Genomic DNA, 144,179 nt, shown 5'->3' on the forward strand with positions numbered 1-144,179 from the left:
TTGTGTTTTGCCTCAGAGTTTTTGTGCCTATGTGTTTCAATTAACATTTTCAAGCCAAAACCTAAAAGCATTTTGCTGTAAGTAACAGTAGAAGCTAACGTAAAAGCTAATGGAGATTGTTCTTACCATTGAATAAGGCACAAAGGAAAATAAGAGCCCCAAAGAATTTACCATCTAAGGGCTCATTAAATTCAGTGGGACTACTTCCAAGTTTAAATGAACACTTCTGGGCTGAGTATTTGTGAGATCAGTTTCATACTGCAGACGTAAGATACAAAGCTTCCCCTTGAGACTGAGAATAATTATGCATAACAGGAGGCATGTACTCACTTACTGCACTCTACAGCAAAGTTTAATGATAATAGGAGAGCCCTCTGTCATCTGCTTCCACACACTCACTCATACCTCTACATATGTGTTTATCTGGATGTTTTATCTTTTTTTAAAAACATAATTGTGTCTGGGTATGTGACGTCCAATCACATAATATTGAAGTATATTTATATTTATACTTATATCTATATTTATGTCTATATATATATCTTTGTTTATATATATTTATATTTCTATATTTATAAAACTCCAATCTATCACTGCTGTATGGCATACAGTGTAATAAGAATTTGTAAGCTAAGAAAGCAAGGGGGCAGTTAGAAACAGTCTTTCATACAGGTTGCAACTTCATTCTCATAAGACATCAGAGCTCCAACTCCAGTTTTAGAGAAATATCATCTCATTAAGTACATGAAGTAACTCCTCTTTCTGCAGGAATTCTAGCTCCTGCTATGGTCAATGGAGAGTTTTCCTCTGCTTCCAAGAGGAATTAGACCAGGCCTGTTCCACCCAAACAGATAACACACAGACAAGGCTATGGTGTTCCTTCTGATGCAGGAGTTACATATTTTAAAGCAGTAGATATTTCATGATCACCAATAAAGGAAAGACACTTCAAACAACCCAAACCCCAAACCCCAACCAACCAAGTTTCCAAGTTTATTTCTTCTATGTATTGTTTCAGATGTAGAAAAAATTCCCTCTTTTTAACCTCATGTGCAATTTTAAACCAACAGAATCATATGAAAGTGGAAAAGTGGATATTGACCACTGCTTTGGGACTAGGCAAGTTAACATTATTATATTACATAACAAAATTTAAGAATTTAAACCTTAAAACTACAAGGGATTTTGATCTTCAGGAAAACCCTTACATCTTGCCAGGCTGTTCAAACTAGTTTCTGGTATTCATACTAAGCTCCTACATGGTAACATTTCTGAAATACAATGAACTTCTATTTTTTAATCAGGAGATTGAAAACTGCCTACCTGCCTACAAAATCATCATTGCTTCATCAGTAAAATCACATCCTATATTGCTCTCACCTAATCAAAAGCCAGTGTTCTTAAGTTAGAAAAAAGAAGTGGCTTATTGGCATTAGCTAACACCAACCTAAAAAAAATAAAAATAAACTAATAGCTCATTCAAAAATTAAAGCAAGAGTGGGAAGGAAAAAAATAATTGGAGTAGACTCTTTTCTCCAAGAAACATAAAGAAAATACCATCAATTTTCAACAAGCATTGGCAAAGCACACATTTAGAAAATCACTTAAGATTTCATCATGGCAAAAGCAGGATAGCATCAATATTTTAGATTCTGTAACATCTGTTTACAGTCAAGATTTTTTTCTGAAGTACTATAAATTGGCAATTGTTTATGTACAGTAATGGACTCAATTACTCCTACCCTAGATTATGCAATAAGCATATTCAGTAACTGAGATAATTAAGCAACACATATATACTCCGAGCTACAGCACAGCTTTGACAGCATTAATTCTGCAAAATCAGAAGACATGCACACATTGCAATGTCATTTATTCGCACTTCATTTTTCACTACTTTGTCCTTCACTGTTCTCTTCTGTAATGCTAATGTACCATTGCCTTGCAAATAATTAAAATTATGGTCTGACCACATGCAGTTTGAAGAAATTAATGTGTGACCTTCAACACTACACAGAAACACATACATGCTAGAAAACAAGGTTATGTAGCATTAGGGAAACCACTATACAAACTTATGCACATTTTAAAAGTCAATACACCAACCAAAATTTTAAGACACCTCTTGATTGCACAAAGATGTGTGTGTTACATCCTTGCTTTACAAAAATGTTTTGGTGGGGGTTTTTCTAAGTGTCCCTCAAAGTCTCAGGTGAACAACCATAATTTGTCTCCAAGCTTTAAATCTGTCAGAAATATTCTCCTATTAATTTTTCATTCTTTTTTTTTTTAGCCAGACACTTAAGTTGCTGATAGTTGCCTTTGAAGGCCTAAACCTCCTTAAATTTACTAATCCGTGGCAGAACAAAAATGGTTCACATCACCAAACTCGCATTATCTAACATCTCTTAGAACTTACTAATTGGGAGAGACTGAATGTCACTGCAGATTAATGCACCTCCTTTCAGTATGAGCACCTGAGTTGAATCTAATCTGCACAAAAGTGACTAAAAATCAATCTAATCTGACAGTGGTGAAATTATTATGTATAATTATATGCATTCTCAGATCCTTAGCTGGAGAAGACAAATTCCTTAAAACACTTCAAGAGAGGAATTTAAATATTTGTAGGGTTTACTTTTAATTTTTTTTAATAAAAAGCCATGCAGATAACATTTTCAATCAGAAAAGATGAAAGGTGATCAAGACAATATCTTCTGTTTATATCAGCCCTCAGTATTTGCTACAGGAAACAACACATTCCCATGCCAGAAGTGTGCTGGAGGAAGGAAGGAATTGGGGGAAGGGAAAACCCTTGAACAGTACTCAGATGCATCATTTTTAATTACCTGAAAATATGCATTACATTTTTAATGATGGGCTCTTTTCCATTAAAGGGGCAGAGATCTTAGTTTGCTCATATAATGACACAATCAGCAACATTTCCTGCTGGCAAAGGGCTGTATACATGCACCTAATACAGGCAAGCAAACTCAGCCTCTTTACCAAATCCAGAGCAATGGACATGACCAGCAGAGCATAACCCTGATTTGAAGCTACTTTTCCTTTTGCCTCCTTCAGTTTGCTGTGTGATATTCAACAACAAAATAGAAAATATAAAAGACAATACATCTATTTTTGTCAATAATGTCAGCAATAACACACCACCAAACAGTACTGAGAAAAAAAAATGGAGTTTGTTTCAATAGGCATGATTAGTACTGAAAAGATTTAAATTGTTTTGCAAATTTTTTATTGTACAACATGACACATTCAACAGCACTCAGTTAAACAATGATCTTCATCAAAATCTTTCTTCAAGTAGTAAAATGCATCCATTTATAATGCTAGTATTTAAAAAAATCAAGACAGAAATGATTAAATCATTGTATCTGAGCATTAAAAAGCACAGAAAGGCTATGTGTCAGAACTTGGAACATGACAGTGTGACTAAACCAACAAATTGCATTTGGTGAGTAGAAAAGTTTCTCATGTCCAAGATAATCACATTTTTTGCTACTACTGTCTTAATTTTATTCCCAAAGGCACACGAGCAGTGGAAATCCAGATGATACAGTCTATCAGGATTTCCAGAAGGCTTAAGGAAGCTAAGGATCTACCAAAAAATAATGGAGGCTCTTGCACAGATGAAGAATTTTTCAAAAATAGAATAAAATCACCTACAAGAGTTAGGGAACTTTACTTTAACAGTTCTCACAGTCCTGGGACTCATGCTGCTTGTCGTATTTATAAGAAAGCCAGAAAAGGAGCAGGAGAATAAAGCTTTCTAAATTTCAAATAAACAATGAGCTGACCAGTATTACTCAGGAAAAGGGACCTTGAGGTTAGGACAGCAGATTATGGAAACATAAGCTTAGTGGTCAACAACAACATCACAAAAATAAAGAAATCACTTACTTGAAAAGGAATTGAGAATAAAACAAAGAACATATTTTTACTACCTATATAGTGACTGCATCTTAACTTCTATATGACTTTTGTGCCCTCCATCTGAAAGGATGTAGAGCTCAACACGTTCCAAAGAAAGCAACAAGGAAAATCCAAGCATCATCTGCCATATAATAAATAGCTATGCAAGCTAGAACTTTTGAATCAAGACACAAAAATGTTTAAGAATGAATGAGGTAGAGGTTGATAAAGTCTTCAGCTGCAACAAAGGGGACGGGTCAATAATGTCTGTCTAAAAGAAGGAGAGCCAAGAAGCACCAAATGAAGCTAAAAGAGGGTCAAGTTCAAAACCAAGAGAAAGGTTTTGATGCAGGTGATGGAGCTGCAAGAGCTTCTGGTTGTGGAATACCATGAACACCAAAAGCTCAGACTTGTTCAAGGGCCACCAGATAAATTCAAGGGACTGGAATCTAACAAAAGCTACTAAATACACAGGAACCATCTACAGAAAAAGTATCACCCTGAGTAGTTGCCCTGTTTGTACAGTATTCCCTGCACATCTGCTTTCAGCTCCCACTGGGATGGTGCACTGGGTTAAACACTCTGACCCCATCCAGCCATGCTCACATTCTCACTGCTCCGTGTGAAAGCACATGCCCTTAACGAATAACCATGGAACTGACACAATCACAGAAAACAGAACTGCAAAAATTCTTGAGAGGTCATCTAATCTACTCTCCTGTCTCTGGGTAGAATCAGTTGTGCATGATCTTTTGTGGCAGATGTCTAACCTGTTTTTCAAAACCTTCAAAAGCAAGCTATTCTAGTGTGAAGCAGCCCTTCTCTGAAAAAAAGCTCTTTGTAATACAACCTGAATCTTCCTTGCTGCAAAGTTAATCCCTTCATTTCTTCATTGTTACAGACACAGAGAGAGATGGTCCCTCCCCTTTCACAGTGGCCTTTCATATCCTTGGACTTCTCTACCAAAACCTAGAAAGAAAACTGAAGCCCTCTCAAATTGTTGTCACCTTATCATTGAAAGAAAAAACCAAGCATTGTTCTTTGCAAATATTAAAATTCCTCTATATATTCCCACTTGAGTGCATCACAGAAAGTAACAAAATTGATTCTTCAAGTAGGGACATTATTATTAAAACAAACAAACAAACAAGAAACAAAACAAAACCAAAATCCATATAAACACAAATAAAACCCACAAACACAAAAATGTGTGAAGTCTGTTTAGTATATAAAGAATGACCCTAGCACATAATAGAGTTCATCTACAGCAGGCACAAAGAACTGCTCTTCCTTTCCTGCTGGAACCTCCTCCAGTCCCCTTCTCCTCCTTATCCTTATGTCACATAGACAACCCAGATTCTCAACCACTTTTCACAGACTGCACTCCCTAGACCTCAGGGGATCCTCTTGGAGAGAGCCCAGAGGTGTAATGCCCAAAGCTAGACATAGCATTCAAATTGAGCCTAAGCAAAGCTTTGACAAGGGAAGGGAATACTGCGTGTGCCTTGCAGGCTTCCTGCTGGTGTGACGTGTGTGTTTCAGGGCTCTGCAATCCCGCTGATTCATAGCCAGCTCATCAATCAGGCTCTGCAATGCCTTCTACTGCAATTGTTATCCACTCCTTTTTACACCCAGCCCGTGATTTATGGGGTTCCAATCATTTTCATTTTTTTTCCTTCACACAGAACAGTTTCTACTAAAGAAGAGACAACCTTTTTAGGAATTCTAGCTTTGCACTGAGGCTAAGCACTATCAATTTACTTCTTCTGGTCACTTCACATGAACTGCAAGGATTTCCCAGGATCAACAGGTGAGGCTTTTAAAATTACTGGATGTGGAAATCTAAGTGTGAATTTGTGCTTGTCTGTGCTGATTCATTTACATTCTGTGCTGATTCATTTACATATATATATATATATTTTTTTTTAAGACCAAAAAAAAAAGAGAAGCTCAGAAACATTTTCGCAAAGTTTTAATCTTATGCTCCAACTGGGCTCTTCTTGAGTATCTGCACATTTAATTAGGGCTTTTTTGTCTTTTTGTCCATCCAATCATCTGGTTTGCACAGCAGCAACTCAGAGCAGACATACAGTGCAGTCTGACTAGTTCTGCACACACCAGAGCAGTTCATCTAGCACTTGAAGTCCTAGCTGGCATTTAGGAAAAAAACAAGTGAGACTGACAAACAACCACCAAAGTCAAGATGTCATCAAGCAGATGCCAGACCTTGGTTGAATTCTGCACCTTCACATTTTGAGTTTTTTTCTTGTGTTGAGAACTAATAGTGAGAAAAGCAAGTAGCACTCACAGATTGCCCACTAACAGTTAGGGACACTGTTGGCACTACTGACTTACTCAAATTTGTATCCCAATTGCAATAAAAATACCACAGGCTTAATGTACAGGCAAATGCAAAGTTACTATAGAATTGAGAGTGCTATAGCACCAGAAGACTTGCTGCAACAAGCAGAGATGCATGAGCTAATCCCTCTGAGCAATTTATTCAGTGACTTCAACCCCTGTTCTGGTAATGAATTCAATGGGACAGTTTTATTTCTGTGAATTTATTCCTTAGAATTATTAATAAATTAATTATATAACCATGCTCAGTCTCCAGATTGCTTGCAAACTAATAGCCATCCTACCAAGATTTTATGTTCATAAATCAGATTACTTATTCAGCTAATCCACATATTTTTCAGTCTACAAACCCTCAGCATTTTAAAGGTGGTTACTACATTAAAGATTATGCAAATTGATATCATGACATTTTTATCTTTCTCAGCTGAGCCTTTTGGAAATCAAGAACTTGTTCACATGAATAACTGCAGAAAACATTCATCAGACTCTGAATGCAAACTAAATAGGGAAATTCTTAACCCATTTTCACTTTCAAAAAGAAAAGATTAAATTTAATATGATAAACTAATTTCATAAACCTTTTGAAACAGGACCTAAATATATAAAATATTGCTTAATAATTAATTATTTGGGATATACAGAATACAGGATTCCATTAACTTGCACAAGGCCAGTTTCTTCCTTTTATATTGTATGCAAACAGAATCATGTTTAAAATCAAAGTCAAATACTATGTGTAATTTTTTTTTTCCCCAGCATAAAACTCTATGCTTCACAGTATTTTGGTAAAACCTGTCAGGCATAGTATAAATATAATTTTTGGTCAGTAGTCCACACTTCAAGCAACAACACTGATAAATATCAACATAAGTTTACTTAAGATAGTACCAAAAATTCAAGTAAAGTACAACTGAACTGCAAACAGAACAGCACTTTGACTCTTCTTGACCATTTCTGATGTATCAAATTTGTCACACTTTCTAATAAACTTGGAGAAGGAGAGACTACTAGGAAAATGACAAAAGGCATTCCTAAAGACCCTGCTTCTCTTTTTGTGTTACTAAGAATACAGAAACGGCTTCAGGAAGATTGCATTGCATGTTAGATGTTTGATGTGTGCAGTAAAAAGGCCTTTAATATTACCCAAGTAGTCTCCTTAAGCCACAGTTCAAATACCTATTTTAAAGGCATTTGGCATTATATTTAAACAAAGCTAGTGCAGTGCCTGCAGCTGCAAATTGCAGGGAACAAATGCAAATCACAAGAGTTCACACTGCAGGCTCTGAAATGTCATCAAAGCCTCCAAGTACTTTTAAAGAATAAGGTACAAAACACCACCCAGACCCCACAAGCTACCCTGCAGGAATCCATTGCTTTGTACCTGACAGAGCAGTGAACAGAGGAATCCTTCCTTTTTCCAGAGCCTCTATGAAAATTCAAACGATACCAGATACCATACACAACTAAAATGGGAAAAAACAGTTGCTTTTGGTTTTAATACAACTTGAGTCTTTTTGAAGAGTTAAAACCTTACAAATTAGAGCACAAATTGCACCTGTGCAATGCTGCTAAAAATGGCTAAATTAACAAAATCTTGTCTGAACGTGTTGGATACTGTTGCCAGGAAATTGTAATAGTACAAATCACTATGTAACCATCACTATGAGCTATTTCTTAACTACCACAGCTTCCTATCTTCATTTCAACCTACTGTCCAAGAAAAGGTTATCCCCACTTTGTAGGTACAAAAAACATCACCCAAAAAACGAGGAAGAGGTTATTTAAGAAGTCCAAACTCTTCATTCTAATTCAGTGATATACAGAGGGGTTATACATATTCTCTTGCTTCATTTTAGGTACCTGATAAACTTACAACTGCAATATAGCTAATGAGTTAAAGGCACAATTTCACTTTTAATACACACAGTTTTCTGTAGCACAGAAGTAAGAATAATAGGAGTATTGACAGTTAAACAGCAAGGAAGGATGTAAGCTGGGTACTGAGAGAGATTTAAGTTCAAAGCTCGAAATAAAATAAATACACAGTTACACCTACTAGCCTTTTCCTTTTGATGGAGCAGAAGAGTTGCCATGCACTTGAACTGAAAGCATGGAGCACATTTCCTCCCAGGCAGCCTGAATGTGTCAGTCAGAGGCTCCCCCCGCAGCAGCCACCGCACCGGGCCAGCTCAGCGGCAGGAAGAGAGCTGGCACAGCTCTGCCCCGGCTGGGGAGCTGCGCTTGGGGCTGGGGCAGGGAGCAGCCCTGACTCACACGGCTCCTGGGGACCTTCTCTCTCCACTCTGCTTATCCTAACTCACACTAGAGATGTTTCTGCTGGCTTGCCAAACTTCTTTTGTCTCCCAGCACTTTCTTCATCCATGAAAAAAATTGAATCTTAAATTGTGAGGCACTGTGGGATCTCAGCACCTCAGGACTGATGTGCAGAGTCACCGAGACCACCCTTGGGGGGCTCGGAGGTCCTGGAATGTTGCCAAAAGCATCTGGTGGCTGGACTTTGATCCTGCACAGGAGACGACACCTGTATGAGGATGGGAGGATTTCACTGGGATAAATGGTGTAGGGATAAGTTAATTAGAGTGTGAAACACAGGTTTTAGAATTTCGGTACAGGGGGGTCTAGAGAAGTAAGATGGAGGAATTGGGGTGTGTCCTGTCCTTCTTCTTCTTCTTCTTGGCCTCCATCTTCTGTGGTAGTGGTGGCACTTTGGGATTGGTTCTTACTAAAAGTGCACTTGTCAATAAGGGTGAAAGGTATTGGGGAAAATAGGTAAATATCTTATACGTAGTTCTGGGTATAAAGATAAGTGACCGCCCCAGGGGCTCTCAGTGTGCTCATGGCTGGCTTGCTGTGCAGACTTCTGTAGGGCCGAGAGAAAATCTTTTAGATAAAAAACTAATAAACACTGAAGACCGAGAAAAAACCTGAAGACTCTTTTCGTCCTTTGGAGCGCGGGCTGCCCAAGGCCATCCCAAGCCTTTCCAGGCCATAAAAACAGCCAAGAAAGAGACAAGGCACTCACCACCCTTCACATTCCTCAAAAAGCTTCACACTGTACTAATCCCCCGTGCGTGATGAGAAAATTATTATGGTAAATTTTCATCCAGCCAAAGGGTAAAAAAAGCCAAAAACCCAAACCAAACAAAAAAACCAACACTGCACATCACAAATCTTGGATAGGAGCCTAAGATCTTCTTCCCTAATTCAGGAAATTCCTGCATTTTGTCCCAGCTATTAATAAAAAAAGTACCAGGGGCTTTTCCAGATCCCTAAGACTATCACAAACAGGCATGTTGGAGGCTATTTACATCAGAAAGCACGCAGAGTTGTTGCTTAGCTGTATTTAATTTTCATATCAGCAACGCAGCATATAAAAACACACCTTGCAACAACACTAAGGGAAAGGTATCCAGTTCAAGCCAGGTTCAAAATTAACAGCAGGACGAGCCTTGTTGCACCAAGCCAGGTAAGGAATTGCAATTTGCACTTGTTCAAATGAGCTGTATCACAAAGCAGCTGCTTACTTAAGTGTGCAACAGGAACCCAGCAAGATACATATGACACTTATTCAGCAGAAAAACATCTCTTCATTTTCAGCAGAGCTGGTTATAGACAGCCACTCAAAGGAGCAGGGAGAATGTACCATGCAACTCCCCAGCCCTTCTCTCATCCCTGATTCTATTACTCATCCCCCACAGACACCATCACTGTTTACATTGTCATTGTTCCTATTTCTCAATGAGCTATGGGTGTTCCAGGATTGTGACGTGGATTGAGAACTGGCTGAACAGCAGATCCCAGAGGGTCATAATCAGTGGCACTGATTATGGTGGGGTCCTGTGGAAGGCCTGTCACTTGTGGTGTCCCCCAAGGTTCAACACTGGAGCCAGTGTTAACGTGCTCATCAATGACTCAGAGGAAGGGGCAGAGTTCTGCTCAGCAAGTTCCCTGATGACACAGAGCTGGGAGGAGAGGGTGACACCCCAGGGGGCTGGGCAGCCCTTCAGAGGGACCTCGACAGGGTGGAGATGGGCAGAGGGGAACTGTCTGAAATTCAACAGAGGCAAATGCAGGGTCCTGCACCTGGGGAGGCACCCCCTGCACCAGCACAGGCTGGGGGCTGAGCTGCTGGAAAGCAGCTCTGTGGAGAAGGACCTGGGGGTCCTGGCAAACACAACAAGCTGTCCATGAGTGAGCTCTCCAGGAGCCATGGCTGAGAAGGCCAATAAGATCCTGAGGTGCACATTAGGAAGAGCATTGCCAGCAGGTGGAGGGAGGTGATCCTGCCCTTGTACTCAGATCAACTGAGGCTGCCTCTGGAGTGCTGTGTTCAGCTCTTGGCTCCTCAGTACAAGGGAAACAGGAGCTCCTGGAGAGGGTCAACATCTCTCTTATGAGGAAAGGCTGAGGGAATTCAGCCTGTCCAGCCTTGGGAAGAGACAACTGAGAGGGGACCTCATGAATGTCTGTCAGTATCTGAAGGGAGGATGCCAAGAAGATGGATCCAGGCTCTGCTCAGCAGTGCTGAGCAATTGGAAAAGAGGTAACAGTGAGAAACTGATGCACAGGAAATTCCAGTTGAATATGAGGAAGAACTTCTTTACTGTGCAGGTGACTGAGCACTGGAACAGGGTGTTCAGAGACGGTGTAGGGTCTGCCTCACCAGAGATAGTCAAGAAGTCTCAGGACACAGCCCTGTGTCATATTTCTGGGATGACCCTGCTTGAGCAGAGGTTGGACCAGATAATCCACTGTGGTCCCTTCAGCCTGATCCACTCTGTGATCCTGCAAAGCACTTGGTACTGTGCAAAATGCTGTTGTACTTAACATTGCTGCAATACACACGGGCCTTGTGATTTTTTTTAGTAAAGCAATTGATAAAAACGGGTACAGGTAAGAAAATGCCTGGATAAGCACTATTTAAAAACTTTCACTGATGCAGCACGTTAAGTCTCTGCATGATTCACTTGCATGAAAGATTCTCCTCTCAGTGAAAACATCCCTGTGATAAGGTATGCTTCCTATTTAATTGGGCATGCCTGGGAGCTGAGCACACAGCATGTGCGTGGGAAAGGGATGGGACCCAGCCCTGGGAACAAGAAAAGGCTGACTGAGACAAGATCAACATTTTGAGCACACAGCAAAGCAGATCTGGCTTTACCAAGGGACACAACTCCTCTGTGATTCCCAGTGCCCCTGCTTGTTCCACACTCAGGTCACCCTTTTGAGTGTGCTGTTCACTGAAGCGAGAAGAAAGATGAACTGCAGAGCACACACAAGCCTGAAACACTCACTAAGGGCAAATGCAATCCAGTTTACCAGTTGGCTTTGTGGTGCTGCTGGCAGCCTGTGTGCTCAGACAGAAAGACAGCAAGTACAGTTAGAAAGGAGAATATGGGACTTGGATGTTTGTACAAGGCCCTGCTTATGCCCCTGGAAAGCAAATCTTGTCCTGCTTTTCTGCTACATACACAGGTGCCTGGAACACAGCCTGGACGTCCAAGCTTTTGTTTTCAACTCTTTTTCAGGCCACCTTCAAAGTTTTTGTTTTACACAGCACTGCCTGGCACCCCTACTGTGCCCAAGCTCAGCCCTCATTACAGCACCGTCTATAAACGTGACCTAATTTTTATGCCTGAATATCAACTTCCTGGACCTCTGCCTCTCCGCAAGGCATGTGCTGGGACAGGACCGCGTGCAGCTGCAAACCTGGCAGACTGGCACTGCAGAGAAGCAGCTCAAACACGCATGGCAGTAAGCTGACCAGCATGTTGAATGCAGGTGCACGCAAGCACAAAACTCACAAGTTGTCTCAGTCACCAAGCAGTTTAAGAACTGTGCAACATCACCTCGCTACCAACCAGTTCTCTGGGTATGGCGTAAAACAGCACGGACAGTATGAGGACCATGAAAACTCTTTAGAGCACAGTCCAAATCCCCTCAAATCTATTCTGCTATGCTTCTCCAGTGCAAAACTATTCCAGATTCCAAGAAGAGGAAAAACCTATAGACCAGGCCACTGGCCACGCCAAAACATTGTAGAAACAACCAAATCTTATGCAGTATGAATTACCCACAGGCAATCAGTATCAACCAGCTGTAGACATTTTTAATGTTAACTGTAATAACTGGTATTTTCAAAGGTTACACAGTTAGAACCATAGAATTGTCAAGGTCAGAACAGATCTTTAATATCATTAAGTCCATCTGCAAAAGCCTCTGTGCTATAACTGACTCAGACCCAGCGCCTTTTGCAGTCCCGCTCACCCTTTACGGGGAGGAAGCCTTCACCTCGGCACCTTTGCTACCTCCCATGCACACGGGCTACCCCGGCCCGAGGCTGCCCTCGCAGCCAGGTATCTGAGTAGGGGCCCAAGGCACTGCAGGGCAACGAGGAGGCGGCAGAGCTGCTTCCTTCCGAGCTCCAGGCCTCACAAACGCCGGCCAAGCCCCGCTCGCCATCGGCCTCCCCGACCAGGCCCGGCCCGGAGCGGCGGAGCCGCGCCATCACTGCGCATGCGCACCAGCAGCACCGCCACAGCTGTCGGGGAACGGGAGCGCTCCCGGCCCGGGCGCGGAGCGGGGCGGCATGGCGAGCCTGGTCCCCGCCGCCGCCTCCTCTCCCGCCGGAGCCGCGTCCCGCAGCAAGAAGCGCCCGGCGAGCCCGGGTACCGGCGGCGGCCCCGCTAAGAAGAAGAAGGCGACAGCGCCTGGCGGCTCACAGGTAATGGTAAGAGGGGGGCGGCGGGCGCGCATGCGCGGTAGCGAGCTGCCTTTCCCCGCCCTTTCCCGCCGTGCTGGGAGCGGGTCCCGCAGCCCCTTCCCCCCCGGGCTGTCCCCGCTCCCAGTGCCGCGGGTATCCCGGGACACGCCCGCCTTCCCCGGCACCCCTGCCTCCTCCTCTCTCGTCCCGTCCCGTCCGGGCCGGCGGGGCCCTTGCGAGGTCGGGACGCCGAGTGCCGGGCCTTCCTTCGTACCGCCGTAGCGTGGAGGTTGTGTCCCCTCCCCGCCATGGGCGCAGCTTGGCCGGTGGCGGCGGTCCCCTCTTCCCTGGGCCGGTGTGCGGCCCGATGAGGCAAAGCTTAAGCGGGATGCCGTGGAAGGAGGCTGCGTGTGTGAGCAGCGAGATACCGCGTGTGGTGGCACCCGTGTGGTGGGTGACACGTCCCGAGCAGCCGCCCCGCAGCTCGCTGTTCCCTCCCTGCGCTCCCTCCAGCAGCAGCGGCTCTGTTCGCGGGGCTGTGCCAGCTCTGTACGCGGGGCTGTGCCGGCTCTGTTCGCGGGGCTGTGCCGGCTCTGTTCGCGGGGCTGTGCCTGCTCTGTACGCGGGGCTGTGCCGGCTCTGTTCGCGGGGCTGTGCCAGCTCTGTACGCGGGGCTGTGCCGGCTCTGTTCGCGGGGCTGTGCCTGCTCTGTACGCGGGGCTGTGCCGGCTCTGTTCGCGGGGCTGTCTCAGCTCTGCACGCGGGGCTGTGCCTGCTCTGTTCGCGGAGTTGTGCCTGCTCTGTACGCGGGGCTGTGCCAGCTCTGTTCGTGGGGCTGTGCCGGCTCTGTACGCGGGGCTGTGCCTGCTCTGTACGCGGGGCTGTGCCTGCTCTGTACGCGGGGCTGTGCCAGCTCTGTACGCGGGGCTGTGCCTGCTCTGTACGCGGGGCTGTGCCTGCTCTGTACGCGGGGCTGTGCCTGCTCTGTTCGCGGGGTTGTGCCGGCTCTGTACGCGGGGCTGTGCCTGCTCTGTACGCGGGGCTGTGCCGGCTCTGTACGCGGGGTTGTGCCGGCTCTGTACGCGGGGCTGTCTCAGCTCTGTACGCGGGGCTGTGCCGTGCCCGAGCTCCGTGCGTACCCCAGATTCACAAATCTCCCACCCTGCGTGATGCTGATTTGAGTGTGAGGCAGCCGGGCTGTGGCGGAGGAGGGACTCGTGCTGGACAGAGCACAATCCAGGAGCCGCTGGGTCTGCTGTGTGCAGCGCACATGGCCTTCTCTGAGTTGGACTGAGCGGATAGAAGATTTATCTACATGTGAAATGAAGATATAACCTCAGAGCCTGAGAGTTTTGGGAAACAGAGTCAGTCAGGGAGGGAGAAGGGATATTAATGTCAATTTGTCCTAAACTCCAGAACTCAATCCCAGCGGGTGGTGCAGCCTCACTTTCTGCATTGTGTCACACCAGCACCTATCCCTAGCTGATGTCATCTGCCTCTTGATGATGAGGTGTAGATCACACCATTATAAAAATAAGCAATCATTCAAAAAAGTTCTGTTCTTCATCTGCCTCTTGATGATGAGATGGCATCTCATGCTCCAAAATGAAGTCCTAGAAGATGTTCAGAGTCAGCATGTATATGACATCTCTACAGACTTGAGATGCTGTTATGTCTTGGATTACTTCCAGAAAGATTTTGGTAGCTACAGTGGTCAAAAGAGGGTTGGAAAAAATGGCAGACTCCTTTCTTCCTCCAAGAAATGATTCTTGTCAGTAATATTTCATGAGCTATAACAGTAGCATAGCTACAAAGTCTGCTCTACTGCCAGTTAGGTTGCTTGTTTTCACATCAGGAAAAATGCTCATGCATTTTTCAGCAATCTTCTCTCCAGGCAAATAGAAGCCATTGTGCACACACGAGAGCACAGACACAAACTCTTCCTCCTTGGAATGATGCTCTTGTTTTCACCCCCTGGCAGTTACATGGTTTATTTTCTGGTGGTCTTATCCTAGGACAGGGAGTACACACCACAGTGCTTAATGTCACTAACAAACTGCACCACAACTGTGAAAAATTAAACTGCCTGACATGATCATGTTTGACAGCTTTTTCAAGGTGTGATAGAGATGATGATCTGAATTTTCCAGTGTGGAGCAGTCTGTTCTGTGCATGTGTGTGTGTATGCAGATATAAAGCATTATGTATTGACATATAACTTAAATGTGAATAAAGGAATTCATGCTTAAGACCTCCCCACACCCTTCAGCCTCTAAAACTGTTTTCCAAAGTTCACACCAAACTTAATCTTGTGGACAGCTTCCAGTATTATGAGACAATCCATGATTTCTTACTCAAGCTGGGTTTCAATACTGTGTGACAAACAGTTTTTGTAATTCTCCTCACAAGTCATTTCAGTGGAAAAAGAAGTAATTTCTCAACACAACATCCAAGTCATCGTATGCATTCATTGACTTCAGCAGTGCAGATCAATCCCACAAGGAAAATAAAAAAATGCCACAGAAAATGTGTGACCTCAGGAATGGGACGAGAAACAGCTCATTCTAGCAATCTCATTCAATATTGTTGGCTAGCTCTGGAGTTAGCCACTTCAAACAGAAATGAAATGAGGGCTCTGCATGTTTTGAGTTAAAAATGTTGATTATGCCATAGCTCACCAAAATATGTCATGCCATAACTCAGCATTAAATGGTTTGTTTTTTAAGTAAACTGACATTATTTCCTTGGTTAGCTAGCAGACTGCAGGTAAGATAATCCCTACTGGAAGGTTTAAAACCACCTGCAGGGGTCAATTTAGATCTGGGGATCCCCTGTTTTATTAAGTAACAACTTCTGCTAAGAACCTTGTGCTGGCCTATGTGACAATACACTTCCCATTGTGCCAACTGTGAACATCCCCGTGTCTCTGATTCCGTCTTTGTGAAATTAAACAAAAAGGGATTTTTGTTAGTTCTGCAAATTGCATACTTAGATTTTTTTTCTCATGTGCTCTCTGTCACAAGCAGCTGTCACAATGCTCACCCTGAAAGACACTCTGGTCTGGTAAAACTGCAAATTTTAAGAATGTGTTCATTTTTTTATATAACAAATTTACATAAGAAGAGCAGTGTAATCAACTAGTTTGAGTGACTGTGTGTATCCTACAAGAAGGCACAATTATCACAGAGCATGCAGATTTTTATAAACCACATTTTGATTTTGTTTCTCCAACATGTGAATTGCTACTTTCTCTAAGATACACCTTAGGAACATCATTACCAAAAAACATTCTTCATCTTTTTTTTTTAGAGTGTTGTGCTAGTAACACCAAGGTTCTGGGTTCAATTCCCATATGGGCCATTCACTTGAGAGCTGGAATTGATGATCCTTGTTGGTCCCTTCCAACTCAGAACATTCTGTGTGATTTGTGTGAGTTACCGACCCAAAGGTATTGAGTCATATTTGTTTTGGAAGCACATTCCTCATAGGGCTTGTCAGTCATGTCTGCAGAAGGAGACACATGCTTTTTGGACACAATGCCTGTATTTACCAAATGTAATATTAAAAGTGAGTTTACAGGAAAGCATGATTGCAAATTGATTACTTCACTTTCATCAGCATTACACAATTATTCCTCCCATGTTGTTGTGCCACTGCAAAATACCTCAGTCTGTGCTGCAGCCCTGTTGAGGATTATTATGTATATTAAATGGTAACATGAATCTGTCAAAACCAGTGCTGTGTAGTGATTTATACAGCACCATTCCCTTAGATATCCCTGCCCAGTGGTTCCCAGTAGCTGCTGATTCACCTCCATCCCTGGCTCTTGTTCAGACTTGTTTCTAGGTCTCCTGTCTCATCAATTACTATCACTTAACCTGGGATAGAATCTTTGATACTGATCTTGAAATGCCACCAGTTGCTCTACCTTAATGTTCACACCATTATTTTATAAATTATACTGCAACAGGAAGCTTTTAAAAGAGTATATTCTAGATCAAGATGTAAGTAATAAAGAAAAATGCTTTTCTGTGACAGCTGACAATCTTTAAAGATAGAATTTGCAGTAAGATAGGAGAATGATTTGGAAAAAAAGTTTCTGATTTTATCATAGGGAAAATTAAAGAGAGAAATTATGCTAAATAATGTAAATTAAATTTGCTTATATTATTTGTGAAATAACTTCAGACTTAAACTGGTGAGGTGTTTATATTGATTTTATCTATAATTATTATTATAGAAGTACTACTGATATGTCTGCTTAATGCTTTCTGTATTTCTCATTCTATGCTTAAAAGCAAAAGCAACAACAATGTTAGAAAATAAAATCAAAATGGTTTTGTTACTGTCCTGTTAAATAAGCTCATCTAATGCACCACACAAAAATAAATGGAGTGACTCTGACACAATTAGAACTCTATTTTTATTTTAGATGTATCTGGATTATGATGTTTTTATCTCGAAAACTGAAGATCATCAGATTTCACAGTTCTGATAGACAGCTGTAAGTTCAATAAGTGGACTTAAATATATACATATTAACATGGTTATTGTTATGTACTCAAAAGCTGCCCACTAAAGGCAGGGAGCTTATCCTAGTACATAAACAGCACAGAATTTGACCCTAAATTTCAGTAAATTTAATCAATTTTCCTGTCATGCTGTTTTACCAAGCCTAGCACTCTTAATAGGAAACCATCAAATAAATTTTAAAATAACTTTTTTTTAAAGAGCCCATTTGATTTGGCTGTTGGTTCCTGAAAATCAAGGTTAGAGTGAATGAGTTGAACTACAGAATTGGCAAGTACCACTAGAGCTACTGAGCTGAGCTGCTGCTGTCACCATGTTCTGGGACAATCTCCTAGGGGACCTCCTTCAGTGTGCACAGTATGACAACTTTCTGAATGAAAATTAAAAATTACCTACTTACCACTTCAGACCTTGCTTACTGCAATCAGTATGATAGCAAACTTATTCTAATTATTTTAGTATTAGGCTTATTAGACTTACAGACTTTCTGCTAGACCATATTAACTTTCTGCCACAGAAAAGCATGATTCTTCTTTATAGTTGGGAGTTTAATAAACAAGTAGCATTTCTCACCAATCCACCTGCCCTAAAAGACAGAAGGAACCTGACACAGCGTACTAGTAGGGAGATATAAGTACATATTATTTGCCAGTTTATTAAAAAGCTGTCGTGTCATTATGCTCTAGACTACACTGTTTGTTTTAAAACCTCTCATCCTGTAAGATTGTAACAGTAACCAAAAATACATGAATTTAACCAGTGAAGCAGTTCCAGTCTGAGGCTACTGCTTGCCTGGAATGGCATCTTTAAAAGATACAGTGTGTTCCCATGGGATGTTAATTCAAAGCTAATGAAATTGATTTAAATGACACTTCCATTGGATAAAATACAGATACCATGATAGATTGCAGGTGATTGCTACTTACTGATAAAAACTGCTAAGGTGAGCTCTTCGAGTTCAGCCACTTGCACAATTGTACCAAACCCTACCCAAGAGTTTTGGCTCCTACAGAACTGGCAGCCAGTCCAAAACAAATTGCAGTGTCTTAACAAGAGTTTTAGCAGGTAGCATTTCAATTGGCTGAGCCATCCCACACATACCAACGTGCTCTGGCCTCACGGTGCATGTCACCAGACCACAGAGAACCCCCCAGACTTGCAGCTCTCAGAGGGTCACTGCTTATATCTAATCCTTTCAGAGTCTGCACCACAAAGATACTTGCTGCAACAAAGCTGATAGTGAATAGCTGCAATACTCTTCCAAAATACATCTTATTTTCAGGCAGTCCACTAAGGAGAAATGGGATTATCCCGAAGCACCATTTTTTGTCACTTGCACATTTGAAGTTAAATCTGTTAAAGAACGAGAATCCCTCCAGTCCCTGATGAGGAAAAATGGTAATTAAAAGACAAAAAGCAGATTTTCTACAGAAATCTGGCAAAATTTATGTGTGTTTTAAGCTTAGCTGTATTTTAAAAAGGGAATTGCTTTTCTAGAGCAATCTAGGTTAAAATGGAAACTGTCAAAACAGAGCTAAGAATTAACTTTGCTTGACATTTATCACATTTTGAAGGCTTCAGATGGTCTATAATCATAAAAGTATGTGAATTTCTAAACCAGACAATGCCAATCTCAAAGAATTACCTACCTCCCCCAACCAAATGTGAATAGGTTTTAGTTTTACAGTAAACACAGATGTGTTATGTTGTAGAAAGGCAAAAGCATATGTGTGTTGCCTTTTACTATGAGCATCAGTATGCTGGTGTCATGGGTTTTTTACTCTTCTTCACTTGTCCTAGCACACAATTTTAATCTCTCCTTAAGCTAACATAAAATTGAGTCTTGCTATGATCACACTTAGTTTTAGGATTCATAATAAACATGTAGGAAATTTAGGAGACTTAATAAAGATGGTTCTCCACTTCTATCATAAGGAGATAAAATAGCATAGGTTATTTTTTTGAAGGAGAAAGAGCAGTCTAAAACACCTCATACATGTACTTTAGCATGAAATTTTCTCTGGAGAGATAGTACCCCTAAAAAGTGATCTCAGAATCCAGTTAGTACTGTAAAATATTCAGATTAACAAAAGAAAATTTGCAGTAACTTAACTGTCTAGATATTGCAGATTTGAAGGGGTGTTAGACTGTTTTTCACATTTTTCTAAAGTGCAATAATTGTGTTTGGTAGTAACTTCAATTCTTGCTGTAGCAAGGCATTTGTAGTTATGTCAATTATATATTATATCTGTTTATTCAACGCGTTCATTTTGGATTAGAAAGGCTAATATTAATTTATTAGCCAGGGAGGGTTGTGAACACATTTTTCAGACATTCCAAGAAAACAGAATGGAGAGATTGGCTGTTTATTTAAACCTGCAGAAAGCCATAAAAGCTGTGACACACTGTGTTGGGAAGTATGCCTGGCCCTGACACAAGAGTTCATATCCATAAACAGCGTGTGTTGCCTCACTGCAAAGCACACCTGCAACTTTAAGAGGCTCAATTAGGCTAATGGATTAGTTTCTCATTACTGGAATCCCAGTCTCCTCCTATCTTCCCTCTTATCCACCTCCACAAGTCTCAGCTGCATGCTCCAGCTGTGTGCACATCATGCCAGCTTCGGCTCTCCCCAGACCTGTTCCCACCGACAGAGGTCTGCTGTCAGGATTTGCCAATCATTCCCCCTCCCCTGGAAGCTGCATTGCTGCTGCCCTGGTGAACTGGACTGATTCACGGGAACTCTGGCAGCTGTGGGGTGTAGCACAAGGAAGAGGCACGACCAAGTGACAAGGAAAACACTTGTCCACTACAGGCAACCTACTTCATGAGCTTTCATACTCTTAATTCCGGATTTCATGAGTTGACTGTAACAGACTAAATGAAATGCTTGATCCCGTGTCCCTGCCTGCAGGAAGGCCTGGAAAGTAACAGCTTCAGCTGTCATATTGCTTGTCTGTCAGCCCCTAAGTCCCTCAGCTGATTCTGCTAACTGTGAGATGCCACCAAAATAAGTTATCAAGAAATATGTACTGGTCCTAATTATACTTCTCCCTGAAGATTTAGGAAACTCATTCTACTTGGGATTCAGAACCATGAACATCTGCCTTTTTGAAAGCAGGTATTATATCCTTTCTTTCAAAAGTAGAAGCACACTTATGCATTGATACTTGCTTTTTATATCATCTGTCCTTACAACTCCCTCATCTGTCCTCCACTTGATGTTACCTGCCACTGCCTGCAGGGATTCAAACCCTTTTTTCCCAAGCACACCCTAACCACTGGGCTAAAAGCAGGTCTGGTGTGGGAGTGTGGAATGATGTTCTCCTCTACAGCCAGGGATGGAGGTTTTCTCTCTGTTCCAAAGAGAACAAATCCGTAGTTTGGTAATGAACATGGTTATCAGAATGGTCTGCTTATGTATTTATAGCCTGCTTATGCATTTTAGGTCTTTATTTCTGTTTCATATTTTGTCTTAAGATAATTTTAATACAAAAACCACAGTTCTGCAAATATCAGAACTAATTCCCTTTCTAAACTCTACTCAAAAAGGGAAATAGTCCTGCCATTTAATAAGATATGTTTATGCTGTAGTAAAATACAATACTGTTAATTCAAGAAACAAATTTGAAATGGATAGAAGGAAACTGTTTTGTGAGTAATACATACTTACACTGTGGCAGAGCCATAATTTTGGAAGGGGTTAATATCTGTGGCTACATGTCATGTAATTGTCCTGTCCCAGGATGTAAGTACTGGCTGATTCAGGAAGAAAACCTGACCTTGCTGATTAAAAGAGCCTGCTGTGGATAAGGAGTGTTTTTGAGAATTAAAAGATGAAATTCCTTTTATAAAGCATTTTAGGCCATTGCTCAGATACCACATGAAAAGAGACTCTTAGTATCATATTTGCCTTTTTATCATTTATTAAACAGAGAAGTATGATTTGTTGTGTAATTAATCAATTTTCAATAAACATACAAAATTCCATGCTTCTGTGTACAACCTACCTAATATGTATGCTACATAAAACCTGATGTAATTAAAAAAGATAGCTGATTTTGCAGTCATCCACAGGCCTAGAGGTAAAACCTACACAGTTTTAAGCAACTTTTAGGTTTTTGAGTTCTTGCCCTTAGAGTGTTGGCATGCTTGTAGCTTTACTTAGCCTAATGTTCATAAAGATGCAGTGTGATTTTAATGGTGGCCTTATTTATTGCTTCCTCAGACTTTTACTTTTCTGAGTTAATGAAAGAACAAGAAGAAAGGCAGGAAAGGCTGAGACACCTGATAGTTTCTGCATAAATTAGACAAGGTTTACAAGTGTGGCTAGCGTCACTTAAGCAGTACAGCTGGAAAGCTCAAATCAAATTTCAGGCATTTAAGTGTTTTCTCATATTTGAAAGTGAAACAGCAACTTCCCAAGCTAAATACAGAAGTACTGCTTAGAGTTTGGTTAGATATGAATCAGGGAGACCATATTTGCAGCAAAGGTTGTTGGCATCTCAGGAGTGTAGGCGATGTTCATCAGGCAAGGGAGAAAGTATTGTGAAAGCACTCATTACTTAGGATAAAGGTGGAGGGAGTTAAAACCCTCTAGGAAGCTGGTGAAAGTTATGTGCCATAAAAAGTCTTTCTGTTGAATCTGTGGTGTATTGGTATGCAGTCCATCCAAAAACTTGTCCTAATTTTCCAGATAAACTGGAACCTTTAATAAGAGATGACTGCTCTGCTTAAAAACTTTGTTACATTTATGCCCTGAAACCATCAGGACTACAGCAAAATACTGCTGAATTGGAACATGCAGAAATTAGGGCAGTAATTAATGTGCATTATGTGACTGCTTAAGACCAAAAGAGCTTTTTGTTACTAAAACCAGTGTTTTCTATTTTAGAAGATACTGATTTCTAGCCGGGGAGATGGAGAGCTGCATGGAGAGTTGTGCAATCCCTGCTCTTGGAAGTGTTTGGGGCCTGCTGGGGCACAGCCCCAACAATCTAGTCCAAGGTCAGTTTTGACCCTGCTTTGAGCAGGAGGTGAGCTGGTGACCTCCTGAGACCCCTTCCAGCCTCAGTGATTCAGTGTTGCTGTGCCACCTTCCAGCTGTCTGACTGTGTGACTAAGATGGGTGTGTCCTCTCCCTGAACAAACAGTCCCGCACTCCTGTCATGGGCACATTCAAACGTGAAAACTGCCACAAAAACCAACTACTCCCTTTAGACAGTATAAAGTCTCTCTGTACTGTAACAATGGTTATGTTTTAGTAGAACTGCTCTTCCCTTGAAAGGACAGGACAATGTTCTGACAGCAAAATTAGCTGGTAAAGTCAGCAAACTGGAATAGAAGGCCATTTTTCCTTGATGTATGCACAGTGTACTCAGGCTTCTCAAACCAAAGTAGTAATCTGGAAAGGTCTTATTCTTTAAGTTGATTATCTTTATTTACATAGTCTAGAACTAGAAGTGCTAGTTTAAGTCTCACATTAATGACCTTGAATTTCCTCCAGTCAGAAATTCCGTTTTCATCTGACTTTTTGTTAAACCTACTTGTTGCAGCCAGAATTGCCTTTTTTTACAGATACAGACTTGCCCTTTTTATGCTTGTCCTTTTTTTATCTGTCCAAAAGGTATTTTTTTATTTGCTGAATAATTCATTGTGGGAAATGTCTTAAAACAGGATCCTGTTAAACATGCCACAAAATGTTAAATACTATGTTTCCCCTTTCACCTACAATTGTGGATGTGATACCAAAACTTCACTGATTCTAATGTAGTGGCAAGTCAAGTCTTTTAATAGTTCTGTTTTATTTCAAGCAAAAAAGGCAGTTGGGATAGGAGTTTATTTGAAAACATGAACTGTCTGGCACTTTTCAGATTTGCTGCAGTTCCTCAACTTCAATATATGGTATCAGGGTGAAGTGCCACAGAACTTGCATAGCTGAGTAAACAACCACCTACTTGTACAAATGTTTCTGCAGAAATATGTCAGAAATTTGCCTTCAAATTAGCTCTACTATACAACCCTGTCTTCCCTTTTTCTCCTGAGCTGCCTCAAAATAGTCTACAAGAGATACTTATATTACCTTATTTTCATCTAAATTAGAATTTGCCATATGTTTATTTTAGTTCAGTTGTCAGGTTGGTTTTTTTTCATTATCCAGTTAAATGTAGGTATCCATTGGATAATGCAGTTCTGCTGAGTACAGGAAACTGGTGCACTATTCAAAGTTGGAATGGTGGGTAGTGAGTTTACTAGAGAGATTGAATGCAGTATCCAGGGCATGTGCAAGCAGATTTTTTTTTGTCCCATAATATGAGACAAACAATAAAGATGACAGATTTAGCTTGAAGATGTTTAAAGTCTGAGGTATAGTTTATTTTCTTGTCTTCTTTAAAAGGCCTTTGGAGCATCTGATAAAATTACTGCTCTCTCATGCATTGTACCTTTGATAACTTTTTGAAGATCTTTAGAAAGAATGTATTTGTTCTCTGTTCCTGTAGCATTGCAATGTTTCACAGATCAGTGTACCTAAGCCTTGTGTTTCTGACATGGTGTTTCAGTATGGCAATCTTAAATACCTGTGCACAAATGGAAAAACCTTCTTCTAAGTAACTTTAGACTGCAATGCACCATGGCAGAAGTAGTGTGGTTAGCAGAAATGAAATAAAACTACAATTTTAATATCCCTAAAGTGACAAGAAAAACAGAATCAAGTGCTAAAATGTGCAAAAAAATAGGGAAAATGCAAATGTGAATATTTGTTTCCTGTATTGGTTTATCCAATAGTCCATAACATTTTAAAGGTAAAAAATTTAACTGTTCTAATCCAGGTGTGTTTTTTCCTTAGGAAAATAGATAGAGTAGGAGCTCTGAAAGATACCCCCTTTTTTCAGTTGAAACTATTTAATTGCCTTTCCTTGAAGAAATGTTTTGTTTTTCTTTGTTACTCAAGTGTTATTTCCCATCAGAATGGATGATGTTCTACAGAATGAACTACAATGTGGAAACTGAAGGGGGTGTTTTTGTTTGTTTTTTTTTCAGAATGAAATTAGTCTCCCATCAATCATAGGAGCTGATAACTTTTTGCTTTCCTTGTCCTTGATTCAGTCACGTGTAGATGAATGGACTTGGATCCTTCTCCTGCCTTGGCTGAAGGCTGTTACTCGCACAGGGATTCTGGGCTGCTCCCTGAGCAGCATTACAATGTTAATGGCACATGAGCATATTGGAATATTGTAATCCTCCACTCTTTTCTCCTGAACCACTTTGACCTTAGCTGTTCTGTATCAAATGATGTATTTTTAACTTTAAGATGCAGTTTAGACAGAGTCCTTGACTGATTTTTTCTGATAGGGAAAGGAACATACTGGCAGTTTTTTTATAAAAATTCAATTGTGATTTAGTGTAGTCTTTTTTGCTAGTATGCTTCCATCCATTTTCAGTCTTAAAGCCCATCAATTTAGGAGACTTTTTCGATTTAGAGGGATCAAAATATTCTGTTAGCTGAGCTCACTTTTACCCTTGATACAAGTATGACCCAACACGTGCTTTTGGATTCTACATATACTGAAAGTTTTAGCTCTAGGGCCACTTTGGCAATGCCATTCAGCTTATGATTACGAATTTGTCCAAGCTATAATTTTCTTAATAAAGAAAACTGTCAAACTTTATAAACAAGGAGTAGTCCCAATCCACCAAATGTAAAAGTGAGAGATCTCTTGCTATTATTTAAGCCAAAGGGAGCTTTGTGGCAAATGCAAATTAAACCAAGTTTTTCTGGGATAGCGTGAAGCTATTCACAGTTGTGTCCCAATTACATTTTATTTGAGACTTTTCCCCACAGGAAATAGTAATTTTTTTCCTTTAAATATCTGTAAGTTATAAAAATTTGCCTATCACAGTACTTAAATTTCCTTAAATAGGAAAACATATTTGGCATTTGAAATCTCTTGAGACTAAATCCAAGCTTTTTACTGAGGCTTGTCATCTTATTCTGTGTTTGACTGCTTAATAATTTTGAAGAGAAGAAACTGAACTTGAGTTTTTCTAGGTTTGTTTGTTGTTTGTTTGGTTTTTTTTTTAAGTGAGCAGTACCATTATGAAAGGAGATCTTGTGTGATGAAATTGCTATGTCTTTTTCCCCCAGGATTTTAAGAAATGCTTGAGAGGTGGGGGATGTAATTAAAATCTTATTCTCCCTTTGGTTGCATTTTTAATTTTGAATTCTAACCCTCACACATAATAATAGAGCTTTGCATTAGGGTGTTTTATACCTCTATCAAAGTGACTAAAGTAATTAGTATTTTATACATTTTGGTAAGTATTTTGTCACTGGAACCACCAGTGCAGGTGAATGATAATGGTTTTATGCTCAGGCACTGACAGGACCCTAAATGAGAATGTCGCCTTTTAATCAAGAGCACTTGGAGTCTATGGTATTGAAATGCCCTACAGAGAGCATAGAAAAGCCATCCATCACTTTGTGACAGTCCAATCTTTTAGTGCATGAGTAAAATTTTATTCAGCCTTTCTGAGGCAGTTGGAATGTGAGATGTTTAACTCGCCTCTGAACAGCAGAAGTTCAAAAGCATAATGTCGAGATTGCTATCTGGGCAGCTTATGTGGCTTTGTGTATTATCTTTATTTATTTAAATTGCTGTTGAAGTGTTTTCCATGTCCTGCTTTAAACACCTTCCCCCATACTCTTACATCAGCAGAGATTATATCTAAATTTTAGTCATACATTTGAGTTAATTTGCCCAGTTGATTAACTCCTGATGCTCAGTGGAAATACTCAGCAAGTCAGAGGAGAAGAACCACTGCTTTAGGAAAGTCAGGTTTTATAAGTCTGGTACAGGTAAGTAGTATGTGACTCAAAAGTCCTCTGGGAAATGGTTAGAAGAAGTGCATTTAGTGATACGTGTACTTGGAATTGTAAGTTATTATTATAATAGTCCAACAATCTCATTTCAAACTTTGTGCTGTTATGTTTGTTATTAACAAACCTCTTTCAGCTTTCTTTATAAGTGAAAACAGCAGTAGCATCTGAGGACAATGTGGTAATTTAAGCAAAAATATTTTTGTTGTCAGGCCTTTGGGATATTTACTTGTGATGTCAGTGGAAGCAAAAACCTATGCCAGGACCTTTGTCTTTTAAGATGAGTTGACAGTGATGAAACCCACTGACTTAGATGGATTTACTCCCAATTTAAACTGGATACACAAATGACTTGCCAACCATAGTAGCTGCTTGAAATCAAGGACAAGGATCTGCACTATACTTATTAGCTGGATACTACTGAGGATTTCAAGGTTTTTTAAGTAAATTCAATTTTTCAATGACCTGTGGAACAGAATTTGCTGTGAATGTGCAAGATTAGGGTTTTTTTTTTTTTTTCTTCTTGGCATTTGAACATTTTCAAGCTGAACTGGTTTTTGTCCTATGCCCAAAATAAGGTAGGACCTTCTGTGAAGAGAGAATGTTCCTAAAATACTACCATGTACCCGAATGCTGAGAGAGAAAAGGATGGGGAAGTTGCACTGGGCTTCATTTCAGTGAGTGGAAAGGAAGAGGGAATAAGTTTTTCCTGCTGAATCCAAGAACTAGTAAAATGCAACCAGATGAGGAAGACATGTTTATAGGTCTTACTGAAAAGGTCTTTGCAGCAAACCCTCCTGTCACGGACGTGGATAGAGGTAATCTTGTTCTAGACAGTCCTGCATTGTTACTGAGTCTTCAGTAAGTTTGCTTTCAGAAATGTAGCATGGTTATAATGTTGGCAATGAGAAATTTTTTAACCATCATTTTAACTTGAGCTTAAACACGTCTAATTCTGACACCTTTCTCAGTGAATTATTCCCAGCAATGTAAAGAGCTGCATTTTTGTCTGCCAGAGGGTACGTGTACAAGTTTTAATGGCCCCTGTCATGTCATCATGCAAAGTTAAATGATTTAAATATTCAGAATGTGCAAGAGCCTTGGCCAGCCTTGTTATAGTGAGAGCTAATATATTAATCAAACAGCTTAATATATGTTCCAGTATGAGCAGTATTAGCTGGCACTCTGTTAAATAGCTGACATTCAGGTTCTACTCCCAATTTTAAAAAGTCTGCTCATATCATTGCTGCTGTCATCTAGTGACATTCGTGCTCTGTTTCCACATGGCATTCTCACTCACTGTAATTGTCTGCTAGTGAAAATACAGGTATTATCCATCGATTTTATAAATTACCATTTTCTTCCCTGGCTGCATGCCACAGCTCTTGTCAGGATATCACAGAACTTACACACAACTAAAAGCCAAGTAAGTTGCCATAAGCTGGATATCACTGCTTTGGAAGTAACCTACTAGAGGAATAATTAGACATGCACCACTATTGAAGCTGAGTTGAAGAAACATTGTAGTAGTATTGTGATTATGAAAATCAGCTGCCAAAAGAAGATGAAGGTAATTGAAGCTATTGAATTTCACATAGAAAGGTTGAAGACAAGTGGGCTCCTCAGTAAACTGGGTGCTTGGGGCCAGATCCCTCTAATTACTTCATTTTCAATGGTGACATGCAACACTCTCATCATCACTATGAGACAAAGCCAGCATTTCAGAAATACTGAATGCAGAAAAAAAAACCAAACCAAAATCCAACCTGTGCAATCACCTTCATGTACAATTCCTGTACTCAATATATTGTCAAAGCTAACAAATTAATGATTTGCAGAAAATAGAAAGAATCAATGTTTTCAGTATTGTTTTTGCATCCTTAAATTAGTAACTTCCTTTCCAGTTCTCATAGAATTTAGTTATGCATTTGTTTTGATTTACCAACACATTGTTCAGTTACCTTCTGGTTTTAAATGTTTTTTAGCATGTAAAACTGTTAACACCTAGTGAAACTGGTCACTGGTGGTCATAGTATATCTTCAGTGATGTACAAATCCGTTTTTTTTTTCTAAGCCATGACATGCATGGTATGCAGCAACAGGATGCCAGAAATGTATGTATTTACATCTTGACTTTATGTTTCATATTTTCATGGGGTTTTTAATACATAGTAAAATCCTATTAGTCTAAAGTAATAAAAAAATGTTACAGAATATAATCTGAAAGTAAATAGGTAAGAAATTTTACTTCAGTATACATCAGCTATTTTGATATATACTGATGTTTTGCAATTTTAATCCTTGCTGGGGGAATTAAAAACAAAAAAGAAATTATGTGTGAAACAAGGACTTTCATAATAAGCTAATTTCACCTGGTATTTAGTGTCATTGCAGACACCCATCCCAAACCCCACAATGCTGATTCCACCTAGAAATAGCCAAAACAAAGAAATCAGCTTCCATGGTCTACAAGCTTTGCTTTTCCTCTCTAAATAAAACCAGACAGATGGCTCAGTCTTTGGAAATCATGTGAAAACATCTGCGGTAGGGAATTTGGACCAAAATATATACAAAACATTAATAGATCTACCAAAGCCTAATACTGAAAGTAGTGTGTGAATAGGCAGCCTCCCAGTGTGTTTCCTCCCAGTACAGACAGTGTATACAGCAGGGTCCAAGCTAGGCTCATTCCTGGGGTTTGGCTTCACTCTAAAGAAACCAGTGGAAAGGTAGCAAAGCTTAGCTCAGGTCTCTTCCCCAGACTTGGCTGCTCGTAAAACAAACTTATTGGGACTCCCAAATGTTTGCTGCAGCTTTTCAGTCTCTCTCAAATTTTTGCTACCAAGTCCTCTGCCATCTTCCTCCCTTGGGTGACTGTCACCCAGTATTGGGACATAACAGGGAGAGCATTGTCCCACCCAGCAGGGATGGTCCTGTGAAAAGAACTGCAGATTAGAAGCTCATCCTCTCACGATTTCTCTCATCTATCCCAAGAGGGATAGAGGTTGCCAACTTGCCATACTGTGGTTGTAGTTAAAATTCAGCTGCAGCACATAAACACAACTTTACAGAGGGAATAAAATTGCACAAGTGCTCCTGTAAGAAGTATTTGACCTGGTGCTTATAACTTTTAATACATGCCATTCCAGTCAAGGTTGTTCAATGCCTGGAGATACTAGGAGGAGGAGGAGGATGAGAAGAACAGAGGGGGATAACATGAGAAGTGGCAACATGGACTTCAGTGGGGATTAACAGCCACAGAAGGAGGTGCTGGGAGAGGATAAGTTACTGATAGTTACTGATGACTTAGCTGCAGTCTTTACTGCAGTGGTTTTATCCTTATTTAAGGTAAAACTAGCATAAGCATGTTCAGCTGTACTGACGTCACATTTTCATTTTTCCATGCAGGTGTAGCCTGTAAATGTAAAGCCACCCCAGAATCTTTGTTGCTATGATCTTCAACAGACTATGGAGAAAAACATACTGCTTAGTGACTAATGTAGCACAAATTCCCTGTAGCCCTAGTTACATAAACCACCATTTAAAAGACACAATTTAGTTATAAAGTGCACGGTAAAAGCTGCTGTCTCCTTGAAGTGTATATCGAATTTCCCATAAAGATTGTTTACAAGATCAGTTAAAAAGAAACTTTAAAGAAGCTTTTGAGCATTTCAGCCCATGGCTTCACCTTTTCAGCCCCACAGCAAAGCATTTGAGATTATGCCAGGAGTCTGGGGGTGAGGGAGTTAGCTGAGAGTGGCTCTGTAGGGAAAATGTGCTGGGGATGTGCTGTGGACTGGGCAGGAAGGGGAAGCTGCCCCACACGTGACTGGGGGTTACAGCACACATTGAGCAGAGCGTGTTCCCTGGTGACAGACACTTCCTCACTGTGCTCACGCCACCACCGTCACTCCGCAGGACTACAAAGGGCATTTGAATTCTTCCTGTTTGTTTGTCCCAGCACATGACAGTGAAGGATGAACTGTCTTCCAATCTAAACGACCAAGAGAACAAGCACATTTGGGAGAGATTTGTTCAACTGATATTAAAAGTTAAATATTACCTTTACTGTGCAGTAATTGTTCACTGAGGAATCTCTTTTCAGGCTGTAAATAACAGTTTGTATTATCACTGTATTATTCACTTTCAGGAAATATGTGTTTTGCAGAACAAAGGTAGATCCATATTCCCTGCCATTAAAAAACTTTCACAAAACAAACCTTAAAAATTACATGAAGTTTCCTGTGCTTTAAATCCTAATGTTTAAAACATAGGCCAGCGAGATTTGTAGATTTTATTGGCACTTGCAGTTTGTGGCTATAAAGCTGCAAAGGATATCAGCTGAGACTTCTGCAGGCTGCATGGGAAGAGCTTTTCAAAGCTCTGTACTGCCAGAGTTCACGCCTCTGTGCAATAGCACATTATTCGGGAAGCAGTGCTTCTGCTCAACTCTTTAATGTTTTTCCAGAAAGAGAAGCACATTAGCTGAGCATCTCTCTGCCATGGTCCCGTTGCTAAAAATCAGAGTTTTCATACAAGCAGTGCTGAGTGAGGGAACTGGCATGCCTCTGCACTATGTCTTTATCTCAGTTCCCAGCATTTAACTGGAATCATAATCCTCAGTCTTATTTGCTTCCCAGTCTGTCACAGGGCTCTGAAATCATGGTATCAGCTGCATGCCTCAGTGATATGAAAACTGCTTTACAGCCCTGCACCCTTTGCCTTGGACAGGAAACTGCTGCTCTCAAACTGTCCATGACAGATCCAGAGGCAACTGCTGGCATTGTGTCTCACTGGCACTGGAGGATGACTTGGGTGATCCCATGAACCTGATGCCTTGATGGGCAGCAAACCCAAAGAGCAGCAGTTGCTGCTCTAGATCGTGCTGCCTCTGCCACCATGCCAGGGATACTGGCACCAACAAAATCAACGTCTGTCCTGAATGAGAACTAGCCTGACTCTTAGCAGCTCTAACACCTGAAATCCCTTAGGAGCTGGTACAGAAAAGAAATTACATATAATATTTACATTCAGGAATTGTCCTGCCAGGAGCAATTCCTTACCTTCCTTCCCACTGCACCAGCAAGATTAGCACTGAATCCACGCAGAAGAAACCACTGAAGACAGTGAGGGTAGTATGTAAGTATATCCAGCTGCAGAAATTACAGACTATATGTATAAGGAAGTTTCTTCCCCTTTACTATTTAACTATTTTTATGTGCTGAGTCTCAAAGTACTAGTTACAATTTGAGTTATTGTTCAAATACTACTCAAAGCCTGTTTCAGAGAAATCAGAATACTTATGAGAAGATCACTGAAGGGGCAAAAGGGATAAAGTAATTATCTGTAGAACTGGGTTTAAAACCAACCAGATGGTACCAAAGAAAAGGCAAGAATGCTTTGAAGAATAAATCTGAGTGCTGATTCTTCTACTTAAGAGAATTTACACTGATAATGAGCAGTATCAGAGATAATGAATTCATGAAAAATAATCTTGTATTTCAAGTTTTGTCTTTCTCAAGGCTGACTAATGTTTGCTGCTGAAATCTGAAGTGCTGGAAGCATGCATGTACAAGAATATACTTTGAAACCTAGGAACTCAGTGTATAAAGCCACTTTACTCAGGATTGATGAAGATATTTTCTCTGCTCACTGCCACATAATGTACATGTTTCTAAACATCCATCTGCATTTGTTCTGTTTCTCTGACAGTCACTGCCTTTTAATGTTTTCTGTCCTCAATGGAAGAATCAAGTTTAAGCTACAGGCTTCAGTGTTGCTTCTGCTGATGTTATTATTGCCTTATCTCCTGTAACATGAACTTACAGAGGACTGTCTTGTTTTGAAAACAGATTATTTCTATTCATATTTTTATTTTAGTAAGGCACTAGAAACATTGCTTTTTTTTACTTTATACTTCCAATATTCAAGACCTCTCTTTGCTATGTTGAAAACAGGCACTGTAGAATGACTGGAGTACTTCCCCTAAGAAGAGTTCAACTTGCCTAGTCCCTAATCCTATAATTACTTTCACATGTATTAAGAGTAAAAACACTTCCCCTGTAGTCACATGGAGAAAGATATGCTGAATCATGGCCTTTGCTCTATAGCCCAGTTTGTAGAGGTACTCCCAATAAGCCACAAATAATAGCTGTCTTTTTTTTTCCATATTTAAATGAGTATTGTATCAACACAAAAGGTTTTAACAGGAAAACACTTTTCCTACTGTTATCTCTCTAAACATAACATGAAAAAACATTTTAACCATCCTTGCAGTGAATACTGACTTAGCTTTTAGCCAATCTTTTACTCCAAGTTAAAAAAAAATCAAGGTATGGATTCCTATTGACTAAACTACCAAACTCAGTGGCAAAATTTGCACTGACTTTGGGGTAGATAAGGAATTCAAATAAATATTTATGTGTGTAGCATGGGCTAGTTCTGGTAATGTGGAGCCTTATAGGTCACTAACAGATTTTTAAAAACCCATAAACTCAGCCGTGCAGAATTATCAGAAATTGCTTAGACTGCCACACAACTTTTTTAGCTTTCCAGTCACACTCATCTTTTCTGACTGCTCTTCCTGCTAAATAAATAAACAAACCATAAAGAAAACCTAGAAAATACTAACTAGCACCCATGTAGATTTTGTGAAGCTTGCATATAAAAATAATATATAATAAAATACTTTTTCTCAGTCCTCATTCAAGCACAGCTGGCACCAAGGATGAAGAATAAAATGATTAATCCATTTTTCTTTAGAAAGTTGATGAAAAACCTTTTCATAAATTTTATATATTCCTGTTAATACTTTATACAGAGCATTCTAAAAGAGTGTACAGTTCTGCTGTTTTGGGTTGCACATACTGTCTTGCACTTCATCAAGTGAGATGAGGTGGCTTTTATTAATACTGCAGTAAACCCCATGCAGTTTTTACTCAGTGGGCTTTGGCCACTCTATTCCTGTCCTCCCTTTTGTGTGTCAGTTGTAAATTGATTGAGAAATACTCTGTTTCATGCTTCCCCACTCTTGGCATACATCTTTAGATGCAAAAGAGACAGGAGAGCAAAAAGGCAACAGGTAGGTAGTACAGCAGATGCCTACATCTCCAGATAAACTTGCTCAGAGTAACAAGCACTAAGACTGTATTTTTTCTGCAGAGTGCAGGTGGAGAGGCTGTGAGTGAAAATAAGCTTATGAACACAGACTCCAGCACAGGATCAGTGGAAACTACTGCCAAGCCATTACCATTCAAAGACCCAAACTTTGTCGTAAGTATATTATTTGAACAATTTGAAATTTCAAACTTTTCTCATAAAAGACTTACTAGGATTCTATTTAACCATGTTCCTAGTGTAAATATTAAGAAAATAAGCTTGGTAGCCAAATAAAAGGTTGACAGTTTTTAAGAAATTCACCTCAATCCATGTAACACCACAGTCTAAAGTGCACACTGTATTATAGCATGAGAATGGCGTTGCTCCAGAGGCAGAACTGTTCTATTAAATTCTGGAACAGGGTGAGGAAACCTGTTATGTATAGGTAAGTGTGGAAGTTTTATGATATGGTATCTCACAAACTACCACAGCTGGAGAGGAATAATTAATACTATGAATGTATGAATCCTATGTTCCAGTTCCAACTCAAGGCAGGCTGCAAAGCAGTTGAGCTAGAAATTAGCCAGAGAGTCATTAGCAAATGGCGTTTTGCTCTTCTTCTGGTCCCTGAAACTCTTAACACATTTGTGGTGTCTTCTTCCAGTCATGGCTAGATTTAGAAGCAAAATGCTCTGTGCCCCCTAGAAGTCTGGCCTACCAGCATTCAGTCATGTAAACACTGACAGCTGATGAAATGCAGGCTCCAAACACTCTGAGGGTTAAACTGGGAGAGAAGGTGAAGAAGATTAAATTAGTAATACTGGGTTTGGTTTTGATATCTTTTTATCTTGCTGTGCCAAGGCCAACTCATTGGCACACTGTACAAATGCTTTCTAGACAAGCAAACCTCTCAGACTGCTGGTCCTAAGCCAGTACTTAGAAAGAAGGATTTTATCCCAGATTTCACTCTGCATGAACAAGATACAATATCCCCCAGCACATAACGAGTAATCGGGCAACACACAGCTCGCTAAGCACAGGTTTGGCAGGGGATATGAAATTAATCTCTGACATGTGAGTTGCTCTACATCTGCTTTGCAGACAACTTCAGTCATGAGAGGGGCATTCAAACGACCCTATACTTTGCTCACTAATCCTCCAGCAAGCACCAGCATCTTTGAGAAACGGGGCTTACTGCAAAAGCTCCTTTTGTGCCCAGAGGCATCCCATGTAGCTTCCACATAGGATTTAAATATCTGTGAAGCCCTGAGCTGATCCTTCAGTTCTTAGAGGGATGTCACCATTTCCAAAGAGGCAATACTAATGTCTGCATGCTTGAAATAATAATGAATGTACAGGGTCTTTGGCAGCCCCTGCAGAAATAATAGGCAGTTATAATAAAAACCATGAAATTGTCCCCTCCAATACAGTAACTAATTTGAGAAGAAATGCATTGCATGTTAATCAGCATTTCATTGGTATGATCTGGCAGTAACAATTTGGATGGATTTTTGCATCTTTCCATCCTAATTTGCCCTTAAAGGAAGAAAATAAATCAAATAGTGTCTCTCTCTCATATGTATGCCCAAGTTTGAACCATTAGCTCGCTGCAGAGGACAGACTTAAGAGAAGAGAAGGAGGAAGAAATTACCTTTTCCTAAACTTTCCGATTGGAATTTACATCCATTGGCAAAGGGTGAGGGGAAGAAGACTTTCTGACACTTGTGTAGAGCAACAGCTGCTGTAAAGCAGTAGCTCCACCTGTCCTACCTCCAGCTTTCTCTGAACTTCGTTTGGTTCATATGTGCTTGGCAGTTGTTGCCTTTTCATTGTAGGGGTGTGAGGTGATGCTCAGCCCCATTTTTAGGAGGCATAAGTTCATATAAAAATAGTTGGTTTTGAGAGTACCGAACAAAAAAATAATTTTGCAGTGATTTGGGGGAAAATTCATGCATTGAATTTGAATCAGTGGTGTGGAAGTACATGTAGTTTCATCTCATGCTGTATCAGTCTCTATTATGCAGTGATCATTAGATGACTAAGGTGTTACCCTAAGAGCAAATATTTGCTTCTGTCTTTTAAATCAGATATCCATCACTAAAACCCAGTATATCATCAGCTTGTGAGCATCTTTTCTGAATATATCTTATGTCTACAAAACAAAAAGCTTTCTCATTGAGTCCTTCCTCCTGTCATCCTCATCAATTTAAGTGGTTAATTTATAAACATTCAAAGCAAAAGTGTGTTTACGGAACTTCGCTGAGTTTCAATGAGACTCATGGGGCAAGTAGTAATTTTTAACAGAAATAGCAACTTCTCAATTGTAAGAACATTTTCTTTTTCTGAAGTTAAGCTGTAAATCTGTGTCCTTTGATCATTTAGAAGTAGTACAGTATGTTGTGCAGCTTCTGTCTCTGGAGGGACATAAATAAATTACTCTGTAGCAATCGCATTTGATAACTGCAGCTGCCATTATAGTACCTGTGGCAAGCCTTCCATTAGTGTTCCTTTCAAAATGCAAAATTGTCTTGGCAGCCAACATTTTGTTTATTATTCTTTTTCTATTATTCTGTCTTTTAGCCTTTGAAAGAAAAATAAAATTTCCAGAAAGTTTCTCAGTATTCATTACATTTTGAAAGATCAGTTGTGTTTTCTGCAGTCATGGATAATTTGTAAAAGAGCTGCACCTGTAATATGCCATAAAAAGGAGAGAGAAAATGTAGCTGTATAATCACAATTTTAGAAACAACTTCATTGTAATAACTTCTAATACGATAGGAAGTACATACAGAATCCTGTAATCTCAGGCTAAGCCAAACCACATTGATTTTCTATTTCCATGTAAAAAACAGATTTTAATTTCCTTCAGTTAATGGGAAACATAGAAGCTTTGACACAGTCCAAAAAGCTTTGCTTTTGCTTGCAACCAAGATTAGAGTGTACAGTATAGTAGTCTGCTGATGAAATAAGTGAGAATAACAAATGGTTCACGACAAGATGAGACATATCAAAAAGACTATGAAATAGAAGTGTCATGCTCTGAAAGAGTATTCTTTATTTATTTTTTTCTCTAAACACCATATTTTTAATTCTAGCACTCCGGCATTGGTGGAGCAGCAGCTGGCAAGAAGAACAGAACATGGAAGAACCTAAAACAAATTCTTGCTTCTGAAAGGGCATTGCCATGGCAACTAAATGATCCTAGCTGTAAGCTGCTTAGACGCTTTGCATGTATTTATAAATAATAGAATCCACACAAATAAGTTTCTTTAAAACTAACCTAAATTATTTCATCTGTGCATGCAGTATCCTGCTTGGACAGGGTCCAGTGGTACATTTAAGATTTCTCCAATTGCACTCATCAGCCCTATATGGAAAGTAGGGGGAAGCAAATAATTTGGAGTATCACGGCAAAGTTCAAATACATCTGAGGGGAGAGTTTAATAAGGAAAAAATATTTATCCAAACCAAGTCAGAAACTCTTATTCCCAAGAGATTTTTGTCACCTTTTCACTCGTTAGGCACCTCTTCCTCTGTACAGTCCAGAGGTCTTTTGGTGGGTAGCTGCTACTTGATTAGCTATATTTGAGTACTTTTCAAATAGTTTCTGCTAAGCCACATACCTGCAGTAGCTTAGACCTCAGCCCAAGCTTCCTATCTAGCTCTTTATCCTAGATTCTTGGGAGATTTAAATCCTACATCCTCTCTTTAGTGCATCACAGCTGAAACTACATTATTAGCAGTGCTGATTAGCAGTCCTAGCTGGTTACATCCACAGAGTTACAGCAGTGGTCTTAATCTAGATACTCTTCAAGTCTGCTGGTAAAGCAGGATACTATTGAATGTAGCTACCAGCAGAATGCAATCCTCAAATTTTATTTGGGCAAGTAGAGGCATTTCAAAACTGAGAATATGCATTCACTTTTTGTCAGACTTGGTGCTTTATCCAAAAATAGCTTGCTGTTTTTGAAGTGTTTTAGACACAACTGTTACAGAAAAATGCAGACTACTGTGCGTTCCTGGCCATTGTAACTGACAATCTGCTGATGTTGCTATTTCTACTGTGCTCTGTTTGCAACCAGAAATTTGCAGTATTTTTTATAAGAAGGAGGGAAAAGAAATTCAGTTTCCTATTTAAAACCAGTTGTCTGTGGCATTAGGGTCTTTTGAATTATGAGATGATGGTTTAAAAATTTGATATGGATGGAGTGTTTGAACTGAACATAGCATCTGAATGAATTGCAAGGAGGATCAGGAAAGAGGAAAGAAATAATTCAGGTACAAGATATTTTGTAAACATCCAAAATTGAGGATTTAACTACTTAAGCATACCAACTGTATCTTAAAAATGTTTATGAATGATAATTGCTATCTAAAGGGCACCAAAGAACAGCAATTTCCAACCCTCAGTTTAAACATTCAGACAATTTTCTAGGTCATTGACTGGGCTTAAAGTGGTACATGCTTAAAGATTTAACTGATTTAAAAGATTACTTTGCTTTTCTGGATTATAGTATTTCAGAGCTGCAATCTTGAGCAATGTTTCACGGTCTTAACATACAGTATGCATTTGATAATGGTTATTCTTTGCACGTGACTGACTGCAAGGGAATTCATTAAGACTTGGAAGAAATGGACACATTTCAAAGGTCTGGCATTTTCCTTCTGGGGAGGGCAGTTCTGCTTGCTGAACTCTATTAATAGATGAGCAGGATCAGGCTGTGATTTACATGCTAACAGGGTAAATGTTTTAGAGGTGATTCTGCTTCATATTTCTTTGCTAGTTTATAGAGACCTCAAGCAGTAGGTTTATGTTATAGAATATATATATATATATATATGTGTGTGTGTGTGTGTGTGTGTGTGAGACACTGAGTTTATGCCTTTGTTTCTCTCTAGATTTTAATATTGATGCTCCTCCTTCTTTTAAACCTGCTAAGAAATACTCAGACATCTCAGGACTTCCGGTACGTATTTTTTTTCCTCTCAAAAATGACATCTCACCTTCCACAATGAAATAGTGCTGGTGCCTTGTTTTGTAAAAGATGTATATGCTGAAGTTCCTATTCAGAATTGGGCTTAATAATTATCCAGTGATTTATGACCAAACCCCAAATACTTGTCACTACATCACAAAACCCTTAGGTTGGTAATAGATGTCAGGACAGACTAAATACCTTGTCCTGCCAAGTAACTCCTGTGACAACTCTTTCTCACCTGTAGAATCTACAGGTGCCCATGATTTCTAATTCTTAAGATAGCTGCAGGGAAAGCTGGTAGTCCAGAGTCTCCATTACTGTTGACTTTGCCAAGGTGTACCCACACTGACTGAAACTATCCATGCTGTTTGGCTGGTGTGGATTTATTTCATTGTATCTTGTAGAGGAAGTTTTAAAAAGATGGCTCAACAATTTTCAATAATGTGATTAGGCAAAATTTTGTAGTTTGTCCTCTTTTCCACCAGGTTAAAAAAACCCCAGCCTTGTTATCATTGCTCTCAAACATTGCCTTAAACAAATCAGCCTGAAACACACTTGGAATAAAGTGTTTAGAATTTCAGATACCCCTATGCTTCAGAGCTGGAAGTTGGAGTTTGGCAGGTGTATAGCCTGTGTGTCACAGATAGGCTCTTTTACATGTTTCTGTTAAAGAAAGAGGAGAAAGGGAAAAAAAAAAACAAACCACAATTGACTTAGATACAGTTTGCACATGCTCCAGAAAGTCTTGGTAGTTACAATTTGGTGCCTGAATTCCCCAAAGTTGCTGTTGACACAAAACAGGAGTAAAATCATTGAATTCTGCCCAACAAAAATTTTCTATCTCCTGTTGAAACTGTTCCTGTGTTACATGAATAATTTTACTTACAACAAAACAGGTATTAGTAACAGCATATCTTTTCACTTTTCACCTTTAAATTCCAGTGATTTATTTTGCAGAAGTCTGTGCATTTCTTACAATTGAAATGAATGGGAATGTTGTATTTTGGAAAAAAAATGCTTAAGTAGTGGTTACATTAATAGATACACTAATGAAAACTTTGTAATATCAAAGAGCCTTGCACAGAATTTCTGTGTCACTTCCCTCAGTTTAAACTGCTTCTCACCCATAGGGCACTAGCACACCTTCACAGGCTTAATATCACTTCCTGGAGATGTCCTTAGAGGTACATATTTGTTATGCAGGTTAGCATACCACCTTGCATTCTGTGCACTGAATTAGGCAAAAAGTCCTCATTAGGACAGAAAATGGGTGAGCCCTTAACTAAGGGCTGCCTTATAGTGAATATTTAGTGTAAGGCATCAAACAATAGCTTTAGCTCCAACTGTAATCCTGCACATCCAAGCATTTGATCTTGATTTGGTAGAATAGTTTTTCTTAGACTTTATTTTTAAGTAACACATTTAGATGAGGCACCTATGAGGTGGCATTTGTCCACCCTGTGCCTCTGCATGTGGTTTGGAAATGGAGTGGGTTGCTCAGATAAAGGCTGTTAGCCCTTGGTGTTCAAGAGCGAGTGGAAAAGCAACATCTCCCTCACAGATGAACTGGCAGACAGCAAATGGAAGAGGATGCTCACAAACCCAGGGAAGGTAATTCCCTCCAGCCAGACAGACTCCTGCCCCATCTCCAAGGAACCAGATAATGCTTTCCAGCACTAACCTTTGATGTATTTCGAAACTAATCAGTCATTGCACCTATAGTGAGCTGATGGTGCAGGGTATAGATGGGAGTGGAGACCACATCCCTACCAGTTAAAGGTCAGTTAAACCTTAGGAAATTCTCTCAGTTCCTCAGCTTCTCTTTACCAGCACCTCTTTTCCATCAGTGTTGTAAGTACTGTAACTATTCTAGCTTAGTATAGATACTCTCTATACAAATCCATTCAGGGCTGCTTTTGTTTTCTTTTCTTCTCTTTCCACTTTTTTCCCCTTAATTTTCTGTCCTCTAATTGCATTGTGAGTCAAGTTTCCTATTTTACCTGGCCTGCAAGGTTTCTCCAGACTATGATAGAATTACCACATTTAAAAAACCCCTTTGTTATTAAAATAGCTGAGACAGTGTGCCCTTTAAATTGCTAGGCTAGAAATGTTTCATAAGAAGCACTAAATATGCTTTCAAGATCATGTCCTAGTAGGAGCATATGTGGGACAATAGAATATTGTAGGAATGTAGTATTATAAAAATGCCCCTGTATTTTCTGTGTAAAATATAAAAGCATTTGTGTAAGAATATATTTTCTGTGGGAATGCTGGATTCCCCTTGTGGGGGGGAAAAGTATTCCTTAGCATTACCCATTTAGGGAAGAATTAAATTGTCTACTAGGTACAAAAAGAGAAGTATATTAAAACATTCTCAATCAGCATACTTGCTCTCATATTAGATGCCACAATTAAATTCTACTGATCCCCTTCTCTTTCTGTGTGTAGCACAAATGGAATTAAATTTACCAATGGTCTCAGCAGAGCAGCCAATTTATATTTGTAAGGCAGCCTAGAATTCTAAAGCTATTATATACTGTATTGACACTGCAAAATAAACCTATTATTTCCAACTTGCAAAATGAATATTTAGATATTTTAACATTCAAAACTGAGTAATTTATTGGAAAGCAGATTAAAAAAAAAAAAAAACCAAACAAGAAACCCAAATCTTCAAATGTTACCATTTCTCTTCCTTTTCTGAAAATGGATCAGACCTGTTACTATAGAAACAGATTGAGATACCTAGTTTATTGTATTTTAAGAACATGTCTCCATGGCCTTTGATTTAGTTTTTAAACATGACAGAGTTTTTTCTTTGCAAATTAATCTTAATTTAATATTCTAATGTCTAATTATTGCTGGAGTATTGATAAAGTTTGTTTTCAAGCTGAAGCCATGGCATGAATGGCTGGTTATGATACATGAGTGTCTGCAAACAGTACAGCCCAATACATAATACAGAAAAGTCAAGAGCTGCCATAATATTTTTAACCTAGATCAGTGCACAATACAAATTGCAGATATTGCTTGGTTACTCCATTACAGAATTGTGCACATTTGAAAAGCAGTCTAATTGCTTAGCTTTTTCTTACATGAGACCAGGTGTAAAGAGTGAAATAAAAGTAAATTTATAACTGCTGTATAAATTTGTACCTCCTAATGTTCTAACTTTGCCATTTGTTTGAAACTTAATTGATGGCTTGAACTGTTAGCTGACTACATTTAATTAACCTGGCAGCATTTCTTTGTAAAGAAAACAAAGCTACAAATAACACTAAATTTTCCAAGTCATATCAGACCAAATGATTGGCTGGATTGTTACCATGGTCAACAGGTGCTTTCCAACAAAAAAATGTAGAGAGCTCTGCACTATAACTGTATGGCATAGGGGACTACTCCAGCTCTTCCTGGCCTTTCCTGTTTTTAGTATCAATGCCTTGAGGGATCTCAACTGCCTTTGCCTTGCAGCCTGCCACCCTCTCGTGCTAAAGAAAGGCACAGAAGACATTTTGGAGCCTTGGCAAGCACTTGGTAATCCAATGCTGAAGGGGCAGGGATTGTCCTGGAGGCTGAGTGTGGAGAGGCAATGCCCTGATGCCTGCCTTCCCCCAGTGCAGCCTCCTGGCCTACCCCTGAGCTCAGCCAAGCTCCAGGTTTCTGTAGCAACAAGGAGGGGGAGAGGATAGAAGGAAACTGGCACCGCTCCCAGGCACCCAGGCTCCAAATATAGCAGAGGATAGGAGCGTAGCCCAGGGTGAGCTGGCCAGGCTGCTCTCCTGAAAGCAGGCATCTGGAGCAAACCACAATGCTGGGTTCAAATCTCTTATCAGTTCAGTCACAGAACCATAAGCTGAGACTCCCTAGCTTTAACGACCACTTTAAAGTAAATTAAAAGCTAAGTTGTATGCAGCAAGAGAAAGGCAGTCCAAAGCTATCAGAGCACCCATAATTCAGCCTCTTTGTGGGTAATTTATTGGCAACAGCCTGACTCTTTGGAGAGCTGCCTTGAGAGAGACTGCACAAGGCACAGAGTTGCTAGGGTGAGTTTAGAGAGTTGAGGAATTTTTTTTTGCACTGTGTTTTATAGGAAGCTTACTTCAGCCCTCTGTTATGTTTAATGCATTTCTAATCTGATTTTATAGGGGGTCTGTTAACTTCTCATAAGTCCTCACATGAGAAGAAAGAAAAAAACACAGACTTGTGGCCACATGGTAGAACAGCAGTGCTGTTGTTAGGAAGAGAAACTCACTGCTTTGTGGTCTTGTAATTACGATACTTATTTTGCTTTTAAGATTAGAAATTTTATTTGAATCATATCTCTACCATTGTTTCTTTTTCAGGCAAATTACACAGACCCACAGAGCAAGCTGAGATTTAGTACTATCGAAGAATTTGCCTATATTCGGATGCTCCCTTCAGATGTGGTTACAGGATACCTGGCTCTAAGGAAAGCAACAAGTATTGTTTCCTGAACAGACTAAATATTCTTGTATATTGCTTGTGAACAGTGCTCATTTGGTAGAAACTGACCGTGGGACTGAGATTTTTAAAACTACCCATGGATTTTTACATCTGGAAGTAGTTGATGATACAGGCATTTGAAGAACATATGGATTTAATTTGCACAAATGCTGATATTTGTTAGTTTGCCAATTTGTTAGCAATTTAGTTTGGTGAACAGAATATCTTAGACCGTAAGGATATGTATCTGTACTAAAATGTCTCATGTACTATAATTTATATTAATTTCTGTAAAGACAGGATTTCATCTCCACCCTGTATATTTTATGTACTACCTTGGCATAGAAGAAACTGTCATTTGATTTAAGGAAAAGGTAACACGATATCCAAATGTCTAAACCTGCCTTACCAGATGTGCTTGCCACTTGGCTATAAAGTTGTCCCATCTGTAAAATGAAGCTAAAATACCCAGCAAGTGCTGCTGTTGTGATGACTTTTCAGGGTTCTGTGGCACTGTGGAAATGAAGACACAAATGTTTGTATTTAATTAACTGCCAACATAAATAAAGTTGGACTCAAACTTGCTTGTAAAATACATTGCTTGTTATATGTTCATCTGTGAACATGTGTAACGGGATTCAGTCAAATCACTGTGTAACTCTTAATCATGAGACTTTGCAGTTTTTGAATGCTTCATTTCACAGCCTAAATATTCTTCTACCTTTCCTAGTGATTACAGTATTTATATTAATTAGTATGAAGAAAGTACTAATTTCCCAGTGTTTAAAAAAAAAGGTAAGAAGCAGGAGTTCCACTCTCCATTGGTATTCTGACACCCAGAGGGCCTTCAACAGTGTTCTACATTAGAACACTGAACTTAGCACCATGAGACACCAAAAGAACACTTGAGAGCAAAAGAACATTGTCATACTTTAGAAGAAGGAGACTAAAAGAAAGTTTGGAGTCTTGCTGGGGGGATGGCTGACAGGTACATGCCAACACACCAGCATAAGAATGACCATGACCTCCTGAAACTAAGTCTAGGGGCAAAGGGGCAGAGGGTTTTCTGCCCATTCTTTCTTTCTGTCCTCTTTCTTATGACAAGTACTGTCCTCCCACTTCTGAGTCTTTGTCCCAGCCTTCAGTCTCAGCTGTTCCCAGCCCCCAGTTACACAGCCTTCACTCCCACACTCCATCAACAGTCCTGGAGTGGGGGCACTAGAACTGGCTGCTACACAAGTTCCCACTTGTTGTGGGAATGCTCTTTCTCCACGTGCAAAACTGCCCAGTGGAACACTGGTGCCATAGGTAGTGCAGGACTCCCCAGGTCCCAGGGGAGGTGAGGTGCTGGTCAGGACACAGCACTCCTGACTCAGCAAACTCCACCATGGACATCAGGACCTTGTGCAAGGCACACTCTTCTCTTTGCCTGCACAAGCAGCACACAGTGGTGACCTTTCAGTGTCTAAGCTATGTCTTGAATGCATTTTTCTATAGACATGATAATAGTTAAGATTTTTTTTTTCTGGTTGAAAGAATAAATATGCAGAGTGTACTAATGCTAGTTTAATTTCAACTCCAAAACAGGAAAAACAATAACTTTCATTGTTTAATGAAAGTTTGTGGGACTCATTCTTCAGTTTTTGGGATCTAATATTGCCAAAACCAAATTCTAGAAGTCTTTGACATGTTTACAATAGATCCTTCAAAGCCTAGATATCTATAATGCTACAAGTGTATCACAGTACAAAAAAGAATAAGACAGGATATCTCTCTGCATGCCAACAAGCATCCAAGCCACATTCTCTTTGCATTGAGTTTTATAATGCATATTTTAAACTTACATTACATACCAAACATGTGTTCATATGATAAGCTTAACACTGATATGAAAAGGAAACACATAGAACTGCTGTAAGATCATTTTTGTTTTAAATAAGCAGACAGCAGCTCAGAAAATCGATTTCACAAGCTTGTTCTTTCCCACAAATATTTTTAACATTCTTTGGGAATGACTGTGTAGGAGCCCAGGCTCCTCCACTGTCAGAAGTGTTCCTTGCACTCCTGTACTCTATATTAAGAGGTTGCTTCTCAGCTAATTTCTCCCATGCAGTGTTTATACATTCTGTTTTCAAAATCTGTGTCTCGCTGAATGAATCAGCATCAGAAAATCAAATACATCTTACATTTGGCAAAAAACTTAGTGACTCTTCTCTCAGTGCTCTGTGTCCATATGATGGCTATGAGATTCCCTTTTCTTCCCTCCCATATTTCTTCCCTTGTTGGCTTTTTGTTCCTAGTCAGTAGTACCTCCCTTTTACTTGTTAGGTTGTGCAATGGTCAAGCCAAGAGTGATGAGTCAGCCACCAGCACCATTCAGCATTACATCAATCAACAACAGCTTACTATGTGGAACAATCAAACCAGGTTTCATTTAGCAGGAAGCTGAGGACACAACAGATCTCGTGGCCAACATGTGTAATGGCATTCAGTCCTGCTGGGTTCCTTTTCAATGCTGCCCTCATCAGTGCCTTCTATGAGAGAACTGAGCAGTACCTCCCTTGCTTTATTTAAGAGAAAATATGTATGAGTGAAAAGCTTATCTGTGCCACAGAGCAGTTTTAAAGTGTTTTATTGACAGTTTTAGAAGAAGTAAAAATGGGAGAAATACATTTATGTGTAAAAGTACTTACAGGATATTATCTAGATATTAATACATGAGTTGAATTAAAATTGAGAAGATGGCAAAAGGGAAGCTTTTAAAAGAGAAACAGCAATGAATACCATTTGAGACTTGGGAGAATGTGTTTTGGCTAATAGCACTGCCATATCACTGAAGCAAAAGCCAGCAGTCAGGGTGAGGAGCAATCTGTTGGAGTACAACCATTACTGAGTGGGAAGTATCACCTGAGTGCATTACTTCACACAGACCGTGGATGGTTCAGCCTCACACACATCTGCATTGTGATGTTCCCTGTCATCCCCTGTGAGGGCCTGCAGCACACCAGTTGCGAGGTGCCCACAGAAATCCCACTGCCATTAATGAGAGGTGAGCTTGTCCAGCACCTCTCAAGGTGCAGTCCAACTGGCAGAGCTTTAGCCTCAGTCTTTTTGGCATGTGGAAGACACGTTTTCCATGCCTCATTTACCCTATCCCAGAGCCAAGCTCCTGTTTTCCTGTGCAGCTTCCTGCCCAGCACACACCACTGGCCCAGTCAGCACCGGAGATGGGAGTTGTCTCCAGCCTGCCGTGGGGTTTTCTGCTTTTGTTCAGGACTGCAGTAGCTTTGGGTGGATGTGCTTGCCCCCAGGGCCAAGACAAAGCAGGCAGCTGTTGCCCCAGGGCAGCAGAACCACCGTAGCTGAACTGCCTGGTGTGGGCCCAGTGCTGAGCTGGGGCAGGAGCTGGGCCAGTGGGGCCAGGGACTGCAGAGCCAGCTGCTCCCAAGGGAAGGGATCTGCTGGGAGCTGTGACAGGAATGAAGCAATCACAGCCACAGCTGCTGCCTCTGTGCTCTTCAGAGGAAGGGAAAACAGGGTGCTGGAGCTCCGTGGCTCTTCCCTTGATTATTCACTGCTGTTTCAAACAGCAGGTGTGTGCCCATGGAAACTTCCTGTCCCAACACTTCCCTCTGCTGCATCTGAAGTAAGAATGACCTTGGCCTCACATCCTAGAAAGCTGCAAAATTCAATTGAGAGAGGCCTTGGGCCAGCTCATTTTGGACCCCCTCCATTTCACTGTCCTGTATTTCTTGGCTTTCTCCCATCATAGTGTTCTAGATCCCTATGGAATTGCTATATATGGGCTTCCATGGAGGACAGGAGGAGCAGTCACACTCAAGGAGATGTGCCTTAATCTCCTCTAGCAAAGGAAAATGAAAGTAAACAAAGGGGAGGGCCTTTTACTAATACAAAATATCAAACTGAAAATTAACCAGTGTAAGCTTAGAAAGGTTTTTCCAAGTCCACCCTGTTCAGAAAAAAAGCTTGAAAAGCAATTACAATCATTTTCCTGAAGGGCTAAGTAATCTTTAATAAATCCATGCAACAGTAATTTATTACTAGAAAACTAACCAATGGATTTTAAGGTCTCTTATAATCTCTAACAATGTGTGTGGCTTACATTCTCAAATAGCACACAGTTTTTCTTCCTGAACCACTTCAAGAAATGAGAGTTTCACAGACTTGATGTCATGTTTCAGGAGGAAAACCCTGACTTAGTGCTCATTTAAACAAAAGTCAAGTGGTATCTGTATTGTTACTGAACATTCAGTCACACTATGGTGGTCATACCACTAATTTTACAAGTCAAGAAATTCCTTCATTATTCTCTTTTTATAGTAAGTGTTCCCCAATGAAAGACCAGTTTGTCTGTTGGCGAGTGGATGGGTGGAACATAATAAAATAATACATCTTCAGGCAAGAAAAACATTTTAAGTCCATTTGGTATCTGTAAGTATTGCTTGGCTGGTTTTTGTATTACCTGAGAAGCTTAACAAACCCAGTATTTTCAGGTGATTACACTACTGCAAATCACAGCCTACAGACAGCAATAGCACTAAGCTCTTGGGAGAGGTAATAACAACAACTAACAAACACTGTTTGAACTACTGTAGTAGTTTAGGGCTGCCTGTGTAATTGAACATGGTTTATGACTTATGAGGTCACTTGTACAGACCACTGCTGTCTCTTGACACTGTAGTCTAAAATCAATAATCTCTACACAAAAAGCATAGAACTAGTGGGCTAGACAGTAAGCGGGGGCTGGCTGTGGTTTCTGTTTACCAGTGTGTTCTCCTGTGGGCAAGAGCTCCCCTCAGCTATTGCATGCTGACTGCTGTGGATACTTGACTGCAGCATTGCAGCCAGAATTGCAGCCCAGGAAACTGCATCTGCCTCATGGCCTGCCTGAAGCCTTCTCCAATGTCCCCAGTCTGGGATGCAAACACTGCCCATCTCTCAAGTGCAGAAATCATTTACAAGTTAGAGCCCATGTGAACAGTGTCGCTTTTCTCAGCAAGTCTTGAATCCAAAACACAGTTTGGTAAAGGAGAAGACAGCTGCCTACCTGTGCATGGGAAGAAAGTGTTTCCTGCCTCATCATATTGAAATAAATGGGGTTTGTGTGCATTCAGTGCTGCTGTACAGAGCTGATAAATGTTCAGCAATAAACCCTTGTGAGCAGAGAGGCAGACCTGGTCTGCTTGGCTGATGCCTGGTGTGAGTTGGGCACTGAGCAAGCAAGGGTAATAGGGAGGTTTTGAATTTTTGCTGAAATCCCACTTATATCCTGGGGAACAGCAGCTTCTCTCAATTCCCTTCTCCCAGGAGGGAGAAATGCCTTTAAAAGGACACCATAAATACACATACATTGCCTACATACTGTGTGTCTGGTCATTAGTTCCATGACTTATGGATAAAGACAATGCGAAGGGGACAGAATTAAGGATCTTTAAATAAATTGTCTGTGGGCCCAAATCTTGTTCTTGCAGCAGAGGCAGTGTGGGATCTGATAATAACCTTAATAAAGAAGAATCTCAGGAATTTCAGCAAGATTTGGACATAGACTAAGGTGGAAGGACTGGAAGTAGGACTGTAGAAGCAATTGCCCTGACAATATAAAGCTGTGTTGAAGAGAAATAATTTATAAAACACTCTGTGGTGTGATCTGTAATCCTCTGAAGTAATACATACAGCATTATGGTGGCCTTAATATTTGAAAGAAAGAATATAAATAGGGCTTAAATGACCACTTCAAACTGTGACTTTCAAGAAGGTGTATATATGTCATAGCTGGTGATGTGAAGTTGATGGCTGACATCAGTCTCATGTGCACAAGTGGCAGCAGCTAATAGGCACAAACCTTATTCTCCTCCAAATAAAGTGGCCTGTGTTACTGAAACTGGTGGTAAAGCACAATCAACCAAACATTTCTGGCCTCTAACAACCAAGAATTAATTTGTTATGCTTCATCTCTTCTACCAGACTGTACAAAATCAGAGAGCTAAGAAATAAATACCAGCAACTCCTTTCCCGTGTTATGTGAGCCCTTCCCATGAGCTATGCAAACTGAGAATTACCATCACCATTTTAGTGAGGTACAAGGTGTTCTGTGTCCATAGGTTTGGCCCATGCCTCCTGAACCCTTGGGAAACAGCACATTGACCCCCACAATATGAAACACAGCCCTGAAACACATGAAACAGCCTTCTCCACATGGGTATAATTTACCTAATAATGAATTGGAAGCCAAATTCTCTGTGGACCTTGAAATGTCCTTCTGAAGCATCACACTGGGACAGGGAGTGCAAATGCCATTCTTCCCCTACATTTCCTGTATACAATGCCACTGGGACACACAGACTTCTCCAGAGCCTTTAGGCAGTAACTGTCACCCCAAGGTCTGTTTATATCCTTCATGAAAAGTAGGCATAAGCAACAGGGATGATTTCTGGCAGAAGCAGTGGAATCCTGCTCCTCCACCTTTCACACACATGCCTTGCTCCCTGCACTTCACAGATTCTTGATTAATCCTTCCAACTCTACAAACCAGGATTGCACCCACTGCAAAACAGTTATACACAACTCTGGAAGTTCAGAAATACCCCAGAGAATGGAAGAGCTTCTTTGAATCTGTTAGCTGGAAGAAAGAAGCTGAAAGATGAGAGGACCAGGCTGGGTGCAGGGAAGCATCCTCACCCCGGGTGGTGGGGTAAGGAGAACAGGAGCTGCAGCAGCATCCCTGCTGTACTTCTAACAAAGGCAGTAGCCTACAACAGCCTTTTTTTGCAGATGCAGTCTGGAAGAGCTGCCTCTGCTGCTGTGGGACAGACCTGGTGCTGAGCTGCTCAGTTCTGCTGAGGCTGACATGCCTCTGGGCATGCTCAAAGGCAGGAGCTTCAGCTAGCCTGGTAACACCAATTGATCCAGTCAGCAGCGCTGTGAGCATAGAGGAATGCAGATTTGGGCTGTCTGAACTCCTGCCCAGATTCTATTGGGGATCTGCAGCTCTATGAAGATTTGGGAATGAGTCTTACCAATTCACTGGATTTTGACTCAACACCTTTATCATCAGCCCACACAACACACACTTCTGGTCACCAGAAAGCACATAGTGTTGCTCCCAGCACTGAATCTGAAGTGGTGAAACATGAGCATTAGAGAAACAAAGAAAATAAATGAGGTCAGACAAGGATCCTCTTATCATTCTCCCAGAACTTCTTTGCCTCTGAGGCCACGTCCCCACTACCTTCATGATCTGTGCTGCACTACCCTCTACCTCCAGCTTTTGCCAAGATAAGACATGGACAAGGTTAAAAATCCTGTCCTACAACATACATTTCTAAGGAGTTCTCAAAAGACAACCAGAATCCAGCAGTAAGAGGTGTCCTAAAAGAATTCCTTTGCATCTCTGTACCACTATAGGTGGCAAAGTTTTGGCAAGAGGAGGGCTGCAGGCATGGCAGATGTTGGAAGGGGTTCAGGAGTTGTTAGGACTCATAAGAATTATATATGCATTTCCCTGAACCCTGAACCTCTACAAATGAATGTTTGAAGTAGCAGCTGGCTTTTTGGGTCATACAGAAAGAGAGGCTTTCTTTTGTCCTAAATAGCACATAGGAGTTTGATCAAGTACTAATTATATCTGAGGCCATGAAGTAATAATCTCCAAGGCATAATTAGTAACAGCACCTTCCCTGGGAGATGTGATTCTCTCCATCTCTCACTTCCCCTCCCTGCTCCAACAAACCCAATAAGCAATCAACCAAAACCCTTCACAAACCACAACTCTGTGATGTTCATCTTAAGAATGACTGATTTCAAAAAAGGAAAGAGTTTATACAGAGTGCCTTGAATTCACCTGCAGATCTGCAGAAACTGCTTGCTGAAAAGAGAAAAGAACCACTGGAAGAAGAAAACTCCCAAGTGAAAAGCAAAGAAGAAAAGCTGAAACCACAAGGGGAAAGCTAATGGCCCATGTTGCCAAAAAAGACAGACTTCTACAGAGGATAAACAAAATGCCAGGGTGGGACAAAGCCAGAAGCTCCACCTGAAAATAAAAAATGGTTTGTCATGGGGCCAGCCAGCTGTCCTAACGCAGGACAAGCATACTTCAGCAAGTGTAATTCTCCTGCCCAAGGCTTGCAGTTACCACTTGTGAAACTTAAACCTTCTTAAAGTAAATGAAGAAAAAGACACATGCACACACTCCAGGCTCACTAAAACCCTCCAGGCTTCACTCAAGAAGGCACATGGACACTTATTCTGTTCTTTTAGTGTTCCTGTACTTATTCTATTATTTTCCTGCCAACTTGTCTAGATAGGGATATTTGTCACATTGTAACCATATCTACAAACCCGAGTGTAAATGTATGTACAAATCCTGAGTGTAAATATATACATTGTAAAGACTTTGCCAGGAACTTAATAATGCATGAGCACTTCAGGCTTATCTCTAGGTAAGGACTTCCATTTGATCTGCTGAAACTATTTCTCATCTAGACCAGCCCACATCCGGAGCCATGCACGCACCAACCTCCAGCCTTGGCCTCAGGCTCCTGTAGGAGGCAGTTCTGGGGGTGGCACAGTGATCATAGTCACAAGAGTGACAGGCTTTACTGGAAGATTCATTTTTCTTTGCTCCAACTTCATTCACATCTCCATACAGAACCCCCCCCCCCCCCAACAAAATGACATTTTTAATGGTACGTGTGATATAAAACAACATGACTGGAAAAAGCATCTGCATGACATAGGGCTGCACCTTATAAATAATTTATTGTAGTTAAGCAAAAGCTAGGGGATAAACTTTGATTTTGTTTGCTAAAATATAATACCTGAAGTTGCTAATAAGTCACTAAGAGCTATACAAGAGACTGCCTATTATAAGAAATGTTGCTAGGACCAGGACACTCAAGCAGTTTATGGCCATCTCATTAATCTGCTGAAAGGTGAAACGGGTCTAATGTTCTTGAAGTTTTGTGGGGTTTTGAGAAATCCAGACATGTATTTTAATATTTGGAAAATCCTGAGATCAGCAAGACTATCGTCTGCAGGATTTAACCACAACTTGGACCTACCTCTTAGCAAGACTAGAAGTCTTAAAACTGCTATTGAAAAAACACCACCAACAAAATCCCCCACCAAATAACCCCAACCAAGCAAACTAAAAGACACAAAACAAAACACAATCTTTCTTTTAAAAATGTACACATAATAATGGGATTTGTGTGTAAAACATTTATCTTTAAATGACAGAGTAGAATATCATAATTTATGCTCTCTTCATAACCAAGCTAACTGCATGCGTCACAGTGATTTAAGTAACTTTCAGCTTTTCGCCCACTTGCCTGCAATGTGTGAGAGAGGGAAGAACATCTGAAAGGCTTTGCAAGACTCATAGGCTCACAAAGCTCTCCTCCTGCCTTCTAGATGCTCCTGTCACCCAGCTACCATCACATCTACCTCTCATGGTGGGGTACTTTTTAAACATGAGTTATGTGGTTCAACAAAGAGGTGCTGCATGTACACACCAGTACCTGATGGTTTTTGCTGTTGGGCACAGTCTTCAAAGTTTAGCATTTCCTCTCTTGTTACTTGTCCTTCTACATTTGAAATTCAGGAAAAATGGGAAAGCAGGCCCAACTCTTCACAATATTTGAGATTTTTAATTGAGTGGGACATTGAAACAGCTCCAACACTGTCAGCAGGGACTTCCAACTAAAAACATAATAACACAATGACTTCCCTTTCGACATAAGAATCAATCATGTCAAGCACTCAGATTTACACATCCCTTCATATGTACTAATCTACACCACCATAACTGCTTTACACATTTCTAGTATTTACTTTGGCTTCCTACATCCTCTGTTAATCAAGTCTTATTTTTTCCATGACACAGGCAGCTGTCTTGAACTTTTCTAGAAGCTTATTACGACACACTCTCCTTTGGAAATCAAACAGAGGATACACAGCTAATGCAATAGCTACAGTAGAGTCACTGCTCATTAAAAAGTGCAAATAGGTGGATTGTGCTGTGTGCTGCAGCAGTGCTGTGGCAGCAATACAGCATTGCTCCAAAATGAGAGAAAAACCTGGAAATGTTAAAGCCATTTATGGCACTTATCTCCAACAAAGACACTCATTTCAGGTAATTGGAACAAAGAACACAGTGTACTTTACTCTTTTTTAATCTTTCTGCTTCTAGACTGGGCAAATTAACATTGTTTTCTTACCACAAACCTCTGGAGACATCATAGTTTAAGAATGTTTTTCTGAACTCTCACGCTAAAAAGCAATCAAGCAGATACTGAGCTTTGCAAGAAGGGGGTGGCATCTTGGTTCATAAATCCACCTTAAAATAAGTTTTCCTGCAGGGAGCCAGGCTGGGTGAACTGAGACTAGACAGAAGCACTGCAAAATCTTCTCCCCTCCATCCAGAGCCAGCACAGCAGCTCACTAAAGCCAGTGTTTCACACACACCATACTGATGAGGATGAGCTTAGATTAAAAGACATACACTCCTCTTCAGCGCGCCTTATCATTATCTAAACCACCATATGCTGACAAGAAAAGCAGAGAGGCATGTTGTCCCCCTCTCGTCCTTCTCCATACAGGGGGAATGCTTCTATCGCAGCAAGCCGGCCTGCTGCCTGCTGTCCTAGCCCAGTCCCACTACAGCAATGCGTGATGGGAGTTGCCCAAAACTTCAGTGACTGGAACCCTACCACAGAAAAAATGCATGGCTAAGAGGGAGAGAAGCAGAAAAAGGAAAGAAACATGACTGTCATCCAATGTGCAACATATTTCTCTAGAGAAAAGCCATTTTTAAAATATATTAACTATTATATTTGTCTTTCTTTTCTTTCTTTCTTTCTTTCTTTCTTTCTTTCTTTCTTTCTTTCTTTCTTTCTTTCTTTCTTTCTTTCTTTCTTTCTTTCTTTCTTTCTTTCTTTCTTTCTTTCTTTCTTTCTTTCTTTCTTTCTTTCTTTCTTTCTTTCTTTCTCTTTTCTTCATGGTGGCTATGTTTTAGTGGAGCAAAGCTTTAGTTCGTTTCTGAGAAAGGAAGCAGAGGTTTGCTGCCTTGGCAGGGGCAGTGGAAGGGGGAAGAACCGAGAAAATACCCTTTGAACTTTTCCAGCAGGCTCACGCAGGACTGCCCGCCAAACCCACCCCGAGCCAAGCGGCTGCGGGGCTGATTCAGTGCTGAACGCGTCTATCGGAACCTCCCAGAACACACGGATGCTGGGCTTGCTATCTGCCACACAGATAAGTTTCCGGGGAAAACCCGTCCCTTCCCCCCGCTTCCGTGCCTCCCGGCTGCCCTGCAGCGCAGTTCGGAGCCCTCGGCAGCGCCGAGCCCCGGAGCAGCATTGCCCGCACAGCGCCGAGCCCCGGAGCATTGCCCGCATCCCGGCCGGGCACAGCGAGCGCCCCGCTTCCCGCTCCAGGCACTGACACACCGCGACATTCCCCGCCGGCAGGGCACTCCAGGAAGCGAGCTGTTTGCCTTGGACACGGGCACAGTGACACACACACACGCAGGTGGCTCCATCTCTTGCGACACAGGGTCAGGCTTGCTGCAAAGGCTCCTGCTTTCCGCAGTTGTTCCTCTAGGGATCAGGAAACGGGGTGGAAAGCACACCCCTTGTTGGAATTGCATTCTCGTGAAGTTCACTCTGTCAGTGCAGCTCCCTGGTGTTTCTTCATAAATCAGCCTAGACCCTCAACAACATTTCCTGATAGCAAAATTTCATTTCTGTACTACATTTGGGGTACATTACAACCCAGACTTGGAAGCCACTTTGTGGCTGACAGAGTAAACCTGTGCCCTGAAGTAGGGGCTCCCTGACTGAAAGTTATGCTTGCTAAGATGTGGGGCACCTCTGGATGTGTGCAGTTTTGACTGTGAACTGTTTCCCAGCTGTTTTTACCTCTTGATTTTTGGTGTAGCACCATTTTTAATGTGTTTGCTGCCATCTTTTACTTGCTGGTATTTTCCTCCTGTGAGAGAAAGTATCAATGTTTTAAATGTACTTGAGGGAAAACAGAAACTGAGCTCTCTCTCAGTAGCAGGGGCTCTTTCCTTTTCTGGATGGTCTACACATGCTTCATTGCTTTTAGTAATTTTATTCTGAATAAAATTAAATGGAGACCCCTATCTGCCAGGCCTGAGGCAAGCAATTCATGGCTTGAATTGGCCACCACATGTCCGACACCGCTCGTAATAATGATTCTTCTTTGCCAGCACTGTTTGATTAAGATGCAGGAAGGAGATGCTCCAATTAATGGTGGCAAATGCTGTATGAAAAGGCAAATTTCAGACAGGGAAACAAAGCACAGTTCTTCCAAGTGGGGACCAAGTGAAGCAAGGCTGCAGAGCTCAGCCTCAGTGGTCGCTTCCCTCCTATTTTCGTCTGCAGTCTCTTTGGCCAACACGAGGGTGATTCACAACTTGGAGCTTGTGTCCCCTCACCCCCTGTCTCTTTTTCACTGGTCTGGCGGTGGAAAGGCTTCCCACATGATCCTTGAGCCAAATCCTGCTGGAACTGCAGTTGTCTCATGGTGGCTTCATCCCAAATATCTTAGCCGCTATGCTGCCTTCTGTAGCTAGGAACTGCTCACATTTTCTGTTTTCTTAGTAGAATGCATCTCTTGATAGGCACAGTGATTCTGAGACTGGGAGAGGATTATGGCCTGAGGAACAAAAAGTCCAGTATTGCACAATTGGTTCACATATTTTCTAAAGATTTCATTTGTAATGCCCTCCTGGAGTTAAAGCAAATCCACTGCCAAGTACAGTAACTGAAGTCTTCAGTAAGGGTAATTTGTTGTGCTTGATACTTCTGACCACAAATGGATAACATTTCTTACAGTCTTTTCTGATGACCATGTGGTGAAGAGGTTCAATAAAATCATTTTTTTGCCTACGGCTTGCTGAATGGTACCAACATCTCCAAGAATTTTTGTTCAGGATTCAAATATGCTGTGTGACTGGTCACTGCTGTTAAACAATATGGTTTCTATTCCCTGCCCAGATTCTTATGGAGGCCAGGACTATTTGGAAAATATAAAAAGGCTCTGAAAGGAGGGAGAGAGTAAACTTTAGAAAATTCAGCAGTCTTCCCTCCTCTTGCAAAAGAAAGTACCTCATATAAAGCTGAACATGTGCAGTTCAGACTTGAAAATACCCACCTTCTTTCTGTGCTTGCAGATACATCTTCCAAGATGATGTTTTATTAAAGACATCTGCTCCAAGTCCTTCCTTGTACATGTATACCTTGAATTTTTTATTGCAAAATGTGCAAACAGGTGAATTTACTGCTTTGAAATATAAATGCCAACTTGAAGGTTCACAGAGATGCTTACTTTCATATGGCACATACTTCAAACTGCTTTACACATTTACTGGTTCTCTGAATGGGGTTGTCTGCTTTGTATCATGGTGTGGCTGGCTAAGTACAGCACTTCAGGTGTGTAAGGGGCACAAGAGGGTCCAGGAGCCTTCTTGGTTGCTGGGAACTTCAGACCTCACCTAGCTCAAAGTTCTCTCATTGACTTTTTGCCACCACAAAGAACAATGATGAGCTGGAAACAATTGAGCCCCTTTGATGCGGTGTCCAGACAGAAATCTCCAAACTGCTGAAAAAAGTCAAACAGGGGCAGACTGTTGTGTCCAGACTGCTGTGTCCTGTCAGAGATTTCTGTCTTCTGTGTTTTTCTGCTAAAGAATGTGTGTTTAAAGCTTGTAGGCAGAGAACCTCTCTTTCTCCTCTATCACCCGTCTCTTTATCCTGCTTTTGTGCACCCTGGTACTCAGGGTAACAAGTTTTAAAACACATCCTAAGATGTACCCATTAGATAACAAGATTAACACCCAAATTCAAGCAATAGTAAAGTCAATGAACTAAGCTGTCAGCCTGTCCCAAAAACCTTATCAAAACAAACTGTTTGCTGTCTGTGGCTGGAGGCAACTTTATATTTCATCTTGTAATGCAAGCTCTGTGACTTCTCCTTCTAGAGACTGCCTAGGATACTAAAACTCACAGCTTCCAGTCGGGTGTTATTTCTAAATCTACCAGTCAATTAACAAAGGCAAAACAAAACAAAACAAAAAACCCCAAGAAACAAATGAAAAAAACAAATAAACCCAAAGCAAAACAAAAAGACACCTATATTCTGATTGTTAAAGCCTGTAGTCTGCATCTATGACTGGTGAATATGTTGTTTATTAAGCTCAAAGCAGTAAATACTTTGCTTTCAAGCAATTTCATAGAATCATTAAGGCTGGAAAAGATCTCCAAGATCATAAAGTCCAACCTTTGACTAAGCACCACATAAACTATATCACAAAGTGCCACATCTCCTTGTTCCCTGAATACCTCCAGGGACTCCACCATTTCCCTGGGGAGCCTGTTCCAATACTTAGCCACTCTTTCAGTGAGGAAATTTTTTCCAACCAGACCATTGCGTGGTATAAAAAGATTTGCAAATTTTTGCAGTGTGTGTGCAGCAGCCAGCATTGCTGTATTGGATAGCTTTCTGTAGCTTCACAGAACAGATAAGGAGCAGTTCATTTTGATAAAGCCTCTAGAAACATGGTATTGTTGTTACTGGTCTTTAAATGGTAGCTGGCTCTGAGTGCTGACTATCTATAGTAACACTGCATCAAGCTCAGTGAATATGGATAAAGTTTAAAAGTCCATGTTTCATTTATTTAAACTTGCATAAGCATACTTAAAATATAAGCCACCCCTAGCTTTGTATTTTTTATCTTGAAGCATATTTAGGCTTCAAATAAATATTTTCCTCAAGATACACAGGCTGCTGGGGAACATCAGCTGTAAGGATTATACATACAAGCCCTCAAAAAGTGAGGCAAATAACAAATGAGAAATATGCAGTGCTGAGAGTCAAGTACTGAAAAATAACCTCAATAAACCTTGCTTTACATAACCAGCTGTTGGGAAAGCATATCATATGTTGAAAAGAGATTGAATAACAAAACCTGAATCCTGTCTGCCTTTGCTACTTATACAGGTAATCTTCTGGGGAGCTCAGTCTACTTAAATACTGTGTTATATAAATGAAACTGGAAGTTTAAACACCATACATGAGTTTCACAACCTCTACAATATTTTTAATGCTTTCTCAGATAAATCATGTGGTCAAGCTAGAATATTATATTATCAAAAATTACATGTTTCAAACAAAGATTTGGTTAAAAGCCCAAACAAAACCTCTTCTGTATATCAGATAACAGAACACATAAATTAAACTCTTTGAAAATCATGAAAGAAGGAGAAACTAGTAAGCATGCATATTATCTGTGCCATAAATTCAGCGACAATACAACGTGTGGTATGAATGGAATCTATTATCAAAATGCATTTCCTGGGCACCAAAGCAGAAAATGTGTTATCATTTGCTGGAACCAGTGTAAATAAATATCTTACAAAGATTAAAACAGTCTACAAGAAGACCTTCCTGTGTCTAATGGAACTATTTGTTTAACAATTTTTATTTCTTCATATTGGTGTTTGAACTGGGTCACATACATTCCTCCTAAGGTGACAGTTTAGAGCCTGTTTATAGATACTCATCCTGTCTACAACATCTTGTTTCAATTAAAATTTGATCTTGAAACAGAAGGGTGGAAGTAGGGGGACACTGTTGTACCAGCTACTGTTGATCTATTAAAAGTTTTTTCTGCCCTTTGAATGGAAGGGAAGGCTTACAGGAAAACACCAGCACTAAAACACTGCCCTGAAAAGCTGCAAAGCTTCCCTCTGTGGCAGAAGGACAATCCCAGTTGCTTCCACCATTTCCACTGGCACTACATGCTACCCTGAGCCTTTTTTGAACAAGCTTTTGCTCTGCACGCCCTGTTGTTCATATGCCTTTTGCCTTTTTATGCAATGCTTTTTGCTCCACTTCCCTGGGTTTTTTAGAGTGTGAGACCATTGTCTAGTTTAGAACAAGCTTTTGCATTTCAGACTTTTATTTATCAAAGGTCTTTGTAGATTTCTGTTTCAAATGTGCTTCTGGGATGCAGGTAGGCTCCTCTGAGTGTCACTGATCTCGGGAATCCTAGCTAGTCCGGGATATTTCATTTACTCCTGCAACTCCAGTTCATGCTTCCCAGTCACAGTGAACTCAACCTTCCCAATAATACTGCCACTTCTCCTTTCCATGGGTCTGCTCCCTGCCATGTTACCTCTGCCTGACTCCCAAGTCCCCTGGGTCCGCCTTGAGGAGGACTGAGATCTCACATTTCAGTCTGGCTGAGACCAACACATGTGGACATGAGCAGGGTCAGGGATGAGATAACACAGGAGGAGGAAAAATTGATAGAAACATCAAAAGGCCTAAAAAGATGACCTGTACATTTACAGCTATGGCACCCCCTCGTAAGAGAAAACACCTTCAGGTTGCATATGGCACAGTTCACACTTTAAAATAGTTGTGCTCTTTTGAAAAAGGAGGGAGATCTGCCTTGGGGCATCTGGAACCTCCCTCTGATCGAACTCCATTTCCACACAAGCAGACAGTACTTTAATATCTAGTGACCCTCTGCCCTCTCAAGTGAGGCTGAAATCAGCCAGCTGGTTCAAAACCTGCCGGAGAAATGGTGGAGAAAACTTGCACAGTACAAATGTAAAATAAAACCCTCAACACTGCTGCTGTCAGTGCCTTCACCAAGCATTGGCAGTGGGGAGCGAGGGGATTTGGGAGCACTGTCCTGAGCTGCTGAGCGCAAGCCTGGTATCAAAGCCAGGCTTGTGACAACAGGCTTGTGACAACTCAGAGCTGCCAAAACACACAATACACATTTCATACCAGGCCTGAAGAATGGAGAGGCATTTGAGCATCTCTGCTGTCACTCCTGGGACCCCTGCTGGCCCAGGCCCCACACCTCTCCCTGCCTTGTGCTGCCCTCCAAGGTCACAGCAGCCCCCAGCTGACCTCACAGCTCCTGCATCACCCCATATGTGTGGGGTCTCACCATCCCAAGCCTCCTTGGCAATTGCACTGATCCCATGCTGGCCCAAGTGCTCTTGTCTCCTCCTTCTGCCTCTTACATTACCCCAGACTGCGGTATCCCCTCCTGCACGCACACACACACTCTCACATTTCCTTCCTCCATTTTTCTGTCTCTGAAGTTAGACAATTTTAATGTTTTTATGTTAATTGCTTTTGAATAACAGCCTTTCTGGATAACAAAAGGTTTCCCAGAGTACTGGTTTCTTTGGAAATGTTCCCATGGCCAGCTACAAGCTGAAATAATAAGAGTAATAGGAAAATTTCCACATAAGTATATAAGACTTTTTTTTCAATGACTGGTGAAAAAAGTTGTGGATTGTTTTTGGTTGTTTGGTGTTTGGGGTTGGTTTGTTTTTTGACGTTTTCAAGCAGGTTTTCCCCTCCAGCTTCCCAGTTCCCCACTCCTGCCAGGACAAGGGCACAAAGCAGAGTCTTGTTGCAATTTGCTTAAGAGAGGGAGAGGCAGTGACCTTGTTTACCGAGAGCAACCTCAGTGCGTATGAGCAACGAGCTGTGTGGAGAGGCTGCCTGCCTTGGCTGCCATTCCTGCCTTGTTAAAGACCACAGGAAATGATGGACATTTCTAAACCGGAAAAATTTGCATGCAGGCTTGGGCTAACCACAAGAAAATAAAGCACACGGCAAGAATCACAAGGCTCATGGCAGAAGAGGAAAAGCTGACTACTTTTGATTCATGTGCTGTTAGAGGCTATGATGCTGCCATCTAACATTATGGAAATAAAGCCACTCTTTTGAACACTTAGCAGGTAGCTGCTTCAGCAAAAAAATGCAGGGTTTGCTCTTTTCCATGTATTTGTGTGTGAGGTGGTGGTGAGGTTGGGCTGCTCTCAAAGAGACAGTGACACAGGGTGGGAGAGGCCAACTCATATGCAGAGCCTACAATCCCTCCCTTGCTTTCCTGGAACCAAACCATCTGCAGCACAAGCCTGCTAAAGTCTGCCTTGGCCTGGCTTCCATCTCCCTGAACTTCTGGAGTCTTAATGTCCCCTTCCTCCTTTATAAAGTGAGGGTCCCCCAGGCAGGGGCACAGAGCCAGCAGTCCAATTACAGTCAATGTGAGTGAGTGAAAGACGAACAACCACATGGATGCAATCCTACCTTTTTGCCTTTTGCTCTGATAGCCACAAACTTGAAGATTTTCCTTTCAGTTGGTTCTTCTCAGCTTGTCCTGTCTTTCTCTGTTATGCTCCAGTTCCACAGACTTCTTAAAAATAATAAAGAAAAGAAAAATAATTTAAAAGGTGTTGTAAAGGGAGGCATACATTACACACCATCTCATTTCCATGCAGGATTTTTCTTACAGCATGCACATGTTTGTTAACTACTAACATATCACAAAGAGTACAACCATCTCATATGTTGTGTTGGCAGAAAGAGAGGAAAAGCATTTCCAATCTTAGCTTCCACCAGTGACTGGCACACTTAGGGGCTTGGCAAGGAAAGGAACTACTGAACAACCTTCTGCCAGTGCAGAGATTTCCCCTGAGCTGGCACTGGCATGACTATGCTGGGGGTTGTCTACACATGGGGCTGCCAGGAAAGAGGGGAGAAATCATAGAAGGAAAGGACCCTAAGGATTATCTAGTTCCATTCCCTTGCCATGGACAGAGACCCCTTCCACTGGACCAGGTTGTTCAGAGGGAAGAAGGTTTTGCTCATCACCTTCGTACCAATGTTCCCATGCACGCACAGGGTGGAGAAAGATAAAGCAGAGAAGCACAGTGGTACTTGGTGCTTTACAAATCTCTACCTTCTGACAGGGCTGAAGGGCTTCATGAAGGTTTCCCAGCACCCTGCCACATAAGAGTAATGAAAAGAAAGTTTCTGTGTCCTCTACCAAATTTTTCTCGTGACCAATTATCTTAAATCACAGAGGGCGTTAAAAGGAAAGAAGAAAGGAGCTCAAAGGTAAAAAAAGGACAGGAATACTTGCAAGATGAGAGAGAGAGCACACTGGCAAGCAACAGCTGTTACCAAACAAGCCCAAAAGGCTGCAGCTGCTCATTTTTCTCTAGGTTTAAAGCAACAGCTTGCAGGAAGGCTGCTGGAGCTTTGCAGGGGGCCAAAGAGTCAGGCAGGGATCATCAGCTATTTTCAGTGGGAAATATCAGCACAAGCAAAAAAACCAGAAGATATCATAGAATGGTTTGGGTTGGAAAGGATCTTAAACATCATCTAGTTCCAACTCCCTAACCCCAGGAAGAAACACCTTCCATTAGATCAGGCTGTTCAGGGCTTCATCAGCCTGGCCTTGAACACTTCCAAAGACGGGACATCTACAGCTCCTCTGGGAAACCTGTTCCAGTGCCGTGCCTCACAGGGTTGTTACTCCTTCCCAAAAGTGCTTTCTGTGTTCAGTGATAGCCTTGGTCTGCCTGCTAAGTAAAACTTCCATGAGGTTTGTGAAGCTGCCTGTCTTGATTCCATCTACAGTGTGAAAATGCAGCAGACTTCCCTGTGAGTCAGGTGAAAATATGGTTTCTAAGATGAGGATCCATACGAAGAGTATTTTGAGACTAAGCCCGTTGCTGGAGAGGATTTTCCATTTCCTTGGACATCCAGAGTTTGCACTAGCTAAAAAAAGAGACAAACAGCTTGCTGTGAGGCCACAACGCCTGCTTGACACCCACTGGCTGGGTGTGCATCCAGAGTTAAGGCTGACAGAATGGTAAGGCACAGGAGGATCACCTGGGTCTTACCAGCACCTGCTGCTGGGAATTGTGTTAGAACAGCATCCAAAAAGCCCTCAGTAAGAAATTCCTCTCCCATAACTACTGACCTGTGTTGTCTCTGCTTATTCTGGTACAAACTGGGTGTGGATAGACAGACAGAGATGCCACAGACCCTGGTGCTGTTTTTACAGCAGACTATAACCACAGACATCAGGGTCTGTATTCCCTGAGGTACTCAGGCGTCTTGTTCACGCCACAGCCACAGGGGTCAGCTTCCCACCTGCTACATGGCCCTATTCCCACAGGGGCTTTGTCCTTTCAGATCCCAAAACCCAGGGAGTGGATATCAATGTGTATCTTACCCCGAGTATCATTTACAGTAAAGGTAGATCCTCAAGGTACGAACAGGGTGGTGAAAGTTGGAGGGAAGAGTCAACTGAAATTACAAATAATTGTGAGCCTGAGATTATGAGCACACAGCTGCTGGGAAAAAAAGCTTTATTCATTTTGAGATGGAAAAAATAAACAGAAAGATCAATACACTTTCCCTCTGTGCTGCACATACCAGATGAAAATAATTAAAATGCATCTCTTTGCCTCCTGTGCAAATTTAACAAATCATAAATGGACTGTGCTCTTCTACTACCCTGAGGCCATGGAGGAGGGATGAAGTAGTGCCAGACACCAAAATGGGTGAAGTAGCCACTTCAGCTCTGCAAGCCAGCACAAAGCAGTGTGAGACAACCACCAGCCATGTGTAAGCACCCATCACTGCCTCCTGGCTGAGTCAAATTCCAGCATGCAGAGAGCACAGAGGGACAGGCTGCTGCTACTGCAGATGGATCTGCACAACAAAGATGCACACTCACTGCAAGGCAGGGAAATGCTGATCAGGCCTGGAGATGTGGAAAGATCGAGAGCAGAGAGGGACTTCTGCATAATGATCTTCAGCATTGTAGGATTTTGCCCTTAATCTCCCCCACTTGCCAAGAGAAGCTACAACCAACTCAAGTTATTTAAGTAGGGGCTGTCTACGTGCTGTCAGCAAACTGTTTAAAGTTCTTGCTGTTGAGGGATAAGCAGCTTTTATGCAGAAAAACCTGGCACTTCAAAATTTTAAAAATTCAGACATCACACAAGGAAGTCTTTAAAAGCTGCCACTGATAGAGATTTTGTGTAAAGAACAACTACTTTTCCCTCAAACAGCAGGGAGGTAAAGAAATGGCACTCTCCTCTCCTAGTGTGCTGAAAGCAGCTATGGGCTAAACCTGTCAATTTAAAACAGAAACTGAATGTAAATGCAAGAATCCAAAAATGTGTTGGAATGCATGCATATATTAAAAAAATGTTGTCACTAATTTCTACTAATTATTATTGTACGTGGAAAGTAATGAGTGCTCAGCCCTCTGAGATTGAGTTACTGATTGTCTCAGCTATGGACATCCACACAACAGTGTGTTATTCACCATTGGTTACAGGCAGCTGGAAGAGTGTCAAAGTACGGATAACCCTGGCCAGCTCTCCTACACGCTCTCAAACGTGGGGAGTAAGCAGTGCCTGCTCTCTGCCCTTCCCTTACTAGAAATCAGTCCTTTATCAGTCTGGGGAAAGCCCAAATCTTTTCATGGACACACATGAATCATGTTCCACCTGTGGGCTATATACCTGTTCTACTGTTTAATTTACTGCACTTTCACTTAGTATCAACACTGTTCACATATTGCAAACAGGAAAACTGAGTCAGGAAGTTTGGGAACTTCTTTTATGTCACGGATTAAAAAAATACTTAAAACAGCACATCAGTTCCTGTATTGAACAATAGACTAATAAATTCTAGTATTGCATATGCTATATAGTAAAATTTAACAATCCCTTATTCTTTAGATTAAGTGTCTCCTCACACAAAGTACACCCTGAAGCGCTCAGCAACAATATTTTTATCATCTATCCAGGTTCTTATATGGCTCCCATCACTGCAGCACCTGCTTTTATGTTAGCTGTGAAATACAGAGCCATAGAATCTATTATGGAATGAGAACCAGGAAACATTGTTTGTCCAACTACTATATAAGTCAACAAAGGAAACTCAACTAGAATTCCAATGAGCTCTCAGCTCTTTTTATGATGCTGGATCAGTTGACTTTTACTTCATTGATCACAAATTGCTATTGTTAAGATTGGGTATAAGAATCATCTGGAAGAAAGTCACCATTTAGTGAGACTTCATTTTACAGAGAAGGAGGGAAGAGTGTGATTCCCATTTCTTCTCTTAAAAACCCCTCAAAACAGAGAATATTTGTCTTGCTGCCTACCATCAATTGTTATGAGTCACTCCTAACTTTTCTTCTGAAAAAACACAGGGAAGGAGAAATGAGAAGTGCACACAAGAAAGTAAGTGCACGTACATCCCATCTGTTATGACCTGCCTCTCAGAACAAAATGGTATTATCTCCTCAGGGAAGGACCACTTCATTTTGCTCCCACAGTCATTAACATCTTCAGAAAGTAAATACACGAGACAGCATTGGGCATTGTTTTGTACTCTGCAGGGATATGATTGATGGTACAAGACTGAGGAAGAATCAAGACTGTGAGCAGATAAAGCTTTCATATGCCCCTTTCTCTTGTGAATGTGGTGCACTTTAGTAATGAACATGCTCAGGTATTCTAATCTCAGACAAAACCAGGAGTTTTACTTCTGAGGAATCATTCATGCAAACAGGGTGAAGCAGCCAATGTGTGGGGCTGAGGTGCAGCTCTGCCTGCATCACAGCAGAGCTGCTGCAGAGAGTGGAACTGCACAGGGATTGTGTGGAAAGTACCCTCAGAGCTGAGAACAAAGTGGATGAGAGGTGAAGTGGGGTGGTGGTGTCCCTTTGGCAACAGGGAGATGTAGGGAGCAGTATGTGCCAGAGGAAAGGGAGGTTGGGAGTAAAATGGACATGTAAATTCAGCCTGGGAACACTGATTACCTAGAGAAGAACAGCTGCCATGCATATGGAGATGCATTAAGATTTCCCCTAGGAAAGGTTCCCCAGGAATCCCAACAACAGACAGGCTGCAGCAGTCAACCATCTGACCAGCAGGTCAATGGTATCACAGAAGTTCTCCTCCCACATTCACCTCACTCAGCCATGATCAACATGACTTTGTCAAGGATCAGTCTTAGCTTTCATGAGTGTCTCACACAAATTCTTACTCTGCAAAACACAGGAAGTCTAGGCAGCAAGACAGAGAAAGAGCCATCCACCCACCAAGTGTGAGGTCTGGGCCTCACAGGAGGTGCTTAGCAGGGAACTTCATGACAGGTCAGAAAACCTGCAGAAGCAAACATGGGGCTTGAGACAGAAACAGTGTTTGTACTGTGGGTGCTGGATTTAGGTCTGTGTTTCAGATAAGACACCTCTCATATGCTGTAGCTAGCTCTAGGGTGACCAGCCTGTACATGAAATCTGTCTTACTTGATTAAAATACAGGCCAGAATCTTCTTAGCTCACTGAAATGTCAAGGAGCAAGTGGAAAAGAAGATGTTCCTTCATAGGAAAGATATCTGTCTGACAGTGTCACTTCACAAAGATGTCAAAATGAGACAGGGAAAACACCTGCAGTGGTGTCTGTTCTCTGCTTCTGAGGCAGGGGAGAGAGGAGAGAGGGCTGACAGATGATGCCATTTTGAAAGCAGCTTTTCTGTGTCTGAGTTACCAGGCCACCCATGGGTGTAGGTGATGCTGACAGACATTGCCCAAGGGTGAAGCCAGGGAAGGAGGCACAGGCTCTGCAGCACCCAGGATCACCCAGAATGAATCACTCAGGGTGGGAGAGCATGACGGAAGTCCAGACCTGCTGCGACTGTCAGAGATCCCTTGTCTAGGGAATTGGGTCCCTCCTGTGCTCCAGGGCTATGGAGGGTCACGCTTAGAAACAGCCCTGCACAGACATGGGGGCAAGCCACAGTTTATATAGGGCTAAAAATTAACACTTGCTATTCCTTAGCCTGTATTGAGGCTTTATTGCAGCACCCTAAGTGGCTGGAGGGGTGACTTCCTCTAAGGCCCTGGTGCCTACCCCCAGTTCTGACATGGCAGCTTCTGGGTGGGTGCTTTGGGGAGGGAGAGGCTGGGGAATTCCATCTCCACTGCAAGGTGACTGCATGGTGGAGAGGAGGAAGCACATGGGGGTGAGGGTCTTGGGACTTCAGGGACTCTGATACTTGTATGGTTTGGGTCACTGCTTCTAGAGAAGAGCCTGTTTCAGAAGCAGTGACATGACCTCCCTCCTCTGCCCTTCACTGGCTCTGGTGACTCTCTCAGCCACACCTGCTGGGAACACTCTTTTTCTGACCACAGGTCTCAGCCTGTGTGACAGAGAGAACAAATGATAGAAGTTTCTACTTCTTCCAGAGTTTGGCTCAGAAAGAAAGAAGATATTAGAATCCCTGGGTGTCTCTTCTGTCCTCTGATGCTGGCACCTCTCCTCCCTGGAGAATTCAGGGAGAGAAAAAAAAGATCAAAATAGTCTGGCTAAGCCTGTGTGTCTTTTTACCGCAAACACCTTCTGTTCTGGCCTTTGCAGTTGCTTTCACAGCTGGAAAGGGAATATTTTTTTACCTTAAATAAAAAGAAAAAATGGCTGAACTCTTTTCAGAGTACTCTAGGGAGCTTCAGGGAGCCACACGAAACTAAAATGCTCTCCATCACACCTCTGGCACCTCTCCACAGCTACCTGGGTGTCACTGTGAATTAAGTTATGTTGGCTACACCTACAATTTTTTGCAGGACATAACTCAGCAAAGGTAAACACATGGAAAAAACCTCTGGCTTTGGTAGTAATTAATGGAGACATCTTGATGGCAAAATCACATGTTCTTCCCTCAGGCCTGGCCCGAGGCATTCTGCCTTAGTGTGCCTGCACCTTGCTCCAAATTTTGAGGTGACCCTTGAAAGACATTTTCTACTGCCTGCCTCAAAGGCTGGATGAGAAGGTCTAAGGGGAGGCTGAAACCTGTTACAGCTGAGATTCTGCTTTCAGAGCAGACGTCAGGTCCAGAGCCCTACAAGGACACAGGCAGGAGGGAGCAGAAAGTGTGTGCCCGCTCTCTATAAAACACTCCTTAGTATCTAACACTTCCTGTGATGTTCTCCCACGACAACAGTCAATCCTTCCAGTAACCTGGGTGACCAGTGTGGTCCTTCCAGCCAGTTTCTCCTCATTGGCTCTTCCCCTGAAGAGCCCAGCTCCCTTCATCTGCCTTCCTTCAGAGAAGTTCTTTGGGTTTGTTTTCTTCCCTTGCTGTCACCCCCACTGGCAGTGACTCAGGGTGAAAGCCATCCCAGCCCCACATGGAAGCACAGACAAGACTAAACGCTGCAGCCAAGGGCTCTGAAGAATTCATGTGGCTTATTCCTGAGGAAAGGTGAGGTAGGGAGAGATGTGGCCATGGCTGCTCTCTTTCCACGTGGATATTCAAATAGAGAAAGTTTCCTTCCCTATGCAGATGTGTGGACAGGGCGGTTAACACGGCTTTCATTTAGACAGGGCTGGAGGACTGAGAAGTTTACATTTTCTCCCTCTTTCATTACATTATTTTTAATAGACAAGTGTTTAATGTACTGGGACTGACCCTGACCTTATACCAGGTACAACTTGGACTTCACTGATGTGTATTTCAATTTATACTGGAAGAAGAAAAAACAGAATCACTCTCTTCTCGTAGCAGCACTACAAAGATGAGAAGAAAAAGGACTGTGAGTTGCTTTAAGACTAAGTTGTCATAGCAGCATAATTACATTTGAGTCTACTTTGTACAAAAGCAGACTGCCAGAACCTCATTTTGGAGGGAGAAATGCTGTCAGGAGAAAAGGGGAGGGCTGTGCTGTTCCCACTAAATTGTGTTAGACAGCAAACAGCAAACTGGATCTGCATCTCCCTACAAATGAACCTCCTTGTATGAAACCTAGCAGGCCATTTTCATCTGTTGTGAATTCAGAAAGAGATCACATGAAACATTTCTTCATGGAATTTGAGGGAAGTATATCAAATTTTAAACTGCAGAGCATAACAATCTATTAATTATAGATGCAAGCAGTGTTTTCCAGAGGTTACATTGTCACTGAATTAAAATTTAAACAATGATGAATTGGTGAGATAAGTAACTGTTGAATAAATCATTTCAGTAATCATGTAAATGATGGCTTCCCTAACTATCAGCTTACAATCCCTGTTTTAGATGATCTGATTGTGTAAAAAGTCCCAAACAGAATATCCAGAAAAAGACAAATTAAACCAAAATGCACCCTGATTGCTTATTCTCTGGTATGCATATAGGCTGGCTGCTCAGTGCAGGTTTTCATGGCATATCTCAAAGCGAGATTTCTCATGGATGCCAGCTCTGGCAATTTTGTACCCCTCTTTGCATCTTGGCAAAGTATCCTAATGAGAGACATTTTCCCCCTGTAACATGGCCATATTCACACCACATGCACAGTGTTTCTTGGAGGTGAGGAGAAATCAGGTCAGACTGGCTTTACTGCACACATCTCCAGTGAGCATCTCAAAACCCTCTGGCTGGGATGGAGGCTGCAGGCAGCGTGTCCCCTTTTCTTCTGGGAGCCTCCTGCACTGGTAACCCTGAGTCAGCAGTGCAGGACAATGGATACTTGGTGCTGTCAGAGCAATTCCTTTCAACAACTTTAAAATCACAGTCACAGAATCACAGAATGGTAGGAAAGGACCTTAAAGATTAACTAGTTCCAGCCCCTCTGCCAAAGGTAGGGATGCCACCCAACAGACCAGGTTGCTCAAAGTCCCACCCAGCTTGGCCTTGAGCACTTTCAGGGATGGTGCATCAACAACTTCTCTAGGAAACCTGTTCTAGTGTCTAACCATGCTCACAGTAAAGAATTTCTTCCTAACATCCAATCTAAACCAAATGTCTTTCTGTTTGAAGCCATTCTCCCTTGTTCTAGCACTGCATGACCTTGCTAAAAATTCCTCTCCATCTCTCTTTATACTCCCTCTAGGTACTGAAGATGCTATAGGGTCTTGACAGAACCTTCTTTTCTCCAGCCTGAACAAACCCAGCTCTCTCGGCCTGTCTGCATAGGACACGAGTTCCCTCACTATGATCATCATCTTGGCCCTCCTCTGGACTCATTCAGAGTTTCTGTTTTGTATGAATAATTTGAAAACTGTCTTGTTTATAAAGAAACAGATAATAAGCGACATAAAACAAAAAATGAAACATGCTCCAGATGGCACAAGATTGCTAACCAGAAAAAAGCAGACGCACAATTTCTGCAACAACCTTGAGCAGAAGAAAGCAAAACTATACAGACAAAGTCTGAAATTGAAGGTCAAAGAAGTAAAAGAAGGGAGGCTATGTCAGCAGTAAAGCAGAAGGAATATATTTGCTAGCAGAGAAATTATTACAGCTAAACAAAAATTTTGTCCAGAGTAAAACAAAATTCCTCAGTAGCCTTTTTTTTCCTTCATTTGACACTATGATTTCTTTTTCAGAATATAAAGACTTTTTTTGGTTGATGGTTTGTATAACCTTTCTGCTTTGCTAGTGAGGAAAATCTTTATCATGAAAAAAGGTGTAATTGATGTGGTGTCTGCAAACAGCACCTATCATATGCTGAAATAGTATTTCTGAATCATAAGCAGCTTCATTCATCTCCAGAAGACATTTGTGCTGAAGCTTCACTGTGACCATCTAGGTGTCAACATCATTAAAAATTTTGCAGCCACTTAAAGTTTACTTTCAAGAGAGGAGAAGTGTCCTACCAATCTTTCTTCTCATATTGATGGCTGCATCTATACTTCTGAACAGTCAATATTGCCTGTGCTATTTTTTATTTTTGTGGTAAACACTAGATAAAATGAAAATGCTATTAGTTTTCTCTTGAATTTACCAGTCTGGCAAAATACTCTGACTCACTTTCCAGGCAAACATTCACATTAAAATACCTCTTATGGACTCCTACATTTTTATTCTTGTCATTTTACAGTCATTAACATTATCTATCTCTGAGGCAAACTTCTTTTTCGTAGGAGTGACATTAAAAAAAAAACTTCAAAAGTTTTGTTTGGTTTGTGAGTTTGGTTTTTTACAAAACATGGAGCTGGAGCTTCCTGATTGTTAGGTTGGATGCTGTGCTGGGCTGGAGTAGGCTGATATTAAAAGGACAACACCAGCACCCAGCACAGCTATCAAAAGAAGACAAGATCTGTTTTTCAGCTATTTGGTTCCTTTTTCAAAAATGCTGCAAGCCCAAGTTCCTTGCTAGGGCCAATGGAAACCTTGGAATGTCCTTGGGGAATCAAGACTGTGAGGATACCCACACTGCTGCCCAGTGCTGCCCCACAGAGCCCTGGGGGCAGAGGAGAGGTTGTGGAACCACATCAGACCTTAATGCCAGATATAAACCCCTCTTTCAGTCAAACCATTTGCTCCCATCTCTAGTAAGGATTGTTCCTATACTCTCCATACGTTTTCTAAACCTTTATCTGATCACCTTCTCCCACTTTCCCATCTGTTTTGCAGCATAAGAAAACACACTGAAACCAACAGCTGTGTGCTCAAGCAAGAAACAGCAGCTGCCCATCACATCCTGGGGACAGCAGAAAAGCCACTGTGTGAACACAGCTGGGAGCCACAGCGTGGCCTCCCCCCTTGCAGGGGCTCTAAAACACCCAATTCCCCAATCCCACAGCTGCAATTCCCAGGGCATGACAGGGAGACAAGGAGAGGTTATTTAGAGCTCTTAATTGACATCACCACCTCCCTGTTTGCATCCAGAACTGCTCTGAAGACCTGGTATCTGAGTATGTAACTATTTATTATTGGTCTCTCAAAGAGATCTGTGTCTGCTCACAGAGCTGCTGCAGGAGGGTCCCCTCCCATCCTGGGATGACCCAGAGCTGTCACAATGCCCTACTTTCCCCTGCAGGCCAGACCTGCCTGTAGTTCCAAGGACACAGCTCAACCCACATGTCTTCAGGTTCACTTTGTCCTCTTCTCTAATGATCTCATTCTTGCCTGTGCCCTGTGTTCTGCCTCTAACTGTACTTTCTCAGCAGCTCAGCATAGCAAATTAGGAATCTGGTTCACCTGGGAGAAAAGTGCATTATGTTCCCCTGTTTATTCTCCAGCTGGATCAGTTTCCCAATGTGGTCCACTGGATGGACACAGAAATACTCCTGCTAGCCTGAGCATAGGGCTACTATGGGGCCAGGGATATGTTTCAAGACAGATCATCTCTTTTAACCATATCTCAAGATGTCTATCCCTGCATCAGTGCCTGCCCAGTGGAAGAAGCAGGAATAAGGGGCAGAGGAAGAGGGGTCTGGCAGCAGCTTGGTCTTGGATTGATTTAATTAAATCAACTTAAATTACTAAGGGAAAAGAAAAAGAAGAGACTTACCAGTTGCTTACATTTCTTCTATTTTCCAGGAAAATCACTTAAAAAATTGGGTAGCTGGACACCCTCCAATGATCATGACCTTGTAAATCTTTGGGGTTTTTTTTTACTGTCACTTTGTCAGACTTGATAAATATCCCAAGGCTTGTCTATCTTTTCCTTTTATTTTACTGGATGTAAAAGAAGAGGCTATACCTTTATGCAAAGCTGGTCTCTGTGTTACTATTCACACTGATCAAGAACACAATGAGCCCACTTATTTCTGTGGGCAGAGTGGCAGTTCCTGGCTTAAGGAATTCAGGACCTAAACAAACTCTTAGGGAGGAGGTCAGGAAAATTATTCTGAATATCAGATTCCAGAGAACAGCAACAGCAATTGAAGTCATAGCCCAAAAATTGTCAGAGTACCATTCAAAACTGCAATTGATCATCTTTTGACCAATTTAATGACAGGGAGATGTCATTAAATTTAATGTTGTTTAGTTTGACAGAAGATCACTATGTCAGGGCTACCTAAGGTTTGCTACTGCTGCAGTGACCCATGGCGTGAAACTAGCAGAGAGAAAGCACCCTAAAACTAATCCTAACCCAAAGAAAGCAGTCTCCCCAACACTGATCATTAATGGGTGTCAAACAGGGAGAAATTAGTGGAGCAAAGGCCAGAGCTTTCTTAGAGACCCAGAAAAAACTATCCTTATGTGTCACAACCTTGAATTAGATCGTGAAGCAACTAAAGTACACCCAGTTTACCAAATGACCTCAATTAGTGTAGCTAATTCTGGGCCTCATGGGTTTTTCCAAGTCAAGCACACTCCAACATCTGCTTGCAATAAAATCTGATGACAGTGCTTCTACACATTCAGCGGAAGATGCCTGCCCCTTAAAATAGGAGCCCTCCCATCCATTAAATAGAGTGTAACTTCTGACTTGCTTCCTCCAGATACCAGTGGATGTAACTTAGAGGGTTTGAGACCTGAAACAAAAGAGGCTAAAGATGATCTTTTTATGTCCCATTCTATTGGAAGTGGGGATCTTGGCTACAATGTCTGATTACTCAGGTGGGTAAAAGTGCATGGAAATACATGCCCCTGCTCCACAACAGACAAACCCACCCACACAGTGGTGAGAAAGGATTTGAGTGCGTGAGTGGAGCATGGTTATTACCAGGCAGCTTCAGCCTGCCTGATGCTGAGTTAACATGCCATTTTCCCTGTGCTGTCAAAGCCTTTGTCACGGTAATAGCCTGTTTCCTCTTTTTGTTAATATCTCTGTCAAGTGAATGAAGCAGCAGAATTGAAAGTGCCATGGTGTGTGATAGCACCATTCTGCTCAGGCTGCGCTGGCAGCCTGCTGTGTTTTGATTAACTGGATGTTCCTCTAAAATTTGTATGAAATTATTTTTCCATGGAAGCGCAGGGTGATGAAAGGAATAAGTGGAGGGAGCTGGAGGCTGGTTGTCTGGTCACTCAGGAGCAGGCAGGGCTGATCAGGCTGTGCCTGCACCTATCTGCTCCTGTGCCTCGCCCGTGACCTGAGGTCTGGTGAGGAGAAACTACTCTTGTCCTCACAAGACTCCTCCAGTTTCTACTCAGCTCTCCCAAGAAGAGTCTGTCAATAAATGCAAATTGTGACCTGAGGTACATGGATGGTAATTTGGAATGAAACCCTTAAAGCCTTGAAGCACAAAATCTTGAGATATTTGGCAAGCATACTCAGTATATTAGCCTGTATGTACAGACACTGTCATCCCCACCACACATAAACACCACAGTGCGGGAGGGAGGATGTGCTGACTTTCAGTTCTGCAAATTTCTCAGTGACCCTAGATCTTGCTGAGGCCCTACAGCACAATGCTGCTGGCATGCCTCTCCTGCCAGTAAAACCAGCAAGGATTTTGCTAGTTCAGGGCTTGGATTTCCTTGCATGTCTGGTTGGGCTTTGCAACCCCCACCAAAAAAAACCCACTTCACTTTGCCTGCACTTGGCCCCTGTAACTGAATGGGACAAAACTGATGAGCAGGGAGCTCTAATTTTTATTTCCTTGGGCACTTCACCACTCTGGAAACAGGGATCCAGAATCCAGGATCCATCCCATTTCTAAGATTAAGCACAATTCACAGGCAAGGTGCACTGAATCTGAAAGTCTGGTGTAGAAACTGCTGGTGTATAAGACCAAGGTGTTACTTGCTGCAGCTCAGAGAAATGGACAGAATAATCCAAACTGACACATTTTCATTCTGATTTAGCACCAGTGCAAATGACACAGGATGTAAGATAGCCAGGACTCAGGCATTCCTGTCGTTGATCTCTGGTTTTACTGCCTCACTGAAGCCGTGGAGGGTTTTTGTGTTACAATCTGATCAGTTTTCTGCTCAGAATTCAGGAGTAAAACAGTTCTGACCTGTGCAACGTCCATTTAAATTTTTTTTACTTGCATCTACAGACTTTGTAACACCATTGCTCTGCAATCAATTCAGATTCTTGGTATGAAATTGGTATGAAATTGACTTTTCCACCACTTACAAACTCAACCTCATGTTTCACAAAATATTTCAGATTTTTTAATGAGTTGGTTTGACTTTTCAATCTGCATGCTTATCATAAATATTTCAGAATATGTAATGTATTAACAAAAATATTATTCCAAATGCAAATTTGGAATGTACTTGTGATTATGCCTCTCTCACTCTTCTTTCCCTTTACTTATAACACATGCTTGGTATTCTCTCTACTGCAGCAGCTTTGTAAGACATAAGAAGTTTGAGACATGGGTTTTCTTTTAGTAACTTGAAGATCTATATTTATATTAAAAACAATTTAGAGGACTGGGGAAAAACCAGTGAAACCTGCTGTCTGAGTACCTCAAGAAAGTGTGCCACTACTCCACATAGGCAACTTCCAGCTCTCCTGTCTAGGGCCAGTCCTCCCACACCCCTCCCCAGGCAGAGGACTGAACATGTCTTAGACCTCTACAACTCACCATAACAGGAAAAATTACTTTATTTTGTCACCAATTCCCATTCAATTACCTAACCCAATTCAAAGGAAAGCATGCCTGCTAAAAACTTCATATCCTTCCTACCTATAGCAGAAATTGCAAGTTGTTGCTCTGTACAAGGTTTGACTACTGCTAACTTGCATTAAGCAAGCACTGACAGCTGGTTTTGATTTTCTTTGGAATTTTTTTTTTTTTTGGTGTTGTTGTGTTGTTATTTTGGTTTTTCTTCCTTTTTTTTTAATAATAGACAACAAATATTGGCATGGGATGGAAAAGCAGGATGCTGTTTATATGACACATTGTACTCTAAGGACTTTTACCAGAATATTGAGACATACATCCTGGCAAAAAGACCATGCCTGGAAATCCAGCCATTTCCAAGTCAGATAATACTGTGCATTTAAGCACAATCATTACTGTAATGCTTGCAAACCACTGTTTCTTACTAAAGATCAAGTGGGCAAAGATAGAAATGAAAGGAGTATTGAACAAGGCTGCAATACAATAATAGCACAATTAGCTCATGGCTCTGGAAGACACAAGAACTACAGGTGTGTCAGAAATTAAGTATGACAAATAAAATGTGTGAAAGGAGAACTTGCAAATATCAAATCCAACAAAGGTGCACCAGAAGAGAAAAAGAAAGAAATGTTTACAAGGAATGGGCTGTTTTTGCATTTCAAAACACCTGATAATTGTGCTGGATAAGAGGAAACAAAAAAAAACTTATGGGAAAGATGTGGGAAAATGACAAAGGAAGTTTTGCAAGAGGAAACTGCCTTGGCAGGGAATGTGGATAGGATAATGTGTGTCTATGGAATATAATAGTTAAGTGCCATAAAGCATTCACTGCTCATGGCCAAAAGCAGCAAACCTGCATGGCTGGGCTACAGCACGACTGGGAATTTTGGGTCACAGCAGGAAACACCACACACGGTATTTTGTTAGGCTGCTGCAGTGTTTTGCAAACATGGAAAGAGGGGGAATTGTAGATATGAAAAGGCAAGGCAGGTTGTTGCATTTGTTTATATTGAAAATAAATAGCTCTTGAAAATATGACCAAGTCAGTGAAGAATATGAAACACAATCCTCTATTTGTTATGATTTAACAAGTAGGAAGCAGAGGGAGGTAAAATCCATGCAACAAATGCACACAAGAGCTTTCAAAATTCCCCTCAATCCACAGAAATTCTTTCAAGAGATCACGCTAGTATTGTTCTAAGACCAGCTTGCTTCAAAGTCCAGCAAAAATAGGCAGGTTTTCATAAAAGTAACAACAGATCCTGCCCGAGACCAGGCACAGCACACACCTCAGGAAGAAACACTGCCTAGCACGATGCCAAAGGAGCTCAGTGGTAGAAAGCCTCTGGCAGTGCACTGCGTCACTAAATGAAACCAGAGCACCCTGAGGGACTGCAAAGCCCTGTCAACTGCCCACTCCCTGGCCTTCAGCATTGTGTTGGTTTAAGAACATAATTCTCAGGTTATTTCTTCTGGTATCACTGTAGCTTTTCCTAATCTCAAAAAGTTACTCTGTCTGACCTCCAAGTGGCAGAGCTGTGATAATCTCAGGATATAAGTGAGGTAAAACTCACAGAGAGAGATAATATCTTTTATTAGTCTAACCAGCAGAGCTGAAGAAATCTGCCAAGTGTGGACAGAGCCTACCTTCATTAGAAGCAGATACAGTGATTTCCAGCTTTGTATGCTTCAGGAATGCTGAGACTGCAGTTTATGTGGGTCACAGGCAAGCAGGCCAGCTAAAGCATCACACCCAACCTAGCTAATTCCTTGTGGAGCCTCTGCAGTCAAAGTTTGAATGGCTAGATTGCTGCAGATCCTAGGCTGGGTAGGTTAAGCCAAAACTGTGTGCTCTGCATTCTGGGAATGGATACTTGTGTTGTCATCTTACTGCAGGGGTTCCATACTGCTGTCTACTTATCACAAAAGCTTCATACCTTCTTGGCGTTTCTCATGAGCAGCCCCTCAGAGCACTGACTCTTTCTTCTTCACAAAGCAGCCAGCTGACTCCAGGTCCCTTCTCACCCAGCCACCCCACTCTTTTATAGCATCTTCTTCTCATTGGTTACAGCTGTGGCCTGTTAAAGTCAGGCCTGTTCCTAACCTTTGATAATTGGCCCAGCTGCAACTTCTTAGGGGTAAGATTACTTTCTACACTATCTTTATTTTCTTATATTCTATCCTCCTCCATACTTTGGCACTTTTGTCCCAGAAGAGCAGCAACAGCCCCATGCAGTGATGGGGTCCTGCCTGGCCCAGACTCCCCCTGTTCCTGACCCAACCATCAGCAGGACTGAATCAAGACTGGGGCAGGGGCTCATTTTAGCAAGGCTGCTTCTCTGAACTCATTCAGCTACTTCATTTATTTCTTCCCTTCATCTGCACACCCTCCAAAAGCACTGTAAATGTACTCATTGCATTTCACAACACTCAGCAGATGGGAACAGGATGAGGCTGGAAGCTCAGGTTGCAGTGAACTCTTTTCCCAGAGGATGAGCATGGTGTAGGCTCTATAAAAGTTACCTCTTAAGATAAACCATGAAGAGATTGGAACTTACTAGATGAATAAAAAGCTACAAGTTTTTATTAATAGGAGCCTTTGAAAAACTCCAGAGCTAGGTTTTAAGTCAAAACCAAGAGATATTAGCAACATTTTGTTTTCTTTTAGATATTTTTGACTTTGATGTAATGATAATATGACTGCTGGGTGATGTGTTCTCTTCATAGTTTCATTATCTCAAATCCGTAGACTTTCATCCTTTTCAAGGATGAAATCCATCTTTTGTTGCAGGTATATGTATACAAACTTGCATATATTTATACATATAAGGTAAAACACATTTCAAGAATAAACACAATATTACACAAAGGGATGAGACCTGAGAGACTTTTGACACCAAAGGTTTCACCCTGTCCTTTGAAGTACCAGCTTTAAGGGGTGAATTGCCATCAACTGCCTTCTTTCTTTATCTTTAAATTAGAAAGTGCAGGTAAGCTTTAAGGTCTGGCTGCCTAGAACTATCCCCGGTACTCCAGGGAAAATTATTTCCTTCAGGCACACAAATTATATAGCTGAAATCACATCTCTCATATATTAACTTGATGATAGGCCAGGATCTTTGTACTATGATCAGATAAAAAAGGATGAAGAATTTCTCACAAAAAAAGCACTTGAGCAGTAATCATATATTTGAAAGCAGAAAATGAAAGTGCTCAGTGTTACAAGCTTCAAGAAAAGGCTGAATCCTCTGTTTAAGATCCATTACACCCATAAATGATTAAATTGTCCTCAGACTATGGGAAGCATAGTAGCTGCAGTTTACAGTAGAGAAGTCTCACCCACATAATTGCAATGGAGTAGAAGCAAAAGAGGGGTACACTATATTCAGGACTATGTGATCACTTTAATTTTCCTTTATAAAAACTTAGTTTTACAGAGGCCAGCCTAAGGAGCAGATGTGTTGGCTATGGCTCCCACTCTGTGAAATTGAGAGCACCCTCCAGATTGTGAGAGCAAAAAAAAGACACTGCAGGGCCTTCTCCCAGCTCATGGAGCTTTTTGTGCAGCAGGTACATGGAGCTTGTAGGTGTCTCGCTATCGATTACTTTTGCTCCTCCTCAATGCAGGCAGAGTCAGCTGCAGTCAGTCAGAAAACCTGCAGCTTTAACTTTTTGGAAATCTTGGCCTTTGGGGGATATCAGGATGAGCAAATTTTTAAAATTGAAAATAGAATTAAAGTCAACCCACTGAAAGCAGGCATACACACATGTATATATATATATATATATATATATACATAGACACACATACACATATTTGTATAGCCTCAGGATAGACAAGGCATAGCTCTTTTTTAATTGCTTCCCTATTTCATTGTTACTAATACTGTAACTCTACCTGTGTTACTTTAATGAAAGCTAACACTGAAATAAAAATAATTATGAGCCTTCCACCTCCCTTTTAATATTCTTTTTTTTAATACCTGGGGTTTAGAATAAATAATACAAACTGTTTATTGGAACATGGCCAGAAATTATAAATTGCAGGCCATGCTTACTTTTAAGACCAAAGAACTGTGGAAGGTAAAATGAGTTGTTTTAGATCCACACAGGAATGAGTTCTTGTTTTAAACACAATATTACATCAATTCCCTCACCAGTCCATTAACCAGTGATGTAGGTAGGTACTTCTATCAACACTTCATCCTTCAGGGAGCAACACATCACCATTTTTGTTGTTTTGTAAAAAAGAAACCAAACAGTTTTGTCTCATACAACAGCCCTGTGATTATCACTGAGGGTCACAGAGTTCACAAATGAGGTCAATTCTTCCCTTGAAATTTTTCAGAACAACACAATGAATTGTTTGCAACCCAAGGTCTAACCAAAACAACTGTGGACCTGCTTTTTCCTGTTTCATCATCCCTCTTCTTCCTTTCCTGACATTTTAATGAGCTATCAGATGTACCCTGATTCCCAGTCTGTAGGCTTAGTGGCAGCATTCAGAAGCACCTCGTGTACTTTTAAAAGCATGTCTATTTTATTAATTTAAACAAGTTAATTCCTTGGTCATTTGAATGAATTCCAGCGTCCTTACAATAGAGATTTGGTGCTATACCTATCAGAACAAAAAGTGATCTGTAGTCAGGAGGAGGTTGTTCACAATAAACTCCAGTCTCTAGCATTCAATAGGTTTAATTATTACTCAGATCCAGCTGAGAAATGGCTTATCTAGTGTCCAGGTTCAAGCAAGTACACATGTGCTTCTTCTAGCCACCGTGTTTTTCAGCCTAAAAAATTCTGGAGAGTCAATTCCATTGCATCCTTCCCTTAATTTACATAGGCACAGAAGAAACAGGTTGAAATAAAAAAGAAACACCTAAATCAAGTCTCTTAAAACAGCTATTAACTGACAATGCCAGGTTTTGAATTAAGTAAAAAAAGCCCAAACCACCAAACCCTTACTAAACGTCTGTTTCTAGTCTAACATGCTTAGAAATAAGTCCTACAGTTTCTGGTCACCCTCCTGGAGCAGATACATGGCTTTATGATCAGATTCATCTGCCTTAATTCATCACAGACACATCATACATGTCACTTAAAGGATTTGCTGCAATCTGGAATTGTCACTAATAGGGTGTCTGGAAAGAGTTAAAACTCCATCCAGGACTTCCCACCCTTGTTATCCTTATCTCCTACCATGTCTTTGCCATGAGATTCTGCAGCTGACAGAAAATTCTGCAGCTGCTATTCTCTCCATGGTCCTGGCTCTTTAAAATGAGTTTGTGCTAGAAGAACCCTTAACAAACGGAAGAGTTTTTAAGTTGTCAAGATGTTGTCATCCTGATAGCTGCCCTAATAACAGCATAGTTTTTACCTTCAGGAAACATTGTTAATGGCAACACTAATCTGTTAAGGATATAAAATTAAAAGAAAATTTCAAAAAGGTTCCAAAACCAAAGAGGTCCCAGTGTTATTTATAACACCCAGACAGAAGTGGCACAAACAGCACTGAGGTTCTAGAGAATCCTGAAGCAGAAGCTGTGAGAATGCAAACAGGCATGACAAGATCTAGATAAGCTGTTTTTGAGCACTGTGCCATAAGATGAGGGCAAACTTCACTGTAATCCATCTGTACAATTTATCATTTATGCTGCTTTTAACTCCAGCTGTGCCCAGACCCAACACACCATGCCTTTCTTCTAGCCATGGTCTGTTAGTAGGAGACAGGAGCTCAAACTCAGCTTCCCAAGTTGCTGCATCTTTTGGAGGGACTTCACCTGCATGGAAGCCATCAGCACAGACTGATGCAAGAGGGACTATTTGGGACAAAGTGACTGAGCCAAGACAGTGAGAGAGCAACAGCCACTTTTCAGTTCTATATTGTGGGCAACACCACAATGTACTGCAGAAAAACATTATGGATGTTGAATTGACCAATGATTGTCAGATCTAGGATTGTTTGTCTGGCACATTTAAAAGGATCAAGTCTTTCTGAAGTAAGGACCATGGCATAAGCTTCCCTGCACACTGAGGGAAAGTGTAGAAGGTAGGAGCTCTGGCAGGTGAGTGTCACTGTTCAGGAAGCCTTGGTGTCTCTGTGAGATAGCTTCGTTAGGGAATTCTAATGGAAAAGGTTTGAAATTTCGAGGATAAAATCCACTAGGAAGGCTTGGCTCTAACAGATCTAAAAGACAAAGAATTTCAATGAAAGCCACCTATTCTTGATCAAACAATTCTGCCTTGCATCCCTTTCCCTTACCCCAAGGTCTCATCTTGCCACTATCTCTATGCTCACCAGCATCTTCCCTCTCCCACCATCATAAAAAATTCTGCTTTACCCTTTCAGTCCATTCACTACTCTCCCTCATCAAAGGCCAACATTCATGGCACTGACCACTGCTCTCTCCTGTCTTCTTGCTGTCTGTAGCCTGTTCTGGTAGCACATGGGCTACCTGGCGAGAACCTCTCTCCCCATAGCAATCCACCTCATTTGTGCTCCTCCAAGTCATGGAAATAATTTGGCCTCCCACAAACACAGGCTTTGGTGCCTGTGAGCATTACTTTCCTCTGCCTTCTCCAAACAAACCAAAGGAAGCCAAGATGATTAGGAATAAATAAGAAAATAAGCAAGAGCTCTCACTCAGATGACTGCTGACATCACTCCAGTATTAACAGCAAGAGGGTTTTGTAGGATAAAAAAGTGGATCAAAAGTGTTTCCAAAAAAAACCCCTAAGTTGCTGAAGTTTAGGTTAGGTGTGGTTATAATCTTACGAGATACGTGGAACAAGAAGATGGTTCCAGAGGAGCCCATTTGCAGATATTGGTTAGCCAATGCTAGCTGCTCCACTGAGCCAGGGTCAGGCAAAAAGTGTCAGTGTCTGCTCTTGGGTTTTAGTCCTTCCTTCTCCAAGGCCAATTGCTAGCTCAGTATAATATCCTTTCGGGATATGAAGCTGGAAAAGCTCAGCACAGCTTTGTTGGCTGACTGGGCTGAAAATGAAACGCTTTATTTTCAGATCCAGCACATTACACACCTGCTTCCAAAGCTGACAAGAATTTATATTCTTTTGATTGGCAAAAGAAACATTCTAATATTGTCTTTGAAGGCTGTTAAATGTACAACTGGAATCATCATGCTTTAAATGCTGTGGTATTAGCTGTTACTGTGATCACTGTCAGCAAAATACACAGACAAAAGTACCTCCTTTCACCTTTTAAAAGCACATTTCAGAGAACAGATGGAAGCAGAAAGGTTGGGAATGGAGGAGAAAAGCCAGAAGTAGGCCTAGTAGCCCAGAGGGCTGCCTAGGAATTATTTTCCCCTCATGACAAAAGGATGATTTCACTGAGACCCTCTCAGTAACTGTGAAATCCACCTTACTAGGGAATGTGCCCCCAAAAAAGGCTTGAAACTGTCAAGGATACCTGATTGCCAGAAGGCCTCCAGAGAGGTCAGCTAGCTTCTGCAGTCACCACTGTAAATGGGGGGAAATATCAAAGTAAATAAAAATGTGAACTTCTATTGCCCCTAAATATAAACCAAGCTGTTTACCCCCATCTCTTAATCTTTTTTTTTTTTTGGGGGGGGGGGGGGAGGAGAGGGGTGGTGGGAGAGGGCACAAATAATTGACCTTTCAGCCTTCCCTATTCAGGAAGATGTTTTTTCCAGCACACTTCTGTGCTCTCTCTACCTTCAACAGACTGTAAAAACACAGAAAAACAGGTTGGGAGGACGTATCTTTTAAAGGGTTCAGGTAGGTTACAGGAAGAGGCTCTGAATTGTTGGCAGGTGGAAAACTTGACTGTGGGTGATCCAGCCCTGGTGACAATGCTGGGAAAATACAGGGGAATAACTGGTTTGTACCACAGCACATTTCTGTTTGCCATTTCTTTGAGGATAAATAATTAGGATGTAAATGAAATATGTCCAATCAATATTTCTTCACAAGAGAAAGATTTTGGTACTCTACAGCTATGACCCATGTTGCTTTTATCTCATATAAACTAACCAGATGCAATTGCTTTTTTCCAATAAGCTTTGTGATTCTATCCCCATCTCATCATTCCTACCAGCTCACTTGGCATGATTTAAGCTAAAAGCAAACACCTTGTAGCCAAACCCTCTTCTTTAAATGGAAGTATTTCTCCTTTCTGCCTTTAATGGGTTTATTTTCTAAACAAGTCTTAATTGGTCCAAAACACCTTAAAACACATGCTGTGAATTCCCATTTGGGAAAGTATGCCACTGTCCATGTTTAAAACCAAACTCAAAAATACTCTAAAAGAATGCACAGCAGTTTAATTGATTCCAGCCACATTAACAGTTGCAAAAATCTGGTGCTTTACTAGGGAAGTAATGGGTTGTGAATAATTTATTTTTTATTCCTCGCTTGCAGGTGATGGGGATTAACCTGGCTATTTCAAATGAGTTTTAGATTATTTTAGAGTGCTGAATAATATCCTGTTTGAAGGCAGCTATTATATGTCAACAAGCCAATGTTTGTGCAGCAGGTCATTCAGAAGTGAGAGGAAATTCTGACCACATACTCAGAGTTCAAGTGCTGAATATTTTATGAACTTTGCCTGTAATACAGGGAATAAACTCAAACTGCTTTTCTTCGTTCCCGTTCTTTCTTCTCCTAATTCCCCTTTCTTCTACACCTTTTAACACTCCAGTGTCACACTAGGTGTTCCTTTCTGGAAACATAAGAATACAATTTATCACTGCTGTTCTAGTAAGCATGGCAGAAGTTCCGACTCTGAAGCCATCCTACTTAAAATTAAACATAGCTGTCACTAAGTAAATATCTGTGCCTTATGGCTGCAAAATTGCTCATTAATGACCAGGTGTGGCTGATGGCAGGAGCAGCTGTCCTTGCTCACAGAGGAGAAGCACTGCTTCCATGCCACAGCTGGACCCATGCCACGGAGCTGATGCAAGCAGGTGTGCCTCCAAAATAACATCTAGCAAGGTAAACACACGCAACGGAGCGTGGGTATGGGATTACTGCTCAAAACTCTGAACGGTCGCAAAAAACATTTTCCTGCTGTTTTTCCTATATCTGCTAGTGCTGTTCATCATCCTGCTTAGCTCTTGTCAGGAATCACCATTTCCAAGCTTGCCTCCTTCCAAAGAGTTGTTGAATGTCAAATCGGTTACTTGGGCAGCAAGGAATGAGAAAAGTTTCTGCAGTGCAGTCTGGACAGAAAAAACTGGCCACAGTGGCATTAGTAATCTCAGCCATCTCTCCCCCATTTGCTAAAACAAAGACTCTACGAGGGTTTCTGCAGAGATTTTGGGGCAGATTTTGTCACATTAAGTTCAGCTTTCATTTGATCAGAGGGCCTAGAGCAGATCAAAACTCCAACACAGTGTTCTCATTAACATTAGGTTTGGGTTTGCTTTTAGTGTGCATGTATGTATTAAGAACATCCAGATATGGCCTATTCCACTTCATTACTACTGAACAGGAACATTGTACACACTAGCCTTGTTGGAAACTGCTATTAATAGAGGAAGTGATTTTCTTATTGGGTGTAAAAGCAGATAGAAAAGCAACAATCCAACCTCTCTGAGTCCTCCTGATTGTGTCTGGGCAGGGGTAACAATGCTGCTTCACCCAGACTGATTTTCTTACAAAGAGACACTGTTCAGACAGATCCTAATTATATTTTTGGCCATTTTAAAGGGACAACATAGTTAATAGATTCTGATTTCCCTGAAGTGATTAATATCTAGGCAACCTTGAATTTCTCCAGGCTGCCCTAGCCCATACCTGAAGGCAAGACATTTCTGCCTGAGGGAAGATGCAGTCCCATAGGGACGTTAATAGGAGTATTTGCTCCCATTTTCTGAGCATTGGGTTGTTACCTGAGCAAAGGCAGAAGGAAAGGCGTGTCACCTCCCTCACCACAGAGTCACATAGGGGATTGGGAGTGGAGACAGGAATAGACTCACCATGAGCCACATGTTGACTCATCAAGCACCACAATGAGTGTGCTCCCAAAAGGCACAGAGGAGCCTGGTGAAGCACTGCTTTCCATGGGGAACAGCCCCTGGAGCCCAGCCAGTCAGCACACTGCTGCCTGCCCATGTCTGTCTGTAGTGGCTTCATCCAGGCCATAGGAGGCTGGGAAGAACACGTGTGTGGGTTAGAGATAAGGTGAGCCACTGTACATGTGTGAGCTCATCTAGCACAGGACAGCAGCAGAAGATGAGCTGTTTGAACTGCACACAGCCAATTGTTACAAGCAAAAATTGTCCCTTTGCCAACTGATTTGGCATAAAGTGGTACCCAAGTGCTCATTGAAACAGTGACAGATGCAAGACTTCCTGGCCCTTATTCCACTGTTTGTAGACCACTACTCCCATGCCCTGAACACTGAGAGGACTTAAAGACCCCTGGGAAGCAATGACAAGGTACTTTCAAAAATACCAGCTTGTCTGAAGAAGGCTTTATGTGTCAAAAAGCCTGTTTTGGTTTTTTTTTTTTTTTTATGCTATAAATGTTTCATTTTTCTAAAATTGTTGCTGAAATTTGTATTTGTATGTAGCTATTATATATATATTTATACACACATGTTTAACCTGTCCTTAGAAAACCTGCCTGTGGGCACAGCAGTGGCAAATCAAAAGGAACCTGTGACTCTTCATAAGTTATTACATGTACTGTAAACTATTATGTTTTAAATAGTCACTAGAGTTATTAGGGACTATTTGTAGGATGACACAACATTTTTGAAAAGCTTGAGATCACATCAGACCTATCTAAAGGCTAAATAAAGGAAGTCCAAAATAGTCTACAGTCAAATGCAAATGAAAATTAGTAGGGAACATTTCAGTCATTGTCATTACAGGAACAAAAGACGTATTTTAGAACATTTACTCACAGGCACCAAAAAGTCAAACCTTATCAAAACACCAAGCAAAACAAAAATAAATATTGTGCAGCAGCCCATCCCTTCAAACTTGGGATTCAAACAACCTCATCATTCCACAGGGGAGATGGTCATTTTGCAAACAGACGCGGTTGCAAGCAGTGCCAATGGCAGAGGAAAGGAGACATATTTCATACTGAGGAGGGAAAGACAAACACACTCACACCCTCCTGTGCCTGCCCCCTTCCCTGGCAGAGGTCCAGCTGTGTCAGTGAACAACAGCATTCCTGGTCTTCAGAAACCTCTGGAAGGAATCCAGACCCATACATGTATGACTTGACTCTCTCCCTTTTCCTGGTATAAACCTGGCCATGTGTTAAATACCTGACTTGTTCCTTGCATTCTGCTTATCCTTTCTCATTCTTTTTCTTCTTCTCTGCCTCCAAAATGATTGCAATCAAGAGGAAAAGGTAAAGTGGAGCAACAATACCCCACTGCCTCCCAGAGCAAACCTTAGGGAAAAAAACCTCAGTCATGGCATTTTCATTTATAGCAAGCAAGGTCTTCTTGACTCTGGCTGCACATTACTGCACCCTTGGCACCAACGAACTAGCCAAAATAATTTACTGGCTCATAGATACTCAGCACTCCAAAAAACTTTTCTCTGAGAACTTTGCAGTTGTTCTTCCCAAACACACTGGAAAACCACACCCAGTTTGTGTGAGCTCATTTGTCAGCTATGCTCAGCACGTCAGAGTGGATTTCAAAACAAAACAAAGACCTCAGACCAACTGCTCCACACAGATTATTTCTCAAAGCCTGAAAATCAGCCTTGTGGAGTCAGGACTGCATCAGGGCTTGCATTTGTACTGGTCACATCAGGTCCTGTGGCTGCTGATGCTCCCAGTGATTACAGTAAACTGGAGAGGAGCAATCCATTACCTTTATCACAACACCTTTGATCATGACAGACAGAAGTGCTCTAAACATAGTGCATGATTTATTCCCAGAGCTTTCTAATTTAGCCACTGAGACAGGTTAGTTGCTTAGACTGAATATTAAAGATTTCTTACTGCATTAGGTCAGAGTAGAAAAAGCGATTTTCATTTGTAGAAGGTAAAGCTTTTGGGGAAAAAAGAAAATATCGGGTACAATTCTGTCTCTGGTCACTACTTAGATATTCTTCCCAGATGTCAAGAGACTGGCACAATCACGTCAGGGACTCCTGCTGCTTCAGACCACCGTGTTCCTACCTATCCAGACAGAACAATCCAGGAGCTGCTCACATATAAGCACCTAATTTGTACCTAATGGCTTGTAAGTTTTTTTGTTGACTTTTTTGTTCTCAGCTGATTTTTTTGAGAAATTGCACTTCTTGAGAGAGGGAACAGACTTCGTATGTTCGGACTATACATGTCACCAATGAAAAGAATTTTGCTTGAATTTCTCCTTCAAAGTGTGACTCTTTCAGTCCTAAAATCTCAAAGGTGAGCCCCCCTGCTAAACCCCCCCTTTAAACCATGTGTGGTGGTATTTACAATGTGTGTTTGTCATATACATGTGTATATATAATTTATTTCCATTATACATATGTTTATAAAAACACACAGAGATGTTGCTGAGTTTTCAGAGGTTTCAAGGACTTTAAGACTAAATACCAAACAATGTTTGTATAATAATACATCATGCGTTTACAAACCTCTTAAGTGCTTTCAGCAATTATTTCTGCTGTTTAAAGATTTGGTTTCAGTAGGTCTTTATCAGATCTCAGCAGTTATAATTCAATACCAGAAAAATGATAGTAATTGCATGTCTGTTATCATGTGTTAACTAAGCACTACATGTGTTACTACATCAACGGTCTATTCTGGTATGAAAATTCTCTCTCAAGAAACAAAGGAAAAACAATAAAAGATCTATTTCTTGAAGTCTAGTGGAAAGTAGGACTAGCCTGAGTAAAAGGACAATCAGACTCCCAATAGCAAACAGCAATTATATTGGTGACTTTTGTGTTTGAAATAAATTATTCTTTTTTTAAAGCTTCATTTAAAAAAGCAATTTCTTTACTTTTACATTTTCTATTACATATTAAAATATAATTCCATGTCTTGAAATTACGAAGCTAAAATTGACCTTCAGACTCTGAAGTAGCTACAGCTTACTTTTGGGATCCCAATGAAAACACTTACCAGAGTGGGCTTCATTTACTTTGTAAATCATTGCCATAAAATATAAAATGCAATTACTTTTTTTACATTATACATAATATAAAAAGGGCAAAGAAGGCAGGCAACATTTCAAATTGCCATCAATTTCATTTGACTTTATTTGAAGTTCCATTCTCCATAAAATCCCAGTGTCTAATGAGGAAACACGTGCAAACAATGCACATCCACAGGCAGGCATTTCTTCCTCAGAAATATAAAAGTCTGAGATGGGTCATCAGAATTCAAGTGCAAAGTTGTGTATTAACTCACCAGTTCAGGTCACTCTTCTGTATCAGAGGAAGATAGCCTCTGTCCAACTAAAATTATGCCTCTCTTTTTGTACAGTTCTATGGAAGGTAGTTTTTTTCATTTCACTTCACAGAAGTGCAGTTTATAACCCAGGATCTGATATCTGACATTGGTCATATAATTTGTCTGCTGCAAAACTGTTAATGGTAACAGAATGCTCTAATAGTTTAGGTCTTGGAGATCTTAATTTTTATTATATGCTGTTAGCACTGAATTCTGCAGAATTATTTCCTTTCGTTCATTTTAAGGATATTCAACTTGCTGCTACTTGTGACTATAGCTTTCATTTCCTGGGGACCTGAAGCAAGACTTTCTCATTGCTCTTTCTTACCTGGGTGTAGCAGACTGAACTGCTGTCAATAACCACTTCTAAATCTCTGCTTCTGAAGAAAAGCTTCCTTGTTTTTTATTGCCATTTCTGAAAAAAAAAATTCTTCCTATTGTACCTAATTCTGTATGTGTACAAGTTAAAATTTACCAATTATTTTGTTCACTGAAGTGAAAAAGTGGAGTAGGAATGAAGTTTTGAAATAGGTATGAAGTTTTCTACATTTTTTAAGCTCCTCTAGTTTTTCTAACATGGATAGTGATATGTAATGACCACACCTTCAACTCAGTCTTAAAATCACCAACAAAATTGATCAAGAGTAATCCCAGCACAGATCTTTGCATGGTGCTGCTAGGTGACCTACCTTTCAAAAAACAGCCAGGACTTAAAGCATTTGATGCCTAGCCAATATTTAATTCAGAAAAAAAATTATCTGTCTAACAAGAAGAAAGGACTTTATGTTAAAAACATCACCAAAACCTCCTAGAAACCTGGATGATATACACCAGATTTTTTCTTCCTAATATTTTAAATAAAATCTTCAAATAACTTGAAAGACCAGCTGAGGACTTTCACCAGAAAACATATTGTTATTCAGATGATGTAATTCTGTTTTTCTAAGCATATGTTTCCGTTTTGTCTGGCCTGAAATGCTTCCCCTCTATGTAGGTTATTGCACATTCACCTGCAAATCCTGAGGTCACCCTTCAGTGCATTTTGAAAGTGATGCTCCCCGGTGACACTTTCACAGCAACCAGGAAGAACTCCTATTTTAGGGAATATATTGCATGTGTCTGTCAGAAGATTTCCAGTTTTGGAGCTGAGATCCCTCACAGCTTGAGATGTCACCATCTGGTCCTAGCAGTTCACTAGAATTGAGATTCCCAAATTGCTCTGTGAATTCCTCCCTGGAGGTTTCTCCCCTTCTTAAAAACATACTAAGGGCTAAGGTTTCCCTGGGGTGAAATTTCCTTGGGATGAAAATTTCAACAGTGGACATCTTTAGCCTAGTTTAACTGCTTCAGGCAATTAGCTTTTTTTCAGGCTTGTCATCTGTCTTTAAACTTCTTTTTTCAATTGATCCCTCAAGGTCCATGGAAACCAGCGCAATCCTTCTGGCTCAGACACACATTGATACTTCTTGCTTGGTAGCAGTAGCCATCTCTTTACCTTTTCTGTAGTTAAGGAAGAAATCTTTACTTATGAGCTTAGAAGTTGGAGTGGAATTTTTCGTCATGTTTGGAGGTAGGAGATATTTTGCAACTGGAAAAACACATTGATGCACCTTGTACAGATAAACAAAATCCAAGAGCCTAAAGGAACTTAAAAGGGTCACTGTGATCAGCTGATTTAGCTTAATAGCACAAGCTGAGCTTTCTGCTACCCAATTTTCTAAATCCATGCTTTTGTTGGGATAACAATGTCCAGCAAACCGACCCACAGTTTGCTCCCTTCTATCCCACAGACTCTACACCCTAGAATAAAGGGGTGGCTTTCAACAATGTAAGCAGTAATACAGAAGATAACTATTTCTGATCTACATCTAGACTCTGAAGGGAGCCAGCATTGCAAGGAGAAGAACATGGCTGACCAATGAATACATGTAAAAATATCCTTAAGATTAAAGACAAAAATCTTGATGACCAAGCCAGAAGGAAAGGAACTGGTGTGGTGGAGGTTAATTGAAGCAGGGTTAGGAATTGGATTTAGTCTTAAGACATGTGAAGCAGGGAAGAAAGGCAGAAACACATTTTGGCCAGATAGATCAGAAAGAGAGATAACCAACCAGTGGTTAACCACCTTCACACAGAATACACTATATCTTCTTCAAAGATGAGGAAACTCTCACTTTGCTCTAGCAAAAGGAAATTTGGAGTAGTCTAGGTTATCTTCTCTCAGGAATATGAATACTCATAGCTTGGCCCTACTGGGGTCCCAGTTTTTGGAAAACTACAGTTGTGAGAATCTGTGAGCAAGACTTGATGACCATTGGTGAATCTGTCTTCTTCCTCTTCTTGAAAATTATATCACGCATCAGGCCAATTTTCTTTAATGACAAGACAAACCTAGATGCTCCCATAAATGGTCTTGTTAGACATGGACATGACAAAGCACACTCTACTGACCTCTGTCTCTGCAGACTCCTGAGCACTATTCCAGGAGAAGCCCCTAGGTTGCTGCATGTGTATCTGTCTCCCTTTTCACATTTAACAGCTCCTTTTTTCTCCACACTTATTCCTTGTCATCCTCTTCCCTTCAGTACAGTGACTCATACACAATATATAAAATTGTTTTCAAAGCTGTTGACTTAAATGAACAGTCAACAGCTTACCAAACCCTGACAGAGAAATTAGACACGAGCTGATAAAATCAAAGACACATACCAAAGGTGTAATGGAAACACAGAACTCCCTGTGTGAAAGTACTTTTGAATAAAGAAAGTATTTTAGGAGCAAGATAAACTGCTCTTCTAATGGTAGATGGTCTTTTCTACTCTTCAGGTTTTCTCCAATACACCAGAATTAAATCCACTTAGAACACACACAAAGCTTCCCTCTTGCTTGAACACCAGTGGGACAAAGCTACAGGCAGCCCTGAATTGCAGTTCACATGTGGCACTGACAGAGCCATGTCCTTCCCAGAAAACCCTATTAAAACTAGTATGGCACACACCACTAAGGTTAGTAATGGACTCCAACTAGCAGCTATTAATTTGGTCTCATAATCTCATTTAAGATCAAGGTTAGGTGCCTCCTATAAAATGTGCATTACTATAACAATTGTACAACAATTACAGCTGTAATGTACAACCTGTAACAAACTGGTCATAGTCCTGGTCCCCAGAAGGCAGTTTTCAGAGTCATCTAGCACTTGTAAAGTTAGGACAGGTCATTTAAGAGCTGATGTTCCAAAATATAAACTGCACAGAAAAAAAGGTTGTACACTTCTGGAGGCTGGAACTGAAATCAATGGATGGCTTGTTTTCTTGTTTTTGTTTTTAACTCAGTGTGCAAAGCAAAATAAAAGGCAGGTTCATGGAGCCAGTCTTGTGCCCTTCCCTCTGCGTGCTGCATAACATGTTCTGCTTCTCACCCACACCCACGGTCTAGGGGCCATGGCAGTTCTTTGGCTCATGTGTCACTAAAACCAGACTGTTCCAAAGAGACCTGCCAGAGGACAAAATTATGGTCTCTAGAAGCCAAGGACAAGGATCCTCATTTCAGATTAAACCACAAGACGAATTTTCTTTGCTAAGTGTGACTTTGAAGGATGCCTCCTCTCAGAGATGCTACACTCATTCAAGGCAGTGGTTTCACAGCTGAGATGGGGCTGAGTGCTCTTTAAGCAATAGGGTTTCAATTAAAGTAGCAAGAGAGTTTTTGGCTCTTGGAGCAGCACCACGTCAGTGAGCCCAAGGACTCCAGATGTTTATCCAAAGAAATGTCATGGCAACAGCCTCTCTGACACAGCTCCTCTGTGCTGCAGCATGCTTCAGGGGTTGTCATCATGACCTTCTTATTGTTGCCACTCCTCTCCACTCCAATCCATGGAGATTTGTTACTTTGGCTGACTTAGCCTCTTCTCAGTACTTAGGAGACTTTACCACAACTCTTTCAGTATTGCTGCTGTCCAGTTCCAGGGCTCTGGATTATTGCAGATTACAGGTAACAAACTGCCTCCTTGATGTACGATCTCAACACCTCACTATAAGCTTCCTGGCAACTGGATATTTTCAGCTGGAAAGTTGGGTTGCCAAAGATTTTCATCAGCTCAGAAAACCCTTTCCTCACTGGAAAAATGGTAGTTCTTGTCTGCAGTTTAGATAGGTAGAAAAAAGGATGATCCCTTTTTCTGAGCGATATGGTTTCTTGCACCCTTGAGCGCTCTTGAATAGGTCACAAAGTCCAGATAGAAGGTCTGCACCAACTTTTGCATCAGAGTGCTCAGAGCCAAAGGGACTTGATGCCCTCTCTACTGGGGCAAGCAGAAATGTGTTTTCCACATCTCTTTTGAATGATCTAATGACCCAACAATATTCACATCCAAAATCCTGCTTTGTGCCCATTTCCTTGTAAAACTGTGTTATGGCTAACTGGTAAGGAATAGAGTAGACTAGGCCAGAATAGACTGTTTCAGTTGGAAGTGGCCTCAAATAATCATCTTGTTCAACTGTCTGACAGCTTCAGGGCTGATCAGAGCTAAAGATCATCATTCAGTCTCACTGTCTCTTAAACATTGACAGGCTTAGGACATTGCCAACCTCTCTTGGAAAACTGCTCCAGTGCTTGAACACTCTTTCAGTAAAGAAATGCTTCCTAATATCCAATCTAAATCTTGTCTTGTCACAGCCTTGATCCATTCCAACATGACTTGTCATTGGGTACTGGAGAGAAGTACCCAATGACAGGTCATGTGGGAAGGGTACTTCTCCCTAGGAAGGTGTAGAGAGCTAAAGGATCATATTAAAAGCAAGTTAACATGGATGGGAGCTGGAGAACTTGCTGGGAGTGTTTGAATAAATAGTTTGAAGCATACCCCTTATTCTTGAAGTTTGGTTTCACTTTTTATTTTTTTCAGGGTGGCCTATTTGAGCTATAAGCAGTTCATTTTCTCTAAATGGGTCAGAGTTTTTCAGTCCCATGATCTTCTATTGTTGCTAAGGCATCAGTGCTTTTCAGTCTGACTGCCCAGTGAGACCTCAGAGGTGCAAATATATGATTCAGACTGGAAAGTGTAACTGCCAGTAAAAGGAATTGAACCATCTGTGAGAGACTCAGGAATCAAACCTAGAGCAGAAATGGACGTGTGTTGGGTGTGCATGGCCAGGTTTTGGTAGTGGGAGCTGCAGGGGTGGCTTCTGTGAGAAGCTGCCAAAGCTTCCTCCATGTCCAGCAGAGCCCATCCCTGGTGGTTCCATCATGGACCCACCACTGGCCGTGGCTGTGCCACTCAGAGGTAGTGGTAACACCTCTGTGATAACAGATTTAAGGAGAGGGAAAAAGTTATTGCAGAGTTGTAATTGCAGCCAGAGAAGAGCAGGGTGAGAACACGTGAGAGACAACTCTGCGGACACCAAGATCAGGGGAGAAGGAGGGGGAGGAGGTGCTTCAAAGCCAGAGAGGAGATGCCCCTGCAACCCATGGTGGAGACCATGGGGAAGCAGCTCTGCCCCTGTAACCCACGGAGGGATGCAGAGATCCACCCACAGCCCATGGAAGAGACCCACACTAGAGCAAGAGGGTGCTGAAAGGAGGCTCTTGCCCTGGGGGAGGCCCATGGTGGAGCAGGCTCCTGTCAAGGACCTGCAGACCCATGGAGAGAGCAGGTGTCCTGGGAGGACTTGTCACCCTGTGGGGAAGCAGGCTGTCCTTAAAGGATTGCAGCCCATGGAACAGTGACCCATGCTTCAGCAGTTTGTGAAGGGCTGTGGCCTGTGGGAAGGACTCATATTGATGAAGTTCATGAGAGGGACCCCGTGCTAGAGCAGGGACAGACTCTTCTGCCTGAGAAGGAAACAGCAGCAAAAACAACCTGTAACAAACTGGTCATAGCCCCCATTCCCTGTCTCCCTGCACTGCTGAGGGGGAGGAAATAGAGTTCAGGAGGGAGGTACAGATGGGGGCAAGGTGATCTTAGGATTTATTTTATTTCTCATTATCCTGCTCTGGTTTTAGTAGTAATAAATTCGCTTGATATCCCTAAGTTCAGTCTGTTTGGCTTGTGATGGTATTTGATGAGTGATCTCTCCCTGCCCTTAACTCATAAACCTTTCACCATATTTTCTCTTCCCTGTCCAGTTTGAGGGGGAATGATGGGCACCTGGCATCCAGCCAGGTTCTACCCACCAAAGGATGCCATGTCCTTGGGTACTGTTGATGAGGTATTGTTTTTCTTTCACAGTCTCAGAATATATTAATCTTTCCAAATAAAACATATTTTTGTCAGCTTTTTACAGTCACAGAAGTGTTCTCTGGGTCAAACTGCTATCAGACCGGGACAAGGAGGTGGGAAGTGGGATAAGGAAAGGAATCAATCCACTGATGGTGTCTTGTGCCTTTCTGGTCTCTTCCTGTCTAGTGAGCCTGCAGCAAAGTCCCTCTGGCTCTTCTCTCCAGAGCATTTCCAGTGTCATGAAGCTAAGCACATCTAAAAGCCTAAAATGCTGCTGGGGCAGGTTTCTGTGGGCTTCTCACAGACCACCTGTGAAACAACCATGTAGACAGGAGGAAAACTGATCCCTGACCCCAAGGCCTCCTCACCAGCAATTATCACATAGAAAATGGGCACAATCATTTTGTCTGTAAGCTCTCCCACAGCCATTCCAAGCAGACTTTTTCAAATAACAAGGAAATTGCTTCTTAGCTACAAAGTGCCTGTTCCTCAGCAGGTCTGCTCCCTCCTGTTCTTTTATTTCACTGAAAGCTTAAAATAAACTCTCCAAAGACCATGTTGCAAAACCAAAAGTTAAACCAGCATCCAGCAAAACACATATGAAGACAAATGGCTAAAAGTCACAATTTGAAACTTTAGCAGTGTCAAATTATTTCAATCCCTACCTGAATTGTTGTGGATGGTGATGTTGCAGCTCAGAAATGAGGGGCTCAGAAAGACCGGCAGACCAGGCCAAATGCAGTGCTGAACTCCCAGGGAAGCTGGTGGGATAACAGTGATGGGAACGAGATGGGCTGTCAGCCTTCTGGATGAGTTGAAGGAAAGGACTGTCAGTGTCAGAAAATAAGCTGGTTTTTTTATTACTTATGCTAATACATAGTCTTTGAATCCAGGGCATCTTCTTAGGGAATAGACAGAAAGGTACACTTACTGGGTCCAAGGACAATTCACACAATTATTTCTTCTTGTGGTTAGCTCCTGTCCATAAAATAGAATGGCTTAAAATGAAGAGGTGTACTAAAAATTTTGGACAACAACAGAAACACTCAATTTTTATAAAAAGCTTGTTAGGAAAATGGATTAAATGAATTCATTAGTTTCCCAGTTGCCCTGCAAACACTCTTCTCAGCTCCTCTTAACTCATTCACCCCACTTATCTACCCAAACACAGGAGAGATGTATCAGTTCTCCATCATACTTGGTAAAAATACAATATTTTCATGTTTACTTTTAAAGGATATCTCTTTTCCACTTGCATTTCCTGGAAGATATGCTAATTCCTTCAGGCTTCTTAAGATATGCTAGTAACATCATCATTTTATCTTAATTACTATCTCAGTTGGAGCCACCGAGTTGCTATCTTTGATTTTGTTGTCTCTGCAAATACAAATAAAAAACCCCATACTTCAGTGGTTCTTTACAAGAGACTACACAGTGTGTGCCTCTAGCTCCTACACAAAGAATTAACAGACACAGTATTCAGCAAGTAGTGCTTTCCCAGGAACCAGAGTGCTGGGGCAGACTAGCAGTGATGTACAGGACTGTACCTGCACTCCTGGGAGTGTACAGAATCTGCTGGAATATGGGAAAAGTTAAGGTCACTGTATGGAACAAGTTGACTTACTCCATATTACTGTGAGTGTCAGGAACATTTAATAAGTGCTTTTAAAAAGTTATATAAATTTCCAGATTTATCTCAATTTGGCTTCATGAAAACTGAAAAATTTCAAAGCTTTAAAACAAAAGCATCTTTTCTCTCTTTGATATTAAAAGCCTCAAAGAGCACATAACCTGGGACTTCTTGGAAGTGTGGCTCCATTTTTTACCTTGTCTAATATTTTCTACTTATTTGGTATGTCAAACTTTCACATCCAGTGCATAATAAAGTCCTATTAATGTTGGTTTTTTTCCTGGGAGTTTTATGCTTCTTCCTCAAAAAGGATGAAACAAATATTTCTTTTTGTTGTGAGGGACATCAAAATCAATGGGCCTCACCACCCCTGGAGTCTTGCTGGCAGGGAATACTTATATCTCAGAAATTTTCCTAGCTTTTGTGGTATCCCTACATCCATTTCCATGAGTGGGAAATCCTCTCAGGAGCACAGATTATTAATTCATTCTGTGATTGTAGCTGAGACTTGACTGCCTTGAAAGGACTGACTTTTCTGTCTTTGCTCCTTTCCTCTTCATTCTCAAGCTTAAACTCAAATCATAAGCTCATGGGAGAGGAAAAAGAATCCCCAGTGCCAACATTCCACTACTCCCTACTCTCAGGTCCATCAATCTACAAATGCACACAACCCTGTATTTTTAAGATCCAGGTTGTAACTGATACTATTTGAATCATGCAGGTGCACTCAGGCCTGTGGGGCCTTAACTAGCACTCTTTGCTTACAAAACTGACAGGTAAATGGAAAAGGAAAATGTTTTCTAATATTTTTTTCATATTTATTTCATATATTTTTTTTAGATAGTGAAATCTATCAGATGGTCCTTATGCTTTTTTGATGTCTATCTCAGAATGCCGTGTGCATTTTTGTTATTCATAAGCCATCTCAAAGCCTTTTCTGTATCTGATTTTTAGCCTGCTTTCTTGAGGAAAAAAAAAAGGTTTCTTCAATCACATTGTTTGTAAAACCCTGCTTCTGATACTGTTTTTATACCACTGGTCAATCTCCATCAGATTGGGAAGACAAGTGAACTCCTAAAGATGTGAAAATTCTGCAAATTCTGTGAAATCCAGATGTATTTGTGTCCCCAGTACGACAGATAAAATTCAGCACTCTACAGACATAATCAGTGTGCACATGTACATGCAATAAAACATGTAGGGAACATGGGGAAGAGCTATTGTTTGTGCATGTACCTGCACAGAATGTCTGGAGAAAAAGAGAGATTATTAGGTAGAGATGAAAAAAACCAGATATTGAGGAAAGTGGCATTCAGGACTGTGGAAGGTTACAAATTTTAGAAACGAGAGATGGCCATCAGGCCCCAAGAGGGAGCAGGAGTTATTCCAGAGAGCAGAGGGTTACATATTACCCAGGACACAAATCTATGGAATGTCAAGCTTCGTGGAGGTAGCAGAAAGAGGGATTACTGCTGTGTCTGACATTCCCCTGTTATGAGAGCATAGCTGAGTGTCATTAAGGGACCAAACATCTGGGTTGTGCTGTCTGTAGCATTATAACCTATGCACTTCTGTCACAGGCCAAGTACTGGCTCAGCTGATGTCTCTGTGGCCTGAGCAGGCACCTGTACAGGACTGACATTGTGTTAGCGACTGTCCCCTTCTGCCAGGGGGACATGTGAAAACCTCCCACTTTCTTTCCTGGTAGGGTCTGGGGGAAAATCAGTAGGGCAAATCACTGGAAAAAAGGGCTTCCTTAAAGTGAGAACTTGCAAAAGTGTAAAAACAGTATGAAACACTTTGAAAGCAAAATGGTGAGGCACTTTGACCAAATGTCAGTGACTGCAAAAGATTGTTTTGTTTTCAAGGGCCCAGGAAATCACAGAATCACAGAACAATTTAGGTTGAAAAAGATCTCCAAAATCATCAAGTCAAGTCTTTGACCAATCATCCCCTTGTGAACTAGACCCAGGCACTGAGTGCAACATCCAGTTGTTTCTTGAACGCTTCCAGGGATAGTGACGCCACCACCTCCCTGGGAAGTCAGCTCCAATGCTTCAGTGCCTTTTAGTGAAGAAATTCTTCCTGATGTCCAACCTGTCTCCTTTAATTCAAGCTAAACAACTCCAGCCCTCTCAGCCACTATTCATCAGACCTACTCTGCAAACCCTTTACCAGCTCCATTGTCCTTCTCTAGACACAGCCTAGAACCTCAGGGAGCTTTTTGAAGCGAGAGGCTCAGAAGGGATGCATTGTTTGAGATGTGCCCTCACTAGTGCCATGCACCAGGGGATGATCACTTTCCTATTCCTTTTGGCCACACTGTATTTGATACCAGCCAGGATGCCATTGTCCCTCTTGGCCACCTGGGCACACACTGGCTCACCTTCAGCTGCTTGACCAGCACCCACAGGTCCTTTTCTGCTGCTTTCCAGCCTCTCTTGCCCCCAGCCTGTAGCATCGCATAGGGATGTTGTGACCCAAGCATAGAACCTGGCAATTGGCCTTGTTGAATCTCATACAGTTGGCCTTGTCCAAACTGATCCTTTTCTGATAGCTTTGTATTGATGCCCACTGCATGTACTGTCATTTTTCAGGTCACCTAAAATTCTACAAATGCAACAAAACCATTTCCCCACCTAGTAATGGTACTGTTTTTTCCAGACAGAGGGATTTATGGTTTTGTGTGGTAGATTGTGAAATGTTAATCACTTTTAGTATTAGTCTGTCACAGAAGCTGGCTGGAATTATTTCAGAATGATAAAATAGAGGTAATTTTTCCCCCCATTGGGCAGTATTTACTTCAAATACACTTGGGGGGGGTGGTTTAACGAATTCACAAATTTCAAAGGAGACTTGCCAAATCAGATTCTGTATCTTTCTGATAATTTGCTCACTGGAGCATTTCTTCAGTATTTATTAGGATAATGACTATGACCTGGATTTCACAGAAGGAAGGTTTACAAGGAGAGTCAGTACCTTACTAGACAGTGATATAGTTGAGGATAGGAGGTGAGATTTCAAGGGCACAACCTTAATATCAAACCAAATTTCACAATGCTACTTCTGCAATCTGAGGGCAAACTCTCCTGCCACAGAGAGGCAGAGATGTGGGACAGATGAACGGGTTTTCTTAAGGAGACAAAAGAAGTTGCAATCTCCACCAGGTTAGCTACCAGTGCCTAAACAAGCTTTCCTTCTCATAAAGGGAAAGATCTGAGATCCTAAAAATAATCCTGGGTCTTCTCCTTGGGCTTGTTCTCAGTCAGCTTTGTTTGTACTTCAACTTCCCTGTAAAAGAACCACAAAATTACCAAAGACACCTCTCCTTCCAGTAGCTTTGTATAGACCCACAAGCCTGCACCTGCAGTGCTTGGCCATGCTCCTTGTATCCTAATTGGCCACTTACTACAGGAATCCATGAAAGAAGTCTTTCCCAATGTCTGATGATGTGCATGGTGGGCTGTCTCTAGGCCAATGCACTGTAAGCTGAGTGCTCTCACATCCCAAGCCCTTGTTATTGACTCAGCTGTAACGCTGCTGCTTCTCCCAGTCATTAGTGTGAGGGTCCTTAATGAGCAAATAAACAATTTTGTCCCATTAACAACATGTTTTCGGCATACGCAGCTTGTAAAAGCACCAGCAGTGAGGAAAACAGCCTTCTATCAACCCAATGCCTTCCACAAAAAACAAGCTCTGTGGCTTTAATCTTTTAAAGATTTGCAGTACATTATCTGACGACTGCTAATTGCAAGCTAAGCTTGGGACATGAATCAAAGCTTCAAGCTACAATTTTCAGTGAAATGCATTAGGCATTTCAACAAAGCTTAGCTGCTGCAGCAAGGTAAGAGATGATATTTCCTCACCAAATTTAACTCAGGTTCTTTAATTATGGGTGAGCATTAACAATTCAGCTTCTGACCTTTGCTATAAATATACGTCTGTAGCTTCAATTAGTTGAGACTTGTCTGAATTTCAAGGTGAAGGTGCACTCATGCTTCCATTTCAATCAAGAGGGAAAAATGCAGGCTGGCTTCCACCTTGATAAGTTTAAACTTTGACTTATGTAGAGAACTAGACAGAAGGAAATGTAATTTAATGGTTCAAGGAGATTTTCATGCCTCTGTAAGACCTGAGCAGTGTTTTTTTCATAGTATAAAGAAACCCATAATTTGGTCCACTGCAATAGCTATGGTTTTTTTTCTCCTACCTAGTGAATTCTAAGCTAGTCAAGCTCTCTCTCGTCAGGAATCTGCCCAGTTCCTTGCTCAGAAAGACTCACAAATTTTTGGTTCTGTTGCAGCTTCGTTATGGCAGATATATCCATGATAATGACTACTCTGCTACCCTTGCATCTTCCTAATTTTGAAATCTTGAGAAGATGTGGGAAATAAAATCTGTAATGTAAAAATTCAAAATTAAAAATGCCTAAATAAAGTATAATTGTGACAGATGAAGAAAGGACAACTCCAAAATCCAATCCACATGTTGTCCTGCAAATATCTTTCAACAATGTTTTAATTTGTAATCAGAAAGAGTGAGGATTATCACTCAATGCTTCTGTTTATGACAAAAATCTGATTTATTAATTTTGATTTGCTACTCATGGTGATCAAGACTCCATTAAAATGCCACCTTAACTACATTGTGGATTTGAAGTATATTTCCTTCTTCTAGTTTCCACAGGTTCAATGTTCAATTTCAGGAAAAAGTCTCAGTGACCTTAAAGTTCATATTTAGACTCAGCTAAGTCTCTTTCAGACTGCAGGATTTCTTTTTCTTCCTTTTCTAAGCAATTCCTTCCCTCTAGCTACAGCAGCTATTTATTTGTGAGTTACTTTAAATCTCTTCCATTTTATAAGGCACTTCACTTTTGACAGCACTGGGAAAAAAATGCAGCTTTCCCTTCTAAATTTAGTAGAAGAGGAAAAAAAACCCCACCAGATTGTTTGCTGGTCTCTCTGCCTCTATTCTTTGGTTCCAAACTATTCTCCATAAGTTCCTGTCTATTGCTTTTTGTAAATAACATCTGCTTTTCAAACTCCCTGTCTACTAATTAGTCTGAATCGTTTGTAAGAGTACAGGACTTATTTAGAAATGTACAAATCAAATGCTAATGGATAGTAACAAGAATTTCCCACTCTCTCAGCACTTACATCAGTTTCCACATTAGAACTATGTAAAGAAGTAATAAACCTATAAAATTTGCTGAGGAAAATAAATCCTGCTGTTTTGAAGTTGTGTCTTTGGGTTGACACTGCCAAATGCTTTCAATCTTGAAAAGATTTTTCTGGTGATATAAATGTATTAGCTGTTGTTAACTCTTTTTTAAAATACCAACTAGTTTGGGAATAATTCCCCTTTGCTGTGAAGAACTTCAACCCACATCCTTTCTTTCTCAGGGGAATATCTTAACTCCAGCCTATAAAATAATCTCTGCTCAGCTGCTTTCTGTCTCCATGACTATTTAGAAATTCCATACAAAACAAAATAGTACAGCCCAGCTCCATCAATAGAGATTGTAGGAAGGAAGTCCCAAAGTGCTTATTTCCTGATTATTAAGGACTTGTTATTAAGACATAGGAGACAAATATAAATCTACTTTGCCAGTGGCAAAATATGCCTTTGATCCAAAAATTTCCATCTTCACCAGGTAAACTTCCTGAGCTCTGGGATCCCAGTGACAAACCTTAAAATCTGATCAATCCAACCCTAATGGTCTTTCCTCAGTAAGTTCCTCAGCTGAACTCTGAAGGACAAAGAAAAAACCATTAAGACACTACTTTAATTAAAGCCCAAGTAAGAAAAGTTCTCAAGAGCCAGCTGGAAACACAATCATGAGCCAGAGCTGTGTCACAGGGGGTGCAGCTTCACTCTTGGAAGCATGGCTCTTAATACATTTTATGAATGATCTGGAGAAACATGTGAATGTTATCGGTAGGGAAAAAATCCCAACAAAACCCCGAATCTGGCTGCATACTACCTGTTAACAGCCACTAAATCATTTCCAGAAAGACCACCTACTGGATCCCCATCCCTCTATAATTTTAAGGACACAATCAATATTTTAGTCAAATTCTTGAAAGCTGGAACTAAAATTTACACTCAGCCCAGTTCTGGTCCCTCAGATGCACCAGTTCATCTTCTCAAGAAACCATCTTTCTGAATCCCACTCTTGTGGATTACAGTTTAATTGTTCAAGAGCCATGTAAGCAATGGTATCAGACATGTGCAGAAGCCAGCAGTAGGCAAAGGCCTTACAAATTGTTTGCAAGCAACATTTTTAATGCTCTTTCAGAGGGGACTCCTTGGGGAATAAATGTTGCTAGGTTTGGGTCATTCCTCGCCTCTGGCAAGTGAGAATGGCTGAGAAGCCCCCAACAGCTCGGTTGTTGTCACCTGAGCACTAGCCAGGCTCTCACAGGAAATTTCACTGCTAGGGGGATACCTTGACACCAAAACAAAAGAATGGCTCTAAGAGTTCCAGCCAAGAGTTTTGTATAAATCAGCACTCTAACCCTGACATTTATGGCCATGAGTGACCATCAAGGGAAGGAAAAGAACAGAGTAGGCATACACCTTCATTTTCCGGGGTGTTTTCCCAAATTTCAGCTCTTGCTAGTTCAGAAGATTTCCGGTGGTCTGCCAGCTTCTCAAACCCCAAAGGTATATGGTAGAATACTCTTCCAAATATTCACCAAGTTCACTTGAAACACATGGAAACTGTGCATTTACAACCTTCATCAAATTCTCCAGGTCTGCTGTGAATCACTTCCCTTAGAGGGAAATGCAATGCAAAGCAAACACAGTAAAGCCAGTTCTAAACCCCCTAGAGTAGCTGCTGACAGAAATTCAGCCACAGCCTGAGTTGACCATTTGATTATTTATAGAGCTTCCCCAGTCAGTTTTTGCAGCTCCTTTGAAGCTCTACAGATGCTACAGTGACACTGCTTCCAGATCACAGCTCAGGTCTGTGAGCTCCACACAGGGCCCACAGTTCTACAGTTCTACTGATTGCAAATACATCTCTTCTCTCCCACAGCTTACTCCTGCTTAAAACTGGTAAAGAATCACAGATTTCCTACTGGGACACGGTTCATAGTGGTGGAAGTCCCGCACTGACGTAACAAGGAGTGTGAGTGATGTGCAAGCACTGAATGAGCAAGAAAGAGCTAAATTCCTGTCCTGTCCTCCCCAGTTACCAGTAGCATACTTGGGAGCAAAGTCTGACACTGAATTAGAAACCATCCAGCTGCAGAGGAGCAGTCTGCTATTTTTTATGGATTCCATTTTGCATATCTCTCACTCAGTGCAGCTCGAACTTGGATCATCTCTCTGATCACGAAAGTTTCTAGCTGAGTCACTTATCAATTTCACCCGAGCTATGCTATTTCCACCTCCATTTCTCATATTTATGGCAACATGTTTACTACTTAATGTTCACATGAAGCTTGGAATGTAAAAAGTGCTGTCTAACTACTAAATGTTGTCATTTATACCGTTCCTAAAGTCTCCAAGGTGGGAAGCACGAGTAGAGAAAGCAGCTTGCAGTGCCTGTTTTCTAGCACACGAAACTGAAGGGCATTTGTATGGGGGCAGCCATGGTGGCTACCTAACACAGTCAAAGGCAGGGGCACAACAACCCACATTTTTATGGCTATACAGGCTTTAATGAAAGCCATGCCCCTGAAAAGGCTGCCCAGAGCCCCAGTGCCATGCTGCCTGTGCCTGCACTGGGTCCCTGGAGGCTCCCATTGCCTCCCGGGGAGCATAGCTCTGGCACCTCAGCCAGCGCCATTTGGCACACACAGCCTATAGTTATGGTGCCATTTAAATGATTTATCAGAGCACACACCTTATTAGTTCAAGAAAGAATGAAAGATTTCTATGCACTCTGGTCTGTTAAGTAATAGTAATGGATCTCAATTACTTGAAAGACCTCTAATTAATTTCTATATTGGCAACGCCTGAGTTAAGAGGTCAGTCAAGAGATTAACTCCTGTTCTCTCATTGTTGCTCAGCCTGTCAACACCAATTTCCATGAGCCAGGCAATGCTGCAGGAATCAAACACCTAAAGGGAAAACAGAAATCTAAAATAGCTATTTTCATTTCCTCGTCCTCCTCCTTCCCTCACTACCTGACAAGAGATACTGTAATGCAGAAGACTAATGGAGGGAAAAAACCCTATTTTGCTGTCTAAAAGATACCTCCCTCACTCTGGCATAATCCTCCTGATCTATTTAAATTGCTTCCCTCCTTAACCTCCCTCTCCATTTTGGCAGCTCATTCATTTTGAATTTCCTTCCGAACTGTTTTCCTTCTCTGCTGCTGGCTGAAGTGTTCTAAGTCATACTCATGAGTTAGATATTTCCTGATGTTCCTGTACCTAAGCCCCAACTTTTCTTCTACTTTTCTGAAAAATATAATCTGTAGTCAGCAGCCAAGCTTGGACTAAAGGGTAAGCTGTATGCTGAGCCTCTTTGTATGTGCTTTCTATTACAGAAGCATACATCAACTCAGGGAGGACAAGTGAAGCAGTTTCAAATGGCACATTTTCATTCTACTTTACTGAAGTACTTAAATCCTGCTTCTAAGTATATATTACTCTATGCACACACACTCCATATACACTTAAAGGCTAAGCACCAGGACTATGATTTTTAAGCAGAGGTTGAAATCCTCAGTCACTAATATGGTTTTGGCAGGATACTGCCTTTCATTTCTCATATCATTTTTATCACATTTTTCATATCACTAACTCCGTTTGACTTAAATTATTTCAATTTTAAAAATTGTTTCCTTATGAATTCAATAGTTACATCTCAGACATCTCCTGCATCATCTAAATCGAAGAAAGAAATCTCATCAAGAGCCAGGAAATCTGTCTAGATGCTCAGTGTAATGAGAGTTAAGAACTGCTCAGCTAATAGAGAGGCTGAGTGTTACATTAAGCTCAGACTTCCCCATTCCTAACTGATCCTCTGACCACAGTGAAGTTCTGATACCTGTTGTCAAAAAATATTCTTCCTTAGAGGACTTCTCAGGAATGTGGCAAGAAATAAACAACTTTCCAGGTTTCTGAGTCCGTGCTGACCTCATAAGATACAGCCTGGTATCCCTGTGGATTCCAACAGATCATTTGGTTAGAATAGTCTTTGATTTTCCAAATGCTTCTTAAGATGAGCTCAGACTAGGCCATAGATGAAAGCTTGTGAACAATCTCAGGGGACACAGGCCTTGCTGGGCACAAAGCACTTTGTTCAGTAGTTCAGGAGTTTAACCACCTTCCTTTTCCATATCCCAGGGCTGTGTTAAGATCTCCATTGTCTCTGTCAGCTTAGCCTCACCTCCTACACCTTTGCTTCCCAAAAACAAGGCACTGAAAGCAAATGACCCAAAACAGTGAACTGAATCTCTTGACTGGTACATGTGAACAAGTCAGTGCTGGGCACCTCCATTAGGGTTCTCAACCAGAGCCTGTGTAGTCATGGCACTGGAGCAAAGATGGAGAGAATCACAGTCTTGCACAGGTACCAGCCCATCAAATTCCCACAGCACAACAAAAGCATTTCACAGACAAGCAGGATAGGGGGAAAAGGGCACAGAACAATGATAAAGTGATTTGGTGTTTGAGTTTATTTATGTATTTTTAAACTTTTAAAAATATTCTTTTAAGAACAGATTTATAACAAGGCCTAAACTATTTTACAAGTGGCATTGCCTGCTGCTTAAAATGTTAGCTTTTTTATATTCCAAAGCTTTGTAGATATGTATGTATTTTAAGGAGAGAGAAAAAAAAGGATACCTTTATCTTTCTTTTGGCCAAGTTTGGAGGTTGGGCCTTTTTTTAAGTCAGTACAGTACAGAGCTTGACTGTGAAGACAGAATTTAAGAAAAACAACCTCTGAAAAAGTTTTGTAAGGCAGAATTAAGAACAAGAAAAATCCATTCAGTCATTGTTCTTAATGGGGTGCCTGGTGAGTCAGCATATTTAGAAGTTGTTCTAGGTTAGGGCAGCCTGTCTACTTTTATGTTGTGATATTACTTTGATTCAGCTTCTTTAGATATAAACATTGTAAACCTGAAAGTCAACCTGAGGTCAGGCTCTGATGCCAGCTGTGCAGAGGCTGTGGAAGAATAACGGAGTCATGTGTTACAATGCTGGGAGACATAAGCTGAGGGCTTAGATGGTCATGCTCCTGCTCCTTGTGCCTCCTTGAAGGCTAAAAAAAGGGCAAGACCTTGCCAAACAGAAGTCACAGCTCCAAACTGAGAGCTGATGAAAGCAGAGTGTGGAATGAAGAATAAAATTCTATTAGCCCTACTAGAAAGTTCAGTAAGGATTTGTAGCTCAAGGAATGAGAAATACTGCTTTTGGAATGACTAAACTTAATAAACTTCAACAGAAGGAAAGACAAACTGAACAGTCATTTCTTGCCCTGCAAATATTAGAAAGGAAATCAGATCCATTCATTTGGAAGCAGCTACTAATGTAATGGAGCTGGGGTTTTGCCTGTTTTTTGTTGGATTCTTTTTGAAAACACAATTCACACTAATCAATCCCAGCTAAGATGCAGGGAAAAAAATGTGTGAAACTCTTTCCATATGGTTCTCTCTGTAAACAGCAATATTTTTGAAACAAAATTCATATAAAGAATTCCAGAGAGTAAGCAGAATACTCTGAAGTTGGTTTTTAAAAAGCAGCTTTCAGAATTATTTAAAACATATGGGAGAGCTGGTCTTATGGTTAAACAAGGTTCTTCAATCTGAGATTCAGTTTTATGCCTGACATGGGTCTTGGTAGATTTTCAGATAATTTTACTTTGCCTACTTCACCATTACTGACTCTGAGTTACAGAATCTTAGTACACTTTTTTATTTTTATTCAAGACTAACCATAGCTGGAGCAGACAATGTAAAATTCCCAGCTCTGAAATGTCTGAGGAAGTGGAAAGTTCAAACAAAGCTTTAATGGCCTAAAGGGTACTTTTACAGTTTAGCTGTTACATAAAGTACTGTCAGAAACTGATTGACATTTCTAGTTGTTCAGACAAAATTTGTAGCTGACATTGAACTACAATTCATATATATAAAGCTTGCCTGACAGCAGCTGTACTTAAAGGTGTGCTTAATACCCAGTCACATATGTTATATCTACAAGTCCTCCCTGGTAAGACTTCCAGATCTTCACATGTACATTCTGCAGCCAAAGAAAATATTGGTAGGCCAATTATTTAAAGACCTCGAGTCAGAGGGCTCAGGAGCAGAAAGCTTTGAGATCTTCCTGCTTCAGGAATTAAACTCCTTTGACTTCATAAATAACTAAGGTAGCCAACAGGTTTATGCAATATGTATATTATTTAAATTCATTAGAGGCACAATTTCTTAAAAGTCTTCCCATTTCCCTGTTTTTAAGGACTGGCAGCAGACAGATTTGCCTCCCCCATGCTTGTGTGCACAGTTCAGAAAACCACTGTGAAAAACAGAACCTCTCAAAGCAGGTGCTGGGGACCAAGGGGAGACAGATCCCCTGGACAAGCTAGCTGGCTCTGCTCCTTGTCTCTGGCTTCTGCCTGTGAAATGAAGGATCAGGCTCTTTCATACTGCTGTTCCAGGTAGGCCCTTGCTGTCATTGCCATCAGGGAAATGTGGTAATCTCATGTGGGAGAGGATATAAATACCCTTGAATGGGTTGTGAAGTATCCAGGAGACTGTTAAGATATGAGCTGTGCTGTGAGCCACACATGAGCAGATCTTGTTTGGCTGTTTATGAACCATTAAGGATCTTTCTTACTCTAAGGGGGATGCCACCCCTAGGAATAGACTGTGTTCCCTTTTGTGTCAGGCTGTGTATCAGCTAATCTGCTCATGCCAAAGGGCAGGCACTCCACCATGCTGGGCACCCTGCCCCAGTTCAGATTCAAAAGCTCAAGATCTAAATATGGCCAGAGGCCGTATATGGTGATGTTTAACACATTTTAGAACATGTTTTCTTCTGTTTGCCTTCTTATACATCCTTCAAGTTTGTGTTCAGTTTGTATCTGATCTGGAGCTTACTGGTGTAACTTTACCACTTGGTTAGGATAAACCAAGGCTATCTGAGCAATACACTGGTTTGAGACAGTTGAGGTCCATGACTTTTGGCATCACAAAAGACCAAAGATGCCCTGAACAAATGCTAACAGCCTCAAAAGCTTCTGAATATTTAGAGGGTCCATACTTGTCCCATCTCCAGGGATCTGCATGCAGGTACAGGGAGTACAGGCAGTAAGAAAGGCATGGGAAGAGCCTAGGAAGGGTCCAGGAAAAGTGTAGCAGCCAAGGAGGCACTGAAATAGTCAGCAGCAACTTGCCACAGACTGCATTAACTCAGGACTAAAGAAGAAGGATGACCAGGAGACCAAGACACAACAAATCCCTTGCACAATCACTGAACTGAGAGGAAGCTAAAAGAGCGAATACAGAAAACTCAAATCCAGGTTGAATCTCCTTGTAAAAATATTGCAGTCTACCCTTCATACCTGCACCAGACACTGGGCCAACATGCACAGCTTCCCTCTTCTCTCTCCAGGCCAAGTGACCAAAATTAAGCAGTGTTTGCTCCTACCAATGTATAACAAATACAGTAGACAGAAAGGAAAACCAGCCTCAGCAGCAAAATTCCCTCCTTAGTCATAGGTATGAGAAAATGCTTCACTGTAGACAGGAAAAGTGAACACCCTTCTCCACCCATTCACCTCCTCCTGGGAGACTGGCTTCAGTTAATGGAAATATCAGGGGAGTGTCTTCTTAGAATTTAAGTGGCATGTTCTCACACAGAATTGGGGAAAAAGCAGATTGCCCAAATTCTCTCACTGCTTGTATTGTTTTAACTTTTGGCTCCAGCATGTATGCACTCCATAGCTCAGGAGTTATGCAGTATTTCCAGTACCCTGAAGCCCTAATTATCAATACCGTATGCTCCCAGCATCTCTGTATTTGTACATAAAATCAAATTAGCAATATCCACTGGGCCAAATTCTTCCCTTCACACTGGTACAACTGTTCCCGTCTTAAAAGTAGCTGGGATACATGTTCAATTTTCTCTGCCTTAGTGTAAAATTTTATGTCATTCTTAAGCATGCATTTTATTATTAGGTCTCTTATTTCCATCTGCTCATACTGACTCCCACAAAAAGTCTCTCTTCAGGGCATTCCATAAACAAACTAATGAGATGAATGCAATTTACAGCAGCCATTTCTTCTACTACAGACATCTCCATGCAAAGGCCTATGTGTGCAGAAGGAATACATGGCATTATGTTTCCAAATTAGAACTACAGTTTTTGCTGATTTAAATAAAATAATCACATTTCTTACAAGAGATTTGAAATTTGCCTGTTTGGCTATACTTACATATAGATATTTTTTAATTATAAATTTAGGGACCAGTGGTAGACCTTTGATGGCATTATGTGGCTTTCTTCAGAGCAGCTCCTTGGGGTCAGCTCTGGCTGTACTCCTGAGGCAGTGCTTGCCACTGACCATTGCTGACCTGCAGTGCCTGGCTGTCTGAGCAGCTCCTGCTGCCTGCAGGGCTGAGCACTGTCTCACTCTGAGTCTCTTGCAGCAAGGCCAGTCACTGCCCTTGGTTCTGCATCACACTGAGCTCTCCTGAACGCCCCGTTGCAAGGACTGCAGAGCAACAGCCCAAAGCTTGCCAGAGAGGAGGTTCCACAAATCACTGGGCTTTCACCAGAGGTAAAAAGCTGCATCAGGGAAGATGATATTTGGTGCAGTATGTTCTCATTTGTTCTTCAGCTGCGACATCCACTCATTGCAGCTCATGCAGAGAAGCAGATACTGATGCTAATGAGATGCCCTCAGCAATCTGCAATTCCCTTTCTTCAGCAGAACAGTGACTTTTGACCTAAATGTTCCCTTTTTTTGGCAGAATGTGGAAAGAAGTAGCAAATAGATAAATTTTCACCTCTTTGTCTCATAAATCTGAACAGCATAATAAAGCATATAGTGAACAGGCAACTAATTAGATTCTTCCTTGTAAGAACTACAGCAGCAGCATAATCTTTTTACAAGCCACATTCTTTTAATCTGGCTACTTAACTTTCTGATTCTTTAGCCTTCCTTCTTTTTTCTACTTGTAATATACAGCTGATGAAATACTGGAATTAATTATCTCCACAGCAATATTCATCAAAGCACTACTGCTTCTATGGAAGCCAGGGATGAAAAGTTACCAGGCAAATCTTAAAAAAAGTGAGTGCACCCATTGGATTCTTACAGGCAGACTAAATGTTCACAGGATAAAATAAATAAAATAGGAACATTTCCCTGAAAATGTATTTTCTCCCAGCTGATGTCTCTGAGTGGTGCTAGTATTACCTATCTTGATGATGAACATATTTTCAAGAGCATTTTTCTGCTAACAAATAGACATTCTGAGAGGTAACCATATGTTTAAGTGCTCCACAGAGCCACGGTCTGAAAGACGAAATGTTCTTAAGGAAAGTGTGCCAAGACAAAATCCTGGCCCACAGAAGTCAGTAAGAATTTTGCTTTTGATTTTAATGAAGCCAGAATTTCACCCAAGAGAACTGCAGAAGGGTCAACCTATTTAGAGGGAAAAAAGTATCCAGATGTCTCACAGCATTATGGATTTTGTACCAGAAATTGCTGTAGCACTGTGAAACCTTTTCTCACCAGCTTTACTGCATGGAATAGAATGCCTTATTTTTAACTAATTGTTCTCCCAATAAAACTAATATAAAATAATGAATTGGATAAGAAATGCAGCTCTACTGTGTTGAAAGACTTAGAAATTCCTGTGATATCTTACAGTTTAATTCTTCTTCAGGGAGTTAGATTTCTCTTTTGTTATACATTGACATCTCCATTTACTTTTACTTTATGGATTTACATCAAGAAAAAAGAGAACACTGAAATTCTGGACTGATAATAAGGCTAGTATTCTGCGTTTGTTGTTTTTATTTTTTTTTCCAAAATGGAAAGGTGATGGAAGATTCACTAGCACTCAGGTATGCATGTCTGCACAGCTAGTAAGAGACATGAAAGGCCCATTTCCACTCAGCTGTCTTAACTATTGTCTTAGAAAATGGACACTTGCCTTTGGTTAGGACCACGTTATATATTCATTTCAGAACCCAGGGGAATTTTAATCACCATCCTATTATAATTTAATTGCATTCAGTCTCTTTTTGTCCACAGAATCCCTTCCAGACTCTGCTTTTCTGTTGTGTTCAGATAGTATCCTGTTGGGATGCTGATATTCTGCCACATCTTTGTTTAGAACTATACACAAGGAAAATATAATTCCTGTCAAGGCTCTCACTAGTTGTAAAGCAAACAAAAAGTGTCCTCAAAATGTTCCATCATGTGCAAAATTAGACAAAGTCAGGGTGAAAGAAGCTTCATGTGTTCAGTATGGCTTGTACCTCAGTTAGTGTCTCTCAGTGTCCCCTCCCTGATAGGAATGGATATTGAAATAGTGAGCAGTAACCTTGCCACCCAGCCTTTTCCTTGGGAAATCCAACACTGCAAGCCCAGGCTCTTTGACTTACTCAGTCTCGAGCTGGTGTGACAGATCAATCTGTCACTGTCGGCCCAAAAAGAGAGACCAACAACAACCCGTGCAGTAAGTAATCACCCACAAATACTCCTCCATCCTTTCCCACTGGAACTGCAAACCTTTGAGGCTGGAACTGATCTCAGTTACATCAGCATCAGTCCTGACTAACGTCACAAAACTATGCAATTCTCAGTAATTATTTTAAGGGAAGCAAAACTAGATTCTAGCTTAATGAATCCTAAAAGCCAGAGGAAACTTTATATAGTCATAAAATTTCATATTTATGAGCCAAAACCCAAGTGAGCAGCAGCACTAACTGACCCTCAGTGTACACTCTCATCACAAGCAAATTACACAGTATTACTATTAACTTTTTCATTAGTGTTGCAAAGAACTATTAATTTTTTTTTTTTATTTGCAATCAGCTAAATGCAATTACTGTGTAATCACTAGAAATAAATGCCATCTTTGCCAACTGTTGGTTATTTAATGACCAGAGCAACACTCCCTCAATCTATTCTCATATCCGGAACACTAAGAGGCTGAGAAGCACTTTGATTCCAGATCAAAAGATAGAGCTATATAATTTGATCACTGCAGTGCCCATGAGAAGTACTCAGAAAGGAAGTTCAGTTTCTCAGTACCAAAGCAACTCCATTGAAAACCAGAAACACATATTTGAAACAGGCTTCAAAATTTAATTGGTCTGTACCAGGCTTGATATAAACTTTCATCACCTTGATCAGCATTTGCAGACCTTCCAGGGGGCAAATGTGCAAATTTGTGAGTTGAAACTCTGCACTGAGATGCAGCAACTAAAATGACAGCAACATTGCTGAATTGAGGTGATTCCAGCTCTGAGGGGGCTGGAGAAAATCTGAATGAAAAATCCAGCCTGCAGCAGGATCACCTTTTTTCATGGAGAGTGACTGGTACCTCCAAGTTTGTTGTCTTCTTCCTCCCATTTACTCAGTAAAACAACTGTCTTGGCCAGATATGCCATTTATGCAGATAAATGAATCTTGAAGAAAAGTTACAAGATTTATCCAAGTATGAAGAACAGAATTTCCTCTTGGCAAAACAACTGCCCAGAAGGCATTTAAACAGGAGACTCAGGTGAATGTGGCAGCAGGGGCAATTGCTGTCAAGGCATACTTGCATCAAGTTACCTGTCATGAGACAGAGGGAGTTGAGACCCTGTACCTATTTCTGCTCTGGTTTGAATATGTCTGGTCTGGTTGGCTGTGGTTTTGGGCTGTGACTCTTTTCCTTCCTGAGGTGGAATTTCAGTTCTAGGTCAAGAACCAAAAAAACTAACCATACATGCAATCTGCAAGGCTCACCCACCCACGCTTCCTTCTTTTATGCAGGGATCCCCAGCCGTTCTGTTAAAGGCATAATACACTTTAAAGGTAACAGAGAGAGTGCTCAGTACAAAAAGAAAAAAAAAAATCTGACCATACAACCATGGATTCCTGCTTATATTATTTAAGGCTTTGGCAAGATCCTCTTACACCAGCATATGCACAATTCAGAGTATGGATTTCTCCATCCAAGTTTCTGCTTCTCCCTTGATATTTTGACCTTCTCATGGTAGTTCTTCTCAAATTTGGTACACAAAAGTACATCTGTCCAAAATAAAACAAAGCCCAAATGATTCCCCTAGTTTTTACACAAGGGTAGCAATTAGTTTACAGTTTTTTGCAATGAGCTCCTGTGTGGCTTGTGTAGCAAATGAGGTCACTTAAATTAGATGACCATTGCCAGTCATAATTTAATTTTGTTCTAAACACATCACTAGTATTTGTTTATTCACAGATTTTGTCTTGTTCTTTCAAGATTTGGGGGAAATGTGTATTTGCTATACATGATAGGTACACTAAGAAGCAAAGCCCAGATATTTTTTTATAAGTACTTAGGTGTCTGACTGCTATTCAAATAGATGGAAGCCTTTAGAGCCTGCCCCCACATGACAGGGCGCTTGTAGTGTGTGTCTCTCTCTTGCCTTAACCAGTTGATACACCAGCTGCTACAAGGAGCCACAAAACCAGCACAGAACTGAGTCATCAATAAAGCAAGAGCAGTTTTGTCAAACTAAATTAAGGGTCTGATGGAGAGTAAATGCTACAGCCATTAATAGCATCTCTGAAAGCACTTTTTCTTCTGGATTTCTTATCCATATGGATCAGAGCTGTTGGAAGTGCACCATACAGTAATAAATGGCTACTATTTAACTTAAAGCATAAGAGTTGGCACAGGAGATCCTACAAAAGGACGTCATTGTGGGTGACATGATTTGTGCCCTGGTACCAGCAAACATCATCCATCTGAGAAGAGGTCAAGAGAACCACACTGGATCTCACAACAAAGCTGCCCCAAGGGATTTATAGCCCTTGTACCCTCCTCTCAGCACATGAAGAGGCTCAGAGGTTTTGCTAAGAAATCTTCCATAAACCTCAGCATGCCAAAGACTGACAATGCAGCAAAAATATTTATAAATTTAGTACTGGATTTTTCTTGCAGCCCTTGATGTGAAGTACAACAAAACCAGTAGGCTTCAGACCAATGTGAATAATTAGCAAGAGTGTTGAAGGCCAAAGTGCAGCAGGAAGACCTTCAGAATCCTCAAGCAGGAAAAGTGTTCCTTCAGAGTTGTTGGTGACAGATTTGTGGGAACACACAGGTAAACACCAAGAGCTAGCAGGTGATGGATCAGCCTACTTTAGGCAAAATTTAAAGGATAACCCCTGTTTTTTAAAAATAAAGTGTTACTAGCCTTTCTCCTTAGAAATAATTCTGAAAATTAAAAAATCCGCCAAATCAGTCATGAAGGCTGTAGGTTTTCACAAAAGCTTGCTAACACTGTACCCTCATCCTCAATTTCTAATCTGAGATATTTCCAGAAACTACACCATTGTCTCATTTCCTGGCTTGCTGATTTCCTGGTAAATGATATATGCCAGTGGTGGGGGACAAGGAGAGGAATCATAGGGTGAAAAAGAAAAAACTTAGGAAAACAGATATAACTGTTTAGAAAAAAAGAATAACTTTGTCTTCTCTGGATATGTCATCTTGTTGAAATAAAAGATTTTCAAGATCATCCCCAGATGTAAGAGGTCTGATTGCATTCAGATGTCTGAAATTTTTCTCTGCTTTTTTATTAATTCCCAGCAGTCTCATCCCTTTTCTTCACAAGTGGAAGATCCCACCTTAGTGACAGATCTGTGACTTAAGATGATAATTAACCTTTGCAAAACACATCTTTGTAAAAATGCCAAAAAGCAGAGAGTATTTCAAGGATAACAAAGAACACTGTTGACTCTTCCCTCACCAGCTCCCTAGAATCCTGCTGAGAACAATGGCATGGGCCTGGTATGCTTGCATAAATCGTGGATCCCTAGGCCCATCCAATACGCCAAAAGTCATTCCATTCGAAGCTGCTCATAAAAAGAGGGAAAATCCTAAACAGAACCAAGCCAGAGATAATGCCAGGGGACTCTACTCCTTCCAGAGGAGTTTGGCACATCCCTCAGCAGGGATGAATTTTGAACAGGAAGGATACAGCCCCAGCTGACATCCCAGCAGGGCCACCCAGGCACTGTCCAGTGGCAGCCGTGGCTGGGGACAGCACTCACAGTGCTTTGGAACAGGGGCTGGTCCCTCCTGCCAGGTAACAGCTGATATGCAGAACAGCAGGCAGCATGGATTAAGAGCTTCTCAGGAGGCTGTCAGAGGAAATGTGCTGTTCATTTGATACTTTCCAATATTCTTATGATGTGCTTATATTTTCACCACTGTATGAAGGCTGTTTTCATCAATGAAAGCCTGCAGAGGACATAGATTAAAACAATAGTATTAAAAAATCCCCGCCAAGACCAAAACCAACAACAAAAAACCCACTTCTGGCTTAATATAATTTTTCTTAGAACCTGATTAATCAATCATGATGAAAGGCACTGAACTGTGCGGCTGACAATGTTATGACAAAGAAAGCCTCTGGGCTCAGCTCTCAGCTGGTGTGAGAAGGTCACTCTCTGCCTCATTGCTTTCCCACAATACGCTTTCTGTGATGCTCATGCAGGGATGGTTAGACAGTTATAGACTTTGTGCTGTGGAGATATTTTGTATATCACTCTCCTAGCTGAAGGCACTTGGCTTTGCTAGAAGCCCTCTCCTTTGCTTCGCAGGATGATGCATGGGGTAGAAACAGTTCTACTGACTGAGTCTAGCACTGAGTTCACTGCACGGGCAGGTAGGAAAAACATCATTAGCAGAGTGAGTTGAGCAAGAGCTAGGACCAGTGCCAGATAATAAACATGCATCCCCACAAAGCACCAATAAATAGCATAAACAGACTTGAGTTCTTTTCATAAAGAAGACTATTAATTTCTTCTCACTTTGCATGGCTGTTAGCTTAGGGATCCACAGGCTTCAACATCATATTTTGGAGGCCTTCAATGATTTTTTTTTTCCCATGCTTCATCAGGACAGCAAATATCTCACAACTAAAAGACAATTTGTTGCCAAGGTGAGTTACTGTACACTTGGTATTTTAGGTTTTACATTTGGGCTCAAAATGAGATGCAAAGCCCACACTTGCAAAACTTTCTTGAGCACAGATCAGATTATACATTGTGTGGTTCTTTTGAAGCTTCTGTCTGAAATGCTTCAATTAGCATCAGAAAAATTAAGATATTTGTGCATGTGAAATATAAGAATTTTTATTTCATATCTGATTTTGCACAGGTGAAGTTCTGGAGCTCATTAAACCTAGGAACTCCCTTTTTGGAAATTAAAGGTTAGCCCTTCTAGCCCACAGGCCAGTTCACATCTGAGCTGGCCAGACACTTGCAGGAGAGCAGTGATTCTTCTTCCTTTAATACAAAGCACATATTTGAAGCACATCAGGAGACTGTTCTTTCTCTCACATTTACCCAGACCTGGATGGTACTGCAAAAACGTGTAAATTAGACACGTTCTTCCAATCCTTGTCACTCACTGCATCTTCCGGGGCCTTTTTTTGACCTTTTCACTAACCCATATGAGGGTTATGATTTCCATAACCCATGTCAGGGTACAGCTGATCCACACGCCCTAACTGGCTTCTCCAGAGCCTCTTCCCAGTCCTCCTGCCTTTAAGAAGCAATCTCAGTCGGCTCACCCAGACATGCAGCTAGGGTCAACGCTGGATCAGCCATGCATGACCACAATTAAACTGCACATTGTAGGGTCTAATGGTCCTGTAACTAGAAGTCCAGTATTTCCATCTCTGACTATCCTTTATAAATATTTCATTGCTTACTTACGCCATACATTGTGCAGCAGTTATCTTCTACTATGAGCTTTATAACTGAGAGGAGACTTTACCTGCATGCTGAGCACACAATCTTTAGCAATACCAATTAGTTCCCAGTTTTTCCTTTCAAGACTGCTCTTAGATGTTCCAAATCTATACAACTCTACTGGCACCTTGAGCAGACTCTTAATAATCCTTCTGTAAACCAGAGACACCCTACTTGTTTTTGCATCATCTAATTGCTCATGTCACACTTCGGACTTACTACCTGATTTGCCTGGCACCACCAACAATTCATTATCCTTGTTAAGGCCTTCATAGCATTGCATTAACTTAAAGCCCTGTCATAGAAACACTTCACAAAATATATTTAAAATGCTGCATGTATCTGCTTTGCTACAGTTCCCTGGTGTTCAGGGTATCTAGATGCGGGTGAATAAATCCTCACAACCAAATTTTAAAGTAAGATAGAAAAGGAACAAACGGATGCACAGAAAAGCAAGTGGGCATGCCCTGGGTCACAGAGTGGGACTGAATTGCACCCTGAGAGCTAATACATTTCTGTTTCACCTGTATGTGAATAAATGCAGAGAAAAAAAGCTACTAAAATTGTCAGTCAATTTAAATATTGTTGAAGGGAAAAATATTTAGAAAAATGAAGCAATCTTATAAATGAACATTCATCTGCACACTTACTCATGAACTCAAATACTATGAGTCAAGAAGAGACATGATTAAGGTTTTTTCCACATCCTTGACTCTGCTGCTTTAACACTAATCCTCAGTTCATCCATTCATCATAACTAAATAGCCTATACACTGTAGCCACCTTGAATTAACTAAAGCTATTTTGTCAGCATAAATTTCCCAATGAGCTATGCTCCAGAATACATAGTTTATGATTTTGGCTTTCAAGAATGTATGTCAATGATAAGCAAGAATGAGTCTGTATATCCCCTTTAGATTTGCTCCACTGCTTTATTCCTTTTTAGGACCATGTGGAATTCATCAGCACGGTGATGCCCTTGAGGCATGCAAGAAACCATGTTATTAATGTTATTAGTGCTAATTAATTCTGCCAACAAGGCCCCTGCAACTAGTCAAGACATCAGTCTTTGCCAAAACTAACAGATTAAATAAATTAAAATTTCTAGGGCAAGCCATTCCATAGTTATAATGAGCCAAATAGAAAGTTAGGGAAACATTGAAAAAAATGATGTAATTTTCAAACTTTCATAAAATGCAAATCCTTCGTCTAATTTGATTCAAATTTGCTGTGAATTTGCAGATGGGTTTGTTCCAGTTTATACATGTCCACAGAACTGTATAATGAATAGTTGTTGCAAGTGAACAACAACAAAATTAGTATTACCATGACATAAATAATATTTTCTTTTTGAATTTACTGCAACACATCACAATAAAATCATAGCAGTTCTCTAAAGATGCAGATTTCTCACAAATAATTATATAAACATCTGTATAATGTTGTATACAGAATACTGTGGGTATATTAGATAAGAGCATCCATACTATAAGGAATTCATTTACGAGAATGTGCTTTATTCTTTGTACAGCACTCACGTTTCTCTGAGACAAGAACAACAGGAATGATTTATGTTTGCTTTTTCACACATTTGCAGCAGATTATGCCTACAGTCTGAGGAGGTGACTTTTAGCTTCACACCTTTCCAAGCTTTTCTCCCCTGCCCACCAGGATCATGGCTCTCTGTTACCAGGAATAGTTGACATGATTGTCATACCTTAAGGACCCTGACATTCAGAATAAAGTATTCAGTTAAGCAATTCTTCAAATACTCATCAATTCAATTTTTCTAGAAGTAGGTGGAAGAGCACTGAGGAGACAAGCACCTTATCTCAGAACTTCTATGGCACCCTGTAAGCTCACCTCTGCTTACAAAGAGAAACAAAGGAAAACTCTGCACCAGCCAGGTTCATATTTAGATATAATCCTCTAGTTATCGATAAGCACAAATTTATAGCAAGCTAAATGAGTAATTAAAGAATGGATCATCCCTCCTTCTATCCAGCAACTCCAAATTAACTTTGAAGAGGTGATGAAGACAAGGTGATGAAGGAGTGAAATCAGAATTTCTGTCCTACAGGCAAGCACACAAAGCTTGTCCTATTTGTTTTTATCCATAACAAATCTAAAGTTACTTCGCATTTTTTTGTCATGGTACTGCCAAACTATTCTTTGGCATAAGACTCTGCTGAAGGTACCATTCATTTGGCCATAGAAGGATGTGACTATGCTAAGGTGCAACATGCTATCCTTGTTTCATGTGTGCCCCAGATCACACAAAGTTTCCAAACACTTCATCTCCATTACTTCACCAGTTGCATGTTTCTATTCTTCTCAAATAAAGGAATGCCAATATTAATGCACTTAAAATGAGCTGTGCTGGCCTGAATATGTTCCTTAAGAAAAAAATCTTCATTTTTATTTTCAGGTAGTTAATGTGTGACATTTTCTAGAGACCACTTTAAGCTCTCTGTAAATCTTAGAGTCAACACATACAGCAATATAATAAGTGAACTTTGGTCTAAATTAAAGGTGTCTTGCTATGAAATGTTGGCTAATACAGGAAACACCATGGAAAATTCAAACTGGTAATGATCCAGCCACTACTTTTACTTCTAGCCTAGTTTACTACACCAAAAAGAATTCATGTCTTCCTTGTAAATGCTATAAGTATGAGCTATACACATTATTTTTACATGTCTGAAAATGCAACCTGGGTTAAGATTCATGCACTCTTATTTTAATCCAGACCACAGAAGGCAGGGCTACAGAGCCACCCTCCTGCTCAGTAAAATTGGCTGAATCACTTTGTTTGAACATTGGGTGTGATGCTGACACATCCCAGGTTTGCCGGCGATGACTTGCAATGACTTCTGTGCTGCACTAAGCTTTGCCCCTTAATAAGACAAAGGCCTGAGCTCTTTATGCCTCTTCTGTCTCCACTCCCAAGCCTGGGCAAGACCACGCAGATGAAGCATCTCTTTTCTATATCTCACTACCTAGAAGTCCTATGTGTTCTCAAAACCCACCAATGCTACAGTGAGATTCAGAGAAAAACAAAAAGAAATTAAGAATCTGCTACGTATTAATGAAAGTTATTGTCTGCTTAATTTTGGGGGGTTTTCCCTCATCTTTGAGTGTGTTTTTCACTTAAGAGCAGCAGACTGCTGAAAGGACATAGCATTACTTGCTCCTTGGCGAGTAACTGAGTGTGCAAAGAGGAGAGAAGATGGCAAATAGCAGGGGGACTTGGAAGGAGAGAGCTGCAGCATCAAGCTGGGAGCCTGCAGTTACAGAGGATACTGCGAAACCCCTGGGAGAGGCAAAGAAGACAAGCCTCAGGAGCAATGATACAATCTTCCTACACATCAGAACAATCTTGGCATAATTCGAAGCAACTAGAAAAAGTCACTGTATTGATTAAAATAAATGCTGGGAGCTGAGACCAGCTGCAAAATCACAGTAGGTAAGAATGTTCTTTGGAAGTTGTGTTTCTAATTTCTACACTGACTTAGTTACTTAGTTACTCTGAGTTTGAAAAATTCTTAGAAGTTTTAAGTTCTTCCTGAAACAGACATTCTCACAAAAGCCTGTTTCTCTCTTTTTTTTTTTTTTTTTTTTTTTTTTTGGTCCTTGATGAGAAGAGGTAAAAGCAGATCCACTTCACAGATTTTTTACCACTGATAGGTACACACTCTGGTTCAAATCAGAAAATAAAATATCAGAATGAAATTAGCCTGGCTAAAACCTGATCAGGCTTTGGAAGTTTCTGGAATCTAGAAAGTGGCATTGAAAACAGAGTTTAAGTTCATGATGTGTTTGTAGTAGATCATCTTGACCCAGCTCATTCACCCAGTAACTGCTGCTGGCTTGGTAGGTATTCAGATGGTCACCAACAAGCAGTGAGCCAGTAAAAGCTACAACCAATTTTAAAACTTTGAATGACAGAAATTCTCAGTGATCCTCTACCAACTTCTACAATTTCAATCCATCCCATGGCCCTCTGCCACAAAACCACTTTGGGAAAAATAGGAGACAAACACGTTTAAACAAGCAACTATCCCTACCAGTTTGTGGTCCAGTTTGTGAGACTGATTTCTGCTGGTGCTTTAGGGTTTGGTGTGGAGAGTTTTGTCAAAGAGTGGCTTGAGGAGAGAGGACACAGCCGAATTAATTTGGTAAAGATGTCCTAACTAGGGCAGAGGCCTTTTTGCAGGCAGGGTGTCTGTTGAGAATGTAGCAGACTAGAGAATGGAAAAGTACAAGACCATGGTTAACTCCAAGTCCTGCACCTGCTAGATAGCGTGTCCTTGGGCCTAGCTGTAGTATAATAACAAATAGTGAAAGAGACATGAGAAAAGAGAGATGTAACCCCCAAGGAATGAGGAAGAGTTCATGGTATAGTTTAACCAATAGATTGCCTGGCTTACAGAATATTCATAAGCTTATTATTTGCTGTATAAGTGTTTGATGCTTTCTTCAATAAACTGGACCTGTGATGAACCATCTGGTGTCCTGGTCCCCTTCCTACGACAGTCTGGGTCTCTGGACTAGGCCAAATTCCTGAGCCTCTGACTAAATCTAAAACCTATTGAAGAGAAGCTTTTCTTTTCAGTTTATGCCATGAAAAGAAAGACTTGCCAGGACCCTTCTAAGTTTTTGATCTACCCAATAAAGTCTCAACTGCTCCTACTTTTTATAGAAGTTCCTAATTTTATTATTTTTTAAAATCTTGCTATTTGGCTAAGTAACATCTGACATAAAACTCCAAAAGTTGATTATATGCTACATTAACGAGAACTTACTTTAAATGCATTTTTAAATGCTGGGTTTTTATGCTATTTGCCAAATTTGTAGCATTTCTTCATTCTGTACCTTCCCAGACATGTTCTTCTTTCCTCTCAAGTATGCTGTACAGAAAGCAGAGGATGCTTCTGCTTCTCATCTTCCCACATCACACTATTTCCATTAGAGTAGGTCTAGGACAAGAAAACAACCTAGAGTTTTTCCCAGTATGAACAGCAATGAGATGGAGGTCTGAAAGAGTGAGGTATGTCAACACCAAGGTCTACATCAAACTAATCTAATACTAGACAAAGTGAAGTGGCAGAGTGCTTCTCTTTTTGCTCCTAGAGGAAGCTGAAAGTTCACATGTTTTTTTTTAAGGAAGTATCTCTTCTCAGGACATATTTTAAAGGATGTGTAATAAGCCTTAATTCTACCTTTCTGTTTCCCACCTGTATGTTGAAGCAGTATTTGTTGGAAGGTGTGAAGTCAGATACCAATGAAAAATGCTCTGTAAGGTCCAAATAGTAATTCCTTGTGTGACATTTATGTACTTGCTGCTATCACAAAATTTTTTTTAACCAGTATTTATTTCAATAAAGTAGAACCATTTAATGATATGTTGTTCTTGTGCTTAATATTGGATTTACTTAAGTGTATAAACTTATATTTTCCTATGTTTATTCTTTTTATCTTGTTGACAAAAGCCAAGACAGTGATTTTGATTGTATGCACCTGGTAGAAATCCTCAGCTACCTTTCTGTTACAACAGTGGGAAACAATAGCCACTTCATCAAAATGTGGCTCACAACCGAGCAAAACGCTAAATTATCAAAATTAAAGATTTTATACCCCTGAGTGACATTTCTCTAGAAATCTAAGTATTTCTAGAAAAGCCATATCAGGCAATAAAATACATAGACTTTTATATCATTTTTGAATCAAGATATTCAACCAAGAGGTAGAAGAACTGTTTCTTACCAGTCTCTCTGTTGAGTTAATGTTTAGTGATCATGCAGCCCTGATGAAAATACAGGATAAGGGCCCCATGCTGTAGACCAGGTCAGATACTACTCTGGGAAGTGGGAAAGCTATTTAGAAGAGTGGCCTCAAAATCCACAGTTTCATTAGTAGGATGAAACAAGAGCCTGGGAGAGGCTGAAGTCTCCTAACATGATCCAAAAGATGTTTTTTGCATTCTAATCTCCAGTGTTAAACATGCAATGATGCCAGTCAAGCTACTTTAAACAAGAGACAGGAGTTGCACCACAGAGATTTGTGTGACCTACTGAGCCAGCTCATGTATGTCTAATTAGAGAACACATTCAGCAATCACCTAGCTGCACAAGCCCCAGACTTCAAGCAGTTGGGAAAGCAGACAATACATTTGCCTTTCTTCTCCTTTGAGATGTTTATTTAAACAACTTACTCCACTGCGCTACTGATTTGAGCTACACAAAGACATGTGTGTCATTTCTAATGAAAATTCAGTACATCGGGTTTGGGTTTTTTTCTGACTCCTGCAGAAGCAGAAGATGTTTCTGCCTTCAAATATTTTTTTTCCTGAAAAGATAACTAAATTCATGTTCCTGCACAAAGAGCAAGACAGGGGCTCAAAATGAGAACATCTGGAATACACTCACAAACTAAATACACAAAAAAGGGAAGAAATATTAGGTGAAGACTGAAAAAAAAATGGTGGGAAGCTATGCAGAGACAAAGAACAGAGCTTTGGTCTCTGAAAGATGGATCCATGATCTAACTTGTAAACCAAAAGGGTGCTAGTCTTTGTTGATCAACTTGATAAAAATTCTCGCAAGAAGTTTAAGAAAATAATAATGTTTATATAAATACAGTGCAAGTTCCCATTCAACACCTATGGTCTTTATCATGGACTGTAAACCTTAGGTCATCAAATTTACCTCCCTCCCCCCCCCATTCTTTAATGATTACTTGTTATCAACTTTCAGGCACTTACAGTTTAACTGTATGTGGTACATATAGATGATTTTTTTTTTTTTTTTTTTTTGCCTACAGTACACTAAAAAATAAGTTTTTAAACTTTATTCTGGAGGATTTTATTCAGTACTGCTGTAGGGCCAAAATGAGCATTTACTCAGTTGTTAACAAGGAGCCAGTGGGATTCCATGAAAACTGTTGTGGCTGCTCATGCATATCAGAGGGCCCAGAATAAAATAAAAGTAAACAGAAAAGAAGAAGAAAAAAAAAAAAGCTTAGAGCATTTGTGGAGGAATAAAAACCCTTTCCTTAGGGTAAAAAAATGTTTTGAAAGCAGCAGGCAGGATTCATCTAACCTGGCATTTCCGGTGTCTCCTCAATTGAGGTCAAAGAAGACCTTTCGCCTCTATTACTTACTGTGTTTGTTGTCAGCAGAATAGCATTTTAAAATGCCCTCAATATTTGTCCTTTTCTGCTTTTGGAGCTTTGCCATGGCTCAAGTTCTCAATTCCTTCTGCTGAGAAGCCAGTAAGACAGGAGGCTAATGGTCAAGCCCATTACACGAGGGCTGAGTTTGTTTCCATGGCATTTGGCATTTCTTTAGGAGCGATTCAAGTTTGAAATGACCAAAGCAAAGGTGTAAGGGAAACCTACATCAAAAGAGTCAAGCAGGAAGGACGTCAGCCTTTATCCTTTAAAGACTTTGCAAGGAAAAGGAGGCTGGAAAAAAATCAAAGGGAAGAAAGACGTAGAGAAGGAAGAACTACTCTCTCACCTACTTTGCCAGGAGCAGACATACAAAGGGTGCATTTGAGAATGAGTTTCCAAACTTTTTTTTAAATTATTCAGCTTATTTATCACCTGAGCTTACAAATAATCTCAGCTTTCCTTCAGTTTTCTTGTTTTTTATAATGTATGGACTTGCTTGTACAATAGCTACAAGGCAATAGGTCTTTTTCAGCATAGGACATTTAAATAAACCCTGCATTTACAGTTCAAATGGAACAAATCCAAGTTCATCCTAAACATGTAATCCTCCCATCCAATTATTCTGAGAAGCTCAGGAGCATTTTGCACAGAAGAGTGGTTGCCAGAGCACAGGGTATTTGCAATGGTGCAGGGGAGAGGCACCGAGCACTCACTGGGGCAGGGGAACCGAGTGCTCGTACCCACCTGCCACACACGTGCCATGCCCAGGTGCCAGGCTGCACAGTGGCAGCATCCTACACCCCAGCAGCAAAAAGCCAAAGAAGGACATCCAAAGCCTTGCCCAAATCTGCTCTCTTCCAGTCCCTTTGCCAATTTTTAGCTCAATGCTGTCCTGCGTTTATCTTGAATGTGGAGATAAACAGACAAAAAATTCTTCTGGTGCCTTTTCTGAACTGTTGCATCACTACTAGGGGTTATTTACTTCGACACATACAGTTTTTAAGATCCCCTTGCCCTTTTTAAGATCACAATGAATGACAGATCCAGATGCCACCACATGCAGCCCAAAAGCAGTATACAGCATCAGCAGGTACATACATTGAGGGTTTAAAACTACTCCCATGATTTAATTCCCCATTTTCCAAACGTGCAGATGTCTCATGCCTCTTTTCTCTGACGCAGTTTATCATAATACAATCAAAGGGACAATTGTACATCACTGCAAAGGTGAAGGGAACATAATTTGCCCACCTAAGGCATTGCAAAACACAAACAACGGATGTCTGTTGGTCTTTTCTTACCCCCTATTTCTATCGAGGGGAGCTGTTGTGTATGTAAAAAATGGAGGCCTTGGGAGGCTATGGCAATGCCATCCACTCCATTAATCAGCTTATGTGTTGTGCCCTTGGAGTTGAGAAAACCAGCTCAAATTCCCCCAGCCTGCTAGGGGAGATACCAGGTTTACTAGGACCTTGGGGCTTCAGTGTCTTTCCAGCGATTGTTGATAGTCATCTGCACAAATCTCTTTGTTACTGGTTATGGCAGATAGTAAAAACAAAGATACAGAATCACACAGAATAGGCATGTATCTTTATGTGCCACTAGTGATCCATATCCTAGGCTGGGTGCAGCAGAAGAGGCCACAGGGAGATACTTTGATTGTCTAAAATGCAACAAAAATGACAACTAAAAGTTTTCTCCATCTGTCTAGATCTAAACAGAATCATGTGTGCATACAAATTTGGAACTAAAACAGCAGCAGCCATGAGATGAATGCACTTACTATAAACACTGATTATTTTACTCTTCTCTGTGCAAACCTGCTAAGCCAGTGCCTGTGAGGAAGTTATTCTGTGGCCGTGCAGGGCTCTGGACAACCCAATGCCTGCCATCCTTTTGGCCACCACATTGCCTCTCTTTTCCCCATCAAAAGATAAGCCTTTTTACCAATCCCAAACACTAATCCCCTGCCACCAGACACAGGTCAGATGTTACATCTGAAAACTACAAACCAGCATCCTTTTTCCATGCCCCAAATCTCATATCTAGCTATCCTTTCTTTTAGCTTGGCCTAATGTCTAGTGGCTTCAAATTTCTTTCCTGCTGAAAACAGTTCAACTTTGAGAAGCTTAATATTAGATTGTTTAATGTCTTTCTTCCTGCTTAGGCCATGCAGACCTGCTTATGGTACTAAGCAGAGCATAGGTTCCCAAGGAGAGATTTAAAAACCATTCTTTAAAATGCTTCTGTACTACAACTTGAATAATTTCTTTAGAAAATACATGAATTGTACAGAATGCAGTGATTATGGCAGAAAGGATTTTTTTGCTCTTATTTAAGAAGAGTTATTCCAAGGCTCTTTCACTTTTTGGACCGTTTCCAGATTACTGTCAAAAGGGACACCTGAAATCTTGCCATCTGAACTACTCCATGTATAAAAAAAATTATTGCCCTGATAAGAATTAAAACATTTAGCAGAAAATGAGCATTCTTATTTGGTTTTGAAATGAAATTATCCAACATTTGTTTTATGATTGGTAAAAATAATTTGTGCTATCATATATCAGAATAGAAATTTAAAAATGAAAGGTAAAATACAGATGATGAAATTAAATTAAAACAAACGCTCTTTTTCAGAATCTTTTGTTCAAAATATTGTGCAAATTGGCCTCTTGGTCCTCTGTTCAAACTCCAGTTGTTAGTTGAAAATCTTTCATTTGACACCATGGAGATTGTCTGCATTCAATGTAGCAATACATACACAATATCAGTAACACAGAGGCACCTTCAACAGCTTTTACATTCATGCCTAGTGTGGGGTCATCTTCTCAGCAGCCACAGAACCTGCTTCCAGCACTCCCAGGAGACAGAAGATTTAATGCTGCCATGTTGGTTTTATGAGTCTGGACAAAAAATCCTATTAGATAAGTTTTTTTATAGGTCTAGGTACGTGGAAAGGGAAAAAAGCAGTTTCCATAGCAGAGGCAATCTAGTGTTAATTTTTAAGGTGGGCACCCATTACAGATGCTGCAGAAACTGTGCTTTCCAAGGTGAGCCATCACTACAGGGGAAAGGCACTGCTCCCTGCATCTCGCTGCATTTTGTTTCCACAGAAGCCTCCCTATGGCACAGGTCAGTACTGACGAAAAAGGAAAGACCAGAACTTTACCTCACACACTTCCCCAATGTTCACATCCTCACACAGCATGAGATCATTGGCCAAGCAAAGGAGGTTTCTGCATGAGAACTTCTGAGCATGGTCTCACAGCAGGTTAGTGCTACTCGGCATAAGCTGCAGTTTAACCTATCCATTGCAGGCTACAATTTGAAAAAGGACTTTTGGGCCACTGAACTTTATTGTTTAGGCCTGATTTGGAGCAGCACATTTTAATGGATGTCTCTTCCTATTAGAAGGCAAGCTCAGGGAATACAACTATTAACAACAGCTTTGCAAATTATCACAGACTATTGTTTATCCCAGGTGAAAAAACAAATGACTCCCAGACCAAAGGGCACGCAGTCCCTCTCCTAGCAGCAGTGGGTTTCTCTCACAGGGAGAATATTTTTATTAGTTTTTCAAAGGGCCTGGTATAATACTGTTGCACTTACCTCTAATGTGCTGTAAAGAGACTTGAACTGCTGCCAGCATGAGGGCTATGAAGGGACTTTTGAGGCACTGTGACAGGCCTTCAATTGACTTTACTAGCAGCTTTTACACATCTCTTTGGAACTCCATTAAAACAGTTTATTTAGTGTTATTTCAATTGCTTTCATTAAAGGTCTGTTTTGTGCTGTTCCAGTTGGAGTGCTCTCTCAGTCTTGTACTTCTCTGAGGTCTCTGGCTGGGATGTAAAAGCTACTGCAGTTATCCTGCAGACCATAGATCGCTTAATTTTTACATAAGTCTCTTATCTTCACATACTTTGAAGTACTTGTTCTTTGCATGTAAATCATTCCTACCCACAAATTAAATCTGAATTGCTGCAGCAATGCTGGAGAGGCAGTTATGAATAAAGGATATATTTTATTAAACTTCAGTATGCATGGATCTGCTTTACTCACATCAAAGAGAAATACTCTTACTATGAGTGAGCTCCGGTAACTCAAGCCAAAACTGCAGGACAGCTAAGAAGATCATTCAATGAAAAAAAGGGAGCAATGGGCTGCTCTGAGCCCTCCCTAATATCATTTTTATGTGGCATGTCACTCTCCATGGGCTAGGACTGATGCACCTTCAGCTTCTGGAGGGGTCAGGTCTGAAATTACTCTCACTCTGTGTTGCTTCCACTTGGGATCTGCAAAGTTAACATTTGTTCTAGTCATTTCTTCTCATTTTTCCCAACCTCCCCTTTCTTCATTGTTAAGTGTAACTAAGCATTTACATGAAGGATGGACCCTTAAACATCTGAAAATCATCTAACTCCGTGCTAGGCTTCCTCCAGAAAGCTACAGAATTTCCTTGGATGTTTCCTACAGCGCACTTCTTATTTTCATAATTCATAAAAATTTCACATGGGTAGGCCTTCATGTTCTCTGAGCACACACTTTGGGTTTTATTTCCTTTTTTAAAAATTAAATTTACTCAAGACTCATGAACCTAAAGAATCAGGACACCTTCCCCCCCCTAAATTTTGTGTGCATATCTTTTTGTATAGAACAAGGACCTTCATTGTCAAAAGTGGTTTATGAACTAGCCATTTTTCTAATATAAAGTAGCATAAACATCATTAGCAAACACTGCTGAATTGCTGCATTCCTTTTATAACTTTTTTGACAATCCACTTTCCTTAGGAAGATCCTCACAACAAATTCTGGACTTGTTTCCAATGACAGCTGGCACCTCGCTGCCAAAAGCACAGTCACTCAACTTCAGGCTGTTCGTGTTCTTTACCATTTGCTCTCCCATGAGTGCATTTGTTGGGGAAAGAACTGCGGCTTGGCTGAGTATCTAAACAGCCAAAATATTTGAGAAGCTAAGCAATCACTCTTGTCATTTGAACAATTCCAAATCTGCATTTGTACTCTGCAGCTCAACTGCGAAACACGCAAATGATGCAACTAGAAAGGAATATTAAACCTTTCTTCCTCCCTCTCAGCTCCCTCGTGGAACATTTAGGGGAAACTCAGATGATTTTCCAGCTTAAGAGAAAATGAGGCATTACTTACACTATGGGGGCCCAATCTATTACCCTCAGGACATGAGGGTAACGCCCACTGACATCACTGGAGATTACTCATCTGTAGGGTGGGAGAACAGGAGACAAAGATATTTAGTGCAGACTGCATGTCTAGATCCCAGACCTCCTCCTAATTTGTCTTGACATTTCCAGCCATCAGGCTGCTTTGCCAAACCACCCAGTTTCTTGGCCTCTCAGCTCACCTGCTCTGCTCTTTACCCTCCGTCTTGCTTTTCCCCATTAAATTATTGGTTTTTAATGTGGGTTTTGCAGACTCTATAACTACTCACAGAATCATCAAAGAAAAAGACAAACACCCAAAATATTGTGTTCTAGAGTGTTCCAAAAATAATAATCTTGAAGACCTGCGAATGAAACATTTTTTAAAGCAATAGTGAAACATGAACCGTTGCTTTTTAAGAAGTTAAACAGCCATTCCTGAAAATATATTGCTGTTTGGTATCAGAAAGATTACTATTCTGGATGTGTAACAGAAGTAATTTTTAAAATGAGAGTACAGGAATGGAAAAAGCCAAGGCTTAGAAATGCTGGAAAGAATGCTAGGAAAGCAGGTGATGAATGGTTGGCTGGAGATTCACTTTCAAGGAAGTAGCCAAAGGTGAACAAGGCATCTAAGTGACAGATGAAAAATATACTTCCTTCTAAACATTTTCACCTGTGAAAGAACCTTTGAAACACTGACAGTTTTTTCCTTTTAATGACATCTCTTAATTATTGGTTTTCTATTTTACTCTTTTTCCTGAAGAAGAGTCCTAAAATTTGAGTTTACACCAAGAAAATATCAGGATAGGGAAAACAGCAACACAGGATTCAAATAGTAAGTTATTATCTAAATTTAGCTGGAAGCATACCATGTATCCAGCTGCTAGGTGTCAACCAATCCCTTGGGTTTTTTACTCCTCATCTCACTGGCTTTCACCCATGTTCTTCTCTTAGTTTTCTTCCTCTTTCAAACATCTCTGCCATATTCCCCTTCTCACAGACATTTACAACACTTCCACTCTCCTAAATCACTTGTCCTAGCTGTTGACCTTACTTTCTCCCTCACTTTGTCTCCCTCTGGTGCCTGTATTTTTGACGTGGAGAGCAGAGCTGGGACTGTCTCCTCATGCCATCAGTCATGGAAGTCACGCTCTACAGGCAGCAGGTGCTTCAAGCAGGGCATGTGATTTCACTGCTTCCCCCAATGAAAAATGCTTCCCTGAATGATGTGACAGGGAGGATTTTTTGGGAGAGTCGATGGCAGGAAGCTCTCACTCATGCCTACCGACAAGGTAAATGGAACAGTCCATCTGTAAGCCAGCCAGAAATGTATGATCCATCACATGCACAGTAATGCAGGCACTGAGTAAGTTACCAGCAGGCTGGCTCTTGATCTAAAGGTTCCTTAGGTAAGGTGATGGATCATTTCCTACACTTTCCTATTCTGGAGGGTGGAACCCATTGAGGGAAAACAATCCTGCCCAAATAAGTAGCAGAGAAGCAGAAAAAAGTAAAGGTTCAGAATTTGTAATGGATGCTAGGAACTAAAATATGCACATTCATCCCCTCCTGAGAAAAAGAGAGAAGTAAAACATTAGCACCTCAGGCCTGCAGATAACAAAATCCTGCTTTCATTAGAAGCATAGTTTTAAGAGTAGCAAAGCAAGGGGGAACAGGATCCAAACAGTGCCATTCCTAAGCAAAGCAGTGTTACTGAGTAGAGAGCCAATGTTCAATACTGGAGAGCTAATATTTACCACAGCGGTGGGGTATGAGTTCCTGAGCACTCACTGCTTATTACAAAAAACCCACAACCAAAACAAAACACAAACAAACAACAGCCACCACAAAAGGGTGCTCGATTCAGCCCCTCCTCCAGTGAAAATCTTTCTGCAATACCATCCTTCTATCCTTCAACCAGAGACAGGAAAAAAAAATTAGAAAGAAAGAGATGAATCCTGGGGAGAAACAGGGAGTTTTATTCATAGAGAAAGATTAGTCAATCAGTGATCCCAGGACTTGACAAGGTTTGCTAAAGCCATGGTACCAGGATGTCTTTGGCAGAGGCACAGGAACACGGTGTCAGACAGCCTGAATGCCACCATTGTCCTTCTGTCCTAATGGCTGGCTCTGGGACCAAGGTAGGATTTCTTCCACTTGAATCTGGGCCAGGACATATTTCAGTGCTCCTCTTTGGCTGGAGCTACATGTTGACACCCAGTCTTGTGGTAATGATGATGACTGCTAACTACTGATGGGGGAACAAAATCAAGCCTGCTCTTTGCTCTAGCAGCACTTTTTTGTCTGCCTAGCAGTAACCCAGCACCCCTTGAAGAGCACAGAATGTAAGGGGATAGTCCAGGCAGGAGAGATCAGCAGCTTGTTAATGTTGGTGTGGGAAATGAGAGCACTCTGAGCTCATGGCAACTTGTCTGAATTGCCATCAGCTTTAGCCAGGAGAGGAATTGCAGATCAAAGAACTGGCTGATGGCAACCATTGGTGTGCTGCCTCCAGATGGAGGAGGTCCCTTGACACACAGCAAGCAAAACACTTCCTAGAGCATCTGTGACAGCACTGCCTTACACCAATTCTTCCTGAGGCAAGTTCACAATCTTCCTAGTCGGTCTGTTTCACCACTTTGCTACACTTATAAATACAATTTTTCTAATATAGGAGCCAATCTCTGTTGCAAACTCACTGGGTTTATTTCCCCTGTGATCACAAACCTGCAGAACAAGTAGCTGCTGACCTCTTTATGACAGACTTTGCCATGCTGGGAGCCATAAGTGTATGGCTCATCTTCTCTTTTTTGGATGGGAAAGGAGTAAAAAAAAGGAAAGTTCCTCCTGTTTTACTTATAGGTCACTTCTAAATCTCCTGTCCTTCCTATTGTTGCATTCTGAACCTTCTCTGATTTACCTTAAATTTTGTCATGCTGCTGGGAAAAGGTTAAGCACAGTACTACAACCAGGACCTCACTGGAAAGGGGCAAGTAATCTCCTATCATACCTCCCTTGGAAGGAGTTTGTGCTACTCTGCCTTTTTTTTTTTTTTTTTTTTTTTTTTTTTTTGTTCTGTTTTATGTTTTTTTTTAATAAAGGAAATTATCACACAAACTTCAGTGCATTGGCCTAATTCTTAACTAAAATTACTCTGGAGGATCAGGCCCAATATAAACCAACGAAGTATTTCACTTCAGATGTCACTGATGGGACAGCAGAAGGAGGAGACTGTTTAGATACTCAGCAAAAGAACTCCTGTCTTCCAGATGGCTGAGAAGAAAAGATTAGCAACCATGATGACATGATAACAGAGAGATTCTGGAACAGACTGGGGGATGGCAGACAGCCCAAGGAAGAGACAAAATGAGCGAGAAACGGACAGTGAACTGAGAGGGGGGAAACAACAAATGAAATAAACCCCTGGTACTGGTGCGAGTGTGGCCTAGGAAATGTGTGAACTACTTCCACTCCACATAAAGGCATCAGCACATACCCAGGTTTCAGCTGGGATAGAGTAAATTCACTTCCCAGCATAGAGCTACGTTTTGGACTTAGGATGAGAATAACGCTCATGACACATTGCTGGTTTGGTTGGGGCTGAGTTAAGGGCTCTTCAGCTCCTCACCCATCCCACCGGCAGAGGCTGGGGGTGCACGAGAAGTTGGGAGGGGCACAGCCAGGATGGCTGATCCCAACTGACCCAAGGCACATTCCATGCCTCTATGACACCATGCTCAGCCTCTAGAGCTGGGGGAAGAAGAGAGGAAAGAGGGGACATTCAGAGGAATGGCAAATGTCTTCCAAAATCAGGGAGCCCTTCTTTCCTGTAGATGGCCGAACATCTGCCTTCCCATGGGTAATGGTGAAGGAATTCCTTGTTTTGCTTTACCTATATCATTGACCCACAAATTTTTTCTCACTTTTACCCTTCCAGTTCTCTCCACCATCCCACTGGGAGGAGAGTGAGCTAGTGGCTGCATGGGGCTTAGCTGCTGTCTGAGGTTAAACCATAACAGCATGTCCTGTCATAAAGATGTAACAAAGTTCTGATGGAACACTTCAGCTTCTCATTGACAATGAGAGACTCCACTAGCCAAGGTGAACAATTGGGGCAGCTATTTCTAACTTCAGTTTTGAAGAGAATGGAACATGAATAGATCAATTAATAGCCCAAATCAACTAATTCTCATTTATAACCACAAATGTGAGTCTGGAAAGTACAGGCATGAACTGCACCTGTAATTTACAAGCTGAAAAAAAGTCAGCATAACCACCCCAAAGAGCAGCATTGTCTTAGTCTAGATATAAATATATACTTATTTATTTATATATGTCTATCTGTATATAGATATATATAAATCTATATATATATTTACTATAAATATATATTTGAATTTGAAAAACTTGTCAAAAGGCTAAGAGTCTGACAAATGAGCAGCAAAGAGTTTTGTCTAAAATTACCTGCCCAAAAAAGGAGGCACAGGGACTGAAAAGTAAGCAAACAAGACATAAAAGGGATTTAAATAATTTAAAAATACAAAAATTATTAAGAAAAAAGAGATGGGAGTAGTCTTTTACCAACCACTAACCAGAGCCCATCAATCTTCTGCAGATAAATAGATCCACTTTGTTTCTACTATTTTACAGAAGCATTCTTTCCTATTTTTTCTTTCTCTGTCAATTTTGCTCTCCTTACTTTGTTTATATCTTTCAACTTGTTCTTTTCCCATCTTAATGTGTTTGGAATTACTTAGCATGGAAATAAAACTCCAATCAGAGATCTGCTTAGTGACACCTCCAGAATTCAGATTTTGGCAGTGATGAAAATGAATTCTGATACTATTCAGCAAGGCTCAGACAGAAATAAACAGGCTTACAGAAATAACTGCTTTCAGGGAGAGTGTCTACCATCTTCAGAATTTCTCGACTACTGTCAAAAGCTTAATCCAAACATTTTTGGCTGCAAATAAGAATGAAGAAGAAAGTGTCAATGGTTGATTTTTTGGGGGAAGGTGTGTGAGTGGCAGCCTGTCAAATAAAGGGAAGATGTTTTCCAAGAAAAAAAATTACAACCTGAAAAAAAAAAAAAAAGATACAAGCATAAAAGACCAATAGTAACCAAAAAAGGCTTCCAAATATTCATCTGTTTCTAAATGCAGATACAGATTTCTCATCAATTCTTCCCTCAGGCCATTTTCAATTTTCTTTGAATTTCTTTTAACTACAGTACATATTTTTAAACAGTGGGGATATATAATGATTTGAACAGTTTATCACAAGGTGTCAGTTTTTCCAGCAGTAAATATATTTAAAATCAGGACCAGATTGTTTAGGCATAAATATTGTTACTCGCTTCTCACCCAAGAAGTTAGCAGAAATTCAGGGTCAAAATGTCATTTTATTCTAAAAAAGAAGTTGATATAGAGGACGCACATCTCTTACATGGCCTTGTTATTTACAAAGAGAGTACTAGAAAATCTATTTCCCTGAACACAGTAGGAGATAGCTTATTTGCTCACTGTGCTCAGCTTCCATCTAGCTGACAATGAACTCAACCCCCTCTCTTTATAAGTTCCCTTTCATCCCTCAGGATTTTCACTTAATGCTTGTTTTGCTTGACTTCTTGCTTCTCCTCTGTCCACTGGTCTGCAGTTATAATTGCTTTTTTCATGGCAACACAACAAGTATAATCATAGAATCACAGAATCTGCTGAGTTGGAAGGAACCCATCGAGATCATAGAGTCCAATTCCTGGCCCTGCACAGGACACCCCAAGAGTCACACCATGTGCCCAACACTTCCTAAACTCTGTCAGGCTGGAGCTGTGACTACTTCCCTGGGGAGCTCATTCTAGTCCCAACCACCCTCAGGCTGAGGAACCTTGTCCTAATATCCAACCTAAACCTCCCCAGACACAGCTTTGGCCCATTCCCTTGCGTCCTGTCACTGGTCACCACAGAGGAGACATCAGGGCCTGGCACTTTGCTTCCCCTCAGGAGGAATTTGTAACTGTGATGGGGTCTCGCCTCAGTCTCCTCCAGGCTGAACAGACCTCAGCTGCTCCTCACATGGCTTCCCTTCAGAGTCTTCATCATCCTCCTGGCTGCTCTTTGGATGCTCTCCAATACCTTCATTTTTATATTGTGGCACTCAAAACTGCCCCCAGCACTCGAGGTGAAGTCTCCCCAGCACAGAGCAGAGTGGGACAGTCCCCTCCCTTGCCTGGCTGGTGATGCTGTGTCTGATGCTCCCCAGGCTGGCCCTCCTGGCTGCCAGGGAGACTCATGTTCAACTTGACACAGAGACCAGGATCCCCAAGTCCCTTTCCATGGCACTTCTCTCCAGCACCTCATTGCCCAGTCTATACACACATAAACATTTCTGCAAGCAAAGATACACGCTTGAGCTTTCAATCAAAGCTGTTACAATTTCAACAGTTTTGTTCAGTGAGAAAGACCCACCGTTCATTACAATTTTGAGTATCACAAAAGGATATCAGTTCACCTACTGGTTACAAAAAGGCTTAAGCTGACCTACTGTAATATTTCTGCATCCCACCATAAATTACTGAGACTAATATAGGAATTATTAAGTCACATTCCAGAACCATAATGGTCCCCCAGACTTAACAGCTATGAATGTACATCGACAATACATGAAGGGTCAACAATAGGTGAAAGATATTTTCAGGAAAAATATTAACTTTGTTTTAAAATCCCACTACTGTCTGTAATTTTCAGGAAAGAAGAGTTGCTACTGTGACTTTCCTGTCAGGCAAGTAAAAATAAAAGAGCAAAAAGTAACATTTGTGAGGGTGTGTATTTTTGATGGCTGATATAATTTTCAGTTGCAGTGAGCTGCTCTACTTCGCAGAAATGAAACTGGTCCCTTTTAGACTTTGAGAGATTACAGACTGCCACAAATTAGTTAGACTAAAGTGAACTTAAAAACCCCAGAGTGGTTCAAAGCTCCAACAGAGCTGAAATACTCTCAGAGTGGGGAAATAGGGATTTAAAACAGACATGTTGGATTTGTAAGGAATGATACAAGCACACACAAAATGTTGCTTGAAGGTAAAGTAATTTTTGACAGCTTGTAGGAGGACTTTTAAAACTCTTTCGGTTTCTTCAAAGACTGACTAAGAAGTTGCATTCCGAAAGCTGAGGAGCTTTTCACTTTGTATACTGACAGAGATTTCCTTTTTATACTAGAGTTCTCTCTAGAAGTAAATTGGAAAAAAAAAAATGGGGAGGGGCGGGAAAGAATTGGGGTACCCCTTTGACCAAAGATAGGCCAAAGAACTATTTCCCAAAGGAAGAGCTCCAGAAAGAGCTGAGGAGGATACTTAAACGACAGAAAGCAAAGTTTTTTTCTGAAGGTGGTTTATCCAACTTCAGCAGAAATGGTTATGAAAAGCTGCTTCCATAAGATATCCTCTCCATTGCTGCTGTCTCTCCCAGAAGCAGCTTGGTCAAATTGGTTGCAGTTGCCACTATTCTGAAGAGGATGTACAAGCTGCAAAAACCAGAAGTATGCATCACGAATACAAAGATAAAGACAGCACAACTAACTTGAAGGGACAGTGGCTAAAACTGCAGTCAAGGTTGGTTAGAGTATCCTCACTGAAAGCCAAAAGACAAATCCTAAAGTTCAACTTACTTTCAAAATGTAGGTATCCATGTCAAGAGCTGTCAGAAAGTTTTATACTAAGCATGGGAGAAGGCAGGAAAAGGAAAAACAAAACTACAGTCAGTTAAAGGTGGAGAAGTAAAGCAGAGATCCTCTGGTGGCGAAGTTTCCCACTCATTTAAGAAACCTGTAACCAAACCAGCGAGATAAATAAACAGGGAAAGATAGAAGCTGTGGCAGCAGAAGAGGAGAAAAATCCTCAAATGCATGAAAAATTTGTCAATCCTTTTAGCAGGGTTATTTATGATACAAAGTGGGCAGCAGAAAGAGGTTATCAGTTTAAGGTCAGCCTTCCTTTCCTCAAGACTCACAGACCCCTGATGACTGGCAGACAGACAATATCAGGGAAGGATATTTCTGGTTACAGTGAGTACAAAGCAGATTACTAGCATCTTAGTTTTGATATTAAAATGCAAATTCTCTGTTATTCCCACACCAAAACAGCAGCAGCCACTGTCCCACCTGGAGATCATGGGGGCAGTCATCCTCCAAGAACAGCAAACTGTGGTTGGAAAGAGAAGGTGCTCAGAGGAAGCGGTCTCAGTTTTGCAGAGAACACTACATCTCCCTTATCTGAGAGACCTGCCATTCCTGAGGTGAGAGGTGCATCCCCAATCACATTGGCAGGAAACCAAAGGGACTGATAAGTTCTCAATTTTCACATCTTTTCTTGAAGAAGCTGGTATGTTAGAAACCCTACACATGGCTTTATTTTTGCTTTATTATTGATTATTATGCTTTCCTTGGCTTAGCAAGGGGCTCTGCTGATGTCAAATCCCAGAAAATTATTCAAGGAAAGAGACCTAAGAAACCCTGGCTTGAACTATGAAAACCTACCCAGAAGAGACATATTTAAATTCCCACAGTGATGCAGTTATTCTTTGCTATTTCTGTTTCCTTTAAGTACCATTTTCATAACAAAACCACACCAGGGTATTATATAGTGGCTGCAGAGAGAATTTTCAGAGCATTTGAAAAAAACTACAGTAAAAGTCACTGTATTATGTGCATATCAACCTGATTAAAACAAAACATAAGAAATCTATCTACCCCCAAAAATAAAGAATCCAGGGAGGAGGCTCTGCATAATATAATTAGCACCTGAGATAGAAAAAGAAGTGTGCACAGGTCTCCAGAGGTATTTTTGTTCAAAGGCACCAAAATGTCCTACAAATATGGGTTAAAAGGACACGTGAGGATCATTTATAGATTGAAAAACCTAAACCTAGAGTCAGATGTACTTCATATTGGCCTCAAAGGTGCACTGATAGTCAGTAAGACAACTCTTTACTTTTATCATACATCCAAAGTGTAATCTGACTCTCACAAAATAATTAATGTTTGTGATATAAGAAAAATATCTTTCTCCAGAGCAGAGATGGGGTGGGCTTCCTAAAGAGCTAGAATGATCTAAAGGAATGCTCTTAGCCTCTGCCATCAGCCTTCCTACAGATACCTCAACTAGCCAGGTCTTTTATGCATCTAAACAGCATTTTAACTAGACTACATATAGCCTCTTTCATACATGGTGCTTTTTTTCCTGAAGTAGCCATCACTGAAGCACAAGTTCAGCAGTATTGTAACTGTTTTCCATTACCTCTAAACTTAGGAATATACAATCCAAACAGGAAAATTTGCTACAAAAAGTAGGCAGGCTGACACTGTGCTCTGTGTTTAGCTTTGTTAAATTGCAGATTGGCTAAAATGGAGCATTAAGTGTTATAGGCTTCCTTTCAATATACCTCTATTAATTATAAGGATATAATATAATCTTTTGACAGACTAGCGCCCAAAATCTTCATGAGAGATGGAGCAGACTTGTGGTCTGGTGTTTCAGAAAGGGACAAAATAATTCTGTGAAAATCTGCATTGTTGCAGACATCTTTTTGTGAAAATCTTTTCTTTCGGATTTTTTCTGCTGAAGTTGAGAAGTTTCAACAACAAATGTAAACAATTATTATCTGCTGCTATGGAATGCAACAGGTCCACCTGTGATTGGCCCCTCTTGGATGTTTATAATTAATGGCCAATCAAGACGGAGCTATCTCAGAGTCAGAGAGAGCTGCCTATTGTTATCATTCTTTTCTTTTCTTGTTTATTCTTAGCTTAGTTAGCTTCTGAGGAAACCTCTTCCTTTTTCTATTTCTTTTTAGTATAGTTATAATGCAATGTATATATATATATCATAAAATAATAAATCAAGCCTTCTGAACATGGAGTCAACATTCTCGTCTCTTGCCTCATCCAAGAACCCCTGTGAACACGGTCACACTGCAACACGGAAATAACTGGGAACCACTATATGAAGGAGGAATATCCAAGGGAACAGAATGAAGCTGTGGGAGATCATCACCTGTATCACTACATATTCATAAAGATTGGCAGATGCCTTCTCTGTATCAAGGGGAAACCAGGATACAGGCTCAGTGACTTTGTCTGGGAAAGCATTGAAGTGGTGAAGAGCAAAACATGTTCAGAGGGCTGAGCTGTGAGGCACAGGCCCAACCTGAGCAAGCAGATTTACCACCCAGCAGCAGCCATGTCCACCTCTCAGAGGAACTCCACAGGGCTGTATAATATTGCTGGGCAATTTAAAGCCTAAGGCTTTTGACAGATTTTCCCTCAGAAATTTTGTCAGGGCTAGGGAATTCTTGAAAATATGATGGGAACACACCCTCAGCTGCTCCTGTGCACATCCAGCATCTTAGTTCAAATCCTCTCACAGGGTGCAGGGCCTTCTGTCAAAGCCTTTGTTGTCACTGTCACTTAACAAGGCTGTTTAGCTGAAATTCTGTTCTGTGCTCATGGTGATCATTAACAGAGCTGAGGATAGCCCTCACAAGTCCTGACCCCTGCCAGCGCTGCCAGACTTTTCTTCTCACTATTTTATTGCTGTTCTGCTAAAGGCACATGGCTGCTGTTAAAATCTCAGCCAGCTGCTAACAACTGCTGGGTTTTTCCCTGTTCATTAGGGGGCTACAAGTAGTTTTAAATCATGAAGCTAATTAAGCAGAAATAAAGACTGCCAAATGGTGTAGGCCTCAAACAAAATACACATCTAGAAATTGCTGACCTGGTAAAAGACTGCAGGAAGGGTCATCAGACTGGGCCTTAGTTGATCAGCTTCCCCTATGCACATATTTGAGTGTTATCTTTGCGAATTGCTGCCTTGGTGCTCCTCAGTGCTGGCCAGCAACAGTAGCTTTTGGCACCACAGCCTGCTGTGACAGTGGGCCAAACACAATTCATGTTTCTGGTTAGCCCATCAACCCTCTCCTGGAGTGTGTCAGGCACAGCATGGCCAGCCAGGCAAGGGAGGGGATTGTCCTGCTCTGCTCTGCACTGGGGTGGCCTCACCTCCAGTGCTGGGGGCAGTTTTGGGTGCCACAATATAAAAAAGGCATTGAAATATTAGACTGTATCCAAAGGAAGGCAGCAAAGATGGTGAAGTGGCTGGAGGGGAAGCTGTGTGAGGAGCAGCTGAGGTCTGTTCAGCCTGGAGGGGAGTGAGGGGAGGAGACCTCAGTGCAGTCTGCAGCTGCCTTGTGAGGGGAAGCAAAGGGCCAGGCACTGATCTCTTCTCTGGTGACCAGTGGCAGAACTTGAGGGAATGGCCTGAAGCTGGGTCAGGGCAGGTTTAGAATGATTATCAGGTAAAGGTTCCTCACACAGAGTGGACAGGCACTGGAACAGGCTCCACAGGGAAGTGGTCACAGCACCAAGGCTGATGGAGTCCAAGAAGCATTTGGATACTGCTCTCAGGCACATGGTGTGATTCTTGGGGATGGTGCCATGCAGGGCCAAGAACTCGGCTCAGTGATCCTAAGGAGTCCCTTCCCACACAGCTTATTCTGTGATTCTGTGACTAATGGCCTGCTGTGACAGCCCACTCCACACTTGCACAATGCTCCCTGTACTCCTGGCACCTGGGATGTCTCGAGGCAGCTTCTCTCATCACCCTGGTAAAGGTAAGGCGCAGATCAGCTGCTACAAAAACCAGTCTTGGTGTTTTTTATGACACAGCTAGCTTTCATCTTGAAGGCCTGCCATAGGTACCTGAGTTCAAGGGCTATTTCTTAAGCATGATACAGACCCCAGCACGTCAACACTGTGAGATCATGGTGCAAACAGCCACCCAGAGACATCACCCAGCAGAGCTGGAAACCACCTTTGGTGCCTTCAGGCTGAGTTTAGCAGAGTGGCAGCAGCTTGCCTGGGGCTGTTCCCAGGTGGCCATGTGGCTCTTGGCAAGTTGCTGTGTTCCCTTCAGGTCATGCACACGTCCCCTTCCAGCAGCCATCTGAGACGTGAGAAATTATGTGCCTCATAATAATGTGTGGGAAACCAATACAGCTCACTTTTCACAAGTGATAAAATACAACTGGTGTAATTCATAACTGCTAAAACCAGAATAAACTCTCTAAAAGTATTATTATTATTATTACTACTACTACTAGAAGTAATGCAATATTAAATATTGAATACAAATACAGGAAAGAAATCATTATTTTTCTTTAATGTCAGGCTTCAAGCACTTGATTACATCATGATGGAAAGGCAAACTATTAGATTTTTAAAGAATATATTTTAAGAAACCAAAGAGAATTAAGAGTTGTCAGATTGAGAAAATTTTTTTTCCTGGTCCTTAGAGCTGGTATGTTAAAAAAAAAATTGTAAGAAAAATATGTAAAGTGAAATACTTGAGGATTTTAAATTCTCAGCTGCACTGGACTAAGAAAAAAAGGCTTCTGTTAAAATTTTAGATAATGTATTTAAAATCACACGAGAATAGAATTCCTATATCCCCAGTTCACAGATAGGTGAGAAATTGCAGACTGAAAGATAAGAAGTAATATTTCATTAAAGTCAATGAGAGTCAAACAAAGAAACATCATTAGGAGAGAGATGCTAGGATTCTGCTGCTTCCCCAGAGTCTCAAGTACATTTCTAATTTGGCTCTTCCTTTAACCCCTGTTTTACAGACACAGAAGTATTGCTTAGGGTCATTTGTTGAGTTGTATGCAAGATGAGATCCCAGAGTGATCTGTAGACTGAATTTGGCTTTTAGAGGCTGGTAAATAAAGATCTGTCAAAAACTGACTCTCACAAACAACGAGAAACTAACAGTGCCAGGCACATCACAGAAAAGTGAACCTGAGACAGAGGAGGCTAAAGCAGAAAATCTGTGTCCCTCATGCAACTGAATGCAAATTGCTGTCCTCCAGGAACACATTAGAAGATGCATTAATCAAAAACTTAGGAGTAAATACAAATCTTTCCAGTGAATCCACTCTCAATGTGATTAAACAAGCAAATAAACTGCTCCACTTGCCAGAAGCCATGACCAGAAAACAGTGTTTCCTGGACTTGCAACAACCCACAGTCTTGAATTTCAACTTAATTCAAGAGTGAAAGTGGAATCTCAATGTAATGGGAAACAGAAAATTTCAGCTCTCTCCGGGACAAGCGAAGCATGGTTTCAACTAAGGAGAGTCCTAAGAGTCTCTAATTCAAGGTCTCTTTGTTGTTGCAGAAGCAATCACATTTGAAATTTATAAACCTGTTTGTCTATGAGTTACACATAACAAAAAATGACAATACTCACATGAAAAGCTGGAAACTCCAAGATGTTTTTCTGCCTTGCAGGAACACAACCTGTCCTGCCCAGCCCTGAGCTGTTGCTGCAGGTGTGGAGGAGCACAGTGTCCTTTGTGAAAGTCTATGGAGTGTAAATCTTAACACATTATCTCTTGCCTACCAATAGGCATGGCCTTGAGACTTTTTTTGGGTAGCATTGATTAACCAAAAGGTTCTCAGCTCTTTCCAAACTGAACAATATCCTCATCTAACACTGCTCCAGTCCACCGAATAGATATTTCAGTTGAATGCTAAGTAAACTAACCAGGTAAATAAAAACCCCTGGAGTTCTGAGAGGCTCCTCCTCATCTCACCTTCCTGCATCAGGACCAAGCAGCGTTGACAGGATGAGAAGGCATTAAGACAGCAGATCTTCACTTTCTTTTTATGGCTGGGGTGAAAAGGGTCAAACCTAGCTTTTAATTTTTGTTCTCATCACAGGAGCTTGTGACAGGAGCCAGGATGCCCTAGAGCCTCTCTTTGCTAGCAGAAGTTTTCAACCCAAAATACAGATACCTCTTTCATTGGTATACATTTGTTATATGTGGCACATAGAGGCCAGACAGATAGGGCACAAAGATCTTAGTGACAGTCATTTGGAACACCACAAGTAATGCTTTCTGCCTTCATCCACTCACAAGCACTCTGGCTGTCACAGAAATGCAAGCTGATAATATCTTCATGCTGTAAAGCCTTATTTCCCTGTGGGTGTATTGCACACAAGTCTAGAGTAGGGTTACAGCACTGGTGTATTGCTTGAACCAACCTAATTCTCTCCTGTGGATTTCCATCTTCCTCTTTTTTCACTAAGGCAAAATTAATGATTCTTAAGCTTGCCAATCCACACTCATTTGGAATAAGGTTTATTTATCCTGGCTTTGCTTTTATAGTCGTCTTTTCATAGATCTGTGGTACTCCCAAAGAGAGGAGGTTTACAGTGCATTTTAATGGAGATTTTAGAGGTTTTGCAGATTCAGAAAGGAGACTCATATCCACATACAAAAGGCAAACTGAGACCTGTGTTAGAGGGGACATCTCTTTTGTGTGCTTGCCAGAGAATGCAACTGAGACAAAAAACCCAAAAAATTCCCAAAGATTTATCAAAGCAATCTGTCTTAGCCAGCTGAAATCTACTGCTCACATTTCAAGCATGTGAAATTAAAACCAAAAAATCCT

At 41.0% G+C, this 144,179-nt stretch overlaps 1 protein-coding gene across 1 annotated transcript; it reads left to right on the top strand.

Annotated features, from left to right (window-relative positions):
• The first annotated feature begins 12,853 nt into the window (after positions 1 to 12,853).
• INO80C (INO80 complex subunit C) lies at positions 12,854 to 43,559 on the top strand. Its single transcript, XM_058039591.1, has 5 exons — positions 12,854 to 13,036; positions 33,585 to 33,695; positions 36,617 to 36,728; positions 38,421 to 38,488; positions 42,844 to 43,559. Exons 1-5 carry the CDS (start codon positions 12,902 to 12,904, stop codon positions 42,973 to 42,975), a joined length of 558 nt encoding a protein of 185 aa, XP_057895574.1. The 5' UTR covers positions 12,854 to 12,901; the 3' UTR covers positions 42,976 to 43,559.
• Positions 43,560 to 144,179: the final 100,620 nt, after the last annotated feature.

Source organism: Melospiza georgiana, chromosome 1 (assembly GCF_028018845.1).
Source record: "Melospiza georgiana isolate bMelGeo1 chromosome 1, bMelGeo1.pri, whole genome shotgun sequence".
NCBI classification, from domain to species: Eukaryota; Metazoa; Chordata; class Aves; order Passeriformes; family Passerellidae; genus Melospiza; species Melospiza georgiana.

Excerpts from the sequence above, each read along its gene's own strand:
- INO80C (XM_058039591.1), top strand. The coding sequence starts at position 12,902 with ATGGCGAGCCTGGTCCCCGCCGCCGCCTCCTCTCCCGCCGGAGCCGCG. Across the intron at positions 36,729-38,420 it reads GCAACTAAATGATCCTAGCT|ATTTTAATATTGATGCTCCT; the intron begins GTAAGCTGCTTA and ends GTTTCTCTCTAG. Across the intron at positions 38,489-42,843 it reads CAGACATCTCAGGACTTCCG|GCAAATTACACAGACCCACA; the intron begins GTACGTATTTTT and ends TTTCTTTTTCAG.